Below are 144,179 nucleotides of genomic sequence, written 5' to 3' on the forward strand. Positions count from 1 at the left end.
ACTCTTCTTTGCGCTCCACCACAGTTCATTTACCAGCAGGATTTTAGTTTGGAGTTTTCCAGGTAAATGTACTTCGCTGCCTCTGGTTCATACGTTTTCTTCTTAAGAGTAAGGATACTATGACAGACGGGGCGAACAGCCTTCCGCACACACCTGAGTGCGTTTACGACTCTGGTGTCCTCTCTAAGGACACGCTCACCAAGGTCTCCACGGGTGGGGAGTACTGATAAACACAGAGATGATTCTAGAAGCAGTCATGGTGTGGAGGGCAGGTGTGTCCAAACAAACCGGCGATATGCTGGCATACCAAGCACCACAGGAGAGACCTGGGCCAGAAATGGTTTCTTCAGGGCCTAAAGGAGCACAAAGTAAGCCATGGAAGATGTAGCCTTTGGCCAGGAAGGGAGACAGTGTGCAGCCTGGCATTCTTCCTTTTCTTTGAGATGCTGCATGACTTATCGAGGCCTCTTTCTACCACTTGATGTTACAACTGGCCGGCCGGTTTCTGGGGGGCCCAGTATTTTGAAGTCTTACCATCCAGGGCCGTAAATCCTCTGCTGAGATTATTTCTTATTCAGGACTCATCTATGGGGCAGGGAAGTCTCTTATTTAAAATGTTTTTTAAGCCATCATCTAATATTAACACAGCAACTCTAAATATTCAGTGTTATTTGGTCTTAATTCCGTTATATTGTCTAGGTGGGAAAATCACCTAATAGCATTCCAATCAAAATTTTCAGGCACTTTACTAATTGTGATATTTACACAATTAATATTGACAAGACATAAAAAGTGGTTTTGGGCAATTGTGACTCACAAGAATTCAATAAAGCATTAATTTTTCTCATTTGCCCTGACTTTTCCAAAAGAAACAGATCTCAGTGTTAACAGATGTGTGTTTGCCCATGTTCATAGCAGCTTTATTCACACTTGCCAAAAACTAGAAGCACTACAGGTGTCCATCGATAAATGAACAGATTTTTTAAAATGTGGCTCACATACGCAACAAAATATTATTCAGCCTGCAAAAAAAAAGAAAGGGAAATTCCAACACAGGCTACCACATGGGTGAAACCTAACATCATGCTCAGTGAAATAAATCAAACACAAAAGGACAAATACTGTAGGATTCCACTTCCATGGGGTCCCCAGATTAGTCACATTCATGGAGACAGAAGGGTGGCTTCCATGGTCTGGTGGGGGAAGGGGCATAACTAATGGGCAGACGGTCTCAGCCTGGGAGGACAAAAAGCAGCACCTTCTGGAGCTGGTGCTGGGGATGGTCTCACAGTGATGTGAGTGTGCTTCAAAGTGAACACACAAAATGGCTAATACGGTGAACTTTATGTCATGTGTATTTTACTGTAATTTTTTAAGATGTCTTTTCTTAACACAGGAGACAATGGATTGTCTTCACACAAGACACTGCTGGTGACCATAAGCACTAAGAAGAGTTCTGAGCTCAGACATACCTCAGACACTGCGAACGTCTCCAAACCAGTTTATTAGTGCTATAACGCCCCCAAATAACTCCCTAAACCCGTAGATTAGCCGTAAACACGACACAAATACAGGTCTGAGCACAGGGCCTTCCTGCTCCGCAGAGAACACTCCTTTTCACGTCCATTCAGGTGGTCCAGAGAAGAGGCCCCATGTTCAGACACAGGAGGGACTTCCCTCACCTTGGAAGTGTGCACCGTGGTCTCCGTCACCTGTGTCAGGAGAACATTGCAAACAGAGCTACTCTCGGGGGGATAGAGATGAAAGGCAGAGAAAATGCCTGTGGCCAGGTAGTGAGAGTTCATGCACACTCCAGGCCCCGGGAGGTGGAGCACGTTTGCATGCCTGCAGTGACTGCCTGGGCTTCACTTCTGCCCCAGACAGATGCAGGAGCGCCTGTGGCACTCACACAAGTCCAGAAACACGTGGGGGAAGAGTTTGCTCCTGACGGCCAGCACAGCTTTTACTCACAAGAAGAATTTTGATGGATTTTTTTGTTCTCAAGCATCATGACTACCTTTGCATTTCTGAAAACGTACACAAAGCTCCCAGAACAGCAAACAGAGCCATCATCTTTACAAGAAGCAGAAAATGGACATCTCTGTGGTTGTCACCCTTTTTTGAAAAATGATTTATCTCTGTTTTGTCGGGACAGGAAAGTCCTTCTGTTGATTGCCTGTGAGGTGGTGAGGCAGAGCTGAGCTGCTGTGTGTGTTGCTGCCTCGGCGCCATCCTGAGCGGCCAGGAGACGGGGCTGACGCTGGGCGTAGGGGGACCCCAGCCCCTCATACACTCAGACCCTGGACAGCAGGGGCAGAGCCCCCGTGATCTTTCTGTCCTGACCCGCCCGAGCCTCCCCCGCGTGCCCTAAGATGAGACCCTAAGGAACTGAACAAAATCCCAGTCTTTTGTTTGAATTGACCAGCCCCGCCTTACCCCCAGACCCTAATAAAGGGCACCCAGGTCCTGCCTCCCCTCCCCACTCTTCTATCTGTACCTGCATCAACCCGTCCTCCCAGTGTGTCCTCCAGGACCCTCAAGTCCTCAGCTTCTCTGTCCCAACTCCCGGGTCACTGTTCAGACTGCGTGCCCTGCTTCACCGGGGCTCAGAGCAGAGGGTGGAGATGTGATCCCGTCGGGAGGAGAGGAAGAGACCAGAACTGGTGGATGTTCAGCACTTGGACTTCCATGTGCAGGAAAGCCCGAGGCCGACAAGGAAACCCAGCTGACCCCAGGGATGAAGAGGGAACAGTTCTAGACTCGTCCAGGCTGGCCCCACATGGCTCTCCTTGCAGAAGGAGAGAGGACTGCTCACCTCCTCACAGCTGGTGACAGTGCCAGAGGGAGTAGGCAGAGGCGGCAGGGGGCTGGCCAGGCCTCAGGGCCCTTCAATCAGAGAGGACGGCGCTGAGGAGGGAATGGCGCTCACTTGCAGATTCTAAGACAAACAGTTCTTGGTTCTTTCGCATTTGGCCATCCCTGAAGCAGAGAGCTGTGTCCTACCACTGATGACATCTCAGTATCATGACTGAGCCTTGATTCTAGTAGAACAAAGTACAGGGATCCCTGCCTCTCAAAAGTTCACTTTACGTGGCTTTGCTTTTACCAAAGACCTGCCTTCATGCCCATTTACCATCGGTTGTGCTATGGGGTTGATGGAGCTCAGCGTGTGTGTTGGTGAGGTGCCTGTTCAGTGGCCGTCACGATGGACCGCGAGTTTCCAGGACACAGTGACTGGCTCAGCCTGTGGCTGCACCCCCAGCCTGGTGGATGCTTTGCTGGGCCCCTGGCAGCCGGGTGGCGGGTCTTTCACGGGGAGCAGACAGTCCTCCCCTCTTCCACCAGAGCTCAGAGTCCCTGTGACAGCACTGCCTGCCCTAGGCACTTGCCAAGTGAACGGCGTTCAACTGGATGGAGAGTGTCTACCCCCTACAGGCCTGTGTTCATTGAGAGAAAGGAAAGGATTAAACATGCCTCATTCTTCTCGAAGGAGAAGTGCTGGCAAGAGTGCACACGGCCTGTGTGTTCTCTTCCTTGACCAACGGCCAGCCCGGCCTCTGAAAAGAGAGTACTGCTTCCTGAAACCTGCACACATGATCTTTCCTGTCGCCCTTGTGGCAACACTCTCTGCCTCGGGGACGTTACACGGGAATCACTTGAAAGCAGTGTCAGTTTTTTTTTCTTCTCCGGAGGGTTGGCGATGTGAAGACAATGACTCACCTGTATACTCCCGGCAGCTGCAAGCCACTTACAGACACGTTCCCACGCATCAAGTGAAATGAATCTGGAACACACAGAAAAGTAAGTCAGTCCCCGTGTGTGGGGACACGGGGCTCCTGGTCTGGGCGCCTCGGTGTGCGTGCACAGGGCAGGAGCTCCGGCCAGGTGCACAGCATCCCTTCAGCCTCTGCCCTGCTGGCCCCCAGGGGGCTGTGGAGGAACAGAAAGGAGAAAGAGGATATAATAGGGTGTCCTGTGTCTGCCTGTTCACTCAGAACTAACCTGTGACACTGGGTCCCCAGTTGCTTCTCTCAGCAACTTTCTGAGGACTTCACTAATTGTAGATGCACCTCTGGTCACTCTAAGGAGCTTTCTCTGAGAACAGGAATCATGAGGTGCAGACCAGTGTTTCTCAGACTGTCTGCAGTGAAAGACTGTTTTTTCCCCCTCATCTCTTGGGGACCGATACTTTTGTAAATTACAATATAAATGTCACAGCAATGATGATAAATTGCTGGAAAAGTTTCCAAGTACTAGTAATAAGAGCCATTTGGGGGCGGCAGCTGTGTACTGTATTAGACTACTTCATACACTGGCCATCTGGATTCATCTTCAAAACCATCCCATGGGGATTTCTCTGGTGGCACAGAGAATCTGCCTGCTAGTGCAGGGGACATAGTTTCAATCCCTCATCTGGGAAGACTCCACATGCCATGGGGCAACAAGCCTGTGATCTACAACTACTGAGTCCATGCTGCAACTAAGATGCAAGGCAGCCAAATAAATTAATTAATTAAGGGGAAAAAATCTGACCTCTTAGAGAAAACTACAGACTACATAGATGCTGTCCATTTCATGCCATTTTGGGCAAGTGAAAGTTAATGAATGGGGAGCCGATTAGGGTCAGGTCTGTGATTTGAGTTTAGACATCCTCTCAGTTATCTGAAGAACATACTTAGCTCTTGTCTGATCATCGCTGCTGAGGGCAGTGACTCTGTCAGCAGGAGTTATCGAGGGGAAGGGGGCTTGCCCGCCCACTTCTGCTCATTCCCATCACAGATGTGGGGTGTGGAGCGGGAGCCGTCCACCCCGAGGAGTATGGGGAGGGAAACAAGAATGATACGTTAGGTAAAAGTAAAATTAAAATGAGAGGGTGACAAAGAAGAAAATGTATCCGGTAGAAGTCAAGAAGGAAACAAGTAGAAAGTAGTTGAAACAGGTGATCAGTGAAAAAAGTCTGGTTAATCAAGAGCCTGGCTGCGGTGGGGCTGAGCCTCAGATGTGGCTGTCCCCCCCAACACCACCCCAGGGCGGAGGCTGCATCAGAAGCCATCTCAGGGGTCCCAGGGCGGCCAGTGCTCTTCTGGCCCCTCTCTCTCTGTGCACAGAGGACCCCAGGCTCCCAGCAGGTGAGGAAGCCCCCCTTCCTCCTGCCCTTACACAAGACGGCTCAGATGTCCTTCTGACAAATGTCCAAAGTCAGCGAGGTCACCTAGTAGGTTTTATTTAAAGCGCTGACACTCTGAGCTGGTATCCAGCCTTGATGGGATCTGAACTCATTCCTCCCTTGTGGAAAGCTGTCCTCCTCATCTCTCCACCGTGCAGTTCCAGCACCTTTCACCGTGGTGTGTCCTTCCTGCCCCCCAACCTGACCCTGCAGGGCTTCCAGCAGCGGGAACCACCCCCTTCTAAAGGACTCCAAGGCACTTGTAATGGACTGAAGCAAAAGCCATTCTCCTTCCTTGGTGGCTCAGACAGTAAAGAATCTGCCTGCAATGCAGGAGACACAGGTTCAATCCCTGGGTTAGGAAGATCCCCTGGAGGATGGCATGGCAACCCACTCCAGTATTCTTTTTTTTTTTTTTTTTTAATTTATTTTTTTATTGAAGGATAATTGCTTTACAGAATTTTGTTGTTTTCTTTCAAACTTCAACATGAATCAGCCATAGGTATACATATATCCGCTCCGTTTTGAAACTCCCCCCCATCTCCCTCCCCATCCCACCTCTCTAGGTTGATACAGAGTCCCTGTTTGAGTTTCCTGAGTCATAACAGCAAAGTCCTGTTGGCTATCTGTTTTACATATGGTAATGTAAGTTTCCATGCTACTCTTTCCATACATCTCACCCTCTCCTCCCCTCTCCCCATGTCCATAAGTCTATTCTCTATGTTTGTTTCTCCATAGCTGCCCTGTAAATAAATTCTTCAGAACCATTTTTCTAGATTCCATATACGTGCATTAGAATACCATATTTATCTTTCTCTTTCTGACTCACTTCACTCTGTATAATAGGTTCTAGGTTCATCCACCTCATCAGAACTGACTCAAATATGTTCTTTTTATGGCTGAGTAATATTCCATTGTGTATGTGTACCACAACTTCTTTATCCATTCACCAGTGGATGGGTATCTAGGTTGCTTCCATGTTCTAGCTATTGTGAATAGTGCTGCAATGAACAATAAGATACATGTGTCTTTTTCAACCCTGGTTTCCTCAGGGTATATGCCTAGGAATGGGATTGCTGGGTCATATGGTGGTTTTATTCCTAGTTTTTTAAGGAATCTCCATACCATCTTCTGTAGTGGCTGTATCAATTTGCATTCCCACCAACAGTGCAAGAGTATTTCCTTTTCTCCACACCCTCTCCAGCATTTATTGTTTTTAGATTTTTTGATGATGGCCATTCTGACTGATGTGAGGTGATATCTCATTGTGATTTTGATTTGTATTTCTCTAATAATGAGCGATGTTGAACATCTTTTCATGTGTTTGTTAGCCATCTGTATGTCTTCTTTGCAGAGAAGTTTGTTTAGGTCTTTTTCCCACTTTTTGATTGGGTTGTTTGTTTTCCTGGTATTGAGTTGTATGAGCTGCTTGTATATTTTGGAAATTAATCCTTTGTCAGTTGTTTCCTTTGCTATTATTTTCTCCCATTCCGAGGGTTGTCTTTTCACCTTGCTTATAGTTTCCTTTGCTGTGCAAAAGCTTTTAAGTTTAATCAGGTCTCACTTTACTTTTGTTTTTATTTCCATTACTCTAGGAGGTGGGTCATAGAGGATCTTGCTTTGATTTATGTCATCAAGTTCTCTGCCTATGTTTTCCCCTAAGAGTTTTATAGTTTCTGGTCTTATATTTAGGTCTTTAATCCATTTTGAGTTTATCTTTGTGTATGGTGTTAGGAGGTATTCTAATTTCATTCTTTTACACATAGCTGTCCTGTTTCCCAGCACCATTTAGTGAAGGTTCTGTCTTTGCCCCATTGTATATTCTTGCCTCCTTTGTCAAAAATAAGGTGCACATAGGTGCATGGGTTTATCTCTGGACTCTGCAAGATAGAGAGTCCATTGGTCTATATTTCTGTTTTTGTGCCAGTACCATGGTGTCTTGGTGACTGCAGCTTTGTAGTATAACCTGAAGTCAGGAAGCCTGATTCCTCCAGCTCCACTCTTCTTTCTCAAGACTGCTTTGGCTATCCAGGGTCTTTTGTGCTTCCATATGAACTGTGAAATTTTTTGTCCTAGTTCTGTGAAAAATGCCACTGGTAACTTGATAGGGATCACATTGAATCTATATATTGCTTTTAATAATATAGTCATTTTCACAATATTGATTCTTCCTACCCAGAAACTTGGAATATCTCCCCATCTGTTTATGTCATCTTTGATTTTTTCATCAGTGTCTTATAATTTTTTATGTACAGCTCTTTTGTCTCCTTAGGTAAGTTTATTCCTAGATATTTAATTCTTTTTGTTGCAATGGTGAATGGGATTGATTCCTTAATTTCTCTTTCTGATTTTTCCTTGTTAGTATATAGAAACACAAGTGATTTTTGTGTATTGACTTTGTATCCTGCAACTTTGCTAAATTCACTGGTTAGCTCTAGTAATTTTCTGATACTATCTTTAGGGTTTTCTATGTATAATATCATGTCATCTGCAAACAATGAAAGCTTTACTTCTTTTTTCTGACCTGGATTCCTTTTATTTCTTTTTCTTCTCTGATTGCTGTAGCTAGGACTTCCAGAATTATTTTGAATAATAGTGGTGAGAGTGGACACCCTTGTCTTGCTCCTAATCTTAGAGGGAATGCTTTTAGTCTCACCACTGAGAATAATGTTTGCTATAGGTTTATCATATATGGCCCTTACTACATTGAGGTAAGTTCCTTCTATGCCCATTTTTAGAAGAGTTTTAATCATAAATAGGTGCTGAATTTTGTCAAAGGCTTTTTCTGCATCTATTGAGATTATTATATGGCTTTTATCTTTCAATTTGTTAATATGGTGTATCACGTTGATTGATTTGCATATATTGAAGAATCCTTGCATTCCTAGAATAAAGCCAACTTTATCATGGTATATGAGCTTTTTTGATGTATTGCTGAATTCTGTTTGCTACAATTTTGTTGAGGATTTTTGCATCTATGTTCATCAGTGATATTGTAGTTTTGTGTGTGTGTGTGTTGTCTTTGTCTGGTTTTGATATCAGGGTAATGGTGGCCTTGTAGAATGAATTTGGAAGTGTTCCTTCCTCTGCAATTTTTTGAAAGAGTTTTATAAGGATGGGCATTAGCTCTTCTCTAAATGTTTGATAGAATTCTCCTGTGAAGCCATCTGGTCCTGAGCTTTTGTTTTTGGGGAGATTTTTGATCATAGCTTCGATTTCAGTGCTTATAATTGGGTTGCTCATAATTTCTATTTCTTCCTGGTTCAGTCTTGGAAGATTGAACTTTTCTTATAATCTGTCCATTTCTTCCAGCTTATCCATTTTATTGCCATATAGTTGTTCATAATAGTATCTTACAATCCTTTGTATTTCTGCATTGTCTGTTGTAACCTCTCCTTTTTCATTTCTAGTTTTGTTGATTAGAAAAAAAAATTAGTATAAGGAAAGAAATCATAAAGAGCCAAACAGAAATAAATGAAAAAGAAATGAAAGAAACAATAGTAAAGATTAATAAAACTAAAAGCTGGTTCTTCGAGAAGATAAACAAAATTGACAAGCCTTTAGCCAGACTCATCAAGAAAAAAATAGAGAAGAATCAAATCACTCCAATATTCTTGCCTGGAGAACCCCATGGTCAGAGGAGCCTGGCAGGCTACAGTCCTTAGGGTCTCAAAGAGTTGGACATGACTGAAATGACTTAGTACACATGTACTGTCTTTGTTGTTGGTCAGTTACTAAGTCGTGTCCAACTCTTTGCTACCCCATTTACTGTAGCACACCAAGCTTGCCTGTCCTTCACCATCTCCCAGAATTTGCTCAAACTCATGTCTGTTGAGTCAATGATGCCATCCAACCATCTCATCCTCTGTCATCCCACTCTCCTCCTGCTCTCAATCTTTCCCAGCATCAGGGTCTTTTCCAATGAGTCAGTTGTTTCCATCACATGGCCAAAGTATTGGAGTTTCAGCTTCAGCATCAATTCTTCCAACGAATATTCAGGACTGATTTCCTTTAGGATAGACTAGTGTGATCTCCATGCAGTTCAAGTAACTCTCGAGAGTCTTCTCCAATGCCATAGTTCAACAGCATCAATTCTTCAGTGCTCAGCTTTCTTTATAGTCCAACTCTCATATCCATACATGACTACTGGAAAAACCATAGCTTTGACTACATAGACATTTGTTGGCAAAGTGATGTCTCTGCTTTTTAATATGCTGTCTAGGTTTGCCATAGCTTTCCTTCCAAGGAGCAAGCATCTTTTAATTTCATGGCACTGTCTTAGTTTCCCCAGTTCCCAAATAGACAAAATAACATAACATCTCCCCAGGTGATGACAGGGGATAAACCTTCTGCAGACAGTGAGAGATGGAAGTGCATGAGGACCCCAGAAACACCAGCCCAGCATCACAACCCACGGCCTGACCCTTCCCGGGTGTTACAGGACTTTCCTCATTCATAAATGACGAAGTTCTTCTCCTCATCAGCCTCACAAGTCTTGTGGCTTTATACAAAAAGTACTATTAATAGATTCATAGTCCAAAGTGTTAGCTGCTGAGCTGTTTACAAGCAGTGGTAAAAGTCCCCTCCCTGCATCCCAGCTTCTTTCTCCGTAACACAGGGAAGTGCCCCCGTCCTCACACTTGTGCTGTGAGGCTCAAGTCTGATCAGGCAGATTGAAAGCTAAAAGTTAAAAACCACCCAGCAGCTGTGGGCAGCTGCATTTTTATTGTTAGAGGGAAGACCATTTTCAACCAAAATGGTCTTTATTTCTGAAGAGCATGAAACGCCAGGAAGAGGGCTGTGCTCTGGGGTGATAACCCAGTAGGCAGGGCCTCCCACACGCTTGTTTTATCAGCTGTGTTCTACTTGCTTTAGAAATCACACTCTTCAACTTGAGGAGATGGAATTCAGCTGCCCAAATCACCCTGTTAACCCCTCTGTTCACGTTTCTTTTAGGGTCATACAGTATGAGGCTTTTTTCACTTTTTTATTGTGGTAAAAAACACATAACATAAAATGTATCATTGTAAATATTTCTAAGTGTGCAATTAAATTGTTTTAATACATTCAAAATGTTGTGCAATTACCACTACCATCTGTCCCCAGAATTCTATCTTGCAAAACTGAAGCTCTGCCCCACCCATTTAAGCACCAGCTCCCCACCTCCCTCCCTGCCCTCACCCATCCTACTTTCTGTCTCCTTGAATCTGACTAATCTAGGGGCCTCCTTTGTGAGGAATCACTCAGTATTTGTCTTTTTGTGACTGGCTTATTTCACTTAGCGTAATGTTCTCAAAATTCATCCACGTGCAACCTGCATCAGAACTTCCTCCCTTTTGAATTCTGAGTTATGCTCCACTGTATGCATGGACCACATTTTGAATTCTGAATTATGTTCCGCTCTATGCATGGACTGCATTTTGCTAATCCATTCATCTGTCAGTGGACACTGGGTTCCCTCTGCCTTAAAGCCACTGTGACTAACACTGCTGTGAACACTAGTGTACAAACATCTCCTTGAGACCCTGCTTTCAATTTTTTTGGTAATTCCCAAACGTGGGATTATTGAATCATATGGTAAGTCTATTTTGTTTTATTTTTTAAAGAACTTCCACACTGTTTTCCATGGCTTCCCTGGTTCTTTCAGTGGTAAAGAATCCACCTGCCAATGCAGGAGACACGGCTTCGATCCCTGAGTCAGGAAGATCCCCTGGAGGAGAACGTGGCCACCAACTCCAGTATTCTTACCTGGAGAATCCCATGGACAGAGGAGTCTGGCGGGCTACGGTCCATGAGGTCACAGAGTCAGACACAATTTACCAACAAAACAACAACAGCAATTCAGAATAGGCTGCAAATTCCTCCAGTGGGCAGGATAGGGCCCAGAGCTCAGCACAAGAAATTCTTTGAGTGGAGAAAGTGGGGATCTTCACACCTCTTCCAGCACTCATCCGTGGCCTTGAATGAGCGGATGTTTTATAAAAATAGTAGTTGAATTAATTTTCAAAAGTACCATAGAAGATATGTACACCTCACAAGTAACTAAAATACCATGCATCACCTATTAGTATAAGTATGTAATGAATTTTAAACTAAAAGGAAAAAACCAAGTAACAACTTTTTATGAACCTTAAATCTGGCTATTTAAAGAAAAGCACCAAAAAATTCTGCTATCCACGATTACAGCAGGGTTACTGTGTTTACTCTGGGCCATCGTATTCAGGAAGGACATCTATATTGAAGGAGTATTTGTTGAACTTCTCTTTGTATACAAAACGCAGATGCACCCAGATTCAACACAGGCCCTGAAGGTTAGTTCCGGCTTTGACCGCCAGAAGGCAGCAGAGGCGAGCGCATCTTTGAGGTCTCCGGGAAGGACCAGAGTGGGCGATGCCTTCCAGGGACCACGAGCGTGGGTCTCCGGGCTGTCTTCACTGCACGCTTTTTTCAGATACACATATTACTCGCATGTGGAAATGGGGTCTATCGGTTGAGGATTCAGCTCTAAGCAGGTTGGCATATGCGTATGTATTTGTATATATATGTATTTTTCCCTGAAATTATTCTAACCACAATCTCTCTTGAAACCAAATGGGCAGTCTTTACACCTAAAACTGAAACCATACGATTAACATCTTAGTTGTCTAGGTAGAGAATATACGTGCAAAGAAGCCACTGGTTCCTAATTTTGGTAGTCTTTACACAATGTCACTGAAATTTTTTATTGTAGTAAAACCTACATGATATAAAATTTACCATTTTAGCCACTTTAATCGTTCAGTTCTCTGTTAGTACATTCGAACTGCTCTGCACCACCATCGTAACTTCATCTTCTCAAACTGAAACTGTTCCCACTAAACACTAACTCCCATCCAGCCCTGCCCCTGCACCCACCACCCTACTTTCTGACAACTTTAGATACTTCATAAGTGGAATTATACGGTATTTTGTGACTGTTGACTTCACTTAACATCATGTCCTCAAGAGTCATCTGTGTGGCAGCCTGTGTCAGAATCTCCTCCCCTTTTTAGGGTGGATAATATTTCATTCTGCATAGAAGCACATTTTTTAAGCCATTCATGGAGTTGTCCCCACCTTTTGGCGATTGTGAATCAGGTTGCTATGACATGGTGCGCAAGTATTTGAGTGACACAATACCATTTTAAATCTGCATTTTTAATTAAAAGTTTTAAATCATTGCAGTGTTGTATTTACATATTTTAGCCGTGGGATACCAATAAGTGTTCGGCAAAGAGGCTATAAATATTAAGAAATTTTAGTTCTATGATCAAGAAAAAATAAAACTATTCTTGCACTTCTCAGAGAGAATTAAAAAGTGAGAAAATATCTGAAGACCTATTGTGTATGTGTGTGTGTGTGTTGGTCACTCAGTCGTGTCCGACTTTTTGTGACTCCATGGATTGTTGCCTGCCAGGCTCCTCGGTCCTTGGGATTCTCCAGGCAAGAATACTGGAGTGGGTTGCCATGCCCTCCTCCAGGGGATCTTTCTGGCCCAGGGATGGAACTCCGGTCTCATGCATTGCAGGCAGATTATTTACTGTATGGGCCACCAGGGAAGCCTTCTATAGTAATATTTCTCTATTTAAAAACAAAACCTAAAAACCAAAAAAAAAAAAAAAAAACAACAACCCCAAAAGCCCTAACAACCAAAACACCTAGGTCCAGGTAACCATCACTTACTAAACACACACACACACACAAACACACACACACATACGTCCAAATTCTACAAGGGAAGGTGTTTTAGACGAGTCTTTAACCAGCGTAGCTTTCTTTCCCGTGGGTTGCCCTCAAGTTCAGATCCCACCTGAACAGGTAAACTCTGCGGGGCGCGCAGCTTGCTCGGCAGATCTGAGCGCTAATCAAGCAACCTTGGAAGCAACCAGAGACTCAGTTGTTCTTTTTTTTTTTTTTTTTTTATTTTTATTAGTTGGAGGCTAATTACTTTCCAAAAAAAAAAAAAAGAATCCCAGGGCCCTGGACTGAATTAAGTGTGTCTGACGCGCGCCAGGCTCGCTGCGCTATTTATAGCCCCCGGCCAGCACCACTACTGCCCCCGCGACAGCGTGGGCCGCTGCGACCGGGCACCCCGCACCCTGCGTGGAGCCTGCACTCCGCATTCACGTCCCACACCCGCACCCCTACTGCCCTAAGCGAGCGGGCGGGAGGTGCGGGGTGGGGGGTGCGGGACGTGGAGCCACAGCTTGGCCGGGGAGAAGCGGGAGGATGCGAGTGTGGAATGCGGGAGTTCTGCGTGTGAACTAGGGGCGGGAAGCGGGATGCGGGGTGCGAGCGTGGGACGAGTGATGTGGGCGGGACCCGGCGGGGCGGGGCGCGGGGCCCTGGCGCGGGGTGCAGGATGGGGGGTGCGAGTGTGGGATGTGGGGTGTGGGCGGGGGATGGGGCGGGGCGCGGGGCGGGGCGCGGGGCCCGGGCGCGGGGCGCAGCGCGGGGCACGGGGATGGCGCCGGGGCGGGGAGCCCGGGTGGCCGGGCGCACGCGTCGAGCCGAGCGCACGGAGACGGGGTGTCCGGCAGAGCGGCCCGAGACCTGCCCGCGGGAGGAGCGACCGGGTCGGCGCGGCGGGTAAGCGCGGACTGGGGGCGACCCTTGGGGGTGCGGGCAAGTTTGGGAACAGCGGGCCGGTCGGCGCGGCTCGGGCACTCCTGGGGACCTCTGGAGCTCGGCGCGACTATGGCTTTTTCGGGGTGTGGGGTGTGGCCGGGGATGGCTTCAGACCTTTCCCTGGGCTGCGCCCCTGAGGGGCCCCGGACCTGCCCAGAGACCCTGTGGGCGCCGGCGCTCCCGCTGGGCGCGCCGCTCTTCCCCAAGGTTTTGGCTCGCCTGCGCTCCTTTAAGAAACTCTCTCAAAGTTTTTTTAAAGACAGACTGGCTCTGAGCGCCTCGGCCTCGTTTCTTGCCTCGTGTGCGCGTGGCGGCGGGTTTCAGCAGAATTTGCGGAGAGTGGACTGGTCCCGCCTCTGCGCTCTTACGGCCGCGCTCTGGGGCTGAGGGCGCGGGCACGTGCTCGCTGTCAGGCCGGGTGAGACCCTTTCATCCCGGTGGGCAGACCCCTCGGTCCAGAGCAGCTGCGACATGGACTTCAGCAACCAGGGCAGTCCGACAGGGTTTGCTTCATCAAGGTTTCGCCCAAATGTGCCATTTAAAAATGTTCATATGCAAACAGCAGGGGAGTGGATGGCGCTTTGGTTTTTAATCACCCAAGAATTCAAAATGATGGTTTATGACATGGGCTTCACTTCGCTGGCAGGCCCTCCGTGTGCTGGGAAATGTATTGCAAATCAGACATTAAAAGATTAGAGTGGAAAACGGACTTATTTCCCAAAGGTCAGTGTATTCAAAGTAAACCTCAGCTAATCTGGCGCTGATTCCACTGGTTCAGCAGTTTGGTTCTTGCCGAGATAAGCATCTGTTGAGGGCAGTGCACGTGTTTTGTAGTGAAAAGTAATTCACAGAAACTTTACAACTGTAACAGATTAGACAATGCTGTTCGTGTCAACCAGCAAATGCTAATTGGCTTAAAGCTGCCTGATAATAATGGCGTGTAACAGAATTTCATTGTTGGCCAACGAGAAAGAGAATTTTGACATAATTTCTTTGAATGTTCTTACATTTTGTGTTCATTTTCTTAACTAAGGTAACTTTTACCCTGCGCATTTGAAACTATAAAATAATTATAGTCACAGCCATTTTACACAGTCTCACACGAGTCAAGAATTTAAATCTAATTTGCCTTTCACTTGTTACCATTACTTGAACACACACCTTTTACAGAATAAGTAGGACACACATGTCTTTAGGATTTTACCTTAGTACAGCACGTAAATATAGCAATAAGCACATAGTCTTTGTAATGTACTAAAATATTCCCAGAACATTCTAGACAGTGTGAAGGCCTTTGAGGTTGCCCAGGGTCTGTATGGGAAAAAATTCAGCCAAACTCAGTTGCCATCTTAATGTACCCCCCTTTCTCCCTGTGCGGTGTTTGGTCTCCCCACCCACCACGGCCATGCCCAGCACCATGTAACGCATGTGGTGCTACCTTTTGAGCGGTTTGACAAGCCTGCCTCTCCCGCTCGATGAGAGGGTGGACTGGGTCTGGATTATTTTGGTCACTCCATGTGTAGCACAGTCCCACACACGTAATAAGCATTTGATAAATATTTACTAACTTGAAGAGGGCAAAAAATCCAATACATGTGGCCCTAAATAGCACACACATGTCTCCAAAAACACTATGTTTTTGCAATTTCAATGTAATTCTTAAAAGCAATAAAATAGCAATAGATTTTCATGTTACTTTTAATTCCCACACTGGTGGAAGATGTATCTCAAGAGCTAGATTAGTACTATGCTGCTTGCTTTTTGGAATCTCTGTGTCTTCAAAGGTGTGACACTAATGATTCATGTAAGGTTTCTGCATTCTTACGTTTTCTTTAATTTGAAGTTTGTGGCTTGCTTTAAGTTTCCTGTTAATAGACTATTGATAAATGATGCTTAATGTAAAAATCACTTAATTTTTTTCACTTGGATCACATGATTAGCTCCTGAATGCTCATATATTCATGAAACTCCATTTCCTCTTAGCTTTAAAATGAATCTTTTATTCTAGAACAGAGAAGAGAGTTCTGCTTTGTACTAATAGAAATAGATTCAAATAAGAAAATTCTATTTATACTATAGAAATTATTATTTCTGCAGAACATAGAAAACATTTTGACAGATATAATTTGTGTCTGTAATATAAATGGAACAATAAAATGCCATAAGGCTGTGAGGTTTTGTTCACTAAGCAAGAGTAAAGAAAATACCTGAATTTGCTTTAAAATGACAATTCCAATTTATATGATGAGGTAGCTGGCTGTTGTTAGCAGTCAAAAATATTTGAAAATTTTAGACATTCTGGACTGGAAGAAAAGAGCAAAGCCTAAAACATACTCTAACCCGTGTTTCTACACGTCTCTTTTAAAGTGTGGTAGAAACAGCTCAAAAGGCACCTGTTGTCATCTGGACCGTGTGCCTGGTGCTTAATCCCATGAGGTCACGTGGACTGGGACCCAGAGCAGAAAGTCAGGAGTTCTTGTGCCAACTTCAGCCCTGCATGCTGTGCAACCTCAGGGAAATCACAGAACCTCTCTGGGCCTCCATTTTCTGATCTGCAAAGTGAGGATGACAGTAGGGCCACTTCTAAGGTCATTCCAGCTCTAAGATGCTGCGATTCCATGTTCCTTTCATGGATTATGAATAAGATTCCTGAAAGGTGTCACTGGGATTTAAGTAGAGAAATTACCTTCTAACTGCATTTATGAGGTCAGTGTCTGGTGTACTATTCAGACATCCTGACCTTGTGTTTCAGGCATAATGAGCTGCTCAGAACACAGGAAGCTGTCACACCCTATAGTTTTCTTGATTGTTATTTACTCTTGGCCCAAACCAGCCTTCAGAAGGTTGTACACTGACATGAGGGTGACCACTTTTTTTTTCACTATTCAGTTATTAAAACCTTGAGGGCTAATGTTGAAGTACATTAAAAGTAACACATCACTAAAATGTCTAGATAAAACACTTGAGTGAGTGAAAATTACTAATGGTGTTCTTCGGTCTTTCGCAGAGTTCATTCTAGAAATGTGCAACGTGGTTTAATAAAGGGCGGGAGGAGCTGACAAGGCAGTGGGCAGGGGACTGTTTGAAGGGCTTGGAGAGGGTGCCCAGCGTGGCATGAATAGCCTTGGAAGACAGTCATGTTTCTAATTTCACTGCAGACTATCTACGTTTTCTGTCAACTGAACTGAAGCACAACCAGCTGGTAACTTTCTAGCTTAATATTAGAACTCTAATTGTGGAACTGTGATGTGATACTCGTAGCTGAAGGGAATATTTATTTTATTCAAGTATTTTAAGAAAAAATGCTGTGGCTAAAATCTTAAGTGTACTTTTAATTTTGCCATTCTTGAATATACAAGCTTGAAGACATTTGTTCTTTAACATAGTTGCTTAAATTGCTTTTGACTTAAAATTAGCTCTCACTAAGTTTGTATGTTACAGAAGGTCAAAAACAAAGACTGGTGAGTCCTTCCTTTTGCCTAAAAATCATAGTGTCACCCATATTTACCTTCACCAAATTAAGATTAAGGAACATATGATTTTTTGCAAATTCATAAGTAATTAAATTCCCCCCATGAAAGAGAAGATATGAGAATAATAATAATAATACATGGATAGCAGGAACTTTTATAAATGTTTTCATACATTCTTAATGAATAAATAAGATAATGAAATTAAAATATGAATTTAAAACAGTTTCATGTTTCTGGAGATTTATTCTTTGACAGTAAAATATACAACCTAGAAATGCTTTAGAATTACTAATAAGGAAGCTGAAAAGTTAGTTTTTTATAATTTCACTAAATCAGTCAGTTCTGGGTGAGAGTGATATTTCCTGCCACAGCTTCAGATTATTGAAAAGTTAAATTTCCATTTAAAATTAGGAAGGGAAACCCCTGGATATAATAAGAAGTAATTTTACACTAAGGTCAAGGATACTCTTAAATTGCATATCAAAATTGATTCTTTATTAAAAGAAAAACTTCTAACAAGACTAATACTTTAACAGTCTCAAACAATATTTGGAACCAAACAAAGGAATCTAACTACAGATATCATGGAGTCTTAGCATCATAAGAAAACACCATGAATAATTTTATGCCAATAAATTTGAAACTTGGATGAATTGGAAAATTCTCTAAAAGATATAAATGATCAAAAATGACTTTAGCAAACCTACTTCTGTTAATAACAGCTAATGAGACTGAATTTGTGAGCTAGTCCTCCCAACCACTCAAAATAAACAAAAAGACTTTAGGCCCAAGAGCTTTCATGGGACATTTTTTTTTTTCTCTTTAGGTAAGAAGTAGATTTATTCAGATTCAGAGAGAGCACACTCCGGAGACAGAGTGTGGGCCATCACAGAGGGCAAGTGCAGCCTATTGGACATTTTTATACAAGCTTTTTACACAGAGAATTTTAAAATAACTTTTTTTTCAAAATCCAATGACAGTACAAAAAACAATAAGATCAATCTCAAGTATGAACAAACAATAATCTAAAATAAAGTTGTAGCCAGTTTAATTTGATCATATATTAAAAATAAAGTCACGACCGAGAAGATGCTTTACCATCTGAAAGTCACCATAGATGCAGAGAAAAAAGTATTCCACCAAATCCAATATTCATTCATGATTTAGAAAATAAAGCAGACAAAGACTGAAGGAAAATTTCTCCACCTGATACAAGTTGAAACATCACACTCAATGATAAAACTTCAGAAGCATCATTTTCAGGCTGAAACCAGGGAAAATGTCACCATTCCACATTGTACCAGAAGTCCAAGCCAATGCAAGAAGACAAGAAAAAGAAAAGACAGGGATTCAAATTAGAAGAGGAAGAGACACATCTCTTCTTAAGAGGATAGGATTGTGCATCTTTCACAGAAAATCCAAAGGAATCTCCTGACTGGTCCATCTAGGAGGGGCTTTCTACCAGGTTGCTGAATACAAGATCAATATACAGAAATAAGATTCCTGCTGCTGCTGCTAAGTCACTTCAGTCACGTCTGACTCTGTGCAACCTCATAGGTGGCAGCCCACCAGGCTCCTCCATCCCCGGGATTTTCCAGGCAAGAGTACTGGAGTGGGTTGCCATTGCCTTCTCTGAATAAGGTTCCTAGGTACCGATAACAACTATTCAGAAATTATAATGAAAACAACTATTTAGAATGAAGAATTAGAACAACTACAAAGTTATCTCTGAATAAGTCTAACAAAAGGTGTGTAAGACCAGTTGGGTCAGCATCCTAACGGCATAAAGATGCCCTTCATCTATGGAGCAGTAGTGCTCAGCAGTGGGAGCACTAGATTGTAAAGAGGTAAATTTGATTCATCTGTGAATTCCATGCAATTCCAATCAAAACTGTGTCTCAGATTTTTGTGGAACTTGACAAGTTCTGCCTAAAGTTCATATGCAACAAATAAAAATAGATTGTTGTGACACATATGAAGAATGAAGCTGGAGGACTTGTCCTTTGAGGCGTGGAGTGTGTCTGCAGCCACTGCCGCTGGGTGTCCTGCCTCTTGCTGTCGTCATTCCCTTTCTTCTGGAGAACAAGTGTCCCGTTAGTCAGTGTGAAACTTTGGAGGTTCAGCTTTTTCCTCTTTCATGCTCGTCTCTGTGGTTGATCTTTTCTATGCCGGCTCTTACAGGCCTGGCTTCCGTCTTGCTCTTGGGATTCCAAAGCCACGTGTTAGGGTCACCTCCAAAGAGCAGAAGAATGAATCTTTTGTTATTTTGAGAAACTTATTTTCAGTTCGATTTCCTCTTTAAAGAGTCAGACCAGAATTATAAAAAGGTGTGGTAAGTATGATAAAGGTGGTGCTAGAGGTAAAGAACCCACCTGCCAATGCAGGAGACATAAGAGACGCAAGCTCAGTCCTGGGTTGGGAAGATCCCCTGGAGGAGGGCACGGCAACCCACTCCAGTATTCTTGCCTGGAGAATCCCATGGACAGAGGAGCCCGGCAGGCTACGGTCCATAGGGTCACAAACAGTTGGACACGACTGAAGCAGCTTAGCATGTGTTGTTGTTCAGTTGCTCAGTCATGTCCGACTCTTTGTGACCCTATGGACTGCAGCACCCCAGGCTTCCCTGTCCTTCACCATCTCCTGGAGTTTGCTTAAACTCAAGTCCATTGAGTCGGTGATGCCCATTGAGTCAGCATGCATGCAAGTACGTAATGCCATAGGCTAGGTCTCTTGGCATATAGAAATTATTGTCTTAAGTGTGAGAGCTGGAAATAGGCATGTAAAATGTGGGGGGAAAAAAAGCGAAAGAAACAGTCTTTCCAATGGCTAAAAAGATAACCAGAATAGCCCACTTTTCACTATACCAAACCCACTTTTCACAGCCTACCAATTCCTTTTAGCTTTGTGCCAAGTCAGGGATTGCAAAAAAATAGCATCCAGGCCACTACTGCCCATGCCAAACCCTGGCAAATGGTACTAGTTAAACATAGAACTCTTTCTGGTTTGGCTTGCACGTCAGTATCCAGATCCTACTTGTGGTGTTCCAGGAAATCACAAGAAAACACGGAATGAATATGCCTGGTCATTCTATTGCCTCCAATTCATAAACCTAGTAGGAGTGTTTCTAGTGTCAGTCTGTTACAAAAGGGAGTCTAGTGCAATGCAAATTGTACATTTTGCTCTTGTTCATTCTAGAGTCTCAACTAAAACTTGCATTTCCAGGTGGGCAGCTCATGGTCCTCTGGATGCTGGAGCACCTGGCTTGATCTCCAGCCCCTTTGCACTGCCTTCCCCACCCCCGGCCCTGCCCCCGTCCCAGTCCTTAGAGGACCTCAGTGTTGTCTCAGGGTTTCGTGATTACTTGATCTCTAATGCGTGTCTAATAGACATTTCAGGCTGAACGTTCCTAAATAAAACTGTTCGTCCTCTGCCCCCACCCCACCACCCTCTGACCCTCCGCCCCTCCGCTTTCACCCTTGTCCCGGAGATAGTTCTCAGCACCAGTACCACTGGTCCCATAAAGACGTGGGATTGTATCACAGCTGTTCAACGCCGCACCCCCCCCCCCGCCCCGCCCCGCCCCGCCCCGCCAGTACCTTCCCAACTCACCCAGAGTCAGAGCCCAGGCTCTGGTAACTGACCGCAGTGGTCCACCTGCCTCCCGTTCACTGGACCTCTGACCTGCTCCACGCAGTCCCACCCTCACCCCCTCCCCACCCCCACCCCCCTCCCCAGCTCTACCCCCACCCCTCTCCCCATCTCCGCCGGGTCTCCTCTGCTCCGTCCTCACTTGCCCAGCCCAGCAGGCTTGCTCCGCTCTGAGAGCCCTGTTATGCCCGGTCTCTCCTCAAGCCCCCCAACCCACCTCCAGCTCCCGGCTTCTCCAGGGCACCCCGGCTTGACCGCTCTGTTCCCACGTTCCAAACTCTTCTCCAGCTCTGAGCCTGTCCTTGCCTGAAAGAAGCCCTCTTGACTCTCGGGAGAGGAGTCTCATCTCCTTGCAGCTGCCGCACCCCTCCCCCATCCTCCCTCCCTCCCCCCTCCCCCTCCCTCCCCCCACCCCCCTCCCTCCCTCCCTCCCTCCCCCTCCCTCCTCCGGGCAACAGGAGCCCACAGCGCCCATCCTCCTCCTCCGGGGCCCAGGTTGACAGGTCCCTCTCACCCCGGGGTCTCCAACCCGCCCCACGTGCTCCCCGGGCCTGGCCCGCGGCCGGGTCACTGGAAGGGCATCCGTGGCCTCCTCGTCGTGAGATCAAAGGGCCTCTTCTCTGCTTCTTCTCCCGAAGTGGACGCCTTAGTCACCGGCTCCCCCTAAGCCCGCCAGCGTCCCAGCTCCGCGGGTCCAGCCCCTCGGGCTCCCCTCCTCCCCCGCACCTGCTGCCCCGCGGGGTCTGGTCTGGGGAAGCTGGGGGTGCTGCTTGACCCTCTACCCCTAAGGTTAGAATTTCCTAGAAGTCACTTTTCCCAGAAGACTCAGGGGAAAACAGTAATACAGATAACAGATAAAACAAGATTTCAGAGCATACGCTCCCTGGAGCACCCGCGGCCCCCATCCAGGGCCCTGCCTCCGTCCAGGCTCAGCCCAGGCCCTCCCCCTGTAGTTGGACCCCCCTCCCCCATCTCTCCGGCCTGTCTCCCTCCAGCCGGTCCTTCCGCAGGATACGGGGCCATGCGGCCGCCCCGCCCCAGCACTGCAGCCCGCAGTCCGGCCCCACGGGCGCGGGACACAGGCCCCTTCCTTTGGGAAGGACAGGCTATCGCCCCGCTCCCCCGGCCCGTCCTCCCTGGTTGGGCGTGCACACCAGTCCTGCTCTGTTCCGTTTTCACGAAGTGTCCCTTTCTGTCCTCCCCTACACCAGTCGACCCTCCTATCGCCCGCCGGCCTTCGGCAGTCACCCGAGACCTCACAAGGCCCTTCTTTCTGAACGACACCAGCGGTCAGGTTAGGAATCGGCCCAGCTGTGTGCAGAGCGCCAGGGCCAGAGAGCCACCGGTAGAGGAGGCCTGGAAGGGGCGGGGGCTTCCCTCAGGCAGCCCTCCTGGGGCCTGCGGTTGCCTCCCTCCTGCTGGCACCAGTGCAGCATGTCCTCTGCTCAGGGCCACAGGTGCTGGGGACAGTTATCAAACCCCGCTCAGGGGGACACCGGGCATGCTCACACCTGTTCCTGCATCCATCCACACACACACACACCTGTACTTGCACCCATACATATACATACACACACCTGGACATGTACATACAAACACACCTGTGCTGCACACATACACACCTGTACATGTACATACACACCTGTACACACACATGTGCTTCACATGTACATACACACCTGTATGCGTATACACACACCTGTGTCTGCAAACACACGTATACATGTACGTGCACAGCTGGGCATGTACACACACCTGTGCACGTACAAACATGTGCATGTACATACACACCTGCTCCTGCATAGGTGTATGGACACTCACAACCTTCCCTGGAGGGCTCCCGCTGGGGAGGGGGAGCAGAGCTCCCCATATCCCACACACATCGGGGCCCAGGGCTGCCCGGGGGCTGTGCCCTCGGCTCGCCTGGCCAGCCGGCCTAGTAACGAGCCTGTTCCCCTGCAGGTTAGCAGTCTGAAGCGATGGGCGACTGGAGCTTCCTGGGGAGACTCCTAGAGAACGCCCAGGAGCACTCCACTGTCATCGGCAAGGTCTGGCTGACGGTGCTGTTCATCTTCAGGATCCTGGTGCTGGGGGCCGCGGCCGAGGAGGTGTGGGGGGACGAGCAGTCGGACTTCACCTGCAACACGCAGCAGCCCGGCTGCGAGAACGTGTGCTACGACCGCGCCTTCCCCATCTCGCATGTGCGATTCTGGGTGCTGCAGATCATTTTCGTGTCCACGCCCACGCTCATCTACCTGGGCCACGTGCTGCACCTGGTGCGCATGGAGGAGAAGCGGAAGGAGCGCGAGGAGGAGCCGCCGAAGGCCGCCAGCCCGGCCGAGGGGCACCAGGGCCCGGCCCCGGTGCGCGACGACCGCGGCAAGGTGCGCATCGCCGGCGCCCTGCTCCGCACCTACGTCTTCAACATCATCTTCAAGACGCTGTTCGAGGTGGGCTTCATCGCCGGGCAGTACTTCCTGTACGGCTTCCAGCTGAAGCCGCTGTACCGCTGCGACCGCTGGCCCTGCCCCAACACGGTGGACTGCTTCATCTCACGGCCCACGGAGAAGACCATCTTCATCCTCTTCATGCTGGCCGTGGCCTGCTTGTCCCTACTCCTCAACGTGCTGGAGATCTACCACCTGGGCTGGAAGAAGCTGAAACAGGGGATGACCAGCCCCTTCCGCCCGGACACCCCTGGTTCCAGGGCGGGGTCCGCAAAGCTGGTGGGGGGGAGCCCCCTCCTCCTGCCCCCCAACTCCGCCCCGCCCGCCGTCACCATCGGGTTCCCGCCCTACTACGCGCCCTCCGCCTCCTCCCTGGGGCAGGCGTCTGCCCCGGGCTATCCCGAGCCGCCCCCGCCCGCGGCCCTGCCCGGGACCCCCGACACCCCCGGAACCCCCGGCGGCGGTGGCAACCAGGGCCTGCGCGCGCCGGCGCAGAACTGGGCCAACCGCGAGGCTGAGCCGCAGACTTCGGCCAAGAAGGCCTCCCCGCCCGCGTCGACGCCTCCTGCAGCCGCGACCCCCGCTGGGGCCCCCCAGCAGTCCCTTCCGGAGGGCGCGGCGGGGAGCTCGGGCGACAGCCACGGGGAGGGGGCGGTGACGGCCGTGGAGCTGCACGCGCCCCCCGAGCCCCCCGCAGACCCCGGCCGGTCCAGCAAGGCCAGTAAGTCCAGCGGCGGCCGGGCCAGGGCCGGCGACTTGGCCATCTAGCGGCGGCCCAGCGTCCAGGCCCAGGGCGTTCACCGGCGGGTGGCGGCCTGGAGGTGGGAGGGGCTGGAGCGGGCGGAGGGGGCGAGCGAGGGTCGGGTCCGTGTGTCAGTGCTTGCTGTTCCTAGCGCTGTGAGGTAGCGGGGGGGCGCATCCGAGACGGGAGGGGGCACAGGGGCCGGGGGCCTCCAAAGATTCTCCCAGCAGCCTTCGAGCCGGAGCCGGGCGGCCTTCCCGGAGATGCTGCGGCCGGGTGGAGGCTGTGGTGCCTGTCTGCTGTGGGAAGACAGAGGGTCTGCATCACTTCAGGTTGGGGCTCAACGGTTTTCCAGCCCTACGCCCCCCGGAGCCTTTGGACCGCCCAGCAAGTCTAGAAGTTCTTAGCCTTATCTCTGTTTGAGACTTTAACTTAGAGTTGAATTATATTTGGGATATTTGCCAAACCGTACTAAAAAAAGATTCCATACAGTCACTGAGTTTCTGACAGGTCTCTGAAGCCCAGGACATCAAACCACACCCTTCATGACAAGTGACAAGCAGCCACCCAACAGGGGCAGAGATGTGGCGGGCAGGCAGGAGAGCCTGTGAGAGGCGGACCCTTGAGATAAGTTTGAATGGCCGAGGAAACTGAGTAAAAGTGTGACAAGTATGCCTTAGGTATTTATTTTTTAAATGGCATTTTGTGCTTTGATCTGAATTGTACAGATATGCCTATTTTTCCCCATTTACTATCTTTCAGGAAAAATGAAGCAAATAGTCTTGTTAAAATGGATACTGATCAAGAGAGTGCACATTTGTCCTTTACATACTAGTAAAGATTTGAACTTTAAAAGAAATTCTTCGACTTTATGAGTCAGTTAATTACTGTGAGAATATACCTTATACAACTGAAGCCAGCGTTGGGAAATCTCTAAGTACAGTTCAAATGCTTGAAGTTGTGAAGTTTTTGAGTGGGAGGTTAAAAGTTAACCACTGTTGCCAGAAAATTTATTTATACAGATGAATCCATGACCTACATTTTTTTAACAGTACAAAATAAAACTCTTCAAGTCTCCTGACCATTCTTTGTGGGTAGCCTGTTTGCTTTTGGAGGTGTGACAGTGTCGTGGTTGCCTACATGGGTGCTGGTTGGGATGGGGCCATGAGGCATCCACACTGTTCTGCACTGACCGCAGAGGTGGGTTCTGTGCACCCGCGGCTGGAGGACAGCACAGGGTCCCAGTAGCTCCTTGTTTACAAGCCAGTGAACAGTGGTGATGCTGAGCCCGGTGCTTGTCACACCTTACCTCGCACCTCCTCTGCATCTCATCAGTCCTTGTCCCAAAAACTGTACCTTGTCCCACCTGGTTCATTTTTTACTAATAACTTTACCTTCCTGATAATGTATGTGGGGCCACACTCCACAGCAGACTGTGTTTTATATCATAAACAGCGACCCACTGACAATATGATGAAAGGATGACCACGTGGAGCTGGCTGGTAGTGCCTGCTTGGAAGGCGCATCCCTTCTCAACCTCGCTGAAGGCATGGTTAAGAAACTAGCTCTTTAACCATTAACGCAACAGGAAAATCTCCATCCGGCATGTCTGCACAGCCAGGTCTCCGAGACTGCCTCTATTACTCAGATGATTTAATCTGGATGAGACACAAAACAGCCACCAGGAACCCTCACATTTTGGAGTTGACCCATTTGGCAAACCCAGCTGAAGCTGGAACGGTCCTTCCCTGTTCCTCTGTGTTTCAGGCCTCGAGATTCGCTCCACTCACCCTCTAAGCTTTGCCTTGGGACACTACCCCTGATGAGAAGTGATCCGTGGCCTCCGGATGGAGGGGGTGGGACCACAGGAGGCCCGAGGGCCAGGAACGGACACCCTGAGACTGTCCTGCCCAGCCTCTGTCTTGCTGGGTCCCCCATGGGTTGAGGGAGGGGCAGGATGGGCAGAGCTGCCTGGAAGGGGCACCCCCTCATCCCAGCCCCTGCACTTCAGATTGGGTTCTGCTCGACCATCTAAACTTCCTCTGATGCAGGTTGGAGCAGTGGAGGGTATGGTTTCAGAGACACTCTCTCCTGGCCAGGCTGGTGGATTCCTTCTGTAAAACCAGCTCTACTGAGACAGACCTTGAGTTTGCCCTGAGTAGGCCAAAGTGCCATCAGCTCTGGGGCTGAGCCCCTCATCCATGGGCTCCTGTGCCTCTACAGTCACCTCTCCTTCAGCTCCTCACCCCAGGGCTCCACACTTCCACGGCAGGGGATGCAGGTTCAATCCCTGGTCAGGGAACTAAGATCCTACAAGCTGCGTGGCAAAAAAATAAATAAATAAAAGTTTAAAAAATAAATAAATGAAATGAGGCTCCATGAGTGAGATTAAACAGAAACAACAGAAAGCAGAAATAGACCTACAAGGAATTCAGATTCTAGACTTATCAGAGTATAATTGAATTATGCCTACTATGTTAAAAGGCAAGGTTAGTAATAAGTGCAGAGAACAAGAAATTATAACTAATGACCAAACAGGAGTTCTAGAAATTTTTAAAAATAACAATAGTTGAAATTTAAGACAACAGATAGATTTAACACACAGCTGAAGAAATACTAAAGGTACAGTTGAAGGGATGACCAGAATGCTGCTCAGAGAGTCACAGAAATGGGAAGCATGAAAAAGAGGTTCCATGTCATGAGGACAGAGAGGGAGGGTCCCAGGTATGCCTAATCAGTAACCAGGACAGGGAACAGAGAGGAGCAGAGACAATATTTGAAAAGCCACAGCTGAGAATTTGCCAGGATTAATCGAAGATCCCACCCATAGCTTCAAAAGCCCCCCAAAAAATCTATACCAAGATATGTGATACTGAAAGTACAAAGATCAAAGCAGGAAGAAAAATGTACAGGACATTTAAAATCCCACCACCCAGAGATAAATCTTTGCTAACATTTTGATTTTTCTATAGATATTTTCTAAATGATCATATTTATTCTGATTTTTTCCCTACTATATTATGAACATTTCTTTAGGTTAATACATTTTCTTCAAATTCATAATTTTAAAGGCTTCCTGACTTTCCACCATATAAATTTATGATAGTTTGTTTAAGCAGAATCTATATGTTGGACATGTAAATTATTTCCAATTTTTCACTCTTTTAAATAGTCTATGTTGTACATAAATCTCTTCCACATCCCTGTTTCATTAGGACACATTCGTAGAAGTGGAATTACTGATCAAAAGACAGAAACCACACTGAGACTTGTGATGTATCTGCCCCTCTGCTTCCCAAAGAGACCAGCACTCCCATGGGAGGACATCTCCCCGCCCAAGATCACTCCAGCGAATTCCGGACAGCTTGGTGGACACACTTCCCAAATTAACCAACTTTCACTTACACATGGATCCAAAGCCAAACAACCCGATGCTGCTAAACTAGTAAAGGGTATCAGTTCCTACACTGTGTGGGGACTAAAGTGACCCAAGTCCCTCAGGAATGTTAAAAATACGAGCATTTGAAAACTTTTCAACTCTTTCAAAATTTTGCCTCCCTGTTTTCCAAAATGACTGTGCTTCATTCACTTGAACAAAACAGTTTAAAATGCAGTCATCATCTATTCTGTGCCTCCAAGAGCCAAGCGGCTGTTTATAATAAAGGTGGTCTTAGTTCACGCCACATGACCAAGGGCATTCAGCCTCTAATCACAGCTGTAATCTCGCTTTCACATTCTCTCTGGCCCATCCTACTTGACCCTGCTTATTGAAGCACTTTCATTGTGCTGGCTCAAAGGACAAGAGATGAACAGGGACAAAAGTGAGGTCTGAGGGTTGTGTTTATGCTTGTCCCCTATCCAACTCCTCTGTCGATGAATAAACTCCCTGGAATCCAGCCAACTCACGTGATGGAAAACTGATTCCCAAAAAGCATTCCTGGTGCTTTTTTAAAGCATTTCAATCTGCCCAGGTCGAAAGAGAAAGCTCTGACTGCTCACAATAGGAGCACAGCTAGCTAGGTAGCCAGCTGTATCTGCTAGGGTTCCTCCAATCTCCTGTGAAGGGATGGATAGTTAATGTTTTAGATGTTTCAAGCCAGACAGTCTCTGGTGCCACTGCTCAGTTCTTTTGCCACTGCTTAAAGGCAGTCAGGCCCTGAGCCCCTGCGGCCTGAGTGTCCAGAACCACCCCAGTTCCCCAGAGACCCAGGGAACGACCTGGCTGGCAGGCAGCAGCTTCCCCTGGTCCTCACCTGACTGTTACCTCCAGGGTCCCCTCCAGCCCTGAAATTCTTTGAATCTGTCACTAGGCTTGGCATTCGGCATTTGGAGTTAGGCTGTCCCATGTCAGCTGGTGTAGGGGTTTGAGGGTGAAATTGAAATCCCATTGGTATGCAGAGATGGACCCCTACAGCCCCACGGTCTAGCTCCTAGATACGCCCTGTTGGTCCTTCTCTCTCTTCTCCTTACATGTGGCCATTCCCAGAGTCCCTGTCCTTTTCTCTCTTCCCTTTAGAGTTCTCCTGAGAGCTTGTCCACACCTAGTCTGATCTGTGATCAAGGAGGTGCCCCTGGTCTTCAGGGCCCCACCTGGATCCCAGACGGAGCACAGCCAAAGCTGACAGAGGGTTGGCCAGGGCTGGACGCTGCTCCCGATGGGCCTCCTTCAAAACCTCAGAACGACCACCAGCTCCCTTCCCCTCGATCCCAAATTGTGTCCCCTCTTCAGCCCGTTTCTCTGCTAACAACTCTCACATTTGTATCTGCCACTTGCTCCACTCGACTGTGTTCTCTGCCTGCAGGCTGGGCCCTGTTCAGCCCATCTGGAACAAAACCACTCAGATTTATATTTTAAAGCTCCATTTTAAAGTCACACACCTACTTATAAACCATCTGTGAGTCCCATTTAAATAAAGCTTTGAGGCCACACAATCCAGCTCCAGCTGTTACTGGCTTTTTGGGGCACTGTTTCCCAGCGTGGACTCTGCACCTGCACTGAGGAAGACCACCCACAGTACCCACTGTTCTCCCAACTCAGGTCCTTCCTCAGGAACTGCTCCTCTCAGTCTCTGAGAGTTGAATGTCTTCTGTCTTTCCCAAACCACTCTTGACCCCAATTTCAAGTCCAACCCCTCCAGACGTCTCCCCACACCACCGAGGTGGACGGCAGCTCCTTCAGCCTCCTTGCACCGCAGCCCTGAGTTTGCAGCCCTCTCGTCCCCTGGGTCACGTGTCACCCAAAGGTGGAGGTGCGCCTGCTGGTCTCCAGGCTCCCTGACTGCTCTGTGACCATGCGTCCCCTGAATCGTCTTGTCCACTGCTGATGTCAATCAATACTGACCACGTGAGGAAGAGTGGGTGAGGGAATGGTGCTGTTTCTACCGTTCCTGGGGAGAATATCCTTTGTGTTTGGGGGCTGGGGTTTTGTTTTGTTCTGTTTTAAGTCATTTCACAGACTGGCACAGACACATATTTTACAGGCGAGTCTTAATCTTAACAAAATCAGCAGCAACGAGTAAAGTACAAGGGAGGGAGGCCTTTTCCCAATGACCTTATGCTTAAAAAAATTTAAGAAGTCATAGTAAACTACAGAAATAGTTTATGTAATCAACAATCCTCAGAGGAACTACATAAAAAATACTTATGCTCTATCAGTGCAAAAGCGGAATATGAATGTAATTCTATTTATATACCAGTTATATGCACGTATGGGTAAGGACCACGTGGGCAGAATGTGAATAGTCCAAGAGGATGAACTTTCAGATATATTTGTTGTATTAAGATGTTTCCCCCTTACGGGAAAAATTTAACATTCTTTATTCCTTTCACAAAATAATCTGGCCCAAAATATTTTTTTAAGTCTAAAACAGAATATTTACCAAAAAGAAAGAGAATTGTCCACAGAGCCATTACTTACACATCCTAACTCCAAAATGTAGTCACTTTCTACCACCTCTAAAAAGCTCTCTGGAATCTTCTTTGCCTCCTCCCCCATTTCCTGCATGTTACCACGTGTGTCCATTAGCCTCTCCCCACAGGGTCACTGAGTGGCTGTGGCCTTCTGTTGCATGCTGACTGAAAGCTTGACTACATGATTATTTCAGAGATTCGGTTCAACAAGGTGGAGTTCTGGGCCACATCACCAGACTAGGGGAGGAGAAAGACAAACGGGGATTTAAATAAACACCTCTTATTTCAGAAGCTTTGCTTTTTCACAAACATCTAGATTTGAGAGCTTCTATAATCTGTCCTGGTGATGCTAGTGGTAAAGAATCCAGCTGCCAATACAGGAGACTCAGGTTCCCTCCCTGGGTCAGGAAGACCCCTGGAGAAGGAAATGGCAACACACTCCAGTATTCTTGCCTGGGAAATCTCATGGACAGAGAGCCTAGTGGGCTACTGTTCGTGGGGTCTCAAAGAGTTGGACCCCACTTAGCAGGGACCCACATAATCTACCACAAAGCCGATTTCAGTTACAAAGGAGACCTGCTTCTTTCCTGACTCTTACTCCCCCGTGTCACTGGAAATGTCCCCCATGTTGCCAGTGGGTAAACCTGGTTCTTTCTGTCACACCAGGTCGTTTGTGTGTGCGTATGTGAATGTACCCAACCAACAAACACAGGACTTCCAAAACGTGGGGCCTGGAGCTGCTTCACCAGAGCTTGACAGAACACAGTTTTTTCACCCAAAGGAGTGAGCTCAAGTGTACCCAGACAGGTCCCCAGACAACAGCTAGTACTTTAATACAGGTTGTTTTTTTTTTTCTTTCAAGCTCTGGGGGAAGGGCATGATTTTCCTTCTGCAGCTTGTCAACTGAAATTTTGTAAGAATTTTGTCAGTCGACTTCCTGTAATAACAGTAACAAGGGTTGCCCTTCAGCACCCACTGTGCCCAAGCCTAGCTGCAAGGCCAGCCCCTCCTCTGTGGGTGGGAGGCGGGGGCCGGCCCCGGTGATGGGGGTGCGCAGTCTACAGGCACAAAACACTACCAGAGCGGAACCAGGCGGAGAAAGATGGACTTTGCAGAAGGGGCAGCAGGTGTGGGACCTAAGCCATCTGATGGGAAGCGACACTGCGCGGATGCCCTGTCGCCTCTAGAGGATCCTCTGTCTGCCGACTGGGTACAAACCAAGGCCTCCCCGGCGGACTTCAGAGAGGCTGGTCCTCCATCCAGGCCTCTCGAGTCGCTGCCACTTCTGGGTCAGCAACCCCGTTAAAAAACGAGCGATCAGATGTTTAAAAAGATTGTGTGGAAACCGTGCCAGCAGCGCACTCAGCCCTCCCCGCCGCGGCCTGCTCTGAGGAGCCAGTCAGCTCTGTGGCCAGTCCGGGCCACACCAGAGCCAGGTGCTCCGCGTACCCGGGACCCCGCGCATCCGGGACCCCCAGCGTTCGAGACCCCTGTGTATCCAGGACCCTCACGCATCCGGGACTCCCAGCATCCGAGGACCCCACGCCCGCTCTTTGGCGCAGAAGCAGCCTCACCCCCGGCGCAAACCATCCCCTCGCCGGCCGCCTAGCGCCTCCCAGATGGTGACTCTACCCGGGGTCACGCCTGTTGGAGCCTCGGCCCCAGGGATCCCGAACACAGCGCTTTGTCCACCGCTCAGCCAGACTTGGACTCGGGGGTCTGCGGAGCCGCGGGAGAAAGGCTTACCCCCTCCCCCACCCCCACCGCTCACTGAGCGGGAGACAGGGGTCCCTGACTGCAAGCTCGCCCCGTGCCCCCCGTCCCTCTCCTTCCCCATCCGTCTCTCTCTGCCATCCGTCCTGTGTGACCGCGGGGGCTCCGCGAGGGCTGTTGTCCACCCCCGCCCCCTGCAGCCGCAGGTGCGCCCTGGTTGGGGGAGGGGCGGCTGGGACCCACGAGCAACTCCGGACACACCTGGTTCCTCTCTGGGGCGAAACCACGACCTAGGTGAAGAAGGGGCGCACCTTGACTTGGCACAAAAATTAGCTAATTAACTAACATTCACGCTCCAGCTGAAGCTCAAGTGCATGTGTGCTGAGTCGCTCACTCCTGTCCTACTCTTTTGAGATCCCACAGACTAGCCCGCCGAGCTCCTCTGTCCACGGGCTTCTCCAGCCAGGAATAATGAAGTGGGATGCCATAAAGATGACTCTTAAGTATGCAACCATGGTGGGGAATGGCGGTGGTGGGGACCAGCTGCTGTTGCCAGGATGGAGGGAGGCTGCCCACCCCACCCGGTTGGACCTGGTGCGCCCGTGGCCTGCAGGGGGCAGAGGTGGGTGAGGGGCCAACACTGAGGTTTCCTAGAACCCTGGCAGCCTGAGGCCTGAAATTCAAGAGGCGCCAGCCCCTTCCCTCCTCTCCCTCCGCCGAGGCCCCACACCGATATGGCAAAGGGAAGGGATGCAAAGGTAAGTGTGCGGGTCCTGAGCTAGCCCAGCAGAGACCACCGGGTCCTGACCCTCCACCTCCATCCAGTCAGTGTTCCCTCCCGTCCTGTCCCTGGGCCCATGTCTCCCTTTCCTGCAGTCACCTCACTTGGGGGAGAAGAGTCACTCCTTGACAAATGCACCTAAGAGGTAAACTTTGAGAACTTTTATATCTGAGCACATTCTGGTAGTTTGAGATAACGAATTCCAAACTGAAATAATCATTTTTTGTCGGAATCTTAAAGGCACTGGGGCATCGTTTTCTAACTCGAAGCACTGCTGTTAAAAAGCCTGACACTCCCACTCCCTAGCCTCTGTTTGTGGTTTTTTTTTGGATTTTTAAAAAAATTCTGCCTCTGGGGAACCTTTTAGAATCTTTTCTTCACATGAAGATTTTTTCCCAGCAGTGTGTCTTGGTCTGAATCCCTAAAGTGATCACTCTGTGGGCTGGGGGCCCTCCTTTCACCTGGGGTGACCTGCTCCTCCTTCCTCCCCTGCACTTTATTCTTTCTGTAAGTCTGCCTGTTTCACATTGCACCTCCTGAACCTTGAGTTTTCTTCTCTTACTTTGCCTTTCTTCATCTTCTTGCAGGACTTTTATGAAAATCTTCTCAAACTTGTTATTTACTTGCTATTTCCAGTATTTTTCATTTTCTTGTCTGACATTCCTTTTCCATAGCCTGTTTATGTTTTTTTCCTGAATATCACTTCCAGTTTTCTTCCTTTTCCACTGCAGTTTCTCCCACCTTCCTTTTATTCTGATGTCCATCTTCCCTGTTGAAAGCTTCCATCCTTGCTCTACAACAAGAAGACACCTGACAGCAGGCTGCAGACACAAGTAGAGGCTCCTGCCAGGTTCAAGGACAGCTCACAGTGCACTGTGGGATCTCTGCCTCCCATCCTGGGCTAGCCTGCTTTCCAGAGAGGCTGCCTGTAGCCTGCCCTCCAGCCTTCTGGGCGCCAGACCAGGTCTCCCTCCAGCCTCTAACTGTCACACATGGTGCCTGAGGCCCTGGGTCTCACCCTCCCCTAAACCTCCAGAACCCATGGGTGTGGGGAAAGTGCATTGCAAGGGAAAGGCTTCTTTTACAGACTCTTAAACCACATACTGGGGCATCCCTGGTGGCTCAGATGGTAAAGGATCTGTCCACAAAGCTGGCGACCTGGGTTCGATCCCCAGGTCAGGAAGATCCCTTGGAGAAGGGAATGGCAACCCACTGCAGTATCCCTGTCTGGGACAGTCCATGGACAGAGGAGCCTGGAGGGCTATGTCTATGGGGTCACTTCTACACCCAATCTTCAGGCGATCTTGCTCCTCCAACTCTGAGATGCTGGGGCATAAATCACTAGCTCTGTTGGATATGTTCAGCGTCTGGACACCACAGTGCAGTGACTGAACACGTGGTGTCTGGAGCTGCCCGTGGGAATCCTGGTTCCATAACCTCCTGGGTGCTGAGCTCACTAAGTTATTTGGCCTTTGTAAATCAGTTTCTCCACATGCAAAGTGGAGTAATAATACAGCTACCCCACAGTGGCTCATAGAGAGGGCCATTTTGCAACCCACAGCCCAGATCTGGCCCACAGCCTGTCTATATACCCTGTGGGCTAAGAAAGGCTTTACATTTTTAAAAGATTGGGGTGGGGCGGGGGGAAGCACCAAAACTATTAAGAGGCTCACAAAGCCTAGGGGACTTCTCTATAAGTCCAATGGCTGTGACTCCACATTCCCAATGTTGGGGGCCCAGGTTCAACTCCTGGTTGGGGAACTGAATCCCACATGCTGCAACTATGACCCAGTGCAGCCAAATAATTTTTTTTAAAGAGCACCTCCCCTCAAAATAAAATACATGAAACCGAACAGATGAATTTTGCAATCAACTTTGATGATAGTGAACAGACTCTGAAACCCAACTAAGCAAGGTGGGCGCTCCCCCAAAACCTTTCATCCCCCTCATTGTAGCTGTTAGGAAATCTTATTCTCAATTGTATTTGAATATTGTCAGTAAAAAATGTGTGGCAATTTGTTTTCTAAGTACCTACACACTGTGCTCCACACTGCCTAAGATATTGATCCTCTGGTCCTATTTACATGGGTTTGCTGACCTCTGAGCTTAAGAATGCGGGAAAGTATTAGAGATGTGAGAGGAAAAGGTCTGGAAACAGTGAGTGGATAGAGCAGTGGGTGGGGGACAGGTACCTGCTCCAGGTGGGGTGTGGGGCTGTTCGTGGCCCCGTCTGTCTCCCTGCCTTCCAGAATGTCCTGCAGCTCAGTCTTTACTCCTGCCTGGGTATCTGCTTACAAAATACCTGTTCTATCAACAGCAGCAGCTCCCAGATGACTGGGGTAGACCAGAAGTGGCCAGCACGGGTGAAGGAGCACACTGCCTGCAAGATGACCTAAACTGGGCCCAGCTGCACCCCTTACTGAGTCAACACTACTCTGTGGGCTTTCCCACAGAAAGGAGGCTAGTGACTATTTAGCTTATCCCCACGGCCACTCTTGAGAAACAACATCCTCAAAGTCATGCAAACAGGCAGAGAAAAGGCCCATCTCAAATGAGCCACACGCCCCTTGGTTACGGCAATACATAAAGACTGTCTATAACAGTTCCCAGTTCTCTGGAGCTCGATGTAAGTGAACGGGAGACTCCAGTTAATGAGTCCTTCCACAAACGTAGGCTTCCTTAGTTTCCCAAAGGCAGGCTTTCAAACTTTGAAAAGCATGTTCCAATACACAAGTACAAAACAATTTTCATAAGAAAAATGCCTCTATTGGCTTCTATTCAACTCTTCCATCTCTTCTAAAGGAAATGTTAGTGAGGTTTTGACTGTAGATATTGGGTTTTGAACCCAGCTCTCTGGGACCCACTCCAAATCTACTAAATGAACCTCCCGGAGACAGGTCAGAAATCTGCATTTTGAGGGCTTCCCTGGTGGCTCAGACGGTAAAGCGTCTGCCTGCAATGCAGGAGACCAGGGTTTGATCCCTGGGTCAGGAAGATCCCCTGGAGAAGGAAATGGCAACCCACTCCAATACTCTTGCCTGGAAAATTCCATGGATGGAGGAGCCAGGTGGGCTACAGTCCATAGGGTCACAAAGAGTCGGACACGACTGAGCGACTTCACTTCAGTGACTTCTAAGTATTTCTATTTTGAACATAACTATGAACTACCAAACCTACATCCCAACTCCCTCAGCCCTCATAGATGGAAGGTCACAGGCAACCAGCAGCTCCAGAGAATGCAGGGCTGATCAGACTGACTCCTGGAGATGCAGACCAGCGTTCAGAGGTGAACCCAAAGCAGGTGCTCTTTCATGGATGATGGGTCATGCTTCCCACAGGTCACGTTCTAGGTGCTTGACTTTAAAAGTGCTTACAATCAGTAATTCACTCAACAAATGTTTATGAACAGCTTCCCTGTGTAGGGTTTTTGGAGGTGCTGGGGGTGGAGCCGGGATGCACACTCACCTCTGCCTGTGACCTTATCTCTGGTGAGACACTTGCTCCTGCCCTGCGGCCCCCTCGGGAACCTGGTGGGGGGGGGGGGGGCATAACCGAGGCAGGCAGCCAGGAAGCCAGTAACACAGTATGGACCTGGCCTGGCCTATAATCAGGGTCAGAAAGCTGGGCTAAGAGCAGTCTGTATAAATTACTTGACCTGTGTATTAAATTTTATTGTTTAATACAGGTGATTGTGTTCGGTAAGGCCCATGGCTCCATCTTATTTTGGCATTCCATCACACTTTCCCTTCTCCCCAGGTAGACCACACCTTTTGAGCAGAGGTACTGTGTTCCCAGCACCTTGCTTAGGGCACCTGAGAGAATAATTGTCACTTGAGAGTGTGTGTTGGATGAATAAACAGCTCTGGGACATAACATGAGCCACTCAAAAAAGGCTTTTGAGCAGAACAGTCATGCTACAATATCTGAGGCAAAAGGAAAATAAAATCAATTGTTTTCTTAAGCTTCAGAACTCAATGATAGTTCTACAACTGCCACTGTATTTATGCCTGTTCCCTGCCATTTTCAGTAGGCAAATTTTACAGAAAGCTTTCAGCTACCTCTACCCAACTGAGCAACACGAGAAAAAAAATACTAATGTTTCATTGAATGAAAACAGTAGATCTGCTATTACTTTTATTACAGATCTGCAATCCCTCATCAGCAACTCTGAGACCCCAAGTCTTTTGTACTTTTGGCCCTGTTGCACAGCATGCAGGATCTTAGTTCCCTGAGCAGCGATCAAACCTGTGCCCTCTGCACTGGAAGTGTGGAGTCCTAACCACTGGACTTCCTGGGAAGTCCCATGGCACATTTTTTTTAGTTTTGAAAGAAAATTCTGGATTCTAAATCCCCAAGAATTTCTGATGAAGAGGTACAGTATATTTACAGTTGTATAAACAAAAAAGAGCAACTGAAGCCTGGGGCTGCACACTACTGCCACCTGCTGACAGCAGCTTAGAAGCACAGACAATCAAAATGGAAAACTTCTGAATCTTGCACACAGGGCTAGGAACAGCACACTGGTGACTTAAAAAAACAAAACAAAACACACCTGAGATTTTTTTTTTTTCCCCCAAAACCAATTGCTATGAAATAAATCCTCAGTGGTTGAAGCAATATATTGGATCTTACGTGTTCCATGCACATCACACAACCTAGAAGCTGTTACCTTAGTTGCATGTGGTTCCACAGTTTGGTATCACCTCTGACTCAGCAGTGCTACCTGCCCCTCTGGGCTCTGTTACAAATTGGTCTGGAAGCCACAGGTGAGCAGGGACACCACTAAAATGGAACCATTAAACTAACCAGTAATGGCTCCTGACCACTTGCTACAGAGCCATGAGCAATGTCAAGATCACAGGAATCTAAATAAACCACAGGTGGTGGCTGAAGTCTATGCAGACTAGATCTTAACAGTAAGTACTATCAGACAATTTCCAAGTATCCATAATCTTCTCTGCTTTAAACTATCATGGATATATTCCCTAGTGCTCCTCAGTTCAATATCCTTACAAGTATATCTTGTTCACCCTCAAAATTGTAACCTTTGGAACCCTATCTTCATCTTTTACTTTCTCTTCCTAACTACCATAGTTCGCAGTAGCTCTCTGGCACAGAGAAAATATGAACGAAGATCTGTGGTTTAAGTTTTGTGATAACAAATTTCCATATGCTAAGTGTACCTCTGACGGGTTATCTAACAGGATTCATAAAACTAGGTCTAATGCCCTTTGTGTTCAGGCTATTTTAGGAAAGATTGCTCCACTCTCCAAAAAATCATGTTGCTAAATAAATCATATGGATGCAAACATAAATCTGCAAAAATTTAATACAAACTCTTAAGTATAATATTAACCATACTTAATTTGAAATTCCACAGTCAGAAATCCAAGGCAAAGCCTTCATTTTACAAATAAACTGAGACCCAGAAAGAATTAAGGACCCGGTCCCTTATTTATTCCCAGAGCTGACTGCTCTTCCCCTTGACCCCAGCAGGATCTACATCTGCTTCATTCAACAAAAACAGGGACCTCCAATGGTATACCCACAGGGTGTGTGGGCCCCTCTGGTTCTATTCCTAATATACACTTGATTCACAGATTAAATCTTGGTTTCTCTTTTGTTCTTTTTTCTCAAAAGGCCTAAATTCATGGACCGTTTAACTCGGTAATGAATTAGGACATTATGTGTCCAGATATTAAGAACTTTCTCTTGTCCAGTATCATTTTCAGGCAGTAACCGCAATTTACTTGCAGTACCCCTCTAAGATCTAGCTTCTAAGTAATGGGGGGGGGGGGGAGGGAGTACAAACTGAGACACCATTTTAAGTGTTTCTACTCAGACTGACACAATTAACCTGTTCTGGACATCAAATTCTAATTTGTAAGATTTCGTTAGTGGTATCATTTTCAAGCATGCTATATACTCAGGAATGGCAAAAAAAAAAAAATACTTAATATTGGGGGGAAAAAACCATTAACAACTGTCTACCTCTAAGAACACAGCAGAATGGAATAACTGAAATCCAAAGAACTGCTCTAAAAATGAGTATGGGGCTTACTGAGGGGGAAAATCCAACTGTATTATAATTTAATTAAAGAAATTTACTCTCTAAAAAATGTTTTCACACACTTTCGTGATCACATTGTTTGAGGGAAACAAGATGACCGTGCAGGCAGTGTTCACTTGGGAACATAAGTGATACGTGTGTAATAGTACATTCTGGAAATAACTGGAAAAATAAAAGTGTAAATTTTTATAGTGATTTGAGACTGCAAAACATTTAAGATCTCAGGTTAAATGGACCAGTATTAAGAGTAGTACAAACCAAAACTGTACAATGTTATCAATTCTATATCACTGTGACCCTTAACATGGTGCACATACAACCACCCTAACCACAAGCCACAGTCGCCCAGGACAGAATGAGACCCCATCAGGAGGCAGTAACAGATGTGTGACGCACAACATAATACATAGCCTCCTCTCCCTGTCTCAGTGTGTGTAATCCGCTGGTAACAACTCCACACAGCAGAGAAAAATTAGGTACTATTTAAAATAATGTACTGTTATGGCCAAAAGAAGAGTTGAGTTTCTTGCCTAGAAAAGTCCTTTAATATCTTACATTACCCAATACAGTTAGAAGTCTAGATAAAAAGAAAAGCGTTAATGAAGATTCAATTTTGCATGGGAAATTCACTTTTCTCAATATGAATAAAAACTTTTTCATTAATTCATTTTAAATGGCAAAATCTTCAGAACAGAAAAACAGAGCATCTCCAACAGCAATCTGAAGGCAACAACGTTATAGTTATAGGGCACTGTGATCAGAACCACTGAGGAGCAAAATGAACTATCATTTCATTGCCCCTTTCTCACGGTCATGTAGGACCACAAACCAAGGAGGTCCAGGAAGCAACAAAATGTACTCCAGGTGAAGTAGTTTCACAAAACAAACAGTCCTCACAAAATAGGATTATTTTCTTCTTTTGCCCCTGAGAGTCAAGTTAACCAGTCCTTGGACTGCAGTCAAGACAAAGACAGAAGTTCTAAATCCTCAATCGTATCAACATCAGAACTATGCGGACATTTCTGTTGAGAAAAGGGGGAAGCCTTTTTCACAATAAAGAGAAAGAAAATAGCAAGACAAGGTGCTATGAATAGTGGGGCCACAGCAGGATGTATGGCATTTGGTAAAACACACATGAGGTGACATTTAGGGAAAACGTTATTGCTCTGGGTGGAATACAGCACCAGCTCAAAGAATAAAAGATGCTTAGAATTCATCTCCTTTAATCAACATGTGTTTATAGGAAAAGTGCTTAAAGCCATAGTTCTTAAAAAGGTGAGGATGAGAAAAATTTTGTATTATTGTAAATGTTACCTACTTCATTAAACAATGAGCAATCTGTATCTATTTAAGTAATATCAGATTTGCTGTCAATCTGACTATCAAATCCACAAATATAAAACCAGTTAAGGGACAAAAATGTTATTCAAACTTATAAAACAAGTTAGAACCTTATAATTTCTATGCCAAAAATATTTCTGTTAATTATTGCTTAAATATACAGCTGAATACACTCATGAAATTTCCCAAATCATGACTGAGGAGACTTTTTTCTGAACACTAACATTTATCCCAAGGAAGAGAGAAATGTTTAAGGGATGTACAGACACTGCTTAACCACTGTGGAAAGTAGCCCAATTTCCCCCAGTTTTAATAATGAACATCACTGTAGTGACTCAGGAACTGGAAACAAGACCATGTGATCACAATCAAGCTCTATGAAGTTGAAGCCAAAGGATTTCTTCAAGATAATCACAGTTGGCACTTTCTCAGTCTAGACAGTAGGATTTTATGTAAACTTCCTTGTTCTAAAAGAAAAGGTCTGAATGGATAAATCAACATGCAGCAGTACAAAGCTTTTTAATGCAATCTTCTATAAGAAGTAATTAAAAAAGCCAAACAATCTAACATGGAACGTGATTTCCTTCGAGATACACTTGATCCATTAGTCTCCTTCTCTGCCCTCCGATCACCTGAACTGGCAGAGTCATTGTACTGCTAATCCTCAGAGTGAAATGGCTCCTGTCTTATTTCAACTCACTCTTTTCCATAATGACGGTCTCAGGAGTGGCATTTCTGAACGTAATTTTACCTAGCATGAGGGCAGGTACAAAAATTCTCATAATAAAGTTTTAAAGCTACAGAGTCCTATCCAGGGACCCAAACGTGATCTGTGTCCTCAAGGGCAGAGGAAAACCAATGCTTATATAGTGAAGGGGCACTTAGGGTTGATATAAAAAACAGAATTTTATATTTTCATCAGATGTTTTTACAAAGAAAATGTCTCTATGACGTATTAACATCATCCTTTGTATGTGTGCGTGTACACAAATGTACACACATACACCCACACACATATATATACAAGTGTGTATATGTACCTGTGTGTGTATACATAAAAAACAATTGTTGTTTGGGATGCTACGGAAAGCCACAAGTGAGGAAAGGACACCAAGGTTTTAACACGGGGAACAGAGAGGTCGGCCTGCAGTAGGGACTCATGTAACAGTTCACCAGCATCCACACCAGGATCAATGGCATTCCCTCATCTCTTTTTGGTACAAAAGATGGTATCTCTCTACATAAGCTTGTAAGGCTTTAGGAACTAAAGCATAAATCAAACAAACAAAACCCCCAGAAAAACAAAACAAAAACCCCAGCCCATTAGTTTACAGTTTATTTTAAAAATTCTGAAAGACACTGCAAGTTCTAAACTTTTAGTAGGTGCTCCCCACACACAACCATCTGGTCAGAAACCCAGCAGAAGAGCCCCCTTTCCAGGAAGCTTTGCAACAGCAGAGTGGTGCAATATGGATGTTTCTTACTACAAGAAAAAATTATACATGGCACATTCTCATTCATATTTTGTAATGTAAAAAGTTACAAACATACCTAATCAAATAAATAATAAAAAAAAAAAAAAGAATTTGAATGTATTTGTAAGTATCCTAAAACCACTACATAGAATAATGGCAACTTCACTCACAGATTATTTACATGGTAGTACCCGGTGTGGGTGCACTGCTACAAAACCCAGAACAGGAGGAGTAAACCTGAAATGTTTCCATAATGAAGATCTAGCAGCATGACTGCCTAACGCTGTTATCCCGACTGCTTCTGAATCCTTCCTTTTTTTAGTCTGTGTCTTCATCCAGTTCGTAATTGTCTTTATCATAAATATCTTTTACTAAAAGAACCCGTACAAGCATGTTTTCCAAGGTGTTTCGGTCCAGTGAGGCGGACGAGTACCAGACAGGGCTGTCTGCAGAGCTAGAGCATTCTGGTTGCAAATAAAAAACATCCATTCTCTGATTAAGATTCTGTGGACTTTGGAAGAAAGAATAAAGTCAATTTCATAGTATATATATAACAAAATTCCTCACAACTTACTTTTTTCTTTCAAGAATAACTCTGCTACCATTACCACATTACATGGGCAGACCACATGCATGATTAACTACATTAAACATTCTATCACTTGAGACATTCTGAAAGTTAATTTCTATAATAAGATTATTTTCCCATCATAATTTAAATTCTGTATTTCACCGAATCCAAGATACCATTGATAGAAACATTATTTTTAATCTTATTTTAATACTGCCATTAAACAAGTAAAGCACTGCCAATTATAATTCTTCAAGATTCATCCCAGTTCCAGAGACAGAATAAAATATGACTGAAAGATCCAAATACTGGTATAGCCACACAGGGCTACCCAAAACCACCTGAAATACTAATTAATAAAAATAATCATCCTAGAGGTGACATTACTGTTTTTATGGTTCTTGACAGCTAACCTGGGGACAGTTTATAAAACTGGTAAATACATGTCTGAGTTCATGTTTACCTTTTAAAAATTAGAGGGTGCATATATAAAATAATGAACAAGCATAAAATAATTTGTGATCTCTAAAAATTTCACTGGCTGCAAGAGAGACTCAAAGTCCCCAAACCTTACAGTGTTTACTGTCTGACCCTTTACAACAGCAATAATTTCCTTAGTAGAGAGCAATTTCTTAACATATGCTTAGGAGATACAAGCTGGGTGCTTTATAATAACAGGACTAAAAGTATTATAATTGAAGTAAGAAAAGAGAAAAATTTTAAAAAGGATCAATGAAAAAAAGGCACCTCTTGGTAATGATAAATTCACAGCACCTAACTGTTATTACCATTTAAAAAAATCAAGTATCATAGCAACCCACTCCAGTATTCTTGCCTGGAAAAGTCCATGGACCGAGGAGCTGGCGGGCTGCAGTCCATGGAGTTACATGACTGAGCATGTGTACACGAGGGTGGAGGGAGATGGGTTGGTAGCAATAAAGTGGTAGAACTTAAAAAAAAAAAATCAAGTATCATAAACACTCACCTCTTAGACAAGTAGCATTCAAACATTTTCACAGGACATCTAGAAGGATTCGCTGTATTTTCAATTTGTTCAAATACTGGCTCATCATCTTCATGTTTTCTTTTTCCAGTAGTAATTTTATCTTAAGAAATAAAAATCACATAAACTCTCTACGACCAGCCTTCAAGAAAGGTGACCCAACTCACTGTGTTCATTCCCACTGCTCTTACACCAAACGACGGGATGGGTTGTGCTCAGAGCCAGAAGCTGTGGCTTCTGGTAATTCCTAATTTTAACACGACCTGGGCTGTCTTATCTTATGGAAGCGACAGTCCTTGAGTTCTTAACAGGGGACCCATATGGCCTCTAGTCAGGCAAGAAGCAGCTATCCCTGCCACAGCCAATCCCAAACAAGATCGGTTACACTACCTTCACTATCTGTTCCGCACAAGGAAGACACTTGGTACCGAAGACAGGCTTTATTTTCCATGGTTAAAGGGTTTTTTTTCCAGTGCCTAAACACAGTGCCAAAGGAAAGCCGTAAGTGCTGTTCCACTGTTTTCAGGCCAAAATACTTAGTGTTAAAGTAGAACAGGGTGTTCAGAAGAGCTACTGGAGAGTGTGATCCTAGCTGTTTTATCCTCCAGAGATAATCTTCTTCAACTCGAGAAAATATTGACCCTTAAATAGAGAGAAATATTTTTAAAGAATTACAATAAACAGTTTTCCTGTAACTGTCTAGGAACAGATAGTTAACTCAAGAACAAACCTAATCCAATCCTCCATTCACTCCAGGGCAACTAGAATGAATTTCAGCATCCCCTACACGGTTCCGAAACAACACAGAGCCAGAACCACAACACACTACACAACTAGACCCTGGGGCCAGGCCTGGGGTCTGCTCCTGGTCTTCCAGGTGACGAGCAGACTGTGGTCAGAAGGGGATTTAAATCTGCAGAAATCCTGGAAAAAAACAGGTCATTTCCATTCAAACAAGCTTTCTTTATACATCTAAAACAGGTTTCTAAGAAAAATTTGTATCAGAATCTCTACTAAAGGGCTTAAGAAACAAACATCCAGTTTCTTTCTTATTCCAGAGAAATTGAGTCAGATTTATTACAAAGTTCTTCATAAACACTAGTTATCAATCACATTCAGTTCTAATTCAACAAAGGACAATCTGATGCATTCATGAATAAGTACTCTAATTTAAATTATTTCTTATTTTTAGCCACACTTTCTATAGAAACAAGGAGATCCCAGCAGAAAGTCACTGCCATTGTATTTAAAAGAGCATTACCGTCTGGAAGTATGCTTGGTTGCCAACTTCGGAGTATCTTATTCAATTCTTGCTCAAATGTCTGGTATCCTGGATCAATAAATATGTTGTCTTTTCGATTACTACCACACAAGTACTATTAAAAAAAAAAAAAAAACCTTGAAGGAAAATCAATTAATTGTATATCACTTTTACTCTTTTATTTCCTAAGAAAAAAATAAACACCTTATGTCTCTCTATTAGCACACTTATAAAATGGGAAATTATCTTTATCTATATACTTAGAAAATGAAAGAAACATAAGTTACCAATTAATCTGTTCCTGAAAACACTGCAAGCTGAGGTACACACCTAAGAGCTCAGGATGTAAGAGTTTGAGAGCCTTTAGTCTGTCAGATAAGAACAGAGCAGGTGGCTCCACTGCTACATGCAGGGTCCAGGGGATGCAGGGTGAGGCTCGGGGCAGGAGTTGGCTTCCCACACCTGTGACGGCCTCACCGAGCGGTCCGAGAGGCTCTCTATGCTCCATTCTCAAGTCAGTGCAAACTTATGAATCTTATCGCTTCCTATGACAATCCTTAACAGTGAATGTTGTTAAAGAATGATGTAAACACCAAAGTCCATCTCCAATGAGTAAAAATAAAGTATAAAGGAAACATGTGACAAGAGCACAAAGCCTGGGAGGTGGGAACCAAGACCATACACAGCATGAGAGTGTCATGTATATAACAGGGCACGAAGACATGGAGGGCGAAAATGAGTCACTGAAGATGCATGTTGTAAATCCATTAGAAATCATCAAGATGCATAAAAAATACCAATGGTGGAGGTAAATGTAACCAAAACTGTATGCAGAGCAGCTAAGAAAATCCTTTACAACTCCCTAGTATTTTCAAAAAGGTCAGTTTTCATTCCAATCCCAAAGAAGGGCAATGCCAAAGAATGTTCAAACTACCATACAACTGCTCTCATTTCACATGCTAGCAAGGTTATACTCAAAATCCTTCAAGCTAAGCTTCAACAGAATGTGAACCAAGAACTTCCAGATGTACAAGGTAGGTTCCGAAGAGGCAGAGTAACCAGAGAGCAAATTGCCAACATTCATTAGATCACAGAAAAAGCAAGGGAATTCCAGAAAAACATCTACTTCTGCTTCACTGACTACACCAAAGCCTTTGATCATGTGGATCACAACAAACTGTGGAAAATTCTAAAAGAGATGCGAATACCAGACCACCTTACTTGTCTCCTAAGAAACCTGTATGGGGGTCAAGAAGCAACAATTAAAACTGGACATGGAACATCTGACTGGTTCAAAACTAGGGAAGGAGTACATCAAGGCTATATATATTGTCACCCTGCTTATGTAAATCATATGCAGAGTACATCATGCGAAATGCCAGGCTGGATAAATCACAAGCTGGAATTAAGATTGCCGGGAGAAATATCAACAACCTCAGACAGGCAGATGATACTACTATACGGCAGAAAGTGAAGAGGAACTAAAGAGCCTCTTAATGAGGGTGAAAGAGGAGAGTGAAAAAGCTGTCTTGAAACTCACCATACAAAAAACTAAGATCACGGCATCTAGTCCCATCACCTCATGGCAAAACAAAAGGGGGAAAAGTGAAAGCAGTGACAAGATTTTATTTTCCTGGCCTCCAAAATTACTATGGACAGTGACTGCAGCCATGAAATTAAAAAACACTTGTTTCTTAGATGGAAAGCTACAACAAACCTAGATAGCCTATTAAAACGCAGAGACATCACTTTGCCAACAAAGCTATGGTTTTTCTAGTAGTCATGTACGGATATGAGAGATGGACCATAAAGAAGGCTGAAAGCCGAAGAACTGATGCTTTGGAATTGTGCTGGAGAAGACTCTTGAGAGTCCCTTGGACTGCAAGGAGATCAACCCAGTCAATCCTAAAGGAACTCAACCTTGAATATTCATCGGAAGGACTGATGCTGAAGCTGAAGCTCCAATACTTTGGCCACCTGATGCAAAGAGCCGACTCACTGGAAAAGACCCTGATGTTGAGAAACACTGAAGGCAAAAGGAGAAGAGAAAGAATGGCAGAGGATGAGATGGTTAGATAGCAACACTGACTCAATGGACATGAATTTGAGAAAACTCCGAGAGATACTGAAGGACAAGGGACCCTGGCGTGCTGCAGTGCACAAGGTTGGAACGAGTGGGACACAACTTAGCAACTGAACAACAACAACAACCCTATTTCAAGTAAATTATTTTTGCCTTGCTTGATAAGCCAATAAATCCTTGCTACATAATATCTTTGAAGCAAAACATTTTTCTCGAGAACTGCCATAACAACCTTCCTTTACAACATTATATTTCAGAGCTGTGGAATTACCGACCTCCTGAATCCCAAGGCAGAGATAGTAGATGCTATCGGGTGCATAGTTCTCCCCATTGGGCCTTCGGATCTCATTGACAAAGTGGGCCAGGCCATAGTCCAGCTCAGCCGTGGTGTGAGAGAGCAGATCCTCTTTCAACTTCACTGACTTAGCTAAGAAAAGAAATTTAAAGTAATTGCTATTTATCTGAAGTAATTGCTATTTGTCAGAATAGTATAGTAATTGCTGTTTGTCTGAAGAATAAGAAACCTTCTGAAATCAATATAAGAATTCAAATGTAAAAAAAAAAAAGAATTCAGATGTATTTTAAGTTCCAGTCATCCTTTTCAAAATCAAAGGTGGTGGGTAACAAAAAGTCTGATTTTAAACAGGAACCAGTGAAGACAAAACCAGAGCACTTACGAGGTGTCAGCCCGTCTAACACCAGAAGGTCTTCCTCGAGCCGCCTCGTCCGAACCCAGTGTCTCCAGGCATTGACTCCATACGCATACTTGAAAGGGAAGCTGCACTCGGAATTGTCAGAGCTGTCGTCGTGAGACTGGTAGCCTGACACCGCCTTCCTCTTGGTGCCCTGGTCATGAAACACCATAGTCACATCTTCTCGTCCTTAAGCCTATTTATCTCATGACTTTATGTAAGCCACCTCTCAACAAATGAATATTATAGAGAGCTGACTGGAACTTCTGATTTGAGAACAGCTACCTATAACATGAAATCTCTCTCCAGGAATGCTGTATTTCTGCATAAATTACTTTGTACAACAAAATCATATTAACTTTTGCTGTGAGTTGAGTGACTGATGATGAAATAATAAAGACACAAATAATAAACTAAAGATTTGAAGTAAGAGGATTCCAAATATTCATGTAAGAGAGAACTAAAGAACTTCTCCCAGACTCCACCTCAGGGAATAACTCAGTGCTTCCTGCTTCCCTGATGTACTGTTTGCCACACAAAAACTTGAAATTTGGATATAATCCAATTCTCCTATCTTCCCTCTTATTCCTGAGCTTTTAGTGTCAGATCCAAGAAACTATGCCTGACACAAGTTAAACAAGATTTAGGCCTCTGTTTTCTTCCCAGAGTTCTAGTTCTTACATCCAGGTCTCTGATTCACTCTGAGTTAATTTCTGTGCATGGTGTCAAGTACAAGTCCCATTTCATTCTACCACAGGCCTCACTCCTCTTTCAATTTTTCCTTTCTTTATGGAGAAATTTGTGAAAGTCATATTTTTCTTTTATTTAGATCTTGCTTTATGTTGGAAACCAGAAATACAGAAAGTTGTTAATAAAACATTCAGAACAATGATACCTGTTCGTTTGTTTAGGCCTGAGAGCCCTGAATGACTGAACTCTCCAGCCCATCTTCCTATGTGCTGGAAGGTTTCACAGAGACCAGACATAACCAACTGTGAACCTAAACTTCACCAAAAGTCACAGGGGGAAAAACAGCATCAACTGCTGTAAAAGTAGTGAATTTACTTTTGTAGAAAGTATGTCAGCCTTTAATCAAGATAAAAATAAAAAATAAAAGCTAAATTGCAATGATATTCCCTCTTCTATGAAGTTACAACTATAACAGGAGATCCTTTACTTAGAAATGAAGTAATAAAAACTTTACCTTTAAGCCATTTTAATCCTGGAAGAGGAAGTATCTTCCCACATTCTGGTGTACAACTGAAGCTCACTACTCACACAGATGTGATGTGAGTACAAGAACACCATCATGATTCGTACCTTTTTTTTAGATCGAGGTCTAGGCTGTTCCTCATATTCTTCTCCAAAAACAGGTGGTAATAAAAACTCATTTTCCATATCAAGCTCCTCAGCAGCTGACAATCAAATCAGAAGAACTTTCACTCCAAACATAATAGCACAGGCTTGTGTCACATAAACTCAACCAACAAAAGGACCAATCCCTGACTCTGCACAATACTACGCACAGGGCAGCCTGTGCTGGCTGGAGAACCAACCATTTCTCTACCTAACCTGATCTATGAGATCTGATAACATCTGTTCAGACTCTTAAAACACACATATAATGCACATCAACATGGAATTCCATGGAATGTGTGATAGAAAAATTACTAAAACCTGAATTTCAATTATAAGATCTACATAATCTCATCACAAATCTGTTTCAACCTATTACATCTTTTCCGAAGTTAAACGCTTTACATCCCGTTCAGTACACTTACTGGCTGTAAGTAGATTAAGAAAATAATGAAAAACAGAATATACTTCTTTTACAACGAAAGACCTAAAAACATCTTCATTCCCTGTGAAGGTTAACTTAATTTTCAAAAAGGTTTTAAGAAAAATACTACCTATTTTATTTAAATTTTTAAAAAGACACCAACACTTCTTTACTCTTTATCTCCAAAAGTTCCTATAATGAAATAGTTTTAAGGTTTTTAAGGCTCTGGGAAATCCTGTTAATTAAGCTCCTACAATTCAACATGTGCTTCCTTTTGGAAGAAAACTGCTGAGGTTTATTTGCATGAAAAAGACAAATAACAGTACAGGCAATGACACGAACATGAGATTGTTTCATAACCACAATGATGACCCCATAGCTCAAGTCTAGAAACACACTTCATACTCTAAGAGCAAAACTGCACGCTCAGTACCTCTGGGAAAGTCTATTTCAATATCCAAGTCTGGCTCATATGGCACATCGGGCATGCTGGACTGGGTCTCAGGCTCAGCACTCTTTAAGAGGTCAGAACCAATTATGTCCGTTTCAATAATGACACCTGTAATCAAGCCGTAGTATCATCAGAAATCAAAACAGAAAACTGTAACAATACTGATATTTAATCTGGGAAAAGCTACTTAATTATAAATTCAAAACAAGAATCTTTAATTTATCACAAAAGAAAAGAGCATGCAGCTACTTTCAAATGTAAGCTACTATAAGCTTTGAATTAGACAATCATGAATACACAAAACTTTCAATCCTGTAAGTTTTCACTGCGCCTCTACAAAGAGAAAAAACATGTTTTAAGAGTAAACAACTCTATAGAGAATTGCTAAGAGCAATCTCTGGTCAAAAATAAACTTATGAGCACAGACAACTGGAATTTTCAACGTTCTTTTTGAATTGTGACCTAGGTTTTCCACATCATTCAATATATGCTTATTTACAACTGCCTTCTAATGTTTTGATCAGTTGTTTTAAACACTTTCGTACTGAAACCCACTGAGAAAGGCATCTTACTGAGTTCAGGGTGCAGTGGGAAACAGACATGCGCACACTGGGAACAAAAGTTGCACAAAATAACAGCCTTTCTAGGAGGGATTCATGCTGACACAGCTCTGCGCTCTGGGTGAGGGGAACAGGAGGACAAAGGTGGAGAAACGTGCTCAGACACAGAAGCGTCCAGCACACACGCGTCCAGCTACCCCATCTGGCCAGTACTGCCCTAACACAAGCCCTGGTTTAAATAATGCAACTTACTTCCTTACTATAAATGAATAAAACAAAACTGGGGATAACCATCATAAAATACTAGTTTGGATCTTTATAAAACCTCCGACAAGTCAGTTTTGTGTCTGAGCTCACCCACTGAAACAAGCATTAATTTAGATTTTATTTTAAAAACCAAATCTTGTCAACCATTAAAACAGGGACCATTTGAAATAGGTTATGAATTGCTGGGCTTGGCATCACAGAGCAACTGCAGATCTGACGTGGGTCTCAACCCATAATCACCTCTGCAGCAGTGCGTCCCCCACACCCCCCAAGGCTGAAGTTCAGTGAGGGGCCAGCCCAGACCCCCACCCGCTCTGCCCACCCCGGGCAGTGGGGAGCTCACTGTGGAGGTCGGTGCCTTCCGCCTTCCCCTCGTCCTCAGTCATGTCCGTCATGGTCAGCAGCTCTGTACCCAGGGCATCTGAAGAACCTGTGCTTTTCAGCTCTTCAGCCACAGCAGTCTTCTCACCACTGTCCAGGGGGGCAGGCAGAAACACAGGGACTGGCACCTAAGGGAACAGAGGACCTATCATCAGGCTCACTTGCTTACAAGGTACTTTTCCAAATTAAAAATTATTCTGACATGTGATCTACTTCATAACACTGGATTTGTTAGAAGCTTTGAAAAGAACTTGTATGTTAACTGTCACAAGGGAAGCCCCAAATACAAACAGCTACTTTTTTTTAAGTAAAAATTAATTTCTGAGGTATTTCCATCGCCAGGGGCCTCCAGCAGCCACACCCTGACACAGGGACCCAGCAGTGCACGTGATGACATCTGTATGTGGCTCCATACCATGTGTGAACCTTCTGGCTCACAAATCTTCCTTTCTTCTAAAACAAACATGAATACAAAACACAGTATATGTAAAGCAGACACAGACATCGGTTGGAACTATTTACCTAATTAAACACACAGTAACCCTTGGCAGAGCCTCCACCAGACCCAAGTGAAGGTCAGAAGCAGCCAAGCTTCATCCTTGCCCCTTGAGCCCACACGTTTGGCAGGGGGCCGGGAGACCCTGCAGTGTGACTTACGGGCACAGGCACGGTGGTGGGCACGGGGATGCTCTGGCTGTACATGTGCATGGGCACTGGGACGTACACGGGCACGGGGATGGGCACAGGCACGTACTCCGTCCTCCAGTCACCATCTGGGGACACAGAAGGTAGTCAGGAAGCAACCAGCCTCAACCGCCACCCACCCAGCTGCTCAGAATGCCCTGGGTACCCATTTAAAAAAAATGCCCAGTTTTCACAAAATTAGTTAGGTTAAAAACAACAAAACTGAATGTAGTAGCCGTTCTAACTTCTAGAAAGTACTTCATGGGGAAATCTTAGCTTCTTCAGTGGAAGTGGGGAGTCCTAACCCCTGGACCACAGGGAAGTCCCTAGACTTGTTTTTTAAAAAAGAAAACATCTTTTGAAATATAGTATGGTTCCAGACACCCCGGCACACTCCCCTCACACTCCCCTCACAAAGGTTTACTTAAACAACAGAATACAGCTAACATTTAAATTTGGTGAAAATACAGGTTTGAATGATTTCAACTCACTCTGACAAGGAAACAGAATAGTTATGGTTACAGATCACACTCAAAGAGATGGTTTTCTCAGAGGAGCTCACTTAACTTCAGTGAGCCCTGGCCCCCAAGGAAACCAGATCACTGGCGACATAAACTCGCACGCCTTTGTAGAGACTGATCTTTATTAATGACTGTAAATGATATGCTGTATTCTGAAGGCATGTCTACAACCAGAGAAGCAAAATCAACAGAAAATGACAAAACCACCCAACAAGTCTATTCTGCAGCCACTGCTGAAAAGATTACGGATGTCACTCAAGGGCAGGGCCTGGGTCACCTGTCTGACAGGACTTGCTCTGCATGTGGGGTTTGCAGTAGGTCGCCTTGGTCATAGTCAAAGGTTTGCACAGAACCGCCTTGTTCTTCATCTCCTTGTTGGGGGTTGGAGAAGGGGGTGGTGCTGAGCCCTACAGAGAAGCAAAGAGAGACATTTTATTTCTGCCTCGAATTTTTACTGCTTTTGCTATTAAAAAATATCCAGTGTGTTCCAGGGGAGGGAACACACATGGAACCAATGTGAACCTACCCCAACTATCGGCAAAACGCAGTAATTACCCCTCTACAGATCTGCTCATCAAGCCACCACAGCACACTGTCTGGTCCCGCAGCGTGCGGGGTCTTAGCTCTCCACCAGGGTGTGAACCTGCGCCCACCCCATTGGAAGTGTGGGGTCTTAGCCACTGGGCCGCCAGGTAAGTCCCCACAGCAAAATTTTAAAAAATATAAGAGACAAGTCTCACTCCTAAATGAAAAAGCAAGGTTGTTAACCCAGTATTTTACAATAATAAGGCTCTTTTTATTTGAGAAAGAAAAAAATTCTTGAAATTATTATGGCTTTCTGATACTCTGGCTTTTTCTACTGCATAAACTGTTAATGTGGTACTAACTCTGAAAAGAAAAATGATGAAAAGAATTACCATAAATGCTATCAAACCTTAAGCTGTGTGTTTCAGGGTAATTTTAGAAACGTATCTCAACAGTCTGTCAGATGCTTCAGCCTGTTCACCTGTTCACATCACACACACATGCACACACATGCGCACAAACACTGTAAAGGAAGCTGAAGCCCTGTCCCTAAGGGCAGACACAAAGGTGCTATGGGGAAAGCGACAGAAAAAATGTGGGCACCAAACCCAGGCAAGTTGGGTCTGAACAGAGAAATGCTCTTGAAGCCCCTTATGAACCAGGGGTCAAAGTCAAAGACATCCTGGTCACCCATGCTCCACTCCTGTCACTCTGCAAACAGGGCACCATGTCAACCATACCTGATCACCTGGTAAAAGTTCCTTCCTTTCCTGCTAGTCAACAGGCAAGGTCTATACCTATTGAAAACAATGCTGAAGGACCCCCAATAATGAAGACTACAATGACGACAGCCACCACACCTCCTGAATGCTGCAGGACTGGGTGTCTGTGTCCCTAAACTTCACACCAAGATGGAACCCCAACTGGATGGCACCTGAAGGCGTGGCCTTTGGAAGGTGATTAGGTCATGAATGGGCTTGGAACCCTCACCGAAGGGCCCCCGCAGCCCTTCCCCTCCCATGAGGACACATGGCAAGACAGGAAGAGGAAGCAGAAAGAGGCCCTCACTAGGCCCTGGGTCTGCTGGAAGCCCCAGAACTCTGAGAAACTCGTGCTATTCTTGGCAGGCCGTCCTTCTGGCTACAGCTCCTGTTATATACAACAGCTCCCACGGGCGGGACTCCATGCACAGCACCCTTGCCGCACCTTATGACATGAGCCCTCTAACCCTCTCAGCACCACATGGGCAGCAGGTGTTTTCTCCTCCCGTTTTACAGATGAGGCAACTGAGGCTCAGACAATGCATGGCTGGGAGAGGTGACAGAGCAAAGAGCTCTGAAGTCAGGGCCCCAGCAGTTCCCTGATGCAGGCCTCTGTCTCAGCGCTCTTTGTAATGACCCTGAGGAGGTTCCACTGCAAGGAGCAAAGCCCCACTTACAAACAAAGGGCAAAGTCACACAGACAACCATGAAGTGACTCTCCCCCAACTACACAGCTAAGCTCTTATCCTCCAACACTCCTCAGCAGGGAACTAAGGCTCCCAGAGCTCACAGGACTAGGTGGGGAGAACTCCGGATGGTGGAGAGTGACGCTGCAGAGGTTCGGCTCCCCCCAGGTCACACCCTCTCCGTCCTCCCATCTTCCCGTGACAAGGTCTCATGGCTGCTGGAAGAGACAAGTATTCATTCTCCTCGGTGCAGGTGATGGGGTGTCTTGAAACCTTGGTCAAAAGCTTGGAAACAAGCTTGGGAGTTGCCTTATGGCTGCATGAAGAGGACCAACAGGAAGCAACCATCTTTACACTCCTCAGCGTGGACCAAGTGCCTGGTGAGCATGGGATGATTCCACTCACTGTGCTGTCCTGGCCCCCAGCACAGACCCCATCCTGTCTGAGGGGCACTGGCTGGCCCACCCTGCCCCGGCTCCCCAGGACTCCACCTCAGGCCCCTCCAAGCTTGGCCTCAGGGGGCAGTCTGGACAAACGTGCACACCTCTGCACACCACATTCCTCCGGCTCATCGTCGTCCACCGGCAACCTTCTGCTTGGCTGTTCAGAAGCTCTGTCACAGCCGCCGGACCACACACGCTCGCCCACTGCAAACGCTCCACTACTCTTGCCCAGGGACATGAGTATTCATGTGTCATCTCGCCCGACGTGGGTGAGGGCCACAACTAATCCACCTTTGTGTCCCTCAGCAGGCAGAAAAAGACCTGTTTTTATTTTGGGTAATTCAACAGAATATGAATACTTCAACCATCTCAACAGGTAAGTAAAAAAAATCTTTTATTATTATAGTCAGATTAAAATGGACTAATTACGTTTTATGCCCACATTATAAAATCAGTCTTTAGCACTTTACTTAAGCAATACTTACTGTCATTTTGGTTCGGGACGTCTGACAACCCTGATCTAAAAACAAACAAATTTAAAATAAGACAAATATCACTTTCTTCAGGATTTTCTAAATCCGTATTTCTCATTAATTTTTATGGATTTTTTTGAAATAGTCACTGATGGAAATATTTCATATTCTTCTGAGAGCTGAAATACAGAGCTAAGTAGTGGAATTAACTCTTTCCCCTTTTCGTCCCATTAGAAAGTATATACTGCTTTGGGAGCAATACTATTTTCTTAGATTTAACTCTTAAATAAGTCACATCTTCTAAAGGGTTCTTGCTGTTTGTCCTATCGACCCTGGAGTACGTACAATTTGCTGAAAAAGGTTTTCATTTAAATTGCAAGTGAACAGGCAGACAAATTTTTTTTAATTGGAAGGTAACTGCTTTACAATGTTGCGTTGGTTTCTACCATACATTAGCCATAAGTGTATACATACATGCCCTCTCTCCTGAACCTCCTGCCCACCCACCCCCATGCCTCTAGGTTGTTACAGAGAAGCTGGATGGACTCCTTGTGCTATACAGCAACTTCCTACTAGCTGTCTATCTTACACACGGTCACGTTTTCAATGCTATTCTCGCAATTTGTCACACCCTCTCCCTCCTACGCTGTGTGCAGAGTCTGTTCTCTGTGTCTACATCTCTATTCCTGCCCTGCAAACAGGTTCACCAGTACCTTATTTACTGATCCCATATATGAGTATTATTATACGGTATTTGTTTTTCTCTGACTTACTTGACTCTGTATAACAGGTTCTAGGTTCATCTACTTCCCTAGAACTGACTCAAATGCATTTCTTTTTATGGATGAGTAATATTCTATTACATATATGTACCAAAACTTCATTATCTATTCAAGGCAGATGAAATTTTTTTTAAACAATTTTTGTTATAATTCTGTTTAGATTCTCTCTACCCCAACTAGACTCTATTTTTATCAACTACCATTAAATTTTTAAGAGTAAAAAAACAAAATGCAAAACGTCACTGCAGGCACTTCCACCTGGAGAAACCACAGAAACTGATGTTAAACTAACCCTGAAATCAACTGTTCATTACCACCACCCTGAATCCAGGTCTGCTCAGCGGGCTTTTCAGGTCACTACCTGAAGGGACCCTTACCATAGTGTAAGTTCTCGGGTCCCCGCTGGGTCGTCATGTTGGGCTCACTCTGCTGGCAGTAGAAGCGTAACAGGCAGTGCTGGTCACAGAAGTGCTTCATCTCACCACGCCACTGCACCCTCTCCCGAAGGGCTCCTTGAGACTTACAGCAGTCACACCTGGCAGCCTTAATGAAGCAAGGAAGGGGTCAGTATCTCCCAGGAGGTTTACAAAGCCAGACATGTTTTACAAGACATGAGTTTTATAAGAGTTCTAGCATTTCAGTGATTATTGCCAAATGTGACAAAACAATGTCTAATAAAGAAAAAATAAAACTGTACTATAAATCATAAGAGTAAAATCCACAAAAATTGTAAAAGTAGTAGTTTAGCTAATTGTCAAAATCCCTTTCTACACTTACCAGAAGTCAAAGACCAGCATTACAAAGATAGGATAACCAAAACAAGTGCACAATGGTGGACCAGGCTGGTCCAGTGAGATTTAACATTATGAGATAACCGAGAGCCACACTGATACACAGGTCCAAGTCGCCCACAGTCACACTACACTGGAAATCTCTGATTAGTGAATAGACTTACCAGCATCAACTGACTCGTAACAGACCAATTTATACAACAGTACAGGCCACAGTAATTTTGAAGCCAGCACTTATGCTAAGAAAAATAATGATGTTATTTTGAAGTGTTTTGTTTCAACAGTTTAATAAATCTGAAGGGCTTTCATAAATACAGTTTTAACACCTAGAACTTCAACTTTTTGTTTTAAAACACTCAATGTTTAATTAATTAAAAGCCAATTAAATTTTAAGACCACAAATTTGAACTACATCTAGGAGAACAATCAGTCCTAACTAGTCTACAACTTAATATGCAAAATAAAACCAACTAGAATTCATACATAAACAAGTTGTACTTTTGACGGTCAATCAATTAACCTAGGGACAGAATTTTTAGATTCCATTCTGCCTAGATTTTGCCCATTTTCACTGTTTCTTAATACCCTGATCAATGAGGAGACCAAAGGTATAAATAATTAATTTTAAAGATAGTAATTTTCATAATTTAGTTCTTATCTAATTATAGTAGAAATAAACTACTGTAATTTAAGAAATTACCCTTTAGTTTAGCCATCAACTTAGAAGTTGTGACAAAGCAATAAATGCCAAGTACTTGGCAGTGGGTAACAGCCCCAAGGGAGCTCCCTTCACTATTCTGAGTCAGCCTTTCCCTGCCTCCATGGGAGTCTCACACATAAACATGACAAATTCTAGCTGGCACATGAACAAAGCACTGTGTGGGTAAACAGGTCTTATATAACAAACATACCCCAAGTTAGAATATGGGTTCTTTATTTCTCCAGGTCTGGTATTTCTCCTGCTGAATAAATGTTAAGTGAATGAAGATGTACAGTATAAGTTATGACTATTAAGTGATGCCAATATCACATCTCTCGTCCAAAAATTTGTGAGCTTAAACGTTATACTACTGGTAATATTACAAGGTAACCTCAGTAACATTAGCACTATCAACGAAGTCTCGGTTTACTTGATAATGAAAAAGTCCCTACATAAAACTCTCACCAGCAGAGATTGTTCTTTAACCACTGACATGCTCCAGGTTTCCAGGGTTTTTCCCCTTTATGCTTTATACTCAAAGAAAAGCCAAAGCACCAGCTATATGTCAAGAACACAGCAAAAGTGAAGATAAGGACCTGAAACAAGGGCCCAACTGCCCCCTCCACTCACAGGGCAGTGAGTGACTTTCTAGGGCCCAATGCTGAAGTAAATGCAGGGTCAAAGCAGATACAAATCCGAATGAAGGCTCTCTGTAGGGCACCCCATTACAAAGACAATGAAAAATCCAAGTGAGTTACTATGGCCAACCAGAAACAGAAATTCTAACAGATGTGAAATGCAGTAAGATGGTTCTCAATAACACCTAAAACCCACATTAATTTGCACTTGCACACAAAGTACTTGCACGTGAAGTACTGACTTCTTACACACAGTAGTGTTTCCAGTTACACAGTAATTCCATAGGCCGAGTGCCAACAACCAAGCACATTCCACCCAAAGAATCTGAACAATAAACTCACTTCACTATTTTATAATTACAGACACTTGGAATTTTGTCCTAACAACACCTTAAGCTCCCTTTTTCCAGAAAATTCAAAACAAATTTAAAACATTTCTACCCCACTTCCCCCCCAAAATGAGCAAGATTAATGCTAATTTTCAAAAGGAAACAAAATATTTATGTATTTTTTTAAGGATAAAGGATAATAACAGAACTCAATACCAATTTGAAGTTTAATACCAAAATCACAATTTTAGAGATTATGAGCCTCTTGCTTAGGGCTGTTTCTCCCTTACTCAGCCACTCAAACAAACTCCTGGTAAACTGTGTGGAACCCGGGTCAATAGAAAACCTCGTGAAAGACCATTCCCTACCAACACCAACACCACTGTCTCCCACTCATGAGACGGAACTCTTAGGAAAGCTTAACATGTCTACAGCGTAAGAATTAAGTATGACAAGTTTCTGCTTTAACAAATGCATTATCATTCACTTCGTGGTTTTCCTGTCACTGTAGAAATTCGAGGATTGTATATTACTTTTAGGGGAAAAAAATGTTACCGTTTCAAGCAATTTAAATAACAGGCAGAAACTAAATTCTTAATTCAAAAATGTTAATCCCCCCTCGCAACTAATCCAGGAGGCCCCTCTTCAGTAACCTTTAATCCCACCTCTCAGCTAATCTAGGAGCTCCTCTTCAGTAAGCCAGGGAAGGCCACTGGACAGACACTACACTGACAAAGCCCGTGACCTGTTGTGGACAGTTTGGGTGGATGTACCCACATCCTTAAAACCTTCACCCTCTTGTTCCCTGCTTCACCAATCACACCTGATTTTCTAAGGGGGAACCATGAACGGAATGGAAACTGAGGATTTTATAGTCAGTTATTTTAAAAAAGAATGCAAAAATAAAAGACTGGGCACTGGGTACTATGCAAAGCATTAAAGTGTTAAGAATTCGTCAGTTATACCCAAAAGCACATTAAAAGCAAGAATATTAGGTACTTCCTTTCTAAATCTAATGTCAAAAAATGAATAATTTTTAAAATCAATATTTCTAGCAGTTTATAGACAAAAAAGAAAAGCATAGAAGCCCAAAATATTCTTCATTCAGTCATCCTTTCATAATTAAGGCTTATTAAAATCTAAGTATTAATCTGACTACAGCTCAAAGTCCCACTACTCACCCATTTGGACATTTGCTAAAGAATTTAACACTGTCACCCTTCCCTACTGGTTTTTAAAACAAATCAAAACCAGTACTAAAAATCTGTAATTTTTAGAAAGTTTCAGAAAAGCTCCTTAGTTCTATTAAACAGAGTACTAGGAAAGCATTCTTGGGACACCATGGGACTTTTGAGTTATCTTCGCTGTATATCAAACACCTACCTACCATTTTATTACAATACTAAATCCTTTTTCTCCAAAAAATGTAAAACTTACAGGAATGAAAAGAACTATCCTCCCACCTGGTTTCACATTATGCCTGGAAACATTAACTTTGAGGAAAAGTAAAACCTATTTCCTTCTGAAGAGTTATCTGGGAGAAAAAGAAACATTAATTTTACTCTCAGCATTTCCTGGTTGCATGATTTCAATGGTCTTTGTATCATAATTTAGATGAGACAGTACTTAATTAACCTCTATGTTAAATCCAAAAGCAAACCACTAGAGAAACCTGAACAGATTATTCAAAATGTCTTGTCTAGCTAAACAAACATGGGCAGAAAAATTTTTGTAATAGAATCAAATACTTAAATAAACAAAAATGTAAAGCCATTTATACTCTAGGTGGTCTCCCAAACTGAAGAAGAAAGATGAGAAAAGGTGGAAACTTGGTGTGTGTGCTCTGCCGGGCTACCTGCTCTCGTTAGTAAACATTCCCTAATGAGGCACTTTTTATGGATTATTGGTCACATTGTTTAATTAACTAAAATCTAAAATTTTGAGTTCTTAAATTTAAAAAGTGGCAAGGAAGAAGGTTCAGGAAAATGTTATTTGGTTGGGACTCAATTTAACACATTTTCAAGATGACCACATGACAGTAAGTAACAGTGAATAAAGTGGACTCATGGTAAGTGCAGAAAACATAAGATGGCTGAGGGAAAACTCACAGGCAGCGACTCTGAATCAGTACCGGCTGCCTCCACAGGGGCACAATGATCCATCAGGAGGGGCAACAGTCTCCTCATTTTGTAGGTTGTAATCCTACTGATTACATTAAAATCATCACTGCTGCATGCCTCACATTTTCTAACAAGTACCGTTACTCCTCCTCAATTAGGACAGTTTATAATAATGCTATGTCATATATTATACAAAGATATGCTGGGTTTAAAATAAAGCAAGGAATAATTAAAATGTGTTTAATGTATAGAATACTGACATTAAACATAACTGTCACTAATTAATTTTTCAACTTTCTGAAATGTACTGCCTCACTGAAATTTCATTATTGAGAACATAAAAACATGAGCTACAATCATCCTTTAAATAGACGACATCTAGAATAACTTGGTCTTTTACCAAAGAATACTTCTTTGCTTCCCCAAAAAGAAAAAAGGAAACCAAAGGATTTCTACATTTTAATTATAAATAAGATAAAAGAGAACAGAAAGAATCAAATCAAAGAAAGAAACCACAGAGAAATACAGTTCATGTGCTGTGAACAGAAAGCAATATCCTCTAAGATATTTTTTAAAATCGAAGCTTTGAATTCACAATTACACAATTCAGCAGAAATCTGTATAATAAAATGACAGGGAAATCCTTAGTACCACATGGTAACAACTTCTGTCTCAAATAATAAAACAGATGATGGAAAAGGTGACAGTAAGACTAAAATGGAGTTTCCACATTTGTGCCACTGAACACCTTCACTATTTTCAAATGATCCAAAACAGATTTTTAAAACCTCTACATGATGTAAGAAAAGGTGTATTTGTGTGTGCTAAACTGAAACTGAGCATTTAAAGTCACTGAAGTAACATCTTCTGAGTGACGTCTCATCTGCAACAAGGTGCTGCTTCAGACAGAAAGGCATGTGTGTTCAAGTGAGTTAGTACTTGTCCTGTGTGTTTCTAAAATCTGAACCTTAATTCTAAAGCTTAAAATAGTCAGAAACAACAGTAAAACAGTGAACTAACTTTAAAACTGCAACAAAATCTTTGCCTATGACAACTTGTAAAGTATCACTTTTCTCTTTCTATTTAACAGATGCTTGTTACTATGTCAAGCTGTATATTCAAGACCTACACTGAGAATTCCTACAATTTTCTTAAGTAGTGTCACTTTACCACTAGTAGCTTTCATTAAGAGACTAAATTACTGTACATGTTTCAACCATTTTATTGTTGGTTTCTTTAGCAGCATTTCACAAATCTGAGGTTACAATGACATCTGGCTTTAAGTGCTTTAGAACTGTATTCATAGCAAAGCTTTAGCACTAACATGGTTTTCATCAGGTAATAAAAGTTCTTATTTGACTAAATAAACCCCAAATTTATACTCATTTTCTTACTGAAAAAAAAAATCAAAGCTATGGACCAAAAGGGGCTTCTCTTCTACTTTTTTAAAAGTAGATATTTCTAAGACACTTACATATGTATTCACAATTTCAAGGTAAATGTTTCTAGTCTCTATTCATCCATAGCGTCCTTTCCATTTGAAATTCTTCAAAGATCCACAATTAAAGGGGGAGGGAGGAGGGAGAGAATAATATTTTAAAACACATCCTGAGTATCTAAAACAATAACCTGCCAATATTCATAATTGATAAAGAAGTCATCAAAAATATTTCTATTTAGTGAACTATTGACACACGAACTTTAGATAAATACTCCATGTTGTTAAACAGCCCGACTGCAAACAAAGACACACCCTGCTGAGGGAGTGATGCCTCAAGGCTGGAGTGAGGCCGGCAGGGGTACTTGCCTTGTAGTACCAGTCCTGGAAGCGACGGCAGCACTCCTCGCTGCAGAAGTCCCGCACCACGCCGTCCAGCTCCCTTGTCGCCCCCTTCTTACACAGCTGAGAGCAGTAATTGCAAGTCACACACCTCAGTCCTAAACGCCTTGCAAAGTCCTGTTTGTACAACAGTTTGCAGCCTGAAAAATATAAGGTTTTAATATTAAAACAAAAACTGATTTTTAAGGTAAGAAAGAGTTGACATGTCAAATAGATCACTGGCTTTAGAAAGTGTTTATAAATTCACACATAAAGTCCTCTTTCTCTCCTGATCAAAACTGTGAAATCTACTGTGATCAACACCAGCCTGTGAACAGTGGAACAGAGCGTGGAATGTTAGATTTAGAATATCATGCAGGTTCAAATAATGTAGTAAGGCTTTCAAATCTGGTAATGACTCAGAACTGTTATACCTGCTCTGTGCAAATATAATCCTGCTTGAGTGTTATCAACACAGCACAAATGGGCATTTAGAGAACTGAAACATGGAGACTGTTGAGAGGCACTGAGCAGACATTCAGCTAAATAGGCATTTTAGCTCAAGTCTCTAACCTTACAAGTGGTCTGTCACCCTAAAGGACCTTCAGGGAAGTAAAACTGGTTTAATGACTTGCCCAAAAGAGCAGTGTTACTCTATTCTTTTATTAAAACACTTCCTTTACCTACTATATAAATACATTATTTTAACTTACATTTAAATCTTATTTACTCCCTGTATCTTTATAAGGATTAAATAATCTTCACACTTCTACTCATGATGTGCACGTAAGAATGAACTTCTGCTGTTGTATCTACGAAATCCTACCCACTCTTTAATAAGGATGGCAGCTGTTTCCTATGTAATTTACTAGGCCATTATTTATGAACCATCCTTATGACTTCTTTTCTATTACTGTGAATAATATTTTAAAACATGTTTAATATTTTACCTTTATTAGCTTTATCTTTCTAACTAGCTTTTGATGGTAGTACCAGGTATTACATGTTTTGTTATTTCTGACAGGTTCCAGCAGAGAACTAGGTGTAGTTAAGAGAAAGCACAAAATATATTATTAAACAGAAAAAAATACACATCCCTTTTAACCTTTTATTGCCCAAAGTTATAAGTTCCTCTAACTGAAAATTATGTTCTTCAATGTCAATTACCTATTTGTTGCTACTTGTCCCTCATTTCCATAAAATCCACATAATCCAAACGGTACAAGACCATTAATGTATGTGCTAGCCCTTGACAAGGACATGTTCCAACTTGTGAATCACTGATACTGCCACTGCACAAAAATTCAGGTAGAAGAACTAAATTAACTTAGCCATTCTTTTCAATGAAGCATATGTCACTTTTCATTAAGCTACAATCTTCACAGTAATCGTGACTGCTCTCCTCCACGGGGCTGGACCCACATGTGCAGGAATGCCTGCTGTAGGCAGTGCCGCCTGGAGTCATGGTCTCGTGTGCTGAAGATGCCTCATGATGGACTGAGAGTCTTCTGATACTGCTGTCATTCTCTACTGCATTTAGGATCTCCCAACCTTGCTCTCACCTCTAACCAGCAGAAGATATCTATAGAAAAAGAGGATCCAGGAAGAAGGGGGGGAAAAAAAAACTGGGAAATAATAGATGAGGACAGCAGGTAGGAAAGCAGAGTCCAGTGCCTGGGGCCAAAGAATCGAAAGGGAGAGCCACAAATAATAAATAAAGAGTCCAAAGCCCATAGCTACAATCCTGATTCCTACCTCTGGAGAATCAGAATGAGAAATGGAGTTCATCTCTATAACCTGCCGCCTGGCACCAGAGCAGCAAAAACTATACATGAAAGAGGATTCCCGGATGTACTGTAACCAGGGCCAGCATCTCCCTGGCCTCCCAGACTGAAAACCTGGAGGTCTTTTCTGGCTGTGGTGATGCCCGCATTGATACAGGGAGTACCTCTGCAGACCAGCAGTCAACTGGGCAGGGAATGGAGCCAGTGGACAGAAACTAATCCACCTGGAAAATCAACTTTCAGATCACTATTTGCCTGTTTAGAAACGACCTGTTGTGGCAATACTTTTCTTTTTTTCACCCTCAAAACTTCCTTGTAATGGAAAAACATGTTATCAAATTCTTAGAGATCAAATACTGTGAGGCCCAGAGATCGATCGATCTATCTATCTATCCTATTAGTGACAGTAGAAAAGCAAATAATTTTTTTGTTCAGCTATACTAAAATTGTACCGCTACTCTAAACATATGTAGTGATAGAGTTCAAAAATACTTTGGCAAAAAATTAACATTAAATATTAATGAAAGTTATGAACAACACTGTATATACACTTGCCTTCACTACAGAAAGGTCTCTTAACGCCAGAGAAATTTACTGTTTCATGAAGAGTCTTCTCCTCTTGACAGTATTCGCAATATGTAACTATGCAATGCAGCTTCTTATAGTCATCTGAACAAGTTTTGCTGCAGAATTGATGAACTTTGTTCTAAATGCACAATGGGAACCTTGGTAAGTATATGACAACCACCTCAATAACAAGTTTAAGAAATAAACAAGCCACTTTTACAGAAACAAAGTTAAATCATTACCTACTTAATGTTACAATCCTTAGTGATACATTTCCTATAATAGGCCACAGACACCTAATTTAACTAATTCACTGCTGTGTTTAGACATAGCTCCACAAAATACCATTAACTACCCTAAAATTACTCAGTGAAAGAATAAAAGTGTAAGTATCACTAAGAAAAGGTGGCAGTCCAGTGTTGCTAACAAAACTGGAGAAATGGGAACACAAAGGAAGGTACAACATGGGTAAGCTACAAAAAGATAAGAACTAGGACAATAATATGATTTTCACTCAAAAAGAAGTATTCTTTGTGGAGTACAGTCAAGAAGGCTCAGTCGCATTCCTGCCACAGCATTAACAGTAACAGTGGCCCCTACTAGGGGCTACTGCACAATGTGTGCCCAGTCTGAGCTGGTTCCCTTGAGTGGAGCAGGTTAATAATTAACGAAGTTGTGTCTCCTGTCCCCAAACCAACCAGAGCCAGAGTGACTTCGCAAGTAGCCAGCTGAGCAGGGGTAAGTTAACATGTCCAGGACAGCAGCCTTCCCTCTCTTACTACAGAGCACAGAGACGAGGTCCAGACCATTTGCCTGACACTCACAGCACTATCCGAAGACCAAGGGGACAAAGGCCAAGGTTTTGGAAACAACCCCAGGAGTGAGACGAGCTGCCCCACAGGGGACAAGCCCTCCCAGAAGCCTCACTGTCAACCGTGGGACAAGAAGCAAGAGGCCTGCGGGACAGGCTCACTCAGCCTCGTGTAAAGACCCACAGCTGGGAACACAGAGTGGGCAGCACCAGCCTGGGGCTGCTGTGGGGACCTTGCTCACCTGGGTCGCCAGGCCCAGTGTGTGCAGGGCCCTCGGTTCCTGTGTGAGCTGTGTCATGCACCCTCCCCTCCTCCTTTGGCACCCCTTCACTCCCTCCTACGGGCCTAATGTCCTTCCTGCTGTGATTTAAAGAGGGGAACAGTCACTGAAGACCATCACTGGTGCAGATAATAGTCTCAAAGAATGACCAGTTTAAATGCTCTTAAGACAGCACCAAACAAAATGGCAAAACAAAAAAAAATTTAGGGGCTAAATAATGCAACCTCAGATTTCCAAAGTACTTCAGAAATCACATGGTCCCGTTCTGGGGACCATCTTCTGCCTTAGACTAAGACACCGGGGACGAGCCAAGAGCCACTAGTTAGGTTTGGCTCAAGGGCAGTGGCTGTTGGCACTACATCTTATGACCATCTTATCACACACTCCATGCCCTCGAAAACATGAAAGAATGACTGCAGGTGAACAAAGCTCAAGAAGCTGCATCTAGCCAGGGCCACCCTGTCCCTCCCTCTCTGCCTCCCTCCATCCACTCCTTACAGTCCCTTTCCAAAACAAACGTTAATGCTCAGAGTTTCTACTTTGGCGAAAAGATATGGCAAGGTAAATTAATACACTGGTGAAGACAAGGGTGGTTAAGAAAGGGAAAAAAAAATTCCTATTAGGATTCTTTGATAAAACACAACTATAAAATGCTACATGACAACATAAACCTAAGGCAGTATAAGATCCTACAGTTCACAGACAATGCTTATAAATACAGGGTGGGGAGAGAGGTGGGAACAGCAACACTCCACACAGAAGACACTGTAGGTATGTGGCCAAGCAAAGACTCCTTACACTACCATGAACACAACGTGGAGTATGCTGAAGTCGTGTGCTCTTTGACTTAAAAAGAAACAGGTCCTTTCCTGGTGCTATTCCCACATTAAAAAAAAAAAAAGCAAATAATCCAATCTTCACTAAATCTGAAAAACGAATCCTTATTCACTAAGAAATAGTTGCTCAAATGAAAATGCCATGATTACTATACTAGACTTTCACTGTAGCAGAAAATAGCATGCATAATGAAACACGACTTGCCTCCCATTCCAAGATTTCTGGCTTTGAACAGAAAGAATTTTTGCAATAGTTGCACTTCAATTGAATATCACTTGGTGCTACAAACTGGCCGTTGGGAGACGACTGCATGCTGAGAGCCTAAAACAGAGCACAAGACACACCACGTCTGAGGCGGTTTTACAAGTTTCATTTGTGACAACCATCGAGTATCAACTACATCCAGAAAATAATACACATCTTTAAGTTATCTCCTCAACATATAAAATGACATTTTTGAATTTTGTCTAAAAATACTAGTATACTGTTTAGTTTGATGAAACTGAATTTCATTTTTTACCACACAATTTCTATTAAAGATGAAAAAGAAAAAAATATAAAGTTCAACTGTGATTTTTTTCTTTAAGAAAATATAAACAAATAATAAATAGTAAGGTTACTCCACCAAGTCCTGAACCAGTAACGAAACACAGAAGAACCAATTCCTAACTCTGCCTGTAACAGCTGATACTGCAATCATTTTCATTCCAAGTGCATCCGTGAAAATAGTCTTTTCATAATTTTTCTCAATTGATGCTTTTTACATGCAATGTTGGGGAGGAAAAGATTTGTAGAAGGGAACAACAGAGGACGGGATGGTTCGTTGGTATCACTGACTCAATGGACATGAGTTTCAGCAAACTCTGTGAGATGGTGAAGGACAGGGAAGCCTAGAGTACTGCAGTCCATAGGGTCACAAAAGAGTTGGACATGACTGAGTGACTGAACAACGAATGGAAAACCAGGAATTTTAGTTTCATTACACTTTAAAAAAGTTAAAAGGATTTACAGGTTGAAGTGAGATAAGCAAACATGAGTTTGCTCATGTCTTTAAGATTTTCTACAGTTTGTTGTGATCCACAGCCAAAGGTTTTAGCATAGTCAATGAAGCAGAAGTAAAATTTTTTTTTTAACTCCCTTCTTTTTCTATGATCTAGTGGATGTTGGCAATTTGATCTCTGGTTCCTCTGCCTTTTCTAAATCCAGCTTGAACATCTGGAAGTTCACGGTTCACATACTGTTGAAGCTTGGCTTAGAGAATTTTGAGCATTACTTTGGTAGCATGTGAGATGAGCTCAACTGTGAGGTAGTTTGAACATCCTTTGGAATTGCCTTTCTTTGAGATTGATATGAAAATTTACCCCTTCCAGTCCTGTGGTCACTGCTGAGTTTTCCAGATTTGCTGGCATACTGAGTGCAGCACTTGAACAGCATCATATTTTAGGATTTGAAATAGCTCACCTGGAATTCCATCACCTCCACTAGCTTTGTTCACAGTGCCACTTCCTAAGGCCTACTTGACTTCAAACTCCGGGATGTCTGACTCGAGGTGAGTTACACATCATGGTTATCCGGGTCATTAAGACCTTTTTTATATAGTTCTTCTGTGTATCCTTGCCAACTCTTCTTAATCTCTTTTGCTTCTGTTAGGTCTTTAATGTTCCTGTCATTTATTGTGCCCGTCTTTGCATGGAATATTCCCTTGATGTCACCAATTTTCTTGGAGAGATTCTAGTCTTTCCCATTCTATTGTTTTCCTCTATTTCTTTGCATGTTCACTTAAGAAGGCCTTCTAATTTTTCCTTGCTATTCTTTGGAACTCGAGTTCAGAAGGGTATACCTTTCTCTTCTCTTCTTTCATCAGCTATTTGTAAGGCCTCCTCAGACAACTTTACCTTCTTACATTTATTTTTCTTTTGGATGTACACTGCCTGCCTATACAATGTTACAAACCTCCATCCATAGTTCTTCAGGCACTCCATCAGATCTAATCCCTTTAGTCTATTTGTCACTTAAACTATATAATCATAAGGGATTTAATTTAGGTCGTACCTGAACGGTCTAGTGGTTTTCCCTACTTTCTTCAATCTGAGCCTGAATTTTGCAATAAGGAGCTCATGATCTGAGCTCAAGATCTGAGTCAGCTCCAGATCTTGTTTTTGCTGATTGTACAGAGTTTCTCTATCCTAAGCGGCAACGAATATTATCAATCTAATTTCGGTATTGATCATCTGGTGATGTTCATGTATACAGGCATCACTTGGGTTTTTTGGAAAAGGGGTGTCTGCTATGATCAGCATGTTCTCTTGACAAAACTCTTATTAGCCTTTGTTTTGTACTCCAAGGCCAAACTTGAGTGTTATTCCAGGTACCTCTTCACGTCCTACTTTTTCATCCACTTAGCACAAAATAGAACCCCCTTAAGAGTCAGATGCTACTCAAGCCCTCCATTAAGAACACACTGCACAGCAGGCACTGAGCACAATGACACTGCATGAAAATGAATCAAGAAAAATCTCACTGAAAAACAGAGCCAAAAAGCCTGGTCGGCTCACCCCACAGACCCCAGCAGGAGGGAGACTGTCTCCACGGCCAGAAACAACTCAGATTCTCACCAGCCTCCAGGAAACTTGGGCTCAAAACCACTCCCAAGGCAACCCTAACCCTCCTTTGTTCTCCAGACTTGTCTGTGGCGCCTCCTGGTTGGCTATTCCCAAATGAACTCGATTTTGCTGGTAGACCACTTACCCTTTTAAAGATTGATAACTAAAATATATTTTCCTTCAAGATCAGTATCACAAATAACAGTTAAGAAGCCCATTTGAGTAACCACACTAAGTAGATCACTGGTAAAGTCACACCTGCTGTAGCTCCAGAATCTCCACCCTCCAATCTGACTGTCAACAAAACCATGTAAAACTTAGCATGTTAAATGCAGATGAAGTATGTCACACTGTTCATTTTCTACCTATATTTTATCAGAAGCATTAAGCAAAATAAAGAACAAACCTGGAATTTAGCCACACAACTGGAATTGCAAAAGTTATACAACTTTCCATCAGGCATTGTGGCTTGATACTGAGGTAAAGAGTTCCGCTTACAAAAATGGCAAATAATTCCCAAACCTAAGAGAGAAAAAGTATATATCAGATTTTTTATGAAATAGCCAAGGTTTTTCCTAAAAATTTTAACTGACCTCTCAGACTCATCTACTAATGAAACTTTCTATATACTATTATTTTATTAATTTCTGAGATTAGTTGCACCTTAAAAAAATCCTGTCATAAAAGAGTCTGATACCATGTCTCCACAACATACACAGATACATGAAACAATCTCAGTTTTAGATAATGTTTAAATGGAAAAACAATTTTAGCTAAGAACACAGACATGGACAGAACTCCACCAATAATTTAAAAACTAAATGATCAAAACCATTAAAAATTTTTTACATTAACAAAGTTTAATGTGATGATAAAAATAAACCATTTATGTGGTTTAAAATGAGCATAAAAAGAGGAGAAATAGTTAAGAAATTATTAATGTTATTAAAATTCTTAAACTTTCCAAATACCTGAAACTTACTTTGTGATTTTGCATATTTTGTCTTATGACTATTCATGCAAGCCGTTGAACAATATGGCTCCATATACCCATTAGGACCTATACACTGAGTCATATCAAAAAATCTGCATTGTGTTCGGCAACCAGTACAAGTGGTCAGTTTTCCATATTTCTAAAATTTGAAACATAAAAAGAAAATTAAGAATTTAACTAGAAAAGTATTTTTCATTATACTTTTTCTCTCCGTAAAACAATCCTATTCACCTCTAATCAGGCTTAAGCTAAGTCTCCTTCAAAAATAGTGGTTTTCCCTATTAAGTTAAACCAAATCATTACACGTAAGTAAACAGAAACTGAAAATCTAAGGCAAACTGTTTATCTGTTCACCATGATGACACACTTCCTTATCTTATGGTAGAAGAAATTAATGAATCCTAATAATCAAACAACTATAGTCCTTCAAAGGAATAATTTGAAGATGTTAAATACTTTTTCCATTGAGCTGCTGCTGTTTCAAGTACTCTGACACTTCCCTTAAAACTGATTTACCACGCTTCTACTGCATTTAAAACCTCATTCAACCAACATAAAACATAGAAATATTTACATTTTTTAATTAAAAAAAACTTCATTCAAAATTATTTTTGGTTATTAAAGTTAATAAATAAGTCAATAGGTAATAATAAAGTCAATTGTGCCAAACATGAATACTGCCAACCCTGTGTAGTTGAGAAAACAAGGAGAGAGTGAAGGAGGGAAGGCACAGGAGGCCCACTCTGGAATCTACTGGACAAAAGCAGCATCACTGCACAGTCTCCAACAACACACCCAGAGGAACTGGTATGTCTGTGTATACAAGAATCACCTTGACATAAAATAAAACTAAAGGTAAATCTTTAAGTGCAACTTTCATTTGATGTTTTTTTCTGAGTGGTAACAGAACTATCATAATCAGTTACATCAAATGTCACATTTCATGACACAAAAGTAATCATCTCTTCAGTCCTCTGCATTTGCAGACACAAGCTCATCACATGGCAGGGACTTGAGCATCCATCCTTCCACATGATGTTTAGACTGTCTCCCTTATCTTCACACCCAACACCACGCAGTACAATACAATGATATAAGAAGGCCTCAGGACATTCATGGACAAATGAATAAGAGATGTCAGGGGAAAATGACAATCAGGCCAGAAATAACAGAAAATGACCAAACTGCATGAATAAATTTCATACATGCCACAGGAATTGAGAAAACAAAATAATAAACTGAAGGTAAAAACATCAGGCAAAAACAACACTGATAAAAGAGAAAAACTTCCTCAGCATATAATAAATGGAAAAGTTATGAGAAAACAGCTAGTTACATTCCAGGAATGCATGTCATATTCATACTGGTTCCTTATTTACTCAAACAACACCTAAAGGAAGCCATAAACTTCTCAAAGTGGAAACCAACTCATCTCCTTATTCTATCTCTGAAAGTCTCAAAAAAAAAAACCTGGAAAAACTTACCAACAGCAAAAGAATGCTAACATGGAAAAAAATAAGAATAACTGCAAACCTGTTAAGTCTAATTATGATTCTCCCAAGGTTACAGGACAATAGAGGAAAAGGCTGGGTTTTTGTTTGGAATGAGATATGTTTTCCTGGAGCCCAATAATTTAAATTTTATATTGGAAGAAAAAAAATCAGTAAGACAAGGAAAAAAGAAAAGAATGTTTAAAATCTGGCACCACAGCACATAAAAGGACTACTAAAAATACCAGACACCTGCCATTGTGTCACAGATCTACACAGAGAAAAGCAAAGTGGCTCCCAGCAGTGGACATGAGACCTCCACAAGGCAGCTCCTAGAAAGAACTGTCTTGTTGCCAACATAACCTAGGCCCAATAATCCACTCTAACCTGCACTACATGTTTTAACTTATTACAAATATCCTTCAAGTTGACAATGAGTTCACTGTCAGAATGGCTAAGTATCAATAATTAGTAACTTTTAAGACATACCAATAAAAAGTAGACCAATTAACTTGGGTTAACAAGAAGCTAAGCAACTGGTCCCCACTAAGAAATAGTTTTGTATGAAGACACTGAGACAGAATCATCAATACTGAGAACACTTTAACAGCCACCTTTACATTTGCCACTACTTCAACCCTGAAAGGGCCCACCTAACGGGAGAGTATTAGTAAAAAAGACATACACTGCCATGCCGCGTCTTCTCTGCTTCCTGTGTAAACAATCAACATAATAATATTTAAACTTCATGCTTCTATAAATATGCACTGAGTGGTTTAAGGAACAAAATTAAGTGAAACAAATTCACAATTATTACATTTCCCATTCAAGCATGGGGGAAATCTACTTATAAATTCAGTAAAAAAAAAAAAAAAAGTACAAGGTAGATCTGATTGAAACAGCACTGGTGTAAAAGGTAAAAATAACGGGGTGTTTGTGGCAAATGGACTCATTTCCAGTCTACTCATTGAAAAAAAGTGCCTTATTAACCAACTCCACATGAATATAAAAATCCATCACATGATTCCAAAACTTTCCCCTATTTTTTCCTTTACTGTATAAGCAAAATATCTCATTTATTACATTGTTAACCAAGGGAGTGGACAGCAGTGGTAGGTGCTCAAAGCAATAAAAGTTGGATGGACTTGTAACTGAGAATCTAACCCAGGAAATGGGCATGTGTGTGGCTGCACAAAACCAACTCCTGGCCACGTCCAGAAACAACTGAAAGCTAACTTGTGTCCACAACACTGCATGGAGAAACATACCCCTTTGAATTCATTAACATCCAACCGACCAACACGTAGCTTTGTTTTTCATTCCAATTAGAGGCAATAAACCACATTAGTTAGCAGAACATGTGACTTTGCCAAAAATAAAAATTCCCAACTTTTTATCTATACTGGCAGGTGTATCAATGTATCACAGATGTCAACCTCAAAAAACACTGTAGTTATTAAACACTATACCTTACTACTTAATGCATTAATACCATGCACATAAATCACATTTCATTGAATACTTTTATAACTATATTTTGAATAACTGGTCCTATTTGTAATCATAGATATTTTACTTATGCATCTAACAGCATTCTGAGAATCCATCTAACCATGTTACCAAAGGAGTCCAAAGCATAAGAATAGTGAAGAACTAAATCTGTGGAGAGGCAGTGGTAAACTGTCAACAATGACATGATATTATACTAATTTCTATACTAAGTGATGATTAAGAGATAAATTCAAGCAAACCTTGTAGTTTATGCATTCAAAAAAACCCCTGAAATTCTTCCTTCATGTTGCAAGATGTTTGTGCAGAAAAATAAAAGATCTAAAAAATTTACACACCATCATGTTTGACTTTTCTTCACTATTGTATAGTTTACAAGTTTTCTTTCAATATATATACTAGTTTTGCAATTTTTAGAATTTTTCTAATTGATAACAGATGCTAAAAATAGTGAAAAGTTTGCTGAGCAACATGGTATTTACATAGTATAAAATACAACCCCTCAAAATAACTTATATATGGAGGGAAAAACAGCAACTGCCCTGGAGAAATAGGATAACGCCCCCTTGACCGAGTGAGCCAAGCCAATGCACAAGAGCGGACAGCAGACATCACGTGCCTGCTGGTCTGATGCTGCACAAGGATGTGTACTGCTGCCGAGGTATTCGTGCCCACCATGCACCACTTCAGTGTGATCCTGAGAAAACAGCAGACAAACTTAACTCAAGGGCAGTTCACCACCTGTCCTGCAGTTCTCAGAAATATCAAGGTCACAAAAGACCTTGGGACCAGACAGACCAGGGACCAATTCAGAAGTCCCTTATATACAATGGTATAGTATGCACATCTCCTTCAATTATTTATAATAACTAAAACAATGTAAATGCTATGTAAACAGCTGGCAGTGTGCAGCAAATTTAACTTGTGATTTTCTGAAGCTCCTGGAATTTTCTGCCACACCCCCACCCCCAACACATTTTCAGTCAATTGAATCCATTAGATGCAGAACCTGTGGATATAAAGGGCCACTGTATAACTCTCTAAAACATAGAAATTTTATATAAAAAGGACATATGAAATGAGTAGGCAAAGCTATTAAAAGGGCTACTATGATAAATATGCTGATATACTCAAGAAACTCATGGAGGAACAACATGAACATAATGAGGCCAGAAATAAAGGACATAAAAAAGACCTAGACAGAACCTATAGAGATGACACAAAAGCCAAGCCAAAAACTACACCACACAGAACTAACAGTTGGTTAGAAAAGATGAGTAAAACCAGTAAAACCAAACATAACAACAGAAAGTCTCTACAAGGAAGCAAGAAGGAAAACAAGATTTTAAAAAAACCTAAATAAATAATGAGCCACTGCGACCAGGGGAAGGAACAGGAAGTCTAGCACACCTGGAACTAGAGTCTCAGAAGAGAGGGAGAAACTGAAAAAAAGGTTTCTTTAAATAATGGCTTATGACCCAGGATTAGATTATATAAATTTTTTTTCCAATTTGTTATAACAGACATTAATGAACAAATTTTGAATAAGGTCTATATACATGAATCAAACAGCAGTATTAGATTAATTAAAAATGTCTTATTTTGACTGCTGTACTACAATTTTAATTACTGTTAATTGTATACACTTATTATTCAAATGCGAATTTACTAATGCAGCTTAACAAATATAGATTTGGAAACAGTTTTTGAAAGAAAGGGGTTTTTCCCCCCTCTTTCAGGTAGGTCCAAGAAAAGGACTTTAATATTCTACATTTAAAAATAATAATAATATTCTACATTTAAATGCTCACTGTGGTCAAGGACTATGAGTTAAAAATCTATATCTTAAACTAATTTTTAATAACATAAATACCTAAAAGCAATAGAATACACCATACACCACAAGAAAACACATAATATTTAGTGAAATGAAAGTTTGTCTGAAGAGATAAAGAAAACGATCATCATCATAACAGATTTTAAGTTCAGAAATGTTAACATGCTTCCAAACGGACATGATTCTCACACACACAATAAGGCAGTAGCAGCATGTGTCATATAGAGGCCGTGGCCAGGCCACACTCCCACTTACCTCAGGCTGTGTGAGGAAAGAGTCCGGTGTGTGATCTCGAACCTCCTTCAGGAAGCCTGGATGGCTACCTACCTAAAAGAAGATTTTAAAACGCTTTATTTTCTTTTATTGAAGGATAAATGCTTTACAGAATTTTGCTGTTTTCTGTCAAACCTCAACATGAATCAGCCATAGGTATACAAACATCCCCTCCCTTTTGAATCTCCCTCCCAATCCCAGCCCTCTAGGTTGATACAGAGCCCCTGTTTGAGTTTCCTGAGCCATACAGCAAATTCCTATTGGCTATATATTTTACATATGGTAATGTAAGTTTCCATGTTACTCTTTCCATACATCTCACCATCTCCTTCCTTCCCCATGTCCATAAGTCTGTTCTCTATGTCTTGTTTCTCCAAGGCTGCCCTGCAAATAAATTCTTCAGAACCATTTTCCTAGATTCCGTATATGTGTGTTAGAATATGATATTTATCTTTCTTTCTGACTCACTTCACTCTGTCTAAAAGGTTCTAGGTCCATATAAAAAGATATAAAGAAAGGCTCCCAGACTGAAAGGTCAACAAGCAACCTGTAAAAGCTGATTCTTAATTACCTATTTTGTGACTTAAAACAACCTCATCGAACTTTACAAATGACTGTCTGCTCTATCCTAGTGCCAATGACCAGCTTACAGATTAATTATCACATAACTTTAATGATCCTATAGAAAAGTAAGGCTCAGATGGTGGTCAGTATTTTTAACTAAAGTATGTACATTATTTTAGACATGATGCTACTTGCACACTTAGTAGACTAAGTCTCACTTTAATATTCGTTCTGTTGCCTGCCATGCGGGAGATCTGGGTTCGATCCCTGGGTTGGGAAAACCCCCTGGAGAATACCCATTCCAGTATTCTGGCCTGAAGAATTCCATCGACTATATAGTCCCTGGGGTCGCAAAGAATCGGACACTAGTGAGCGATTTTTAGTCAGTCAATCAATCAATCTACTGCAGTGCTCTGGAACTGAACCCAAATCATCTCTGAGCTGTGGCTGTGCCAGGTTATTCACCATCGCTTATCTGTAGCAGCAAAACAATGGAGATAATGCGATACCATCCACAGCAAAGTAATCAAATAAACAACAGTCAGCCCGGTGTTGTCTTGTATACTGGTGACCACTGGCTCTTGGGAGGTGAAAGGAAGCACCATAATCCATCCACACGGCACCAGCAAAAAATGAACATGAAGTCGGGGAGGGAGACATGGATGCCCTCCGTTACGTACAATATTGCCACCATACAAATATAGTCATGGAAATAACTTCAAGAGCACAGATAACATTAAAATGTAGTAAAATAATTGGGAATTTCTAAGTTTTAAGTATTTATTTTCTTTGTTTTCAATACTCTGTGTCTCCCTCCACCCCAAATACATTATCTTTAAGCCTTTACTCCCAATGAGACTTTATCTGGAGTAGGGGCTTTAGGGAGGCAGTCAAGACTAAATCAAGTCCTACAGGACACTCTGTCTCCTAAGCACAGAGGAAAGACCACATGAGGACACAGAGAGAAGGCTCCCTACAAGTCTGGCAGAGTGGCCTCACCAGAAATCACCCTGGAAGGGCACCTTGACCTTTAAGTCTCCAGAACTGTGAGAAAGAAAATTCTCGGCTGTCTGAACCCCTCAGTATTTTGTTATGGCAGTCCTAGCAGACTAATACAAATGGAATTTATAAGTTTCTCAAACTTAATTTTTAACAATGGCTTAATAACCAGCTCACAAAATACCTAAAAACTAAGCCGTGAAAAGAAGAAGAATAAGGAATATATTGACAGGGGATGCGTCCAACATACAAATGTACAGTAAAGCACATACAGTATGCTCCCTTTTGTACAGGAGAAAAAGAGAAACTAAGAACAAATTATTTCCTTAATTTTTCAGAAAAAACAGAAAAGAAAATACTATTAAAAATTGTTATGTGTAAAGAATAAGTAGGAACCAACAGAAAAAAGAAATGGGGGCCAACTTCTGACTTTTGAAATCATTAAAAAATAAACTAAATCAAAAACATCTTAAATTTCAAATTAACATTACAGATGAAATAAGATAATCATTCCTAAGCATTAACAATCTGAAAAATCATATTTGTGACCCCTCTCTACCACCCAAAAAATATTCAAAACAAGAATCACTTTGGTAAGCATTTACCTATGGTAAAATCACAACCTTATGTCCAACTATCTATCTACATATATTCCCACATTTATCTGAGATAAGGTTATCTCTAAAATGTTAAGACAATAATGGAACTAAATGAGATCCCAAGATAAATCTGGTTACTAAATGCTGTTAAGAGTAAAACTATTACAGCAATTTAAAAACACACTCAAACCAGTGGTGAATTACCTGCTTGTATTCACTGACACAACTCTGGCAGCAAAACCTCTTCTGCTGACCATCAACAACCAGGACATTGTTTCCAGCTCCTTTGCTGGGCAGGTACTCGCCGCACTGCTCACAGCAGTTCATTATAAGGCCATTAGCCATCCTGTATCTGTTAAAGCAATGGTCACTGCACAGCTTATGAGTCATGTTTTTAAAGCTAACTTCATGGCGAATCTAAAAGAAAAACAACAAGCAAAATTTTAAAACACAAATACACAACATGTAGCTTAAGTCACAAGGTGCTCCAACAGAAAGAAAATGCCTATATTTTTCTATGTAAGGCTTGTTTAGGAAAAGGGCAAAACAAAGTCCATTTCATTATTATTCTAAACTTTTTTTTAATAAACACACGGAATACACGTATGGCAGGAGGCTGGGAGGACCACCAGGATCATAATACAAGCTTCTCTAGAGGTCTCTATAAGTGACAGGAAACAACCCAGTCTGGGTAGTATTAGTATAATACTTCTAAAACAGATCGGAAATCTTTAGCTAAATCCAAACGGAAATATAAATAAAGTAGATTGCTATACAGAATAGGGAGAACAATTATAAATAACTCAAATAAGAATGGATACACAGATTTCTTTTTATCTCATCAAATGCCAAAACCATAATATATTTTTAATGAAATACTCAGAAATATCTCCACCACTTATTTCACTGCTTAGGCAAGATTGTTTGCTGCCTCTTGTTTGAAGGTTAGCACCATTTAAACACTATGGTTTTGTCAGTGAGTGCTCCCAACTTCAAGGAAAAAGTCAACTGATGCTATATTTCAATTTTTTCATAACTGCATAAAGGGACAGTTATAAGACAGATTTCATACACCCTCACTTTTAAGGAAACACACACTGATGATATATCATTAACAGTTAAAGTCAAAAACATTCCTATTAATCAGAACTAAGTGATAAAGCACAGAAATACAAACCTCTGTTAGTTTACCACAAATTGTACATCTTGATTTATTCAGAGCTCCTTTAGTAGGATTCTGTTTGTCTTCATAGAGAGACAGACAAGATGTGCTACAGAACTCCTGGAAGGATTCACTCGAGTCCACTTGAGCAACAATGGTTCCTTTCATTGTAGTTATATCTCTGAAAAGCAGCAAAGTCAAGCTCTACTTAAAAATAAATACAAAAAAAGTAAGTGACATTTTTAATTTCCATAAATTGGAACCATTTTTAGATTCATTAAATCACCTTTACTATGTAAAAACTCTTGGTTCATAAAAATATGATGAACACAGAAGCTTGAGAAGCAGTACTATTAAACCCCAGCCACCACTCAATTCATCTTCAAGCTCCTTAACAAGGTTTTCAGACACTGGAAACACTTTAAAAAAAATTTTTGTTATAAACGTGGAGTTTAATGTCAAGGCCTAATTTACTGAGGGATAAATTATGATACCAATGCAATTTTCCTCTCCAGGTAAGCAGAAAGCATGAGGTATCTAGGTCACAGGAATACAACATCCTTTTAGAGAGCAAAAGTAAATTTAAATACATCCCATAACCCAGAATAATCCCACTGACCATTCTGTACAGCTCTCAACTACAATTAAAAATGTTAAGAAACAACCACATTGATGACTTTCGAAATTTTCCTTTAATTCTGAATTTCCAGGTCTTACACTATTGTATGCAAGTCTATTACTGTAAAGCAACCAAAAAATGTATAACAATTGCACCAATATTTGAATTTACTAAACTTACACAGAGCACTCAGCCCTTTTCAAATTTCTAAGATCTAAAACATCTTCACAAACATGGGCTGCTCAAGAGATAGTACAGAAAATCCACCCGCTTGACCTTGTACAGAACATGCCGTATTCGTCTCATTTTTAACTAGTGAGGCCAGACGTAGAAACAGCAGGAGAGGATTCACTACAAGGCTGTCAAAAAATTGGTACCTGAGTCATCAAAAGGTGAGTATTAAAAAATGACCTAACATTTAAGACAAACATAAATAAATACATACAATAACCAAAGTTCTGCCAACTTTAAACAATCTTAACATGAAAGTACTCTAAATTTTTACCTATTTTAATAAAAAACTAGTCACACATAAATTGCTTAAGAATTTTATCAGGCTAGAACTAAATTCTTATAGTTAGTAATGTAAATGAGCATGTATGTAAAACTCAAGAAGTGCAATGGAGATCACAGATAAAATTAGGATCTAAATCAACCCCAAAGCCCATCCAAGTAGGAGGCTCTTATTCCTGAACCACCACAGCTTGACAGAGAACACTCTAATGCTCTACAAATTTGAGCCTGGCTTAGCTTATGCATTTTAAAACACGGTAATTCACCTCTAAAACAATTTTCCTCAAATTTTATATCATCAATATTCAACCACATGGAAATATGCTGAAAGGTAAACCTTACTTTTTACACATAACACAAAGTTTCTTTGGAGCAGGCTTGTGAGAGAAGGAAGAAAGGCAGGTGGTAGAACAGAAGAGGTGAGCTGATCCTTTTCGCTGATAAGCTGTCTGTCCCTTCTGCAGAGGTTTCTTGCAGTTTGCACAAGTGACTTTAACTGGTTTAGTGGGTTGCTGTTGGGCAGAAGGCTGGAAAATCTGTTTAGGAAGCGAGGCCACTGGTGATAAAGAATCCACCCCTGGCTGTTTCTGATTACGGGGAAAGGATGCTGACTGGGAGATCCAAGAATCTAAAAAAAAACACACACACATTGAAATTTGTATCAGAGAAACATTCTGTACATGTTTCAGACATCAGGAAGGCACAGTACAGCGGACAGTCAGAGGCATAGACTTTGGAGTCAACACAGCTGACATGCAGGCTTCATCACCTACCAGCCCGGGAAGTTACTCACCTGGCACCTAACTCATCTCTCAACTGCAAATGGAAACTTTTAATGAGATAATACATGGTTTTAAAACCAGTGACTGGCATATAGAAGCACTAAAAAGTATTAGCCACTAGTTATTAAACAGGAAGAACTTAAGAATATGACTTTAAGCAAGGAACACACATATCAACATAAAAGTATAATAAAATCTTGACCAACCAGAACCTTTGACAAATATAACATAAGTTTGATAAAGTTTACAAATGATTATACTCAAAACATCTTTCTAGGAACTTCCCTTGCAGTCCACTGTTAAGACTCCATGCTTCCACTGCAAGGGGGCATGGGTTTGATCCTTGGTCAGAGAACTAAGATCCCACAGGCTGCATGGCACAGCCAGAAAAATTTAAAAATAATAAAAATTTTAAAATAAATCTTTCTTGGTAACGATAACCCTATATGCAAAACAGAAAAAGAGACACAGATGTACAGAACAGACTTTTAGACTCTGTGGGAGAAGGCGAGGGTGGGACGTTCTGAGAGAATAGCATTGAAATAAGTATACTATCAAGGGTGAAACAGATCACAAGCCCAGACTGGATGCATGAGACAAGTGCTCAGGGCTGGTGCAGCCAGAAGGAAGGGATGGGAAGGGAGGCGGAAGGGGGGATCGGGATGGGGAACACATGTAAATCCATGGCTGATTCATGTCAATGTATGGCAAAAACCACTACAATATTGTAAAGTAATTAGTCTCCAACTAATAAAAATAAATGGGGAAAAAAAATAATAAAATAAATATTCAAAATAAATAAATAAATCTTTCTGAGAACAGCTTTTCCAAATACATGTTTCATTACATGGCCTCTAAGTACATCACATAATATCAAAGAAATCAGAGTGTTACACAGATGTGGGGACCAATGCACCACCACCCAGGGGTGCTGCCCCTGCCAGCAGCACAGCCTACCGGGCATGGCACTGAGAGCTGGGAGCCCAACGCTGGGGAGTAGAGGTCCACCCCTCTCTCCTTCACAGTCCGCTTCAGTGGGATGGGAAGTGAGTTTCCAGCCCACCGCTGGTCACCGCTCCACAGCCTCCCGCTGCAACACCAATGTGTGTATGCGTGCTCCGTTGCTCAGTTGTGTCCAGCTCTTTTGCAATCCCAGAGACTGTAGCAATACCAATACTGCTAACGTTTTGCATTTTGAAACTTTTCAAGCTATTGCTTCTAACTTCTACTACTTTGTTCTCTTGTAATATTTTTCCTTTCGAGCTCCTTGTGAAATTTGAACTTCCATACAAAAAAGATGGCCTTTCATGTGAAAAACAAAATACAAATATATTTATATAGTATGAAGACATTTCTTTACTATCAAAACCTTAAAGAGGGTAAGTTCCTGGTTCTGACCAGTCCATTGACCAAATGGTTTCCAGGGGCTACATACACTGCTATTCAAATTTTCCTGAATCCACAAACCCCTCCAAATAAATCCATACTTTATACAGAGAGTAAACAGAGATTCCGGAATCCTGTCACCCTGCTACCATGAGGGCCGGTTTTAAAGAAGAGATAAAAATACTAATGAACACAAAGAATGCAAATCACTGAAATGGCAGTTCCATCTCATGAAGGGCCGTCAAACAAAAATTTTATTTAAATATATGTCAGAAGGAATAGCTTTTACAACAAAAATAGTGGCTCCTTATAATTTTCAACTCTGTAGGCTTCTCATTGAATATATACTTAAAGGAACCTATTTAAATCTAAAATCATCTATTAACTTGATTTTGAAAAATGGCAAATCTTTTTCAATTTAGTTTTAGGCCTGTAAACTAAACACAGTAGCTCCTTTAGCTCTTACACTTCCCCTACTTTCAAATTTTCACCTCCTCCAACATCAACACATTTTTAGGAATGGAAGGGACCTAAGCATTCTGTCTGAAGCCTCTGCTTTATACAAGGGACATCAAGGAATACAGGTTAATTTGCCAAAGTCATCATTAGTCTAAGAGCCAGCATAAACAGTCAGAATGTTGTAATTCTCCATTACAAACAAAGACCACAGATACACACAAGAACTAATCCGTAAACTCAGGGGCACGAGGTGTATCTGTCTGGCTTTCCGATGCGCACTGGACATTCCCTGACTCAGCAACAGTCCTCAAGTACTAGGGGTCCCAATACACATGGATTTAAGAGTTAAATACTAAAAACTAAAATTGAACTAAATGGAGAATTAACAAAATCAAACATATACTCTTGATATGGTCAAAAGTTAAAGATCTACTGTTAGGTATTTAAAGGGGCCGGAGGAAGGGAAAGTGTGCAAAGCTAGTCCTATCCTGCAATCTCAGGTTACAATTAAATGTACCATCCTCAACAGTGAAGACTGCACACTATGTTCTTTTTCATATGTTTTTAATATATTTAAAATTATAAGAGACAAAATAGCTGTTTTGAAACTAATTTGACTATTATCAAGTCTTAAACTTTTATGTGAGCCAGAAGGAAAGACATTCTAATATACAGCTGATAGCAGTTTAAATTGGTAAAACCTTTCCAGAAGGCAGCATGACAAACTATTTCCACAACTTAAAAATGCTCTCACAAATTCACATACACATATACACATCAATGACCTACCAACAAATATATGTAAATACATACAAGGGGAAATGGTCTTGGGAGACATTAGAATTTTTCAAAACTGAGTATTAAGAAACATACTTTTTTCAAAATCACTATAAACCAGAACACCTTTTTATAACCAATGATCTTTAGATGGATGGAAGAGTGACACTCTCTGATCCAGTAACTTTACTTCTAGGAGTAAATGCTAAGAAATCATCAGAAATTTGAGAGGAAAAAAGTTCATCATATACCAACAACAGCAAAAAAGGAAAATGGTGTAAAAGCCAAATATGGCGACTGGTATAACGAAACCCACTGTGCAGTCACTACAACTTTCATGTATCAACAATTTTAGTGGTATGAAAAAATACAGAGCCACATTAAGCAGAGGGAAAACAAGAAGGAACATTATGAAGAACTGCACTCAAGCAAGTTAAGAAATAGAAGGGAGAAAGAATGACAATCAGCCACTCAAACCATTATCAACAGTGGTAGGTAACCTTAATTACCTATAAGGGTTCCCCCCACCCCGTTTTTTAATTATGGATTTTCCAAATATTCTTCAGTAATTAGATATTACTCTCATAACCAAAAAGAATAAGTAAGAAAAACAACCAGCATTTCATAAAACATTCTACCCAGCCTCAGTTTCAGTCATTTCTTATTATTCCCCACAATCCGAGGCTGATAAAGTTGCTAACAAGCTTAAAATGATGAAGCCTAAGAGAAGGTACAGAGACAGGCAGGCCTGACATGGTCGGGAAAAGGCACAGAACTCTTCTCACAGCTTCCACAGAGTAAAGCTGCCTGCAGAAAAGTATTTTCAAAGAGTCAAGAAATTTACCAATCTTTACATATTAAAAAAAATTAGTGCTAATAAGTAAAAATTAAAATCAGGCAGTCAAAATTAAACACAAATCTAAATGCAATTACACAACATGATATTGCTCCTCACATGTACTAAGTATCTTTTCGTTCTCTATTTGCACATTAAAACCATACCATTAAAAACACACAAGCATAAAACAAGTACATGACAAATAGGATGCCAAATCATTAGACTTGAGTATGGTGAATATAAATAAAGAGTATTTTGTTCTGATTAATTTTCTAATACTCTACAGAGAAATATTACACACATAGTTTTACATCTCTTATTACTTAAAATTTGAAAGTCAATAGAATTAACACACCTTACATGAGTAAACTAACCAAAGTAGCACCAATTAGGACAATGAAAGAAGAACCTGCTTGTAAACAACCCCTAGAGGGGGAGCGGGAGAGGACCCTTACTGCTTACCAGGGTTGTGATGAGCTGCAGACTCTCCGTTCTGAAATGCGTCTCCTGCCACATTCATTCTACCAGGATTGAAAGGTCCTACTGCAGTCTTGGTCTGTGAAGTTAAAGACGGGGTGTATGTTTGCATATTAACACCAAAATTACTTGACTGCAGTCCATTAGAGACATCTCCCAAGCTGGCATTCTGCAGGGATGTTACGTGTGTGATCATCAGGTTCATGTCTCTCCCGTCAGTGTGTTCTAACTGGCCATCACTCACAGAGCCGACGCCTGTTTCTAAGGTCGTAACGTTAGCGATCTGAATCTCAGAGTCTGGTTCTGTGGTGATGCCACTATTACCCATTCCTGCATTTACCTTACTTCTTGAAAAACTGGAAGGGGAGAAATCCACATCATTGGTTCTGTTTTTAGACTCGGATGGTCTCCGTTCAATAAAACTGGATGAATTTTTCTCTTGCCCTTGATTTGTTTCCATATCCTCCTCATCATCAATGACAATCGTCTCACTTACACTCCCCTTCTGAGAAGCCAATTCTTTTGAGGAAGGAAGAATTTTGGAATCATTTCCTGGCAGATCTTCATTTTTTGATGATGTAAATGTTATGGTTCTTTGATCAGCCACCACTGGTGCACAAGGAGGAGGTGGTTGTATTGGTTCAATAAACACAACATCATCATCGTCTTCCACTGATGAGCTCTGAAACTTATTAGATCTAGTCACTAAAGGATTAGGTGGCCCACTAAACGAATTTCCTACATCCGTGAGACTAGCTGCCATGGCCGTCCTCCCCAATAGAACAGGAGTCTGATCAGTCACTTCCAATCCTCCTGCTGAACCTGTGTCCATGCCAAAGACCCTGTTAAGGAGATGGAAAGAAGACACACATTACAAATGTCAGTATATGGCTTTTGATGTGACTCAAATTCAAAGAATTTTTTGAAGGTTCTTTTACTTTCTTTCTTACTCTAAGTGACAACGATTCTTATCAATGATCCAGGAAAAATTTGATATCCACTCTGTGATGTTCCCTCATTCACTAATCATTTCATATAGTTTAACATGTGAACTTCTTGCGATATAAAAATACAGGTAATTATACAATTTTCAATAAGAATATGCAGTATATTTGCAACCTCCTCTTCTCTACCACTGCCCACCCTGTAAATTTTAACACTGAAAACATAGATAAATCACTCCACACACATGTGAACAAAAAAATAACTAAAATCTGATCATGACAATCTCCTCTTGATATTTATTCCACTTATTCACTGTACTGAATTACAATGACATGATTTAATCTCCAACTTTCCTTACCTTATCTTTTATTTTTTTTTAAATCCACTGTTCTCACATTCCCTGCCTCCCATGTAGCTGCGTGATTAAATCCTTCTGAGAATCTGAAATCTTTGTCAATCGCATCCACAAAGCGTAAATGCCCACTGCCCTGCCCTTCGTGTCCATCTATCGGGCTGCATAACAGTCCTGACGACATCAGATACTAAGCCCTGGAACCTATAACTGTTACTTCACATGCAAAGGGGGTCTGTGCAGAGATGATGACGAGAAAGGACTTCAAAATGAGCTTGGCTGAGTGGGCCCTGCACACACCTCTTGTACCCCATCAAGAGGTGGAGGAGACGACAGGCACTGAGACCAGAGGCGGCTGCGGAGAGGCAATGAGACAGCCCAGCATGTCGCAGCACCAAAACCTACAGGAGGTGAGGAGCGAGCCCTTCCCAGAGCCTCCCCGGCAAGCTCAGCTCTGGTGACACCTTGGCTTGAGCCACCAATTTCTGACTTGTGACTTTCAGTTTTAAACTGCCAAGTTTGTGGTAATTTGTTACAATAGTCCTAGGAAAATATTATCCACCCCTTGGTTACATCTTCAAAATAACCCTGATATAGCTGTAATATCTGCCCCATGTTCATGACTTAGAAATTGTGGCTTAGAGACGCTAACTAACCAAGTCACACAGCTAGAATGCGTCCCCAGGTCTTCACCACAACAGTCCAAACTCCTCATGACTCTGCCACAGTCGACTCATATTTCTGAGCAACTACTACACAGGCAGAGCTGTGCCAAAGCCAAAGAGACAGCAGAAAGTTAACAATAAAACAGTCAGAAAGGAAAAAAAATAAGTTACTGAGCAGATAGACAATGAGGTGATGGGCACAGATGGTAGCAGACCCAGTCCTGAACATGGATCACCTTCATCTTAGAGGCTAAACTGGAAAAAACAAGGAGGGAAAATGCAGGGTGAATACAGACTGCAGGTCAATTTGCAGAAAGACAGACAGGACCGTGAAGTGGTTTGTACCCTACACCCTCAGAGGAGACAAGACTGCAGCTGTGCAGGTGTGGAAACCTGGTCTAAGGGCCCAGTGCCAACTCTGAACTGCCTGGTAACCCTTCTTCTCTCATAAGGCCACTGAGCCCAGCCTGGAAACACAGAAGCTTACAAACACTGCCTCATCTATACAGCCATTCGCTTACACTGCGACAAAAGCCTCTGGATGGAAGACGACCACCCTAATATAAATAATTATCACGCTGACAGATGGCTGACAAGCATGGAGAAACTATTCACTGTGTGTGTTGGTGCATTTTCTGAATTTGTGAGCATGATTTCTCACTTAAGTTAAATTTTAAATTTTAGAAAAAACAATGGGTAAAAGGGTAAAGAAAAAAGACTTCTGTGAGCAGGTGACACTTCACTGACACCTGGAATGATGAGCAAGAGCTAACTGGGAAACTGGAGTGAGGGCAGCTCCCACAGAAGCCCAACGGGAACAAGGCTGACAATTCCAGCACCAGGGTGAAGGCCAAACATGGCTTGAACAAGGTCCATGGAAGGGAACAGGATGAGAGGAGATACAAAAACAAGCAAAGAACTCACCAAAGTCAGCAAGTCAGGTTAACAGTTGCATTCAACAAAGATTTGTGGAGTACCCAGTATCCGCAAGACACGGTCTGAGGTGTTGAGAAAAATCAATAAACCAAACAGGTCAACACCCCTGCCATCACAAATCATGAACCTGGGAGTCACCTGATGGTCTAGTGGTTAGGACCCCAGGCTTTCACTGCCAAGGCCCGGATTCAAGCAACCACCAGAAACTATTCTAAAATTCCACAAGCCAGGAAAAAAAAACAAACCTGTGAATCACTATGTTGTACACTTGAAACTTTTAGAATATCATAAATCAATACTTCAATTAAGAAAAAGCAGTAGCTCAGATATATAAATCAAAAGTGCCCAAGGTTCCAAGACAAATTCAGGACTCCACACACTCTGCACAAAGCTTGGCTCCAAGGCTTCCCTGGTGCCCTAGTGGCTAGGATCCACCGGCTAATGCAGGGGACACAGGTTCGGTCCCTGGTCCGGGAAGATCCCACGTTCAGTGGAGATTATGAGTCCATGCTTCGCAACTACTGAGCCAGCACCATAGAGTCCATGAGCCACAACGACTAAAGCCCACACACCACAGAGAAAGCCCACATAGCATGAAGACCCAGCACAGCCAAAAATAAATAAACCTTTTATTTTTTAAAAAAAGCTTGATCCTACAACTCTCTTCATTCTTCTTGTTTAAGCTGTTTGTTTTAGGATGGAAGACATGCTAATATTGGAAAATGAGAAACGACACATTTATATCTGCTTTAAGGAAAATGGATGATTTCATTTCAAATCAAAATTTAAGGGGTGACTATTTTGCCTTACTCAAAGACCTAAAAATTATCATTCTATGCTCTAAGACACTTTAATTGTTATTATTATTATTATTTTTAGCTGTACCATGCAGCATTCAGGATCTTAGTTCCCCAACCAGTGATTGAACCCAGGCCCTTGGCAGTGAGAGTGCGGAATCCTAACCACTGGACCACCAGGGAATTTCCCAAAGACACTTTAAATATACTTTCAAATATTAAAATATATACTATATTAACCTAATAAGGAAGACTTGTTTATAGTAAAACAGCAGCATGTGCTGGGAGAAATCTTCATACAAGGCCTTCACTTAACTTTAAGTTAACATAAAAACTTTTTAACCTCACTACAGAAAGTTTTAAATGCTGAAATAAGTTGAATAACATTTGATTCAAAACTTTAATAACTGATTCAATTAGGTTCCTTAAAATACAAGTACATTCATCCAGTAATAGTTAACATCTACTTAATACTTATTATGAGCCAAATATTCATGACAATTAAACATTTAAGCAACCCAATGAAAAGTAAAATCATTATCTCCCTTATATAGATGTTTTTAAAAATGCAATCCTCTAAAGTAAACTGCCCAGGACTTCCCTGGTGGTCAAGTGGTTAAGAAATACCATTGAAGGAGGCATGGGTTTGACCCCTGGTCAGGGAACTAAGATCCCACATACCACAGACAAAAAAAAAAACTAAAAGTAAGCTGCCAAGACCATGGTGAGAAAATGAGGGGATATGAACATTCATAACTACTATATGTTATTAAGTATTAAACAAAAAATAATAGAGCACAACTCTTATTAATTAAAAAAAAAAGACCACATCATTCAATAAAAAAGTAACCAAATCAGTATGTGAAATATACAAGTATCAAAAGGAAGAAATATCAAGCCCAAAGTACCAGGGTTAGATGAGATGTAACATAAATGGAACTGACTTGTAGTTAATATCCATCTGTCAGAAAGAAGGAAGGATCTTCATCAACATAACAATTTTCAGAAGAATGTGGTGTAAATCCACTGAGCTTAGGGAATGCAAAAGCTTTTAAAGCATGAGTTTTTTGCATCTTTTCTCTATTTCAGCATACCTAAAACAAGATGACAATTTCTGGGGCTTAAGACAGAACTGAATCCCCAGTGCCCTCTGGTGGCCGTGAGGTATCCCCTCATGTCTCCTCCCAGTGTAACTGTGGGGAGAGAAGACTTCTCTTACTGCACAGTTCTCATCTCCTCATTTCTCCTGACAGTGTAACTGTGGAGAGACTTCTCTTAATACACAGTTCTCATCTTCTCATTTCTACTGACAGTGTAACTGTGGAGAGAGAGAGACTTCTCTTAATGCACAGTTCTCGTCTTCTCATTTCTCCTCACAGTGTACTGTGGAGAGACAGACTTCTCTTACTGCACAATTCTCTGCAGTAATCCACACTTCAAAACAGAGTAATTTACTCAGCCATAACAGTTCTTTCCAAATCCTAGACTATAAATAAATGTGGTCACTTCTATATGCCACAGAGAATATGCTTCAACTACCACTCACTGAGTCCTATAAAGAAAAGACAATCTGAGTCAAGTTGGTCACTTCTATCTTATCCAAATAAAATCTATTCCCTTCACCCACTTTTCTATACTAAATCAATTCTAATTAGCTATTTAACACCAAGTAAATAACTTCACCTTTCTGGACTTCAATTTTCCCTAAAATAAATAGCATTTATTTTATGGTTTTCCTTAGAATTTAAAAAGATAACTGAATGTGAAAATCTATTAACACATTGTTAACTCCTAACAATTACCACGCAGTTTTGTTGGTACATCAAGATTTCCGTAAGTTTCTAGTTCATTTTTAGGCTTCCTTGTGATACTGCTTCACTGTAATGGACCACATGCTTGTGTCCTCCTTTAAATTCATGAGATGGTATAAGGAGGCGAGGCCTCTCCAAGGCGATTAAGTCAGGAAGGTGGGGCCCTCATGAGTGAGATGAGTGACTGTTTTATAAAAGACCAGAAAGCTCCCTCTCCCACATGAGGACACAGCAGGAAGAGGGAAGCCTGTGTGAACAGGAAGCAAGCCCTCACCAGCACGTGGTCTGCAGAAGCCCCAACCATGGACTTTCCGGCCTCCAGAACTCTGAGACATGAAGGTCTATTGTCTCTGGTACTTCTGTTATACCAGCCCAAGTGGACTGAGACAATCGTCATAAACTATAAATGCTTTCACAGCTTTACTTGATTTTACATTGATTCCATGAGAATCAATTAATCCCAATACTTGATGTTCTCATGAAAAAATGAAAATGTAGTTAAAAAATAAAATGTTTGGGACTTCCCTGATGGTCCAGCTGGTTAAGACTCTGTGCTTCCAATTCAGGGGGCATCAGTTCTATCCCTGGTCAGGGAACTAAGATCCCACATGCCATGTGGCATGGCCAATAAATAAATAAAATGTTGACATTCATAACAATAAAGGATTAGCAGTCGCTAAGAAAAGCTGGTGAACTTTCAATAAAAATCACAAAGAAAGCATTTCAAAATGATTCAAGAAAAATATTCATTCATCATTTTCTCACTGATGAGCCCGAGCTTTCTAGGTACCAAAGGAGGTACAAAGAAAGCTAAGGCAAATTCTTCTCTACAGTAAAGGCTATTATTCAACATGTGTTTATGGCACCTATAATAGTTCTGAGGCAGTATGACAAACTAAATGTTTTTTAAAATAAAAATCCCTGGGAATTCCCTGGTGGTCCGGTGGTTAGGACTTTACACCTAACCACTGCCACTATCTAACCCTATGCTTCCAATGCAGGGGGCATGAGTTTAATCTCTGGTTAGGGAACTGAGATCCCGCAGGCCCTGTGGTGCAACCCCGCCAAAAAAGTAAACAAACAACTGGAGAGGGTGTGGACAAAAGGGAACCCTCCTACACTGTTGGTGGGAATATAGATTGGTGATGCCACTACAGAGATCAATACAGAGGTTCCTTAAAAAAAAAAAACTAAAAATAGAGCTATCATATGATCCAGCAATCCTACTTCTGAGCACATATCTGGAAAAGATGAAAACTCAAACTAGGAAAGATATATATGCACCTCAATGCTCATAGTAGCACTATTCACAAGAGCCAAGACTTGGAAGCAATCTAAGTGTCCACTGACAGGGAAATGGATACAGATGTGGTGGATATATACTCAGTAAAATATTACATGGTCAGAAGAAAGAATTCACAGCAACATAGATGGACCTAGAGATTATCATACTAAATGAGGGAAGTCAGATAAAGACAAATGTCATATGACATCACTTATAGAATCTAAAAAATGATACAAATTTAGACTCATAGACACAAGATAAACTTATGATTACCAAAAGGGAAAGGGGGGTGGGGGTGGATAAGTTAGGCGTTTCGGATTAACAAATACACAGTATTGTGATTTCTCTGGCAGTCCAGTGGTTTAAGACTTCACCTTCCAATGCAGTAGGTTCAATCCCTGGTTAGGAATCTAAGAAGCTAAGTTCCCACATTGTCTCCTGGCCAAAAAACCAAAATATTAAAACAGAAACAATACTGTAACAAATCTAGTAAAGACTTTAAAAATGGTCCACAGGGGGGAAAAAAAAGTCATTAAAAAAAACCACATAGATACACACTGCTATATATAAAATAAACAAGGACCCACTGTAAGGCACAGGGAACTACAGTCAATATCTTACAATAACTTATAATAGAAAAGAATATGAATAAGAATGTATATATATAAAACTAAAATCACTTCACTATATACCTGAAACTAACACAACATTGTAAATCAATTATACTTCAATTAAAAAAAAATTAACCAAAGTCCTGGAGATGAAAAATTTACTAGAAGTAGTCACTAGAGGGGATTAATAGCAGATCTAAGCAAGCAGAAAAAAGAATCAGTAAAAATGAAAGGCAGAATATTAAAATTATCCAGTCTGAAGAGCAAGAAAACAAGAATGAAGAAAAATGAATAGAGCCTAAAAATCTGTGAAATACCACTATGTGCACCAATATATGTAACAAAAAGAGACAGAAAAGAACAAAAAACATATCTGAAGAATGGCTATAAACTACCCAAATATGATGAATATAATGAGGATAAACACATACACCCAAGAAGCTCAATTCCAAGATGGCCATACCAAGACAGTAATAATCAAATTGTGGACCCAACAGTAAAAGATAATTTTGAAAGTGAGAGAGAAGTGACTCATCATATGCAATGGGTCCTCATTACCAGATTTCTCATCCAAAATCATGGATGTGAAAAGCTATGGCATAACATTTAAAATGGTGGGGAAAAAAATCTGTCAACCAAAAATTCTATATCCAACAAAACATTCCTCCAACCAACATGAGAAGTTAAGACATTCCCCAGAAAAACAAAGGAGAATTGATTACCTGCAGACCTACCCAATATGAAATGCTAAAGGGAATCCTTCAAGCAAAAATAAAAACAAACTACAGAGTAAGTTGAAGCTGTAAGAAATACAAAACACAAATGAATACATATATATAAAAACAAAAAAGCAACAGGAAGCCAGTATTAATGTACTTTTGGTTTACAACTACTTTTTCCCCTATGATTTAAAAGGCAAACGCATAAGACAATAATTATCAATATGTTAATGAACACACACATATGAAGATGTTATTGGCAACAAACCTAATGTAAAGGGAAGGAAAGAGATGTGTAACAGGCAGAGCACTCACAGATTGTTCAGTGAACAATGAAGAGTATCATTCCTAGTTAAGTTGTTGTAATACTAAGACTCTTATTTTAATCCTCAAAGTAACCATTATAAAAACAATTATAAACTATACAGGGAAGAAGAATCAAAATGGTACACTAGAAAAAATTAAACACAAGAGAAGGTGATAATAAAAGAAACGGGGGGCCGGGGAGGGGGCGGTGTGGATTTAAGACAGAAAACAAATCACAAAATGGTGGAGGTAAACTTCTCCTTACTCCTTACTAACAATTACTTTAAATGTAAATAGACTAAATTACTGAAAGAGCTTAGCAGGCTGGATAAAAAGACACACATGATCCATCTATATTCTATCTAGAAGAGACTCATCTTAGATAAAAAGAATACAAGGAGGTTGAAAGTAGGATAGACAAGATACCCCATGCATATAATACCCAAAACAGAAATGCAGTGGATGTGTGGATATTGGACAAAATAAACCTTTAAGTCAAAGAAGTTTACAAGAGGGCTCCCCCAGTGGCCCAATGGTAAAAAATCCATCTGTAAATACAGGGGACACAGGTTCAATTCCTGACCCAAGAAGATCCTACATGACACAAAGCAACTAAGCACTTGAGCCACAACTACTGAGCCTAGCTCTAAGAGTCTGGAAACTGCAACTACTGAGGCCCGCACACCTAAAGCCTGTGCTTCATAACAAGAGAAGGCCCAAGTACTACATCTAGAGAGTAACCCACGCAGCAACAAAGAGCCAGCACAGCCAAAAATAAATAAATAATTTTTAAAGCCCTAATTAAAAAGAGAAACATGGGAAATGAGAAAATACTCATGAAACAAAAGAAAACAAAAACACAATATATTGAAACTTAAGGGATGCAGTGAAAAGTTTTACTCAGCAGAAAACTTACTGCTATTAACACCTACATTAAAAATCTCAAACCAATAAACTTTACACCTTAAGAAATCAGAAAAAGAGCTAAATAAACTAAAACTAGCAGAAAGAATGCAGTAATAAAGATCAGTGCACAGATACACAAAACAAAAAACAGAAAAATAAAGGAAGGTCTTCCCAGGTGGCGCTAGTGGTAAAGAATCTGCCTGCCAATGCAGGAGACATGAGACATGTGTTCGACAGCTGGGTCCGATAGATGCCCTGAAGGAGGGCATGGCAACCAACACCAATATTCTTGCCCAGAGAATCCCATGGACAGAGCCTGTACAGTCCATATGGTCACAAAGAGTTGGACACGACTGAGGCCACTTCACACACACACACAATCCAGTACAAAATAAAAAGGGGGGGAAATGAATGAAAAAAAAATTTTTTTATAAAAATAGAGGAAACAATAAATAACAAATATGTGGCTCCTTGAAAAAATTAACAAACCTTTAGCTAGAATGACAAGGGAAAAACTCTCTAAAGTTATTAAAATCAGAAACAAAGGGAATTCTCTGGTGGTCTGGTGGTTAGGACTTGGCACTTTCACTGCCAGGGCCCACGTTCGATCCCTGGTCCAAGAACTAAGATCGCACAAACCAAGCAGTGCAACCAAAAGAGAAAGAAATTGACATGTGACTAGCAGAACAAATATAAAACAATTTTTTTAAATCAGAAATGATAATAAGGTATTACTACTGACTTTATAGAAATGAATGAATATAATTTCACAATTATATACCAAAAAACTGGACAACCCAAAATAAAAAAATTTTTTAAAAGGGTAAATTTTTTAACACAAACTACAAAAACTGACTCAAGAAGAAACACAAAATCTGAATTATAACATGCAAAAAAGACTAATTAAGTAATCAAAAATCTCCCAAAAAAGAAATCAGGACTAATCAGGTTCACAGGTGAAGTCTACCAGACATTTAAAGAATTAACACTGTTCTTTCTCAAATTCTTCCCAATGATGTTCAACATAATCAGTCATTAGGGATATGCCAATCAAACCAGGAAAGACATCACATCCATTGGGATGGCTACTATCAAAATAAAGAAAAAGTAACATTAGTGAAAGGAAATTGGTTAGCTGATTGAAGAAAGGGTGATTGCTTGCGCACTGCTATTGGGACTGTAAAAAGGTGTCACCACTACAGACAACAGAATGGAGGTTATTCAAAAAATTGAAAAATGGAATTACCATAAAATTCAGCAGTCCCACACTGGGTATACTATATCCAAATATTTTCTCTATAGTTAATCATTGTTGTATGGTACCATATGTATCTATTAATATTAAGGGATTTAGTCAGCTTTTCATTGACTTTAAACTTATTTGAAGAAAAAAAAATTCTTTTACGTTATTCAAGTGTTCCCATTCAGAAATATGTAAATCTGTCCATTCTGGTTTTCTTGCATGTCTTACTGTATTATTTTACAATTTCCTTCATAAAATTCTTGCATATGTTATAGTTGTTCCCATTACTTGCAATAGTGAAATGGATTTTTCCCATTACATCATAAAATGTTTGTTTACATAGCAAAGAAAAACTATAAATAAGGTGCAAAAATATGAAAAAGATACATGCTATATAATGTGTATATACTTGTAATCGAAATAACAAGAACTGACATCCATACTTTAGAAAGGAGACAAATTAAACTGATAAAACTTTAACTATTTATTTGATAACATTCAGTGTTGGCAAGAACATGGAAAAACTAGTAGAAAGAGCAGTGAGTTTTGTGGTCCAGTGGAAAGCAAACTGGCAGTGTCTATAAAAACATGTAATATGCACATGTGCGTGCTCAGTTGCTAAGTTATGTCCAACTCTTTGGGCAACTATCGCCAATCAGGCTCAACTGTCCTGGGATTTTCCAGGCAAGAATACTGGAGTGGGTTGCTATTTCCTCCTCCAGGAGATCTTGCCAACCCAGGGATAGAACCCCTCTCTACTCTGTCTCCTGCATTAGCAGGCGGGTTCTTTACCACTGAGTCACATGCTGACTGGTTTCCAGAATCTCTCCCAGAGAAAATACACATGAACCCAAAGAAACTACTTCACAAGTATTTCATGCAGCATTGTAAATAACAAAGAAACCCAAATAGACGAAATGTCCACCAACAGAATATCTGAACTGCTAAGTGCATGTCATGAAGTGCCACACAGCATTTTAAAAAGAAATCCTTACATACTAACTCATAAAAATGTCTAAGACATACTACTAAGTGAAAAAACCAAGATGTAGGAAGATGTACATAGTTGTTTATTGTTGTTCACTCACTGAGTCATGTCTGTGTCTGACTCTTTGAGGCACCATGGACAGTACCTGCGGCACACTGGGCTCCTCTGTCCTCCAGTATCTCCAAACTTTGCTCAGATTCATGTCCATTGAGTTGGTGATGCTATCTAACCACCTCTTCCTCTGCTGCTCCCTCCTCTTGCCCTCAATCTTCCCCAGCATCCGGGTCTTTCCCCATGAGTCGGCTCTATGCATCAGGTGGCCAAAGTATGGCATATAGCATACATGTTTTCAACATGCACATATAAGTTTAATTTATTATTACAGGTACATGTTAATATACGCCCAGGAAGGATTTAGAGTAATACACACTAAACTGGTAATACTACTAATCTCTGGGCAAGTGAGGAAAGGAGTCAGGAGATCAATGATAGATGAACACAGATTATGACTTCATGTTGCATACCATCTAGCCACAAAATCTCTTTTAAGAAAATCTCTTTTAATATCTTTATCAGATACGGGACAATGCTACTCTGGTTTTAGAAGCTGATAGCAATCATTTTATTAACATACTAAAAACCCATTCAAGGGCTATGCCAGCATCTAAAAAATAATCCCTCTTGATTTTGTAAATAAATGAATAAATCAATTAATTGATTCAAGTTACATCTAGAGTGTAGAATTTCCAAGTTAAGGAATAATCTCTTCTTTTCCATAGGGTCAAACTTTAACTGCTAGATAATTTCAAATAATTTTAACTTTCTCTGGGGATCTCATCCACTCCCCTGATTTTAAATAAAACCTCAATGCCCAGACTGATTAACTCATCTCAGTTGAGATGTCTCAAAGCCCCAAACCGCCTACTCCTACATCCAAGTCATCTTGAACTCCCTTTCACCATTTATCTACCCCTCCTCCAATCTCGGCCATTTGGGGGAAGTTAACATATCTAGCTTCCCAGGTGGCTCAGTGGAAAAGAACCCGCCTGTCAAGCAGGAGACTTGGGTTCAGTCCCTAGGCTGGGAAGATCTCCTGGAGAAGGGCATGGCAACCCACTCTAGTATCTTGCCTGGAGAATCCCTATCCATGGACAGAGGAACCTGGCAGGTACAGTCTATGCGGGTGGCAGAGAGTCAGACAGGACTGAGGATGGAGCACACACGGTTGGCTGTGTACTTGCCCTGGACCTGACACTCTAAGGCTCCTCCTGACCTCACCCTGCTGACATCAGGCTCCTCACGCTTCTACTGAACTAGCGCTACTACCACCACACAGAACTGAGACTTGTGGACTAGCCTAACATACTGGTCAGTACAATGTAAACATTAATCTGCTGAAGACCTTGGCAACATAAGGAAAGGGATTATCAAAAATGTCAACTGCTTATTTATGTATTTATTTGGCTGCATTGGGTCTTAGTTGCAGCATGTGGGATCTAGTTCCCCGACCAGGGATCAAGCTGAGCCCCTGCACCAGGAGCTTGGAGTTAGCCACTGGACCACAAAAGAAGTTCCCAAAATGTCAATTGTTGATAATAGTATATATGCAAAATGACTAGTATGCTGAGAATGAAAAAAATCATAATGTTATTTTAAAAATACAAACTTTGAGGGACTTTATATTTATAAACTTTTTTCTGTCTGAAACCTCTAGCTTATGGCACAACCTTACTTCAAATACTTAACTTAAAAACCTCAACATCTGCTTCATTGACTATGCCAAAGTTTTGACTGTGTGGATCACAAGTGTGAAAAAGTTCTTAAAGAGATGGGAATACCAGACCACCCTGTCTCCTATGAAAACCTGTATGCAGGTCAAGAAGCAACAATTAGAACCAGACGTGAAACAATTGACTGGTTCCAAATTGGGAAAGAAGTATGACAAGGCTGTATTCTGTCACCTTGTTTATTTAACTTACATGCAGAGTACATCATGTTAAATGCTAGGCTGGATGAATCACATGCTGGAATCAATACTGCTGGGAGAAATATCAACAACCTCAGATATTCAGATGATACCGTTCTAATAGCAGAAAGTGAAGAGGAACTAGAGAGCCTCTTGATGAAAATGAAAGAGAGTGAAAAAGCTCCCTAAAAATTCAACATTCAAAAAAACTAAGGTCATGGCATCTAGTCCCATCACTTCATAGCAAAATAGAAGGGGAAAAAGTGGAAGCAGAGACAAATTTTACTATCTTGGGCTCCCAAATCACTGTGGACAGTGACTGCAGCCATGCAATTAAGATGCTTGCTCCTTGGAAGAAAAGCTATGACAAACCTAGACATTATATTTAAAAGCAAAGGCATCGCTTTGCCAACAAAGGTCCATATAGTCAAAACTACGGTTTCTCCAATAGTCATGGATGGATGTGAGAGCTGAACCACAAAGAAGGCTGAACGCCAAAGAACTAATGCTTTCAAACTATGGTGCTGGAGAAGACTCCTCAGAGTCAAACCAGTCAACCCTAAAGGAAATCAACCCTGAGTATTCATTGGAAGGACTGATGCTGAACCTCCAATACTTTGGATACCTGATGTGAAGAGCTGACTTACTGGAAAAGACACTGATGCTGTGAAAGACTGAAGCCAAAAGGAGAAGGGGGTGGCAGAGGATGAGATGGTTAGATAGCGTTACCCATTCAATGCATATGAATTTAAGCAAAATCTGGGTGATGGTGGAGGACAGAGGAGCCTAGCGTGCTGCCATCCATGGGGATGCAGAGTCAGACATGACTTAAGAGACGGGACAACAACTGCTACACATTACAACTCTAGACTTCAATAAAGAAAGAAAGTGAAGTCGCTCGGTCGTGTCCGACTCTTTGTGACCCCATGGACTGTAGCCTACCAGCTTCTCTGTTCATGGGATTTTCCAGACAAGGGTACTGGAGCACGGAGAAGGCACTGGCAACCCACTTTGTAAGGCACTCTGTACCTCAAACAAGGGCAACATACAAGAAAACTTCTAAAATAGGAACATTGTTGTACAAAGACGGTATGTCAAGCTCCATACCCACACAAAGGTCTGAAATGTTCACTGTCAGCATCGGTGTGACATCTAAGTATTCAGAGTTGTCCCACCACATGGGGTACAAGAGTCCAGCACAAGAGAACCTAGAGAACTCGGAAAAGCAGGGCCACTCTCCCTTTCCCTCAATGATTTGACAAAGCACAGGAGGAGGAACACATACTATTAAGGATGCACTAAAGAAGGTATCATAAACATGTGAAGTATTTTTAAATATCAAAATACTTCGTAAGTACAACTAAACGTACCTAACTCACATTAAGTGCACGATAAATTTAAGTATAATAAAGAATTTGATTTAATCTAAGTGAATTTAAAATTGTCAGGTTATCTTTTTGCCTGGTGCATTAAAGCACCATTAGTTGATGCTTTTAAGTAAGAGAATTTTTAATTCTGAGCTAAATTGTTAAGGAAAACAAGAACCACATCCCTTCAAAAACTGAGACTTCCCTGATGTGAGTGGTTAGGACTCCGAGCTTCCACCACAAGGGTCACAAGTTCAACACCTGGTTTGGGAAAGAAGATCGCACATGCTGCACAGTGCAGACAGAAAAAAGTATATCCGTGAATAAATCATAGTTGGGCCTCCCTTTTACTGAGTTCCTTCATATCAGCAGATCCAACTGCCTGCAGCACTATTAAAAAAAATTCAGGCATAAGTGGACCCACAATTCAAATCCATGTAGTTCAAGGGTCAACTATATTTGAAAGAATCACTGCTTTCATTAGTATACATATGTTGACATTACAGGAAAGTTCTGATTATACATTTTGTGTCCTCATCTCCAAATGTGTACTTAACATAACCAATTAACCTTCCTCCACTGACATCACAAATAAGTACAAAATTTTAGAATGGTAAATCTTTTGGGAAAGTATGTGGTGATAATATAAGCTTTACCCATCTATTGATAGTTGAAAGATCTAATCCCTGATCCACTATATCTGAATGATTTAATGCCTGAAAAGACCTTTAAACTCATTACAGAAGTTATATTCATTTTAAGTTACAGTATTTAAGAAATAGATACTAGGAGAAGGAAATGGCAACCCACTCCAGTATTCTTGCCTGGAAAAGTCCATGGACAGAGAGGAGCCTGGCGGGCTGAAGTCCATGGGATTACATGACTGAGCATGTGTGCATGAGGGTGCAGGGAGATGGGTTGGTAGCAATAAAGTGGTAGAACTAAAAAAAAAAAAAAAAAAAAAGAGAGATACTAAATTGCACACATACACACTGAAAAAAGAGAATATATTATTTCTGATTCATATAGACCCTATTAGTTTAAAAGCAGTCAAATAATTATCTAATAGTTATCTAATTGATAACTGTGGTACTACTTTTTTTTTATTCAAAGATACTCGATAAGATTTAATATTCCATATTTGTTTACCACTGGTCTCCAGGAAAAGAATACAGGCTGAAAAGACTGTAACTCCCAGTTTTTTTTCATTTTCAATTTCTAAATTTGTGAAACAAGCATATTATATATTTTAAAACAGGACAACACAAAGGACTTCCCTAGAAATCAGGTGGCTAGAACTCCACACTGTCAATGCAGGGGGCACAGGTTTGATCCCTGATCAGGGAACTAAGATCCTATAGGCCTCAGTGTGGCCCAAAGATTAAAAAATAAATAAATAAAATAAATGAAAATTTACAAATAAAATAGGACACCACAGCTGCTGAACTTTAGGCCTGTAAACCAAAACGAGTTAATTTCAAATCCTTGTTTAAATGAATACTACTACCTGGGTTATCAGCTTATGCCTGTTTCCTCCTCTACCAATTAGGAATAAAAACACTAAGCTTTTATAAAGATTAAACTATTTAATATGTTAAAAAATTAGTCTGGACATGTGTTGATAACTATAGAATGTAAATGATAGGTACACAGAGGTTCAATATATTATTCTCTCTCATAAAGTTGATAGTTGCCATAGTAACTTTTTAAAAAAAACTCACGCTGGCATACAATACAGGCTCAATACATGCTATTTTTATGACCCTGCAGGCCATTTGCCAAGATTTCCTTAAAGGAAATAATACATGAAAGCACCGGGGACCTGCCTAAAGTGGTATTTGCTTAATACAAGTTGCCATCCTCACATCATCCTTCATAATCAGTACTCAGTTTGTGTTTATCGTCTATTATTTTTTGACCCATTTGAGACTTAATATTTAAGCATAAGCGACCATACTCATGACTCACCTTTGACAGATATCTGCAAGTTAACCATCGGCGGGCTCCAGAGATACAATGGGTCCAGAACAGTGACTTCACTGATTTTTTGTAACTCATTTCAACTGACGGAAAATGACCCATTATATTTATCTTACTGTCTAGCATATTACAAGGCTACTTTAAAACCGACAAATTGCAAGCATTAAACGATAACTCTCAGGTAACACGTCAGGAACAACTCAAGTGAACACTAAGCATCACAAAAGATTTGGGGCTAAGAGTAGCCAGAGCAGGGAACTAGATGATAAACCAGACAACAGGAGGAGGAGGCCTCACGCCTTTCCTAAGCAAACACGTCAAAGACATCCACCAACTCATGAACCCTAAGAGTCAAGGTTTGTGTTTTACATCACACACTCAGAGCTAAATCCGTCTTTCTGCTTCTCCAACCCCTTCAATCAATTCTCCATTGAAAAGGAAGAGAAAGTGTTAAAAGATGGTTGCAGACCAGGCGTCAAACGAAACGACTTCAATTCCCACTTTGGAACTCTAGAGGGCGCCAGCAATATGCCCTCCTTCCTCCACCCCTCCTCCCGGGTAACGTGAGCAGCTGCAGGAGCCCATCGTCTGGTTGCTGAGGTTGGTATTGCAGCAGGAGCGCTGTCTGCAGCGGTGCAAACAGCAGCGCCCACTCCCAGCTGCCTCACCAGCCATTATCCAGGCTGCGCCCCGGGGGCAGTGCCACCCAGGGGTAAGCTCCACCCCCTCAAAACAACGGGGACGCACCGGTCCCCAGGCCGAGGCCCTACATTAACCTGCCAACGTCCTCTAGGAGCATCAAATTAGGGTCAAAAGACTCACAATCGGGGTGTTGTCCTCCTCACGCTCAGCCAAAGATGCACCAGGTAGGGATGAATTCGACTCCTGGTCCTAGGATAAAACAAAAAATGAAAAATGGATCAACATCTAACCAGGTGGGAGAACCAAGCCTTTTCCACCAGGAGGAGGCAGAGAACGGAATAAGAGGTCAAGGAGGTTCGGACCTTCGATTATTGCTCCCCAGCCCGGCGCCAACAATCCCCTCCAACGTAAAGTAGAGCAAAACGGCATAAGATTTTTATTTGGGACCAAAACCCACGTGAAAGGCAAACCCTGGAGGGAGGAGGCGGAGGGCAGCAGGCCTGCTCGGGGAGGGGGAGGGGGGAAGGGAAGGGCGAGCGCAGCCTCGACGCCAGCGGAGACTCCGATCCCCCGGATCGGCCCGCCCAGCGCCGTCTCCGCCGCGCCCGCACCCACGCCGGGCTGGGGGGAGGCCCGCGTCGCCGCGGGACGGAAACCCCCCGCGTGTGCCCCCGGCTCTTGCCCGGGGGCCGAGACTTGCCCCCCCGCAGTCGGCGACCGGCAGCGCTGCCTCCCCGTCCGCCATTAGAGACCCAGCCAAACAATACGTGCGGAGCCGAGCCGCGCGCGCGCCGGGGCCGGGGCGGCCGAGGAGGGGACCGGCGCGGGGGGCCCGCGCCCTCGCCCCCAAACTCGGGGACCTCGCGCCGTAGCCGGGAGGGCGCTAACGCGACCCCGAGCCCCCACGGAGGTGCCCCTCCCCCACCCACCCCACCCCCACACCGCGCGACCCCCACAGCCGGCCCCCGCCCCGGGCGGCCCCGGGCGACCCCCGCCGCCGGCGGCCGCCTCACTCCGCCCTCGCGGCCGCGCCCGCACTCCCGCAGCCCGCGGGCCGCCCGCCAACGCGCCTGGGACATCAGCGGAGCCGCCGGCAGCCGGAGGCCCCGAAGCGGCAGCGGCGACGGCGGCCGCGCCGCGGGGCGCTCGTCCCGGGTCGGTGGGAGGCTTCGGAGGCCGCCCTCACCCATCTCCGCCTCCCGGCGCCTCCGCCTCCGCCTCCGGAGGCTGCGCCGCTCCCGGCCACCCCCACTGTCGGCGGCCCTGGGCTGGAGACACGGCGGGGACAAGCCTCACCCGGTTCTGGCTGCGGCTCCGCGGAACGAACCTCCCCGCCCCCGGCCCACCCCCCTTCGGCAACACGCGCAACTCCGCTCGGTCCAGTCCCGGCTTTAGCGCTGGTGAGGAGGCGGAGGCGGCGGCCGCGGCGGCGCGGCCCGACCTGGCAGGCCCCGCCTCCTGCGCCCTCACTGGCGGCCGGGGAGGGCGGGCTGGGCATCTCGGGCACGCCCATTGGCTGCGTCCACCTTCCTTCAGGACCCCCCCTTGAGGGGGTGGTCCGATGCCCTGTCCGTCAGCCGCAGGCCACACCCCCGCGCCTCCATTCCACCCCCCCTTCCCCGCCCCCACCGTGGCCCGGCCCGTCAGGGTCGGGCCGCCGACTCCAGTTCCCGCAGCACCGGCCGCGGCTCGGCCCCTGGGGCTGGGCGCTGTCGGGCTCCGGCGGCCCGAAGACCACAGCTGGGCCACCTGCCCTCGCAACGGCTGCGAGCGCCGCCGCCTCAGGAACGCCGCGGCCTCGATGTCCCCCAAGCCCTCCCTGTCCAGTGTCTGGGAGCCCCGTGAGGGCTGGGCGGGCAGGGGCTTCGGCGAAGGGGGCGGGAGCCGGGGTCTGGAAGGCCGGCGGCGGGGCCCTGCGCGCTCCTAGGGCTGGAGGCGCTTCCCCTCTCCTCAGCCCCGTGGGGAGGCGTCCCCCGTTCCCGTCATGGCTGAGGGAGGAGACGACGTCCTCCATCTTGTAGGGGCCGCGGGGGGAACTGGGGGCAACTCAGACTGTTCCCAGGAAGCCGGGGCTGGGCCCCACGGCGGGGACGGCGCCCGCTGCCGGCTGCGAACCTGGGCCCGGCCGACACGACGGGGTCCGGCCCGGACGCCGCTCCCGCCTCCGCCGGTCAAGATGGAGGCGACTGCGGGTCCCCGATCCCGGCGCCCGCCTGTCGGAAGGGCTGGGCCGGGCCCGCCGGGCCCCGGCCTCCACGCTCGTCGGCCTCGCGGCGAAGAAGGCCGCGGGGCAGGAGGGTGCGCAGGTGCGAGGTCAGCCGGGCGGGGCCGGGCAAGCTCCTACCGAGGAGCCACCTGGGCCGCGGGGCTCGGCTTTTGTTCGCCGTCTACACCTACGTCCCGGGCGCGCGTCACAGGCTGTGCGGGTCCGGAGGTTCCACGTAGGAGGCGGGCGGGGAGGCCGCCCTGGCGGCGGTCGGTGGGACTGCAGCCGGCGCTGTTGGGGCGTAAATGGATGGCTACAGTGGACCTAATTTCACACACCGCCTGCTAGTGTAAACAGACGCGTGATGTTCAACTTTAAAGTTCAACACGATGGTGGACAACATGAACTTTCTAATGAAATTATAATCATCCATGAAGGTCTCAGAAAAGACTGACCTTTAAGAGACGCTACTTACAGAGCACAGTCTAGTAGAAAGTCTCAGTGTATAAATCTAGTAATAAATGTACTGCTCTTTATTTAAAGATATACAATATGCATTTCAACCCGCTTTCTCAAAATGGTATCATTTATTTTTCTGCATTTTATTTCTTAATTATAAAGTTTTTCAGTTTTCAGTAAAAACAAAATACCCTTGTAAGACTATGTGTATTACACACTACCGTTTTACATTGACATTCTCCACGTTACCATCTTCACGACAGAAACGTCCGCTATTACAAAATGCGGGATAACATTGTAATCAGTCCATGAAAACTTACATCATCCCCTTTCTGTTACCACATACCATTGCAATAACTTCTCTTCATTTAGTTTATAATTAGATGGCTTAAGTAGCTGCTGCTAGCTGCTAAGTCGCTTCAGTCATGTCCGACTCTGTGTGACCCCATAGACGGCAGCCCACCAGACTCCCCCGTCCCCGGGATTCTTAAGTAGAGATACTCCCAGATAAGCTCTGTTACAGACTTTAGTGACAGATTGGATTGCTGCATGCTGTTCAATTTAAGGAAGCTCTATATTGACACTATCTAACTGTATTGCTGTTTTATATAATTAACAAGAGTAATAATTGCTTATTAGTATGTATTAGTCATATTTTGTATTCATTCAAATCCATTTGTCCGTGAAAATGTTCACTGGATTACCTACATGATATCAGGGAGAATTTTAGTTGAGACTTGAAAACTAGGGGAAAAAAGTTTTCTGTCCTAATTTAAATAAAAGCTACATTTAATTTTATAGAAAAGCACTTATAAAAACAAATATTTGAATGTTCACAACAGAATTATTTGTAATTTCCAAAAGGTGGAAACAACTGAAATGTCCATTAACTAATGAATGCATAAACAAATGTGGTAGATCCATACAATGGAATGTTATTCAGCAATAACAAGGAATGTAGCTATGACACTGGCTACAATATGGATGAACTTTGAAGACACTATGCTAATAAAAATAAGCTAGTCTGTACATTATTGGAGAAGGAAATGGCAGCCCACTCCAGTGTTCTTGCCTGGAGAATCCCAGGGATGGCAGAGCCTAATGGGCTGCCATCTATGGGGTCACACAGAGTCGGACACGACTGAAGCGACATAGCAGCAGCAGCAGCAGTCTGTGCATTGTATGATTCTATTTATGTGATTTGTCCAGGTGAGGCAATCTATAGAGATAGAAAGTAGGTTAGTTCCCTAGGCCTGGGGAGGTAGGGAGTGATAGCTAAAGTGTAGGGAACTTCTTTTTGGAGCAAATTGATTGCATTGATAATTGGACAACAGCTCTGAATATGCAAAAAAAATTGAATTGTTCATTTTAAATGGATGAATTGAAAAAAATGGATAAATTATATGGTATGGAATTCTACAGTCCATGGGGTCGCAAAGAGTTGGACATGACTAAAGTAACCTAGCACACACGCACGCATGAAATTATAACTTGAGAAGGCTATAACAAAAATGTGTGTGTGTGGAGTTATTCTGCACTAATCACAAAAGCAGACTAAGCTTTGCAAGAAGGCAACATAAAGATTTGAGTAGAGGACTTGTATTTTAAATACTTGTTTGGCCACTCAAACCCTTGAGCAAGTTTCCTTCTCTTCTGATTTGGACGAGAATGCAGAACTGACATGGATGTGACTCCACCGTTCCTCAGCTCTGTGACCCTAGACCTTCCAGAGTCTCAGTTTCTCCGTCAATAAAATGAAGGAATTGTACATAATGTGCCCTTGAATAAAAGTCCACTTGTCTCTTCAGTCTTTTCATCCCTCGGGATCCCAATGTCTCCTCCATTTCTTCTCACTTTCCCAACTTATTATGAACATTGCTTTCCTCTCAGTTCCTGTGGCTATTAAAAAATTATTAAATAACCCAATATATTTACTACATATATATATATAATTTCCCCTATGCTAGAATGCAAGGACCCACCATGTTTCTCATTTTACTTCCGAGGCAGCATTGCCCACCCACCTGCCTTCTAAACTTTAGAGGTCCTGACTACAAAATAGAAGCAAATTTTAAAAAAGAAAATTGTATTCTGATTATGGAGGTCCTTTCCAGTAATCAAATTCTATGATTTTCATAAAATCATTAGCTGAAAATAATGATTTAAAGCTTAATTTTTGCCCATTTAAGAGTTCCTTATAAAAAAAAAAGAGTTCCTTATATTATCAACTATTGTTTTTTGAGTTTCTGTACTAGGTTACAGTTCTCTAAGAGACTGAGACCTAAAATTAAGCAAATCCAACAACTTTGAATTTAGCATACTTTTTTAAAAAATATTTTTTGTACTTCCATAGGTAACAAACACATAGTGACTAAAACAAAAAGCAAACAATAACAACAACAAAAATTGGAAAACCAGTGCAAAAAGAGCAAAAGAAAAAAATTACCTGTAATTCTTCACCCAAGTTTGGCTCTTGGTAACAGGTCACATTCTTTTCCCCAGCAGTTTTAGGTTCACAGCAAAACTGAGCAATAAATACACAGTTGCCATGGACCCACTACCCTACACATGCACAGCCCACTCCACCATCAACAACCTCTATAAAGTGGTGCATTTGCTACAGGGAATGAACCTGCATTGACACAACACTTGCACCTCAAGTCCACAGGTTACACTAGGGTTCACTTCTGTTACACAGGTTACACTAGTATATACATTCCATGGGTTTTAACAAATGCATGTTGGCATAGTTTCACTCCCCTAAAAATCCTCTGTGTTCCACCTATTTAACTCTCCATCTCTATAACTTGTACCAATCACTGACCTTTACACTGTCCCTAGTCTTATATTTCCCAGGATGTCATATAGTTGGAATTATATAGTAAACAGCCTTTTTAGATTGACTTCCTCCATTAAGCAGTAAGCATTTAACAGTCCTCCATGTCTTTTTGTGGATTCATAGCTCATTTCTTCTCAGTGCTGAGTATTATTCCATTGTCTGGACATACCACATTTATTTATTCTTTCATCCACAGAAAGAAGCCTTGGTTGCTTCCAAATTTTTGGCAATTATGAGTAAAACTCCTATAAATATTCATGCTCAGGCTCTTTTATAAATAGGTTTGCAACTCATTTGGATAAATACCACAGAGCACGACTGTTGTATCTTATGTTAAGAGTATGTGTAGTTTGGTAAGAAACTGTCTTCACAGTGAACTTCTGCATCTCCTCTGGTAAAGAGGAGAGTTCCTGATGTCCATGTCTTCATCGGCATTTGGTGCCTTCAGTGTTCTGGTTTCTTGCCACTCAATGGGTATGTAACAGCAAGGTGGTTTCTACCTGCTGTCAACATTTTGATGTATCAGTATTTTTCCACAGAATGTTTTCAAAAATTTATATCATCCTTAAGAAGTATATCTTGCTAATTTTTTATTATGTGATATAGAAGTGAAAAAGAGATTCGGTAAAAAAAAATCTGGTGATACCTAGAAGAATAAAATTGTCCTTGAGAATAGTCATCATCTTTATTGTTGTCAGATAAGTTAAAAGATTTTAAGATGAGATGCATACAGTGGAGACAAATATGTAGCTATGGAAGACTTGCACTTTGACTTCCCTCTGCCTTTAAGACAGAAATCAAGTCCAAGAATCCACCTATGGAAAAGCAGGACCCAGAATGGCTGCATACTCATGACAGGTAGGGAGACTAAAAAAAAAAAAGCTTATTTTTTATGTGATGTGACATAAAACAGTTAGTGAGAAATGCATTTGAGACACCATAGCTGTACTGATAAGAAACTAATTTTGAACTCAATCATCATTTTTTAAATGTAATAAAGAAATAAGAAATGTAACCAGTGTAAGAGTCATCAAGCTTGATAAGACAGAAAGGTTTTATCAACTAATGCTTAGTGATACTATAGAGCACAGGAGCTGTATTCAATATCCTGTGAGAAAACATAATGGAAAAGAAGAGGAAAAAGAATATGTATATATATCACTGAGTTACTTTGCTGTACAGCAGAAATGAACCCAAAATTGTAAGTCAACTCTACTTCAATAAAATTGAAAAAGAAAAACCTAATGCTTAGTGGTAGTAACAAAAATTAGTCATTATTAGCGTAGTGTGGAATTTTTAAGACCTGTATATTCATTCATTCCACAAATATTAACTGAGCGTCTAAGTTAATGCCAGATACTATGATAAGTGTGAGGGCTAGAACACATAATAAGACAGATACAATCCTTGGCCTCATGGAGCGTATAGTCTACCCTAGATTAGATAGACACAACAAACAAAGAATCTACAAAATGAATAAAGTAATTACAGTGGAGAGCTAGGAAGGGAACAGAGCTGGTTAATAGGGAGTACCATTGGAGACCTGTTGAGGTCTGTACTAATGACCTCCATTAGTATAGGACCTGTACTGATGACCATGGTACACCTTTCTGAGCAAGTGATCTTTTCATTGAGATCTGCCCTGAAAGTGAAGTGAAAGTCGCTCAGTTGTGTCCTACTCTTTGCAACCCCATGGACCACACAGCCCATGGAATTCTCCAGGCCAGAATACTGCAGTGGGTAGCCTTTCCCTTCTCCAGGGGATCTTCCCAACCCAGGGATCAAACCCAGGTCACCCACATTGCAGGCGGATTCTTTACCAGCTGACCCACCAGGGAAGCCCAAAGAGATTTGCCCTGGGAGCAGCCATTAGAATAACAAGAGGGAGTCAGAGGAGAAATATCATAGGACATTTCTTATGTTGTTGTTCAGTCACTGAGTCATAACCAACTCTTTGCAACCCCATGGGCTGCAGCACAACAGGCCTCCCTGTCCCTCACTATCTCCTGGAATTTGCCAAAGTCATGTCCATTGAATCAGTGATGCTATCCAAGCATCTCATCCTCTGCCACTCTCTTCTCCTTTTGCCTTAAAGCTTTCCCAGCATCAGGGTCTTTTCCAATGAGTCAGCTCTTCGAGTTAAGTGGCCAAAGTATTTGAGCTTCAACTTCAGTCCTTCCAATGAGTATTCAGGGTTGATTTCCCTTAGGATTGACTGGTTTAATCTCCTTGCTGTCCAAAGGACTCTCGAGAATCTTTTCCAGCATCACAATTATATGTGGACTCTAAAAAGAAAGTATACAAATGAACTTACTTACAAAACAGAAAGAGACTCACAGACTTAGGGGATGAACTTATGGTTGTGGAACAGGGGCAGGGGGATGAGGGGAAGAGATGGATGGATATGTACACACTGCTATATTTAAAATGGATAACCAACAAGGACCTACTGTACAGCACATGGAACTCTACTCAATGTTAGGTGGCAGCCTGAACAAAAGGGAGTTTGGGAGAGAATGGATATATGGATATGTGTGGCTGAGTCCCCTTGCTGCCCACCTGAAACTACCACAGTTAATCAGCTTACCCCAATGCAAAATAAAAAGTTTAAAGCTTGCAAGGTGGGAAAAAAAAGAATAACAAGGGGAATATTATTCTAGACAGCAGGAAAAATAAGAATTAAGCCCATCCTCCTAAGATTTGGAGATGACTAGGGTAGACAGTAGAGGATCAAGTGAAGGGGTGACACCACAGGTGCCAGGAGAGCCGGCAAGAGTATAGTTCAAGGAGGGGTTAGTAGGCCTGATAAGGAGTCTCGATTTTATTTTAGTGCATGAAAGTGAAAGTGAAGTCACTCAGTCGTCTCTGACTCTTTGCCACCCATGGACTATAACCTACTAGGCTCCTCCATCCATGGGATTTTCCAGGCAAGAGTACTGGAGTGGGTTGCCATTTCCTTCTCCAGAGGATCTTCCCGACCCAGGGATCGAACCCAGGTCTCCTGCATTGTAGGCAGACTCTTTACCATCTGAGCCACCAGGGAAGTCATGGAGAAGTCACAAAGAGGGTTTTTAAGTGAAAAGGTGATAAGAAACTGACATGTTAAGCAGATAACCCTGAGCACTTTGGGAGGCTAGCTCGAGGGTGGCCAGGGTGGTCTGGGCCAGACCAGCCTCCGCTGTGAGGTCAGTAAAGGGGACTGACGGTGTGAGGTGCCAAGACTTGGAAGGGACTGCCCTGTGATCTAGTGGTTAGGATGCCAGGGTTCGATCCCTGGTGGGGGATGTAAGATCCCTAATTTCAGGGGGCAGGGGAGGCAAAAATCTTTGACTAAGAAGCTAGTTTGAAATTTATATGCAAAGACTTTCTGATCTCAAAGTGTTAGCAAATCTGATCAATTTTGTTCAAGAACAGATGAGAAGATTCGCAAAAAAATAGAAGCTAGGGACTTCCCTAGAGGTCCTGTGGCTAAGACTTCTTGCTTCCAGTGCAGGGGACCCGGGATCAATCCCTGGTCAGGGAACTAAATTCCACACGCCACAACTGAAGATCCTGCATGCTGCAACTAAGACCTGGTAAAGGCAAAAAAGTACATTTTTTTAAAAAAAATAGAAGCTATCAACAAGGACAGCTGATTGGAGGCATCCTAAAGAGAACAAGAAATTAATCCTCATTTGAATTGATTGGATTTTTGAGAGAGTCCAAAATTTGTAAGTAAAATGTTATTGAAAAAAAAGCATTTTACTTACAAATGCTTTTTACTTTCTTTTTTCACAAACTTGGAAAAACAGCAGTTAGGTGGAAAAACAGCAGTTAGGAATACATAAATGCTTCTGAATACAAATAAATGACTATTATTTATAACTAATTTCAAAACTATCCAAATTCTGTTTTTCTAATTTAATTATTTTCGTATAACACCACAATAGTTCTTTTTCATATTAGAAATAACCCAGTATGAAAAAAAAGTGAAGCGGATTTTCTTTCCTTCTGTTCTTGTTTCCCCTGTTTCCAGTTAACCAAGCTGCCCCAGGGTCTATATGTAACCGCCCAGCTGCCCAGGAGCATAGACAGTATCACCCAGTTGCCCAGGTGTCTTATAGATAATCGTCCAGCTGCCCAGGGTTGGGAAGATCCCCTGGAGAAGGACGTGGCCACCCACTGCAGTGTTCTTGCCTGGAGAATCCCATGTACAGAGGAGCCTGGAGGGTACAGTCCGTGGGGTCTCCAAGAATTGGCAACGACAGAGCGACAGAGCACAGCACAGGCTGCCCAGGTGTCTAACGATAACCATCCAGTTGCCCAGGTGTCCCAGAAATAAGACCCGGGGGGAGGTACCTGGCCACGTGGACAACAGGGCAGGGCTCCGGGTAGCCTCCCAGGACAAGGCGCAGCCCCCATTACAGGACCCCCCAGAGGAGGCGGGTGGAGGGAGACCGGACGCTGGAAGAGGGAGGGAGGCGCCCAGGCCAAGCTGGAAGCCCCGACAAGGCGGCCGAGTGCAGGGGGAGCGTGGTTTCCCGGTGTCTCCTGGACGTCCCCGCGGAGGCCGAGGCAGCGCTTGGGGGGGGGGGGGGGGGGTTCAGGGTGGGGGACAGCTGGGGGGCCGAGCAGAGGGGGAAACAGCAGTGAGCTAGCGGCGGCCGAGGGGCGGGGGAGCGGGGCGAGGTACAGCTGGGGGGGAGCGGATGGGGAGGACAGCTGTGGGGCCGAGAGGGGGAAAAGCTGGGGGAGACAGCCTGGGAGTTAACGGGGGGGGGGGGGCAGCCCTGGAGGGGAGCGGGGGGGGGGGAGGGTCACAGCTGGGGGGACGAGGGAGGGACAGCGGGGGGCGGGGGGACGAGCGGGAGGGAAGGGGACAGCCGGGCGGGGTGAGAGCCGGGGTGTTACAACTGGGGGGCCGAGGAGGGGACACCTCGGGAGGTCCGACCATGGGGCGGTGGCGGCAGAGCCTTGTGGGTCCCGGGCGGGGGTGACCTCGCGGCCTCGGGGGTTGAACCGCGTCTGGACGCGTGGTGAGCGGCTGGATCCCAGGTGAGGGCTGGCGATTCCGCTCCCAAACCTCCGGCTTCAGGTTGCCCCCTGGATCTGTCCCGCACGCCGTCTCCCCCGGGCTAGGTCACGGACCCCCAGTCCTGCCCCCGAGCTACACCCCCTAGACGGCTTCCTCCAGGTCCGCCCTCCCCAGCGGGAGGGTGGACAGCAGAGGGCCTTTCTGCTCCCTCCACTACGGTCCTTCCCGGTAGTAGAGAAGGGGCTCGGCCCTTCTCGGGGCGGGTGCGGGTGCGGGAGCGTCTGTTGGAGAGCAGCTCCAGGATGGGAAGGTACCAAATGGTGGACCGAACCATCTATCACCACCCTTTTCACCGGGATCCTGCGAGGACTGGGCACTCCTGGTTCTTCGCAGACCTCCCCAACCATCCATCGTGGACCAAAGGGCCCTCTGTCCTCTCCTGAGCGGCCCCACTGGCTCCCCTCTGCCCTATGCTCTGCTCACGGTGCTGTGAGTTGAATGCTGCCTGGGATGAGTGGACGTGAGCGGCAGACGCAGGCTCCTGGGTCAGCTTTCTTCCTCTGCATCACCCTGGTCTTAGGGGCCAGAAAAGCATCCCTCCTGTGAGAGCCGCGGCCCTCACCCGCTGACTGCGGAGTCCTGCCCTGCATGGTCCTCAGAGTCATCTTCCCTGAAGACAAGCATCTTCTCTCACCATAACAGCATGAAACTATTACCAGAAATCAACCACAGAAAAAAAATCGAGAAAAAACGTTTACACTGAAATTAAACAACTTGCTGCTAAAAAAACACACAATGGGTCAAGGAAGAAATCAAAACACGAATTTAAAAAATAACCTTAAGTAAGTGTAAATATAAAATTCTACTTTTTATAAATTTTTAAAATTACTTATTTATTGGTTGTGCTGGGTCTTGCTGGCTGTGTGGGCTTTTTCTCTGGTTGTAGTGCAGGGGCTTCTCATGGCTGTGGTTTTTCTTGTTGCAGAGCACAGGTTCTATGGCTCCTGGGCTCAGCAGCTGTGGCTCCGGAGCTCTAGAGCACAGGCTCAACAATTGTGGCACATGGGCTTAGTTGCTGCAAGGCATTTTAGGAAGCAAACTGGTGTCTCCTACATTGGCAGGCAGATTCTTTACCACTTAGCCACCAAGGAAGTCCTACTTTTTATAAAATATTAATTGAAGTGTGTAATACATTGTGTTGGTTTAATCAAAGAGTTAAGAATTTAGTCCATATTTCATTCATTAAAAAATGTTTAACACTTAGTTTTATGGACCTAGAAACTTTTTGGTTGAAACTTATTTACATGTTTCTGTTGCAGAGCAATATCCTAGCATGATTGTCAGAATAAAACTTTTAAAAATAAATATGCCAGAAGATGTGGTACATGTATTTGTTGTTTTTCATTGCTCAGACGTGTCTGACTCTTTTTCGATCCCATAGACTGAAGCATGACAGTCTTCCCTGTTCTTCACCATCTCCTGGAGCTTGCTCAAACTCATGTCCATTGAGTCAGTGATGCCATCCAACCATCTCCTCCTCTGTTGTCCCCTTCTCTTCCTGCCTTCAATCTTTCCTAGCATCAGGGTCTTTTCCAATGAATCAGTTCTTTGCATCAGCTAGCCAAAGCATTGGCGCTTCAGCTTCAGCATCAGTCCTTCCAATGAATATTCAGGACTGATTAGATGTAGTCTCAAAAACAACAGAATGATCTCTGTTTGTTTCCAAGGCAAAGCATTCAATATCACAGTAATCCAAGTCTATGCCCCGACCAGTAATGCGGAAGAAGCTGAAGTTGAATGATTCTATGAAGACTTACAAGACCTTCTAGAACTAACACCCCAAAAAGATGTCCTTTTCATTATAGGGGACTGGAATGCAAAAGTAGGAAGTCAAGAAAACCTGGAGTAACAGGCAAATTTGGCCTTGGAGGACAGAATGAAGCAGGGCTAAGACTAATAAGAGTTTTGCCAAGAGAACACACTGGTCATAGCAAACACCCTCTTCCAACAACACAAGAGAAGACTCTACACATGGACATCACTAGATGGTCAATACCGAAATCAGATTGATTATATTCTTTGCAGCCAAAGATGGAGAAACCCTATACAGTCAGCAAAAACAAGACCAGAGCTGACTGTGGCTCAGATCATGAACTCCTTATTGCTAAATTCAGACTTAAATTGAAGAAAGTAGGGAAAACCACTAGACCATTCAGGTATGACCTAAATCAAATCCCTTGTGACTATACAATGGAAGTGAGAAATAGATTCAAGGGATTAGCTCTGACAGAGTGCCTGATGAACCATGGACTGAGGTTCATGATGTACAGGAGACAGGGATAAAGATCATCCCCAAGAAAAAGAAATGCAAAAAGGCAAAATGGCTGTCTGAGGAGGCCTTACAAATAGCTGTGAAAAGAAGAGAAGTGAAAAGCAAAGGAGAAAAGGAAAGATATACTCATTTGAATGCAGAGTCCCAAACAATAGCAAGGAGAGATCGCAAGGATTGCAAGGAAGAAACAAGCCTTCCTCAGTGATCAGTGCGAAGAAATAGAGGAAAACAATAGAATGGGAAAGACTAGAGATCTCTTCAAGAAAATGAGAGATACCAAGGGAACATTTCATGCAAACATGGGCACAATAAAGGACAGAAATGGTATGGACCTAACAGAAGCAGAAGAGATTAAAAAGAGATGGCAAGAATACACAGAAGAACTGTACAAAAAAGATCTTCATGACCCAGTTAATCACGATGGTGTGATCACCAACCTAGAGCCAGACATCTTGGAATGCGAAGTCACGTGGGCCTTAGGAAGCATCACTATGAACAAAGTTAGTGGAGGTGATGGAATTCCAGGTGAGCTGTTTCAAATCCTGAAAGATGATGCTGTGAAAGTGCTGCACTCAATATGCCAGCAAATTTGGAAGACTCAGCACTGGCCACCGGACTGGAAAAGGTCAGTTTTCACTCCAATCCCAAAGAAAGGCAATGCCAAAGAATGTTCCAAGTACCATACAATTGCACTCATCTCACACGCTAGTAAAGTAATGCTCAAAATTCTCCAAACCAGGCTTCAGCAGTATGTGAACCGTGAACTTCCAGATGTTCAAGCTGGTTTTAAAAAAGGCAGAGGACCAGAGATCAAATTGCCAACATCCGTTGGTTTATCAGAAAAGCAAGAGAGTTCCAGAAAAACATCTATTTCTGCTTTATTGACTATGCCAAAGCCTTTGACTGTGTGGATCACAAGAAACTGTGGAAAATTCTGAAAAAGATGGGAATACCAGACCACCTGATCTGTGTCTTGAGAAACCTATATGCAGGTCAGGAAGCAACAGCTAGAACTGGGCATGGAACAACAGACTGGTTCCAAATAGGGAAAGAAATACATCAAGGCTGTATATTGTCACCCTACTTATTTAACTTATGTGCAGAGTACATCATGAGAAATGCTGAGCTGGATGAAGCACAAGCTAGAATCAAGATTTCCAGGAGAAATATTAATAACTTCAGATATGCAGATGACACCACCATTATGGCAGAAAGTGAAGAGGAACTAAAAAGTCTCTTGATGAAAGGGAAAGAGGAGAGTGAAAATGTTGGCTTAAAACTCAACATTCAGAAAACTAAGATCATGGCATCTGGTCCCATCACTTCATGGAAGATTGATGGGGAAACAATGGAAACAGTGTCAGACTTCATTTTTTTGGGCTCCAAAATCACTGCAGATGGTGATTGCAGCCATGAAATTAAAAGACGCTTGCTCCTTGGTAGAAAAGCTATGACCAACCTAGACAGCATATTAAAAAGCAGAGACATTACTTTACCAACAAATGTCCATCTAGTCAAGGTTATGGTTTTATGAGTGGTCATGTATGGATATGAGAGTTGGACTATAAAGAAAGCTGATCGCTGAAGAATTGATGCTTTTGAACTGTGGTGTTGGAGAAGACTCTTGAGAGTCCCTTGGACTGCAAGGAGATCCAACCAGTCCATCCTAAAGAAAATCAGTCCTGATTATTCATTGGAAGGACTGATGCTGAAACTGAAACTCTAATACTTTGGCCACCTGATGTGAAGAGCTGACTCATTAGAAAAGACACTTATGCTAGGAAAGAAAAGATTGAAGGCAGGAGGAGATGGGGACGATAGAGGATGAGATGGTTGGATGGCATCACCAACTCCATCACCGACTCGATGGATGTGAATTTGAGCAAGCTCTGGGAGTTGGTGATGGACAGGGAGGCCTGGCATGCTGCGGTCCATGGGATCACAAAGAGTTGGACACTACTGAACGACTGAACTGAACTGAACTGATTTCCTTTAGTATTGACTGGTTTGATCTCCTTGCAGTCCAAGGGACTCTCAAGAGTCTTCCCCAACACCACAACTCAAAAGCATCAATTCTTTGGTGCTCAGCTTTCTTTATGTCCAACTCTCATATCTTACATGACTATTGGAAAAACCGTAGCTTAGACTAGTCAGACCTCTGTTGGTAAAGTAATCTCTGCTTTTTAATATGCTGTCTATGTTGGTCATAGCTTTTCTTCCAAGGAGTAAGCGTCTTTTAATTTCATAGCTGCAGTCACCATCTTCAGTGATTTTGGAGCCCAAAAAAATAAAGTCTGTCTCTGTTTACATTGATTCCCCATCTATGCCATGAAGTGATGCGACCAGATGCCATGATCATTGTTTTTTGAATGCTGAGTTTTAAGCCAGTTTTTTCACTCTCTTCTTTCACCTTCATCAAGAAGCTCTTTAGTTCCTCTTCACTTTCTGCTATAAGGGTGGTGTCATCTTCATATCTGAGGTTATTGATATTTCTCCCAACGATCTTGATTCCAGCTTGCGCTTCATCCATCCCGGCATTTTGCATGATGCACTCTGCATAGAAGTTAAATCTTCTTTGTGGCAATAGAAGAATGACAACATACAACCTTGATGTACTCATTTCCCAATTTGGAACCACTCTGTTGTTCCATGTTCAGTTCTAATTGTTGCTTCTTGACCTGCATACAGGTTTCTCAGGAGGCAGGTAATGTGGTCTGGTATTCCCGTCTGTGGAATATTACTCAGTCATAAAGAAGAATGAAATCGACTCAGCTGAAGTGATGTGGATGAACTTAGAGCCTGTCACAGAGTGGAGTAAGTCAGAAAGAGAAAAACAAATATCATATATTAATGCATATATATGGCATCTAGAAAAATGGTACTGATGAACCTATTTGCAGGGCAGGAATAGAGGTGCAGACTTAGAGAACAGACTTATGGACACAGTGGAGGAAGGAGGGTGTATGTATTCAGAGAGTAGTATTGACACATATACACTGCTGCTGCTGCCGCTTGGTTGCTGAGTTGTTTCTGACTCTTTGCGACCCCATGGACTGTTGCTCACCAGGCTTCTCTGTCCATGAGATTTCCCAGGCCAGAATACTGAAGTGGGTTGCTATTTCCTTCTCCAAGGGATCTTCTGATTCCAGGATCAAACCTGCGTCTCCTGCATTGTCAAGTAGATTCTTTACCACTGAGCCACCAGGGACTTCCTAATTTATTTCTATCATATAGTTCATAAAATTTTTCCTAACACAGAGCATGTCCTACAGTTTACCGTGGTAGCAGGTTATAGCATCCCTCTGGGAAAATATGCATTTTAATCCCCAAGTGCACTGAAAAAATGTCTGTTTCTACCTGGAGAAATTTAATTGGAACTGAGTAAATGGCCCCAAGCCATTTGCAATATAGTCTAGTGGGCTTCTCTTACAGAAACATCAGGGAAGCTAAATGAAGATGTTATAGAGAAACTAATGGGCTTAAGAAACAAAATCATTTGTTGTTTTCAGAAAAAAATCTGGAGACCAGTTAGTACAGCAAGTAAAGGATGGACAGGAAGCTGGTGTCATAGTGACCAGTGTGTAATGTAGCATGACTGGAGAAAAATTAATGACTTTATTTATATAAAGTAAGGGAAAGTGTTGGCTTTGAATTGCTTCCAAAATCTGAGTAGATTAAAAGTTTTTTTCTCTGTATCACTCTATGGAAGAAAACAACTGCTTAACACATGGCCTAGCCCCCAGTTTTGGCTCACCATTAAGGATGAACTTTATTTTTTGGCCTTGTAGCCTGTGGGATCTTGGCTCTCCAACCAGGGATCCAGTTCATGCCCCTTGCATTGGAAGCGTGGGGTCTTAACCATTGTGCCACCAGGGAAGTCCCAAGGGTGAACTCTATTTCATATATTTATTTTACTTCTTTTCCTTCCTTATCTTTTTTTCCCCTTTATTTCCTTTAAAATTAGGTAAATTAGATACTTGAAGAGGGAAATAATAGCCCACTCCAGTATTCTTGCCTGGAAAATCCCAGGGAGGAGGTGCCTGATGGGCTACAGTCCATAGGGTTGCACAGAGTCGGACACAACTGACAGACTAATACACACACACACAAATTAGATGCTAAGACATCAGTTGGAACCTGCTTCACAAATCTTTCAAGTCCATATTATTAATTAAATAATATTCTGTATTTGATTCTGTGTTAACACAGGTATGTTTACATAAACATTCATATTCTTAAAATATCAAATGGAATCCTATCTTTTCTCACTCTCACATTGGCTTTTTCAGCTAGCCATATAGTACAGACGTGTTCCAGATCAGAACAAATATTAATAGGTCCACCTAATCCTTTTCAATTGCTGCTTTGTAGTCCACACCACTGCTATGCTATACTGCCTTGCTTCCCTCATTTGCAGTTGTCAAAGGGAAAAATTACAGGCCCAAAATGGCATCACTTGTGCTAAAGCCAATGGTACAACCTGGATTAAATATCTAATCTAATTTCAGTTTCAACCTTCCCCAGAAATGTAATCTTAACCAATCAGTTTGAAGTTTTCTGGTTGGCACCAATGAAATAACTTTCATGTGGGTTCTCTCTAATCCTCACACTCTCCCCAGCCCCACCCAGAGGAAGGAGAGGCAGTCTGCAGGATAGAAACCAGTCCTTTTGCCCAAAAAACAATGTCCTGGCCCCATAACCCTTTGTTTCCTTTTGCTATGACTTCCTTGCCCTGCCCTACAGCTTATAAAAACTTCATTCTGCACAGCTCCCTCGGAGGGACCTGCTGTCTACTAAAATGGATGCTACCCAGTTCATGAGTCACTGAAAAAACCAATTAGCTCTCCAAATTTACACAGCTAAATTTTGTTCTTAACACAAGTTAGGTATGATGATAGTCCATTTTTATCACATGGAATTGTAATCAGAGTTGAAAGCCTTGATGTACTATTATAATACTGTCCTGGCACAAGGGTCTATGCACTACCAGAAGTTGGGGGAAAAAACCTGTAGATCCACCTCTTTCTTTTTCATGGCTAGTAGTAGGTATTCCATAATAAATGGGCTTCCATGGTGGATCAGATGGTAAAGCATCTGCCTGCAATGCAGGAGACCCAGGTTCCATCCCTGGGTCGGGACAATCCCCTGGAGAAGGGAATAGCTACGCACTCTAGTATTCTTGCTTAGAGAATCCCATGGACAGAGGAGCCTGGCGGGCTACAGTCCATGGGGTCACACACAGAGTTGGACACAAAAGAGTGACTAACACTTTCACCTTCATAATAAGTATATTCCCTAATTTGCAATTACTCATATAGTGATTACTGTTTAGGGTATTTTCAATTTTTTACTGTCACAAATTTAGCTTCAGTAAGCATCCTAAAACAAAAATTGCACAATTTTTATCTTCTTAACAATTTTTTGCTTCTTCAGTTCAGTTCAGTCACTCAGTCATGTCCAACTCTTTGCGACCCCATGGACTGCAGCACGCCAGGCTTCATTATCCGTCACTAACTCCTGGAGCTTACTCAAACTCACGTCCATCGAGTCGGTGATGCCATCCAACAATCTCATCCTCTGTCATCCCCTTCTGCTCCCGCCTTCAATCTTCCCCAGCATCAGGGTCTTTTCAGATGAGTCAGTTCTTTGCATCATGTGGACAAAGTATTGGAGTTTCAGCTTCAGCATCAGTCCTTCCAATGAACACCCAGGACTGATCTCCTTTAGGATGGACTGGTTGGATCTCCTTGCAGTCCAAGGGACTCTCAAGAATCTTCTCCAACACCACAGTTCAAAAGCATCAATTCTTCAGTGATCAGCTTTCTTTATAGTACAACTCTCACATCCATACATGACTACTGGAAAAACCATAGCTTTGACTAGACAGACTTTTGCTGGCAAAGTAATGTCTCTGCTTTTTAATATGCTGTCTAAGTTGGTCATAGCTTTTCTTCCAAGGAGTAAGCGTCTTTTAATTTCATAGCTGCAGTCACCATCTGCAGTGATTTAGGAGCCCAAAAAAATAAACTCTGTCACTGTTTCCATTGTTTCCCCATCTATTTGCCACGAACTGATGGGACCAGATGCCATGATCTTAGTTTTCTGAATTGAGCTTTAAGCCAACTTTTTCACTCTCTTTCACTTTCATCAAGAGGCTCTTTAGTTCTTCTTAACTTTTTGCTTCAGCAAAAACTGTTAACAACCAGTGCTAATGAAGTATGAGAAATGTTAGTTACTCTCTTTAGTTCTTCTTAACTTTTTGCTTCAGCAAAAACTGTTAACAACCAGTGCTAATGAAGTATGAGAAATGTTAGTTACTCTCATATATGAATAGTTGGAATACAATCTGGTAGATGAATGCAAGTAAAATTTACAGATACTGTCATCTCATCCTTTTAATTTTTTTGAAATTAATTGAAATTTTTGAATTAATTTAAATTTTTTGAAATTAATTTGAAAAAAATTAAAAGAATGAGATCATAGTATATGTAAATTTTACTTGCATTCATCTACCAGTTTATATTTCTACTTAGGGCTTCCCTGGTGGCTCAGAGGGTAAAGTGTCTCCCTGTAATGTGGGAGAGCTGGGTTTGATCCCCGGGTTGGGGAGATTCCCTGGAGAAACAAATGGCAACCCACTCCAGTATTCTTGCCTGGAGAATTCCATGGACAGAGTAGCCTGGCAGGTTACAGTCAGTGGGATCACAAAATGTTTTACACCACTGAGTAACTTCACTTTATCTACTAAATTAAATGCTTATAAGAAAATGTTTTAAAGCTAATCCAGATACATTCTTTCTTTTGTCAAAGTGGAAGGTTAACTTGGGTCATGTGGACAAAAAATGTGATATCAGTAAACAAAGGATGTAGTGATAATGTCCTCAGGGGCTGCAGCCCCACCTCTACCTTAAGGTCTCCTGACTCCTGAGGGATTCAGTTAGTTCAGTTGCTCAGTCGTGTCCGACTCTTTGCGACACCATGAATCGCAGCTCTCCAGGCCTCCCTGTCCATCACCAACTCCCGGAGTTTAATCAAACTCAAGTCCATCGAGTTGGTGATACCATCCAACCATCTCATCCTCTGTCATCCCCTTCTCCTCCTGCCCCCAATCCCTCCCAGCATCAGGGGTTTTTCCAATGAATCAACTCTTCACATGAGGTGGCCAAAGTATTGGAATTTCAGCTTCAGCATCAGTCCTTCCAATGAACACCCAGGACTGATCTCCTTTAGGATGGACTGATTGGATCTCCTTGTAGTCCAAGGGACTCTCAAGAGTCTTCTCCAACACCACAGTTCAAAAGCATCAATTCTTCGGCGCTCAAATTTCTTCACAGTCCAACTCTCACATCCATACATGACCACTGGAAAAACCATAGCCTTGACTAGATGGACCTTTTTTGGCAAAGTAATGTCTCTGCTTTTTAATATGCTATCTAGGTTGGTCATAGCTTTCCTTCCAAGGAGTAAGTGTCTTTTAATTTCATGGCTGCAATCACCATCTGCTATGATTTTGGAGCCCAAAAAAATAAAGTCTGACACTGTTTCCACTGTTTCCCCATCTATTTCCCATGAAGTGATGGGACCAGATGCCATGATCTTAGTTTTCTGAATGTTGAGTTTTAAGCCAACTTTTTCACTCTCCTCTTTGACTTTCATCAAGAGACTTTTTAGTTCCTCTTCACTTTCTGCCATAAGGGTGGTATCATCTGCATATCTGAGGTTATTGATATTTCTCCTGGCAATCTTGATTCTTGTGCTTCTTCCAGCCCAGCCTTTCTCATGATGTATTCTGCATAGAAGTTAAATAAGCAGGGTGACAATATACAGCCTTGACGTACTCCTTTTCCTGACTTGAAACCAGTCCGTTGTTCCATGTCCAGTTCTAACTGTTGCTTCCTCACCTGCATGTAGGTTCCTCAAGAGGCAAGTCAGGTGGTCTGGTATCCCCATCTCTTTCAGAATTTTCCACAGTTTATTGTGATCCACATAGTGAAAGGCTTTGGCATAGTCAATAAAGCAGAAATAGATGTTTTTCTGGAACTCTCTTGCTTTTTTGATTGATCCAGAGGATGTTGGCAATTTGATCTCAGGTTCCTCTGCCTTTTCTAAAGCCATCTTGAACATCTGGAAGTTCACGATTCAGATATTGCTGAAGCCTGGTTTGGAGAATTTTGAGCATTACTTTACTAGCATGTGAGATGAGTGCAATTATGCAGTAGTTTGAGCATTCTTTGGGATTGGAGTGAAAGCTGACCTTTTCCAGTCCTGTGGCCACTGCTGAGTTTTCCAAATTTGCTGGCATATTGAGTGCAGCACTTTCACAGCATCATCTTTCAGGATTTGAAATAGCTCAACTGGAATTCCATCACCTCACTAGCTTTGTTCGTAGTGATGCTTTCTAAGACCCACTTGACTTCACATTCCAGGATGTCTGGCTCTAGCTGAGTGATCATACCATCGTGATTATCTGGGTCGTGAAGATCTTTTTTGGGATTCAAGATGGAGAAAACAGGATAGTGGCCCTCTATAAGGTGCATATCAAAATAATGATTTCAGGGAATTCCCTGGCTGTCCAGTGGTCAGGACTCAGAGCATAAGGGACACAGATTCCATCACTGGTCAGGAAACTAAGATCCTGCTTGTGGTGTGGCCAAAAAAAAGATCTAGTAAATATATGAATTATGGCAATTACTAGATACTAGGAAAGAAACTAAGAACCACTTTTACTTGGCAGACTACTCATTAATGCTTTTCAAGGTCTTTCTCTTCTTTTGAAAAAAATTATATGACTTCTCCTGACTTAGAAAATCCCTCATCTGCAAAAATAAGCTTTGTAATAGTACAATCCATGATTAAATGAGCAGACGAGAATAAAATATTATATGTACCAAAACCACTAAATGTTCTTTCTGAGATCCATGTGACGAGGTTATTTTATGGGAAAAATTGCATACGACACAATCCTTTAATTCTGGAAAAGCCTGAAGCAAACCGTCTTCATGATAAAGCTTTTGGAAAAGTATTTGGAAAATAATATTACAAAGACATTCTTCCATGTTATACTTGTACATGTTGGACTTTGAGAATTAATTAAAAACGTAAAAGAGACTAGGATTTTCAAATACCTTATTGTTGCTCACTGGAGAGGCCCTCATTCCATTTAACAAACACAAATCATGCTTAGAATTTTAAAAAGACTCTCTTGAAATCCTCCTCGTGTTTTTTGACTCCTGACATATAAGCTGAAAAAAGGGTTATAGTGAGGTGAACACCCTTGCCATTCACATAGCTAATGAGTGTTTGCTAATAGTCATTTTTTACTTCACTGAAAAGTAGCTCTAGAACAGATGTCTAGACTTGGACATTATCTGATAGTCTTTCCTAGGACATTTCTCCATATCCCACAGTAGGAAATTTACTCAGCCGCGACTCTGGCCGAAAGAATTGGTGAGGAAAATATCAGTATAGCAGCCATACTTTACAGTTGGGCTGGACGCAATGTGATGTGCAGCTAGGGGGTGAGAGACTTGCTGTAGAAGGGTTTTCAGTGGACAGCTGGGCTGTCATCCCTGCCTCTCTGAGCACTATGGAGGTGCTGCAATGCCAGACGCAGTGCGATAAGCCAGTGTCTACCAAGCAGCAGTGTCTCCAAATGGACAATAATTTGTGTTGCAACAACAGCATTTAGGGGATCAGGAATTGCTGGCAGTTGAACTTGCAGCTTTCTTGAAAAGGAGTTAGAAAAAGATGATGGATTACATTTCTGTTAAGATGGGGCCTAGCTCAGGAGGCTGGCTTCCCTCACTACTGAAGTCAATTTGGGGAGAATTTTGTCTATAAAATGGCTGTTACAATATTACTGAGGTGGTCTTGGCCCCCTTGCAAGTCACTTGACAGCATTGGTGAGGATTTATACTGGGTTCTTTATTTCTTCTACTTGTTTATAGGTCTATTTTTATGTGAGTACGAAACCCAGCAGGGCCTTATGAGGCTCCCAGGCATGGGGGCCTTTCAGTCCCTTATTTCTTGTAGGCAAGACTCCAGCCTCCATGACCTACCTTGAGTTCCAAAGGGTGGATTTGAACAGTTGCTAACCAATGGAGGAGCAGCCAAAAAACCACCTGAGACAAGACAAAAGGAGTCAGAGAAGCTCCTCATTAGGAAACTGATCACCTGAGATGAGACCCCCCAGGTGGTGCTAGTGGTAAAGAATCTGCTGCCGATGCAGGAGACGCAACAGACTCAGGTTCAATCCCTGGGCCGGGACGATCCCCTGGAAATGACAACCCACTCCAGCATTCTTGCCTGGAAAATTCCATAGACAAGAGGAGGCTGTATGGCTACAGTCCATGGGATTGCAAAGAGTTGGACATGACTGAGCATACACATACATAGTCTTGTCACACTCTAGTCTTGTCAGAGACTCCATCTTTGATCCACTGTTATAAAAACCCTCATGAGTTTCTCTGGGGAGGAGATACATATTTTTCCAGGCAGAAGCCAAGAGTGTCTCCCTTCATCTCCCTTCACCTGGCAAAGCAATAAAGCTATCCTTTTCTTCTTCACTCAAAATTCTGGGTTTTGAAGAGGCATAGGAAGCAGAGATCAAATTTACAACATTCTCATGGAGAAAGCAAAGGAGTTCCAGAATAAAACCTGCTTCTGCTTCCCTGACTCTGATAAAGCCTTTGACTGTGTGGATCACAACAAAACTATGGATCACAAGAAAACTGTGCAAAATTCTTAAAGACATGGGAATACCAGACCACCTTACCTGTCTCCTGAGAAACCTGTGTGCAGGTCAAGAAGCAACTGTTAGAACCGGACATGGGATAATGGACTGTTTCAAAATTGGGAAAGGAATATGTCAAAGCTGTATATTGTAACCCTGCTTATTTAACTTATACACAGAATACATCATGAGAAATGCCAGCCTGGATGAATCACAAGCTGGAATTAAGACTGCCAGGAGATGGCTGCCTGAGCTCCTTGGGCCAGGGAAGGCACAAAACGCAGGCCCAACCGAGTCTGCGCTTTTGTGGAGTACCCGAAAACTGGAACAGCGCGCAACTCAGGGCCCTTTCCCTATAGAGCAGCCTGGAGCCTGAGCAGTGTAGACGGGGGAAGCACACACGCCGCTAGCGGGGGCAAACCCAGCGTGGCTGGAACACTGCGAGTGCTCCCCACACAGGCCAGTGACATTTGTCTGCAGTGCCCCTCTCTCCCCACAGCACGACTGAACAAGCGAACCTAAACAAGAGACCACCTCTGCCCATTTGTGTCAGGGCGGAAAGTAGATACTAAAGAGACCAGCAAACAGAAGCCAAATAAACAAAGGGAACCGCTTCAGAAGTGACAGAGGCAACATTAAAATACCTGTAGTTAACACTGACTACACCAGAAGGGGCCTATAGATATCGAGAAGTGTAAGCTGGAACAAGGAGCTATCTGAAACTGAACCGAACCCACACTGCCCGCAACAGCTCCACAGAAATTCCTAGATATATTTTTACTTTTTATTTTAATTAAAAAAAATTTTTTTCTTTCTTTTTTCTCTTTCTCTTTTTTATTTTTTCTTTTATTTTCTTTTAAAATTCCCTATTACTCCTCTATTACTCCTTAATTTTCATTTTCATTTTCATATATTTTTACTTTTTTTTAATTAAAGAAATTTTTTTAAAATTTTCTTTTAAAGTCCTCTATTACCCCTCAATTACTCCTTAATTTTCATTTTCATATACTTTTACTATTTTTTTAATTAAAATTTTTTTCTTTTATTTTCTTTTAAACTCCTCTATTACTCCTCTATTACCCCTTAATTTTCATTTTCATTTCACTATAACCTTGCAAAAAAAAAAAACAAGCCCTATTTTTAAAGCGAACTTCATATATATTTCTTAAATTTTTTGTGTTTTTGTTTGTAATATTGTATTTTTAAGAGTCTAACCTCTATTCTAAATGGCAACCCACTCCAATATTCTTGCCTGGAAAATCCCATGGACTGAGGATCCTGGTAGGCTACGGTCCATGGGGTCACAAAGAGTTGGACACGACTGAGCGACTTCACTTCACTTCACTTCAACCTCTACTCTAGATTTTTAATCTCTGTTTTTCAGTATTTGATATCAATTTTGGACATTTAAGAATCCAATATTCAGTTCCCATTTTAACTCAGGAGTGTGATGATTACTCTCTCCCCCTTTTGACTCTCCTTTTTCTCCCCCAGATCACCTCTATTTCCTCCCTCCCCCTTCTTTTCTCAATCCAATTCTGTGAATTTCTGTGGGTGTTCTGGGCTACCGAGAACACTTAGGGAACAGAGTACTGCGTAGATCTGTCTCTCTCCTCTTGAGTCCCCCTTTTTTCTCCTCCTGCTCATCTCTATCTCCTTCCTCCCTCCCCTCTTTTTCATGTAACTCTGTGAACTTCTCTGGGTGTCCCTCACTGTGGAGAATCTTTTCACCATTAACCTAGAAGTTTTATTATCAGTGCTGTATAGTTGGAGAAGTTTTAAAGCTACTGGAAGAATAAGACTGAAATCCAGAGGCAGGAGACTTAAGCCCAAAACCTGAGAACACCAGAGAACTCCTAACTACAGGGAACATTAAGTAATAAGAGATCATCCAAAAGCCTCCATATCTACACTGAAACCAACCACCACCCAAGAGCCAATAAGTTCCAGAGCAAGACATACCACACAAATTCTCCAGCAATGCAGGAACATAGCCCTAAGCGTCAACATGCAGGCTGCCCAAAGTCACACCTAACACATAGACCCATCTCAAAACTCACTACTGGACACTCCATTGCACTCCAGAGAGAAGAAATCCAGTTCCACGCACCAGAACACTGACACAAACTTCCCTAACCAGGAAACCTCGACAAGCCAATTGTCCAACCCCACCCGCTGGGTGAAACCTCCACAATAAAAAGGAACCACAGACCACCAGAATACTGAAAGGCCACTCCAAACACAGTAATCTAAACAAGATGAAAAGGCAGAGAAATACCCAGCAGGTAAAGGAACATGAAAAATGCCCAAAAAGCAAAACAAAAGAGGAGGAGATAGGGAATCTACCTGAAAAAGAATTTAGAATAATGATAATAAAAATGATCCAAAATCTTGAAAACAAAATGGAGTTACAGATAAATAGCCTGGAGACAAGGATTGAGAAGATGCAAGAAATGTTTAACAAGGACCTAGAAGAAATGAAAAAGAGTCAATTAAAAATGAATAATGCAATAAATGAGATCAAAAACACTCTGGAGGGAACCAACAGTAGAATAACGGAGGCAGAAGATAGGATAAGTGAGGTAGAAGATAAAATGGTGGAAATAAATGAAGCAGAGACGAAAAAAGAAAAAAGAATCAAAAGAAATGAGGACAACCTCAGGGACCTCTGGGACAATGTGAAACGCCCCAACATTCGAATCATAGGAGTCCCAGAAGAAGAAGACAAAAAGAAAGGCCATGAGAAAATACTCAAGGAGATAATAGCTGAAAACTTCCCTAAAATGGGGAAGGAAATAGCCACACAGGTCCAAGGAACACAGAGAGTCCCAAACAGGATAAACCTAAGACTGCCAGGAGAAATATCAACAACCTCAGACATCCAGATGATACCACCCTTATGTCATAAAGTGTAGAGGAACTAAAGAGCCTCTTGATGAGGGTAAAAGAGGAGAGTGAAAAAGATGGCTTAAAACACAACATTAAAAAATCTAAGATCTTGGCATATGGTCCTGACACTTCATGGCAAAACAGAAGGGGAAGAAGTGGAAGCAGAGACAGATTTTATTTTCTTGGGCTTCAAAAACACTGCAAACAGTGACTGCAGCCATGAAATTAAAAGACACTTGCTCCTTGAAAGGAAAACCATGACACACCTAGACAGCCTATTAAAAAGCAAAGACATCACTTTGCCAACAAAGGCCCATAAAGTCAAGGCTGTGGTTTTTCCACTAGTCATGTAGGAATGTGAGAGTTAAACCATAAAGACTGCTGAATATGGAAGAATTGATGCTTTCAAAATATGGTGTTGGAGAAGACTCTCGAGAGTCCTTTGGACTTGGGAGGAAATCAAATAAGTCAATCCTAAAGAAAATCAGTCCTGAATATTCACTGGGAGGACTGATGCTGAAGCTGAAGCTCCAATACTTTGGCCACCTGATGACAAGGGCCAACTTATTGGAAAAGACCCTGTTGCTGGGAAAGATTGAAGGCAGGAGGAAAGGCGGTGCTGCAGATGGTTAGATAACATCTAAGATGGTTAGGTAGCATCACCAACTCAGTGGGCATGAGTTTGGGAAAACCCTGTGAGATAGTGAAGGACAGGGAAGGCTGGTGTGCTGCAGTTCATGTGGTTGCAAAGAGTCAGACACAAGCTAACAAGTGAACAACAACAACACAAGATATTAGTCTTTAGTTTTCTTGTGTGTCTTTGTCTTGCTTTGATATCAGATTGTGGTAGTTTCACAGAATGAATTAAGAAATCACTAGAAAAGACATCTAATTTTCTTTATTACAAGTGTTTTGATGACTAAGTCCATCAGTCTATTAGGAGATCTAATCAGATTTTTTTGGGGGGCTGCTGGGCAGACTCTGTATGGTAGAGCAGAGGCTTCTCTAGTTGTGGCAGGTGGAATAGGGGGAGTTACTTCCCCTGGGGGATGGTGGCTCTCCATATGTCCAAAAAGACTCATCAGCACCCAGGGCTCAGAGTCCCCACTTTATCCAAGGTCTTCCTACACACTTTCACCCCACTATGCAGCATCCTATCCTCCCAAAGCAGCACCTTCAGGTCAATAGCAAACACACTGCCAGACTGGCCGTCCAGGCTGCAGGGTGATAAGTTGCAAATCACAGGACAAGACTGTGCTTTTCTTTTCTCCATCTCAGCCCTGAGGCTACAGAGATAAATGCTTAAAATATCATATATGCAGTCATCTACCTCCTTGCTTCTTATAAGCGGTCAATTAGGAGTAGTCAGTGGAGATACTTTGTGCATTTCTATTGCCAAATCACACCATGGACTATTAGTAAACTCTTAACTACTGGAAATAGTCAACAGCATCTTTATATAATTAGATTAGGGGCCAATCCAGAAACCCCAGAACCCATTCAGAAAACTCACTCTTAATATTCTTCTCCTATAGAACCACTGGATACCAAAATCTGTTGGTCAGGATTCTCTAGAGAAACAGAACTAATAAGACAGGTGGAAAGAAACAGAGATAGAGAGATCTTAAGGTATTGGTTCAGTGACTATCTGCGGTCAGCAGGCTGGCAGCCAGAGACAGCGGACAGGACAGCTGCAGGCCTGAGAAGAGGAGAGGTCATGGTCTAAGTCTAGTCCAGATCCTGGGGCCTGGGAACAGTGAAACGCTGTAACTTCCACTCTGAGTCCTAGTCCTAAGACAGGTGAAGACCAACATCCCTAGTGGAAGACAGTCTGGGAGGTAGAACCTTCCCTCACTTAGCCTTTTATTTATCCGGGCCTTCAGCACATTGGCTGAGATCCACCTTCACTGCGAGGAGGGTCTGCTGTTTTCAGACGGCCAGCTCAAACAGCAACCTGATCCAGAAACACCTTTCAAGACACACTCAGAGCACTTCCCTGGTGGTTCAGTGGTTGAGAATCCGCCTGCCAATGCTGGGGACACACGGGTCCCATCCTTGATCCAGAAAGATTCCACATGCCAGGGAGCAACTAAGCCCATGCACCACAACTACTGAGTCTGTGCTCTAGAGTCTGGGAGCCACAACTACTGAACCCACGTGCTGCAACTGCTGAAGCCTGAGCACCCTAGAGCTCAAGCCTAGAAACAAGAGAAGCCATTGTAGTGAGAACCCAGCACAGCAGGTGGCAACTAGAGAAGGCCTGAGCATCAGTGAATACCCAGCACAGCCAAAATAAATAAATTAACTAAAAAAAACCACACACACTCAGAATAATGTGTAACCAAATATTTGGGCACTCCATTATCTGGAGAAGCTCAGGCGTTAAATTAGCCATCACAGCCTAGTTTCCACTCCTCCAACCCTTCAGTACTTCCTGGTACTGAATCCTGTATCAGTGAGTGCCATAAGAAACTCAGCAACTGGAAGACATTTTATTTTTATCTTTTTAGTATTTATTTTTATTTACGTATGTATTTGACTGCACCAGGTCTTGGCTGTGACACGTGGGATCTTTAGTTGCTGCATGTGAACTGCCGGAGATCAAACCAGTTAATTCTAAAGGAAATCAATCCTGAATATTCATTGGAAGGACTAATGCTGAAGCTGAAGCTCCAATACTTTAGCCACCTGATGCCAAGAGCCAACTCATTGGAAAAGACCCTGTTGCTGTGAAAGATTGAAGGCAGGAGGAAAAGGGGGCGACAGAGAACAAGATAGTTAGATAGCATCACTGACTCAATGCAAATGAATCTGAGTAAGCTCTGGGAGTTGGTGGAAGATAGAGGAGCCTGGTCTGACTCAGTCCATGGGGTCACAAAGAGTCAGACACAACATAGCGACTGAACAATGACAACAGGAGTGTTAAAGATTTAAGCAGGTCAGAAACAAAGGATGAAAAGGAAAAAGAGACTCCAGATAAAACAGGGTTTAGTGGGAGGCAGGGTGAGATCTCAGAAAGTCGGTGGCCTTTTAATTTTTAGCTTTTCATAAAGGCAACAGACTTTATTGCTTTATTGACTATGACAAAGCCTTTGACTGTGTGGATCACAACAAACTGTGGAAAATTCTTAAAGAGATGACCACCCAGTATTCTTAAATATCAGACCACCTCACCTGCCTCCCGAGAAATCTGTATGCAGGTCAAGAAGCAACAGTAAGAAGCACTTATGGACCAACAGACTGGTTCCAAATCAGGAAAGGAGTATGTCAAGGCTCTATATTGTCACCCTGCTTATTTAACTTATATGCAGAGTAGAGTACATCATGAGAAACTGGATACTCTTCATCCAGCTGGACTGGATGAAGCACAAGCTGGAATCAAGATTGCCGGGAGAAATATCAATAACCTCAGGTATACAGATGACACCACCCTTATGGCAGAAAGTGAAGAGGAACTAAAATGCCTCTGGATGAAAGTGAAAGAGGAGAGTAAAAAGTTGGCTTAAAACTCAACATTCAGAAAACTAAGATCATGGCATCTGGTCCCATCACTTCACGGGAAATAGATGGGGAAACAATGGAAACAGTGACAGACTATTTTTTGGGGGCTCCAAAATCACTGCAGATGGTGACTGCAGCCATGAAATTAAAAGACGCTTTCTCCTTGGAATAAAAGTTATGACCAACTTAGACAGCATATTAAAAAGAAGAGACATTACTTTGCCAACAAAGGTCCGTCTAGTCAAAGCTATGGTTTTTCCAGTAGTCACATATGAATGTGAGAGTTGGACTGTAAAGAAAGCTGAGCACCAAAGAATTGATGCTTTTGAACTGTAGTGTTGGAGAAGACTCTTGAGAGTCCCTTGGACTGCAAGGAGATCCAATCAGTCCATCCTAAATGAAATCAGTCCTGAATAATCATTGGAAGGACTGATGCTGAAGCTGAAACTCCAGTACTTTGGCCACTTGGTGTGAAGAACTGACTCATTTGAAAAGACCCTGAAGCTGGGAAAGACTGAAGGCAGGAGGAGAAGGGGATGACAGATGAGATTGTTGGATGGCATCACCGACTCCATGGACATGAGTTTGAGTAAACTCTGGGAGTTGGTGATGGACAGGAAGTCCATGGGGTTGCAGAGTGTCGGACACGACTAAGCGACTGAACTGAACTGAAAGGCAACAGAAGATGGCGCCATAGAGCTGTAAAGTTAGAAAAACAATACTGAATTACACTTCCCTTCTTATAGTTTGGGAAACTTCTATTCATATAATGTAAAAATAAATTAACTGAAACAGATCCATGCTGAATTTTATGCAAAGTTAATATTTTTTAAAAATAGAGAAGAAACAAGACAAGTTCCACACAGAAAATGAAAGGATTACATGCTTACAAAATAGAAACAATAGCCTAGTATTTCACAACTAGATTAAAGGCATTATAAAGAATTGAAAAACAATGTAAATAACAACCAGAGAAATCAGGAATCAGGTAACAATTCAGAAAAAAATCACCTCAGAAACAAAAAGAACTAAAACAAAAATGAATGTGAGAAGTTCTTAGAGAAGAGAAAAAGACAAAAAAGAGGAAGAACAAAGAGTAGTGAAGAAGGACAGAAAATACTTAAGAGGAATTGCTGATAGAGAAGACAGTCAGACAAGGCTCAACAGGTAGGAATGCAGCCAAAGTCACAAAGCGAAATTAGAGCAAGGAATAAATATTTTAAGATAAAACTCAAGGGACTTCACTGGTTGTCCAGAGGTTAAAACAGTGTTCCCAGTGCTGGGGTCATGGGTTCCATCCCTGGTTAGGGATCTCACATGCCACATGGCATGGCCGAAAATAAATATACATATAGGGGAAAAATAAGTAAAAGAAATATATATATTTCAAGAAAATTTTGTACCAACATTTAAAAACTGAAAGGATAAACTCTGCATCTAGGAAAATTGACCCTGAATGACAAACATAAAAACATATATATTTTTAATTTAGACTTTTAAAGAAATTATTTATTCATTTTTTTTTATGTATTGTTTATGTATTTATTTACTTTTTGGCTGTGTTGGTTGTGCTGGATCTTTGTTGCTGAGCAGGCATTTCTCTAGCTGTGGCGAGATTGGGCTACTCTCTGCACTGCGTGGGCTTCTCAATGCAATGGCTTCTCTTGCTCGGATCCCAGGCTCTAGGGTGCCGGGCTCAGCAGCTGCGGCTCCCAGGCTCTAGAGGGCAAGCTCAGGAGCTGCAGTGCACAGACTTAGTTTCTCCTCAGCATGTGGGATCTCCCTGGATCAGGAACTGAATCGTCTCCTGCACTGGCAGGAGGATTCTTTACCACTGAGCCACCAGGGAAGCCCTAAATTGTTAGACTTTTTTCAAAAAATTAAAAAAAAATATTCTTTGAGTCCCAAAGTACAGGTAATGAAACAAAGCTGGTTGTCACCAGAGATTCTTGATGGCAATACTTTATGACAGAAGACAATTAATATAGTTAAGAAATCAAGGGGGGTGGGAAGAAATCAAGGGGAAAAATATGAACCAAGAATCTTATAGTCAGCAAGCAATTTTCAAATCAGAAGGATGTAGAGAAACTGTCCACAACTTGAAGGGAAAAACTGAGAATATTGTTACCCAAGCCCTTTCTTCCAAGTCTACTGGAGAATTATTTTGGGGCACCAGAGTAGTAGGAATGACACTGATTGACTTAAAAAGAAATGATGAGCCTGCATTTCTGTATAGAACAAGGAATATATTTGGGATATAAGGAAGAGAATATAGTGTTTAATGAATATGTGCCACAGCAAATTCGGGCAAATTCTATTTAATGACTGTACACCCTAACAAACTAGACACAACAAAACTATGGAGAGAATGGTTAAAGGAGAGCATAGACAAACATCTTTTTAAAAACTGCTATTATTAAAAGCCCATGTTATTGTTATTCTAAATCTGTTTTACGAATATTATGGGCTACAGCGTAAGAGGAGGTATAGCCTGTTTATATCACTCCTAGCATCTATTAGAATAATTATTTTCAGTGTGAAAAAAAGAGAAAGCACAGATCTACAATAGAATAGGTTAAGTGAACACCTTTAGTCCTAAACTGACAGTATGGATGTGAACTCAGGAAGTGTTTCCTCTTTGCAGGGGAGGGAATGTAGATGGAGACAGGGATTTCCTTGCTCCGTCTATTGAAGAGCCAGGGCTGAATGACTGATTTCCCGTCTTGAATGGGAAATGTACACTAGGAGCCAGAGCATCCTGTCACCGAGGTAGTGAAGACACGAGCGGCATTACGTTTGAAGGTCTGGAAAGCTAAACTGAAGAGGCTCCTGCTTGACAAAGATAAGGCAAACTGAGCAGTAAATAAAAGAAGCTCAATAGACTGAAACACATCAGATATGTTTAAAACCATGAGCTCATTACGATAGTTCTTATAAAAAGAAGTGATCTTTGGTGGATTCAAGAGTCTTTTGATGGTTGAATTGTAAGAGTTCTTCATATATTCTGGATACTAGACCTTATTAGGTATATGATTTGCAACTATTTTCTCAAATTCTGTGGGCTGTCTTTTCACTTTCTTGGTAATTGCCTTTGATACAGAAGTATTTAATTTTAATGAAGTTCAAATTATTTTAATCGTTCATTACTCAGAAATCTTTGGCAAATCCAAGGTCATGGAAATTTACTCTATGTTTTCTTTCAAGAGTTTTAGAAAAAAAAAAAAAGAGTTTTAGAGTTTTAGCTTCTTCATTTAGGTCATTAATTCATTTTGAGTGATTTTGTTTTTTTTAGCTAATTTTTGTATATAAACCACTTGTAAAAATGTACAAAGTTCATTGCTTTCCACATAGATATCCAGTAGTCCAAGAATCATTTGTTGAAAAGACTGTTCTTTTCCCAAATTGCCAGATAAATTAGGCAAGAAAAAGTAAAAAAATAAAGCATGGATGAACCTTGAGGACATTATGCTTGGTGAAGTAAGCCTGTTACAAAAAGACAGATTCCATATAATTCAATTTATATATCAAAATCATAAAGACAAAGTGAACAGTGGTTGCCAGGAGCTGGGGGAGGGGAGATTGGACAGATTATGTTTAATGAGGGCAGAGTTTCAATTTTACAAGATGAAATACAGCAGATGGTGGTGATGTACATTCACAACAATATGAATGTACTTAACACCACTGAACTGTACACCTAAAAATGGCAAATTTTGGGAATCCCCTGGTGGTCCAGTGGTTCAGACTCCAGATTTTCACTGCTGGGGCGTGGCCAAAATATAAAGGTAAATTTTATGTTATATGTATTTTACCACAATTTAAAAAATTCAATAGGAGTTTTTTTGTGTGTGCATGTCTGTTAAGAGTTCCAAAAGGAAAAATTAAGGATAATTAGAATTTTTTTTAAAGTTGAGAATTTTCCAGTATTAAAGATATGAATTCCAGAATGAAAAAGCATACTCAGTTCCACAGAAGTTAATTAAAACAAGTCCTCACAGAAACAATCATGGTAAAGTGACAGAATATTTAAGACACAAAACACGTTTCTAAAAGAGAAATTAAAGTGTTTATTAGGATAATCATAAACTTCTTATTAGGTGCAATACACATCCGAATACGATGCAGTAGTGGTTTTTATGTGCTGAGGGAAAAGAGTGGTGGACTTCCAACTCTGTTCCTGCCTAAACAGCCCTTCAGGAGTAAGAGCAAACACTTCCCCTGGCAGAGACTGTGGGGTTTTCCCCTCACTGAGAGGTACTGCCAACAAGCAGCAATGTTACACAAGACCTGAAGAGTGGCATTCAGGAAACATGGTAGAGAAAGAGCGTGTGAATAAAAGAAAAAAAGGAAAAGAAAAAAAGCACATGTGTATATATGCTGGGAAATATAAATAATCTCGTACTACATGAATTAAAAGAATCGTGTCTAATTCAAAGAGAGCTAAAACAAGGACCCTTGTGAAAAGAGGTCCTGGCCGCGGCTGCAGGAGTCACCAGGCAGCGGCGGCAGCCGGCAGCCAGGCTGCTTCACCGGGTGCAACAGGACGGACGGCCTCCGCCTCCTTGGCGAACCGCGTGGGGGCCTTGGGTGCTTTTCCTCCTCCGGCCGGCACGACCGCGAGGTGGTCGGCAGGGGGCGCTGGAGAGCGCGCTGGTGGAAGGAAAGGATTCGCACCTGCCGGTGGTTTGTGGTCCAGGCGGGCGCTGCACATCCGGCCGCCTGCAGCCTGGGGCCTCCCCGGGTCCTTCCCCGCAGGCTCCAGCTTCCGCGGGGCCTGGGCCTGCCCGGGACTGAGCGGCCGCTTCTCTGAGGCAACCCCATGGCAGGAGTGACCGGGCGAGCCAGAGTGAATCTCAGCGAGTTCCCGGGAGCAGGCCTCAGTAAGTTACCTGGGCACAGCATCAGGAACCTTAGTAAGCGCTAAGGAGTAGATTTCCAGAAAGTTATGTTGCTGCCGCCCCAAGAAGCATCCTCTGACATTGAGACGTATGGTCACACCACACCCTGCAGACCCTGAAGGTGGGGGCCTCCTGGGGTCCGTCTGAGCCTTCTTCCAGTAGGGTTTGGTCCTTGCCCTACAGGTGGCGGGTCCTCCTGGACCCCATCTTGGCCTTTAAGGTGGCAGTCTCTCCTCAGACTGTCACCTTGGTCGTGCTTCTCCTGGCCAGCCGGTACTGGTAGTCCAGCCTCTTGTTTGAGTACTGAGTCAAACTGCAAGGTCAAGAACACAGACTGTCTCTCTTATGTGGCAGCTTGTGAAGGACTCAGAAAGTTACTGTGTTCACCAGTGTGCTGCAGAGAAAGGAAGTGAAGTGAATGAAGTGAAGTCTCTCAGTTGTGTCCCACTCTTTGCGACCCCCATGGACTGTAGCCTACCAGGTCCCTCCTTCCATGGGATTTTCCAGGCAAGAATACTGGAGTGGGTTGCCATTTCCTTCTCCAGCAGAGAAAGGATATGGGTAGAAATTTTCCCAGGGCGAAGAAAGGGTCCCAAGGCAGATCTCTGGTTGTTCTCCCTCTGTGGGTACATGAGGGAGCATTACGCAACCCCCACCCCGGGTGTGATATATGCACAGTGTTGCCAGCCAGTCAGCTCACTGCACTTTTGGGGTTCACATTTTTATTAGCAGTCAATCACTTGCTGCCCCCTTGGGCCGAACTGACTTCTAGTCTTCCTCAGTCTCCACTTTGCCCTGAAGGTTGGAACCAATGTGGCACAGTTGAAGCCCCCATCCTGAATCATGCCACAGACTGTCCTGTGGTCAAAGCAAAGGCAAACAAAGATTCTCCTGCTCCCTAGACCAAGAAATCACCTCTGAGGACCTAAGGGCAAAGGCCAGACCTGCATTCACAACACATCTGTTACAGGTTATAGGTGTTAAAATATTTGATTAGTTGGAATATTTAGAGAAGATCCTTGTGTTTGTAATTTCCTTATTCTGAGATCCAGTTTCTATAGCAAAATAAATCTTGACTACTTCTCTTTAGTTGCTAGTTTTCAAGATAATGAGTTATTTTACAGTTATCCTTCAAGGGGATTATTAACTCAGGGACTGAAACACATAGGATAGTTTCATTCTTCTGTAGTTATCATTTATTGATGGTCATATGTGTCACTCTGGTCATTTCAGCTTTGCTCCTAAGCCCTTTCACTGTGATTTGAGTCATCCTTCGGGTTTCCTTGCTCTCTGTTATGACATGACGTTTCAGGATCATCTGACACATGTCCTGCCCCCCACCTGATGCAGTCATTTCTCCAAGGAACCTGGGTCTTTAGTGGGAAACGATTTTCGTGTGATTGGATCCTCACCAGCTGCACATGGGTGTTGGATGTCACCCTCTTGATCAAGTTGCATTATGTAAGGACCCCTCTTACAGACTGAAGAGATAGACATTCTCCTCTCTGGCTCAGTGATAAGAGCACTTATCTGGGGAGAACCCACATACCCAGAGCTTATGGGCAACCTCCAGGGTTTCCAGACAGCTTCTCGCTATCAGCCAGCAAAAAAATTAGGGCCCTCAGTCAGACAGCCTTAGAGAAATTATTTCTTTAAATGCCTTATCGACCTTGGAAGTGGCATCTTTCCTGTCAGGCCTACATGTGAGGATACAGTTGTCAGGCTGATGCCTCAGCTGCAGCCTCATGAGACCCTGAAACAGAGGAGTCAGCTAAGCCCTACCTGGGTTTCTAACCCACAGAAATGGGGGAATAATCACTGCATTTTTTAAAATGAAAAAATATGTAATTTCATAGTTTTGGGCAACAGAAGTCCAAAATCAGTTTAACTGGGCCCAAAGCAAGGTGTCAGTGGGTCTGCATTCCCTCTGGGGGGGTCTAGCAAAAAATCCATTCCTTACCATTTCCAGCTTCTGGTGGCTACTGCTTGCCTTAAATTGAAGTCACATCATAACATGTACCTCTCTGGTCACATTGCTTTATTCTCTGTGTGTCAGATCTTACAAAAATCCCTCTTATAAGGATATATGTGACTGCATTTAGGACCCACACTTATGCTCCCGTGATCTCCCTAATTCTAGATTCTTAGTCACATTTGCAAACCTTTGCCAGATAAAGAAACATTTACAGATTGTAGTAATTGGGTATCTTTTAGTTCAGTTCAGTTCAGTCATTCAGTAGTGTCCTACTCTTTGCAACCCCATGAATTGCAGAACACCAGGCCTCCCTGTTCATCAGCTGTTCATCAGGTGTTCATCACCTGTTCATCACCAACTCCCGGAATTTACTCAAACTCATGTCCATCGAGTCGGTGATGCCATCCAACCATCTCATCCTCTGTCATCCCCTTCTCCTCCTGCCCCCAATCCCTCCCAGCATCAGGGGCTTTTCCAATGAATCAACTCTTCACATGAGGTGGCCAAAGTATTGGGAGTTTCAGCTTCAGCATCAGTCCTTCCAATCAACACCCAGGACTGATCTCCTTTAGGATGGACTGGTTGGATCTCCTTGCAGTCCAAGGGATTCTCAAGAGTCTTCTCCAACACCACAGTTCAAAAGCATCAATTCTTTGGTGCTCAGCTTTCTTCACAGTCCAACTCTCACATCCGTACATGACCACTGGAAAAACCATAGCCTTGACTAGACAGACCTTTTTTGGCAAAGTAATGTCTCTGCTTTTTAATATGCTATCTAGGTTGGTCATAACTTTCCTTCCAAGGAGTAAGTGTCTTTTAATTTCATGGCTGCAATCACCATCTGCTATGATTTTGGAGCCCAAAAAAATAAAGTCTGACACTGTTCCCACTGTTTCCCCATCCATTTCCCATGAAGTGATGGGACCAGATGCCATGATCTTAGTTTTCTGAATGTTGAGTTTTAAGCCAACTTTTTCACTCTCCTCTTTGACTTTCATCAAGAGACTTTTTAGTTCCTCTTCACTTTCTGCCATAAGGGTGGTATCATCTGCATATCTGAGGTTATTGATATTTCTCCCGGCAATCTTGATTCAAGCTTGTGCTTCTTCCAGCCCAGCCTTTCTCATGATGTATTCTGCATAGAAGTTAAATAAGCAGGGTGACAATATACAGTCTTGACGTACTCCTTTTCCTGACTTGGAACCAGTCTGTTGTTCCATGTCCAGTTCTAACTGTTGCTTCCTGACCTGCATATAGGTTTCTCAAGAGGCAGGTCAGGTGGTCTGGTATTCCCATCTTTTTCAGAATTTTCCACAGTTTATTGTGATCCGCACAGTCAAAGGCTTTGGCATAGTCAATAAAGCAGAAATAGATGTTTTCCTGGAACTCTCTTGCTTTTTCGATGATCCAGCGGATGTTGGCAATTGGATCTCTGGTTCCTCTGCCTTTTCTAAAACCAGCTTGAACATCTGGAAGTTCATGGTTCACGTATTGCTGAAGCCTGGCTTGGAGAATTTTGAGCATTACTCTACTAGCATGTGAGATGAGTGCAATTGTGCGGTAGCTTGAGCATTCTTTGGCATTGTCTTTCTTAGGGATTGGAGTGAAAAGTGACATTTTCCAGTCCTGTGGCCACTGCTGAGTTTTCCATATTTGCTGGCATATTGAGTGCAGCACTTTCACAGCATCATCTTTCAGGATTTGAAATAGCTCAACTGGAATTCCATCACCTCCACTAGCTTTATTCATAGTGATGCTTTCTAAGGCCCACTTGACTTCACATTCCAGGATGTCTGGCTCTAGGTGAGTGATCACACCATCGTGATTATCTGGGTCATGAAGATCTTGTTTGTACAGTTCTTCTGCGTATTCTTGCCACCTCTTCTTAATATCTTCTGCTTCTGTTAGGTCCATACCATTTCTGTCCTTTATCGAACCCATCTTTGCATGAAATGTTCCCTTGGTATCTCTAATTTTCTTGAAGAGATCTCTAGTCTTTCCCATTCTGTTGTTTTCCTCTCTTTCTTTGCATTGATCGCTGAGGGAGGCTTTCTTATCTCTCCTTGCTATTCTTTGAAACTGCATTCAAATGGAAATATCTTTCCTTTTCTCCTTTGCTTTTCACTTTTCTTTTCACAGCTATTTGTAAAGCCTCTTCAGACAGCCATTTTGCTTTTTTGCATTTCTTTTCCATGGGGATGGTCTTGACCTTTGTCTCCTGTACAATGCACGAACCTCTGTCCATAGTTCATCAGGCACTCTGTCCATCATATATAGTCTCTTAAATCTATTTCTCACTTCCACTGTATAATTATAAGTGATTTGATTTAGGTCATACCTGAATGGTCCAGTGGTTTTCCCTACTTTCTTCAATTTAAGTCTGAATTTAGCAATAAGGAGTTCATGATCTGAGCCACAGTCAGCTCCCGGTCTTGTTTTTGCTGACTGTATAGAGCTTCTCCATCTTTGACTGCAAAGAATATAATCAATCTGATTTCAGTGTTGACTATCTGGTGATGTCCATGTGTAGAGTCTTCTCTTGTGTTGTTGGAAGAGGGTGTTTGCTATGACCAGTGCGTTCTCTTGGCAAAAGTCTATTAGCCTTTGCCCTGCTTCATTCCATACTCCAAGGCCAAATTTACCTGTTACTCGAGGTGTTTCTTGACTTCCTACTTTTGTATTCCAGTCCCCTATAGTGGGTATCTTTGGGGTTTGTTATTCAGTCTATTATAGTTAGTGAGACCCATTAAAGCTGGCTCATGTGTACTTTTTTTGTTTTTTTTTCATGTGTACTTTTAAAAAACTTTTTATTAAAGTTTTTTAAAAATTACATAGTTTTCAGATTGTCCATTTCTTCTTGTGTGAGTTTTGGCAGATTGTATTTTTCTTTCTTTTTTTTTTTTTTTTGTATTTTTCTACTGGAAATAGAATTGGTCTATTTCCAGTAAGTTATGCCCAAATTTGTGGGCATAGTGTTGTTCATACTATTCCTCATTATCCTTTTAATGTCAGGGATCTTCAGTAATGTTCCCTTTTTCATTTATTTTTAAAAAATATTTATTTATTTATTTTTGTGCTAGGTCTTCATTGCTGAGTTTTTGTTCCTGTATTTGGGGCTTTCTCTAGTTGCAGAGAGCAGAGCTCACTCCTTGTTGAGGTATGTGGGCTTCTCACTGCAGTGGCTTCTCTTGTCGCAGAGCAAGGGCTCTAGGTGCTGGTGCTCAGTAGTTGTGGTACATGGGCTTAGTTGCTCTGTAGCATGTGGGAGCTTCCTGGACCAGGGATTGAATTGGAGCCCCTTGCATTACGAGGCAGATTCTTAGCCACTGGACCACCAAGGAAGCCCTTACCCCCTTTTTTCATTTCTGATATTAATAATTTGTGTCTGCTCTCTTGTGCTCTCTTTTTCAAGACATTTGTTCATTCAGCTGCACTAGGTCTTAGTTGCAGCACGTGGGACCTTCAATGTCTGTTGTGGTCCACAGGGTCTTCTTTTGACCCACACAGGATCTTTTGGTTGTGGCATACCAACTCTCAGTTGAGACATGTGGTATCTAGTTCCCTGACCCGGTATGGAACCCTGGCCCCCTGCATTGGGAGCTTGGTCTCTTAGCCACTTGACCATTAGGGAAGTCCAATGTGTCCTCTTTTTTTCTTAGTTTGCCTGGTTAGAGGCTTATTAATTTGATTGAACTTTCAAAGAAACAGCCTTTAATTTTATTAATTTTCATTTATTGACTTGCTTTCAATTTAATTTCTGCTCTGATTCTTATTATTTCACTTTTTATGCTTACTCTGTATTTAATTTGCTTTTCTTTTTGTTTCCTTAGGTAGAAACTTAGCTGACTAATTAATATTAGGTCTTGTTTCCCAGCCAATGAAGTCAGTGCTGTAAATTTCCCTCTAAGTACTATTTCACTGTATCGCACAAATTTTGATAAGTTGTATTTTCATTTTCATCCAGTTCAAAGTATTTTTTAGTTTGAGAGTTCTTCTTTGATTTGTGTTATTTAAAACTGTTATTTCAGTTCAGTCACTCAGTCATGTCCAACTCTTTGCTACCCCATGGACTGCAGCACGCCAGGCTTCCCTGTCCATCACCAACTCCCCAGAGCTTGCTCAACTGTGTTGTTTCGTCTTCATTTATTGAGATTTTCCAGCTATCTATTATTTAATTCTAGGTTAATTCTACCATGGTCAAAGATCAGACACTGCAGAATTTCTGTCCTTTTAAATTTGTTAAGGTGTGTTTGAGAACCTAGAATGTGATCTGTCCTGGTGAATCATCCATGTGAGCTTGAGAAGAATATATATTCTACCATATATTGGATGAGACTTTTGATGTCATTATATCCAGTTGAGTGATGGTGTTGAGTTCAACTATGTCCTTGGTGATTTTCTTTTTTAAAATTTTATTTATATGGTTGCATTGGGTCTTCCTGGGGGCTTTCTCCAGTTGAGGCCGGGCCCAGGTGCGGAGCTGGCAGCCGGTGCCGTCTCCGCCGCGGGGCCCAGCCCCGGCTTTCTGGGACTAGTCGGAGTTGTCCCCAGTTGCCCCCGCGGCTCCGACAAGATGGAGGACATTGTCTCCCCACGCAGCCATGACGGGAGCGGGGGACGCCTCCCCACCGGGATGAGGGGAAGAGAAGCGCTTTCAGTCCTCGGAGCGCGCGGGGCCCCGCCGCCGGCCTTCCAGACCCCTGCTCCTGCCCGGGTCGCTGAAGCCCCTGCCCGCCCAGGCCTCACGGGGCTCCCAGACACTGGATATGGAGGGCTTGGGGGACATCGAGGCCTTGGCACTTGCAGCCGCTGCGAGGGCAGGTGGCCCGGTTCAGGTCTTCGGGCCGCTGGGGCCCGACAGCGCTCGGCCACTGCAGCTAGCAACAGACTGTGTTCACTGAGACGCGCTGGTCGGGGATCCGGGCAGAAAAGGCGGGGAGTGCAACAGAGGCGCGGGGGTGTGGCCTGCAGCTGACGGACAGGGCATCGGACCACCCCCTCAAGGGGGTCCTGAAGGAAGGTGGACGCAGCCAATGGGCGTGCCCGAGGTGCCCAGCCCGCCCTCCCCGGCCGCCAGTGAGGGCGCAGGAGGCGGGGCCTGCCAGGTCGGGCAGCGCCGCTGCGGCCGCCGCCTCTGCCTCCTCACCAGCGTTAAAGCCGGGACTGGACCGAGCGGAGTTGCGCGTGTTGCCGAAGGGGGGTGGGCCGGGGGCGGGGAAGTTTGTTCCGCGGAGCCGCAGCCAGAACCGGGTGAGGCTTGTCCCCGCCGTGTCTCCAGCCCAGGGCCGCCGACAGTCGGGGTGGCTGGGAGAGGCGCAGCCTCCGGAGGCGGAGGCGGAGGCGCCGGGAGGCGGAGATGGGTGAGGGAGGCCTCCGAAGCCTCCCACCTACCCGGGACGAGCGCCCCGCGGCGCGGCCGCCGTCGCCGCTGCTGCTTCGGGGCCTCCGGCTGCCGGCGGCTCCGCTGATGTCCCAGGCGCGTTGGCGGGCGGCCGGCGGGCTGCGGGAGTGCGGGCGCGGCCGCGGCCGCGAGAGCGGAGTGAGGTGGCCGCCGGCGGGCCTCGGGGGTCGCGGGGTGGGGGAGGGGCGCCTCCGTGGGCGCTCGTGGCCGCGCTTGCACTCTCCCGGCGGCGACCCGGGATCCGCAAGTTTGGGGCTGAGGACACGGCCCCCCCCGCACCAGGTCCCCTCCTCGGCCGCCCAGACCCCGGCGCGGCGTCTTCTCACTGCTTATTTGGGAGAGTTTCTAATGGCGGACGAGGAGCGGGCAGGTCTCAGGCTCCGGGCCAGCACGGGGGTTTCCGCCCCGCGGTGACGCGAGCTGCGGGCGAGTGGGTTCCTGAGGGACGGCGGCGGCGTCGCACGGGCCGAATCTGGGGATAGGCGTCTCCGCGGGCTCGAGGCCGCGCTCGCCCTCCGC

At 42.9% G+C, this 144,179-nt stretch overlaps 4 protein-coding genes across 14 annotated transcripts in view; 3 read left to right on the forward strand and 1 right to left on the reverse strand.

Moving 5' to 3' along the window:
• The first annotated feature begins 13,618 nt into the window (after positions 1-13,618).
• Positions 13,619-25,182, forward strand: GJA3 (gap junction protein alpha 3). 2 transcript variants are annotated; one of them, XM_043478029.1, is made up of 2 exons: positions 13,619-13,774; positions 22,897-25,182. In XM_043478029.1, exon 2 carries the CDS (start codon positions 22,914-22,916, stop codon positions 24,147-24,149), a length of 1,236 nt encoding a protein of 411 aa, XP_043333964.1. In that variant the 5' UTR covers positions 13,619-13,774; positions 22,897-22,913; the 3' UTR covers positions 24,150-25,182. The 2 variants fall into 2 exon arrangements, with proteins under 2 accessions (XP_043333964.1, XP_043333965.1); XM_043478030.1 differs by lacking the exon at positions 13,619-13,774 and adding an exon at positions 22,103-22,228.
• Positions 25,183-41,260: 16,078 nt separating this feature from the next.
• Positions 41,261-102,824, reverse strand: ZMYM2 (zinc finger MYM-type containing 2). Of its 5 annotated transcripts, none has more exons than XM_043477653.1 (26): positions 102,601-102,708; positions 101,595-101,663; positions 84,236-84,737; positions 83,881-83,974; positions 79,519-79,804; positions 78,060-78,225; positions 77,087-77,299; positions 74,703-74,774; positions 69,600-69,750; positions 69,024-69,139; positions 66,219-66,335; positions 64,074-64,224; positions 61,723-61,895; positions 55,715-55,880; positions 54,568-54,602; positions 51,945-52,074; positions 51,120-51,235; positions 50,425-50,590; positions 49,237-49,362; positions 48,344-48,438; positions 47,009-47,177; positions 46,607-46,758; positions 44,249-44,363; positions 43,378-43,629; positions 42,970-43,090; positions 41,261-41,924 (listed from the first exon to the last, which is right to left on the reverse strand). In XM_043477653.1, the coding sequence occupies exons 3-26, from the start codon at positions 84,725-84,727 to the stop codon at positions 41,732-41,734; spliced, it is 3,867 nt and encodes a 1,288-aa protein (XP_043333588.1). In that variant the 5' UTR covers positions 84,728-84,737; positions 101,595-101,663; positions 102,601-102,708; the 3' UTR covers positions 41,261-41,731. The 5 variants fall into 5 exon arrangements, with proteins under 5 accessions (XP_043333588.1, XP_043333587.1, XP_043333585.1 ...); XM_043477652.1 differs by having other exon boundaries at positions 102,485-102,704; XM_043477650.1 differs by having other exon boundaries at positions 41,261-41,877; positions 83,881-84,737; positions 102,601-102,824.
• A 39,848-nt stretch (positions 102,825-142,672) lies between these two features.
• Positions 142,673-144,179, forward strand: part of LOC122447375 (decreased expression in renal and prostate cancer protein-like) — a 5,637-nt gene continuing 4,130 nt past the window's right edge. Inside the window, exon 1 of the mRNA XM_043477990.1 lies at positions 142,673-143,279. Within this exon, the coding sequence (XP_043333925.1) occupies positions 142,680-143,234 (555 nt within the window). The 5' untranslated portion in view covers positions 142,673-142,679 and the 3' untranslated portion in view covers positions 143,235-143,279. The remainder of the gene's footprint in view (positions 143,280-144,179) is intronic.
• Positions 143,378-144,179, forward strand: part of LOC122447374 (zinc finger MYM-type protein 5) — a 27,330-nt gene continuing 26,528 nt past the window's right edge. For 4 of the 6 annotated variants that reach the window (XR_006271204.1, XM_043477984.1, XM_043477989.1 and 1 more), the window contains exon 1: positions 143,378-143,509. The gene's annotated coding sequence lies outside the window, so the exon portion shown is untranslated. Of the gene's footprint in view, positions 143,510-143,665; positions 143,804-144,179 lie in introns of those variants that run through there. The other 2 variants (XM_043477985.1, XM_043477986.1) reach the window with 2 other exon arrangements.

This window comes from Cervus canadensis, chromosome 9 (genome assembly GCF_019320065.1).
Source record: "Cervus canadensis isolate Bull #8, Minnesota chromosome 9, ASM1932006v1, whole genome shotgun sequence".
In the NCBI taxonomy this organism is placed as follows: domain Eukaryota; kingdom Metazoa; phylum Chordata; class Mammalia; order Artiodactyla; family Cervidae; genus Cervus; species Cervus canadensis.

What these genes read in the sequence shown, in the direction of transcription:
- GJA3 (XM_043478029.1), top strand. Translation starts at nt 22,914, where the DNA reads ATGGGCGACTGGAGCTTCCTGGGGAGACTCCTAGAGAACGCCCAGGAG.
- ZMYM2 (XM_043477648.1), bottom strand. Translation starts at nt 84,727, where the DNA reads ATGGACACAGGTTCAGCAGGAGGATTGGAAGTGACTGATCAGACTCCT. An exon ending in GTGTCAGTGAATACAAGCAG is followed by an intron (nt 74,775 to 77,086) that starts GTAATTCACCAC and finishes ATCTTCTTTTAG; the next exon opens with GTAGGTAGCCATCCAGGCTT. An exon ending in CGTCCCGAACCAAAATGACA is followed by an intron (nt 52,075 to 54,567) that starts GTAAGTATTGCT and finishes GCTTCTCTGTAG; the next exon opens with GGCTCAGCACCACCCCCTTC.